The sequence below is a fragment of the Falco cherrug genome, chromosome 16, assembly GCF_023634085.1.
Source record: "Falco cherrug isolate bFalChe1 chromosome 16, bFalChe1.pri, whole genome shotgun sequence".
Classification (NCBI taxonomy): domain Eukaryota; kingdom Metazoa; phylum Chordata; class Aves; order Falconiformes; family Falconidae; genus Falco; species Falco cherrug.
The window spans coordinates 5,942,646-6,061,439 of record NC_073712.1 but is presented as its reverse complement, the minus strand read 5'-3'; the positions used below and the strand labels follow the sequence as shown (position 1 = coordinate 6,061,439).

General features: G+C 61.2%; 5 protein-coding genes across 28 annotated transcripts; 4 read left to right on the top strand and 1 right to left on the bottom strand.

The window, feature by feature from the left end:
- The first annotated feature begins 8,466 nt into the window (after positions 1-8,466).
- PLEKHA6 (pleckstrin homology domain containing A6) lies at positions 8,467-57,562 on the top strand. Of its 16 annotated transcripts, none has more exons than XM_055728209.1 (27): positions 26,621-26,755; positions 36,887-36,967; positions 37,136-37,250; positions 37,347-37,451; positions 37,581-37,653; positions 38,188-38,288; positions 40,689-40,804; positions 41,036-41,527; positions 42,029-42,539; positions 42,987-43,073; positions 43,878-43,931; positions 46,096-46,176; positions 47,722-47,790; positions 48,227-48,307; positions 48,543-48,692; positions 49,127-49,222; positions 49,637-49,748; positions 49,906-50,045; positions 50,769-50,918; positions 52,264-52,390; positions 52,518-52,627; positions 52,893-53,075; positions 53,228-53,392; positions 53,641-53,774; positions 53,915-54,057; positions 54,675-54,798; positions 55,349-57,562. In XM_055728209.1, exons 1-26 carry the CDS (start codon positions 26,634-26,636, stop codon positions 54,788-54,790), a joined length of 3,714 nt encoding a protein of 1,237 aa, XP_055584184.1. In that variant the 5' UTR covers positions 26,621-26,633; the 3' UTR covers positions 54,791-54,798; positions 55,349-57,562. The 16 variants fall into 16 exon arrangements, with proteins under 16 accessions (XP_055584187.1, XP_055584186.1, XP_055584185.1 ...); XM_055728206.1 differs by having other exon boundaries at positions 40,629-40,804; XM_055728212.1 differs by lacking the exon at positions 26,621-26,755 and adding an exon at positions 8,467-8,612 and having other exon boundaries at positions 37,136-37,451; positions 40,629-40,804.
- Positions 57,563-58,575: 1,013 nt separating this feature from the next.
- Positions 58,576-62,033, top strand: GOLT1A (golgi transport 1A). 3 transcript variants are annotated; one of them, XM_027816628.2, is made up of 5 exons: positions 58,576-58,685; positions 59,286-59,377; positions 59,552-59,668; positions 59,831-59,891; positions 60,077-62,033. In XM_027816628.2, the coding sequence occupies exons 1-5, from the start codon at positions 58,586-58,588 to the stop codon at positions 60,385-60,387; spliced, it is 681 nt and encodes a 226-aa protein (XP_027672429.1). In that variant the 5' UTR covers positions 58,576-58,585; the 3' UTR covers positions 60,388-62,033. The 3 variants fall into 3 exon arrangements, with proteins under 3 accessions (XP_027672429.1, XP_027672428.1, XP_005447123.2); XM_027816627.2 differs by having other exon boundaries at positions 59,486-59,668; XM_005447066.3 differs by having other exon boundaries at positions 59,486-59,664; positions 59,828-59,891; positions 60,077-60,210.
- REN (renin) lies at positions 61,821-71,480 on the top strand. Its single transcript, XM_055728312.1, is given in 13 exon segments — positions 61,821-61,956; positions 62,454-62,605; positions 62,608-62,695; positions 66,546-66,660; positions 66,915-67,071; positions 67,237-67,360; positions 67,653-67,771; positions 67,948-68,144; positions 68,941-68,949; positions 69,343-69,465; positions 70,020-70,164; positions 70,285-70,383; positions 70,809-71,480. Coding segments are annotated over 13 exon segments (1,626 nt in total). The 3' UTR covers positions 70,971-71,480.
- Positions 71,481-75,130: 3,650 nt separating this feature from the next.
- ETNK2 (ethanolamine kinase 2) lies at positions 75,131-84,489 on the top strand. 2 transcript variants are annotated; one of them, XM_055728091.1, is made up of 8 exons: positions 75,131-75,369; positions 79,264-79,523; positions 80,029-80,166; positions 81,358-81,500; positions 81,604-81,687; positions 82,111-82,280; positions 82,978-83,051; positions 83,222-84,489. In XM_055728091.1, exons 1-8 carry the CDS (start codon positions 75,160-75,162, stop codon positions 83,292-83,294), a joined length of 1,152 nt encoding a protein of 383 aa, XP_055584066.1. In that variant the 5' UTR covers positions 75,131-75,159; the 3' UTR covers positions 83,295-84,489. The 2 variants fall into 2 exon arrangements, with proteins under 2 accessions (XP_055584066.1, XP_055584067.1); XM_055728092.1 differs by lacking the exon at positions 75,131-75,369 and adding an exon at positions 76,679-78,811.
- A 662-nt stretch (positions 84,490-85,151) lies between these two features.
- SOX13 (SRY-box transcription factor 13) lies at positions 85,152-111,152 on the bottom strand. Of its 6 annotated transcripts, none has more exons than XR_008735373.1 (17): positions 110,999-111,141; positions 101,318-101,599; positions 98,162-98,239; positions 93,253-93,454; positions 92,550-92,655; positions 92,283-92,369; positions 91,358-91,530; positions 90,679-90,747; positions 90,392-90,506; positions 90,230-90,312; positions 89,988-90,147; positions 89,642-89,751; positions 89,416-89,512; positions 89,158-89,301; positions 87,386-87,602; positions 85,920-87,287; positions 85,152-85,859 (listed from the first exon to the last, which is right to left on the bottom strand). XR_008735373.1 is itself a non-coding variant. In XM_055728087.1 (16 exons), exons 3-16 carry the CDS (start codon positions 98,197-98,199, stop codon positions 87,014-87,016), a joined length of 1,875 nt encoding a protein of 624 aa, XP_055584062.1. In that variant the 5' UTR covers positions 98,200-98,239; positions 101,318-101,599; positions 110,999-111,141; the 3' UTR covers positions 85,152-87,013. The 6 variants fall into 6 exon arrangements, 4 of the variants coding, with proteins under 4 accessions (XP_055584062.1, XP_055584063.1, XP_055584065.1 ...); XR_008735374.1 differs by having other exon boundaries at positions 85,958-87,287; XM_055728087.1 differs by having other exon boundaries at positions 85,152-87,287.
- Between the last annotated feature and the right edge of the window lie 7,642 nt (positions 111,153-118,794).

The following is a 118,794-nucleotide window of genomic DNA, read 5'->3' as shown; positions in this document are numbered from 1 at the left end:
AGCAGCGGCTTTCCCTGGCACCATCTATCAAATTACAAGCAGTTTACAACCAGACATAAAGAATATGAAGCAATTAGCTTTTTTGCTTAGCAGCTCGCTTTCACCTGAGGTGATTACTGGTCTAAGCTGGGAAAGCCAAGAAGGAGCAGCGTGCTCCTGCCTGCCCCGGCGGTGGGATGGCCATGGTGTCCCCAGCCTGGCTCTGGTGAGGCTTTTGAGCGGTTGGATGGGCAGTGCGTGGAGTAGAGAGGGAGGAGATGACAGCTGGGAGTTACAGGAGGCAGATTGTTGTCTGTTGATAGTCAGGGACGGGGCAAAACTCGCATCTTGGGCTGCATCAGGTTGGGCTCAGTGGAAGCGCTTGGCTGACTCGCTCTGCAGCTGCGTTTCTCGTCTGGTTTCTGGGGAAGCGTTTGTCCAGGAGATGGTGCCAGAACCGTACGGCAGCGTGGGACTCGCAGCCAGCAGTGCTGCTGGGGCCACCACCCCCCCAGGGGACTTCTGTGTGGCCCCCTCCCACCTGTCACTCCACGGTGGCCCCCAGGTGCTCTGCCACCTTGCTCTGGTGGGAGCATCAGGGTGCGACAGGCACATGTGGACCGAGCGCGACAACCATCCTTTCCTGTGCAAAGCGCCCGGATTTGTGACATTCCTAACATCTGACCCACGAGGGCTCCGTGCAGGAAACATCCTCAGCCTTCGTTCGCTTTCCTGGTCAGGCCAGGTCACCTGCGATGGGCCGGGTGTCTTCTCTGACCACGACTGAGCTGCGGCGGTGCTTGTGTCACACCGTGGCTCACCCAGCGCGGCCCTTTTCCGCATGCTTCGCTCCCTTTGCCTTTTGTTCTCCGTGTGGTCCCACCGTGGCTTGAAGCGAAGGCTTGGTGCTGTGTGGATGGAGGGGGAGGTGGCTGCCAGTGGCTGCTCCGCAGGCTCCTGGCACGCTGGCAAGTGAAACCCTTCTGCCCAAATGAGCGTCTCGCACACAAGGGTGACCTGGTGCCCCTGGGCTTGCCGGTGTTTCCAGAAGCATCTCCAGAAGGTGGCTGGTGGGCTGGGGCTGTTTCTTGCTATAGCAAACACATCTGCTGGGCTTTCTTCTCCATCCGTGTGCCTGGTCCCCATGCAAATCCATTTCCCACCCGGTGGGCTTCTGCTCTCAGGATAGTCCCGTGGGAGACCGGTGGCTTCCCCATCCCTCCCTATCCCTGTGCACAGGGCAGGGGTGGTGCCTGGTGCTGTGGGACCCTCCCTGGGACCATCAGTAGAAGCATTGAGTAAGGGTGGGATTGAGAAGAAAACCTCGGTGTGTGCCTGCTCGCTGTCCCCTTCCTCCCTAAGCTGGATGGTTGTGAACAAGGAGCTTTTAAAAGGATTTTAAACCAAATGAAAACAAAAAGCCCCGCTGGTATTTCCCCTTTGAATTTCCATTGGATTAAGATAGAAAGAAATAGGGGGGGGAAATTCTCTTGTGGAAAGCAATAAAAGCTGATTTATTTACCTGGCGGGAGAGAGCCTGGAGCTGCTCAGAATTCTTGGCTGAAGGTCCTACAAACCCTCCAACAACCTCAGCGTTACTTACCCCTGGGGGCTGCACCAGCTCCTGCTCTTTGCTGATGTTCAGTCGAGTTGGCCCTCTGTAACTGCCATGGTCAAGCAAGGGAGACCTGGAGAATATTCGTGATCAGGGAAAAACATCCCTCCCTGGGGGTCACTAGAGAAGGAAGAAAATCTTTTAGGATCAGGTGAGCTTATCTGGCATGGACCCTGATCCCACACACCCTAAAGGTGCGTGTGTGAGTAACTGTGGGGTAATTGGAGAGGGTTTGAGCTCCTGACCCTGGGACCGCAGGCGGCTCCTTTGGTTCTGGTTCTTTTAAGGTTTCTGTTTCATCTCTATACAAACGAATTGGCACGGGGGTTGAAAGCTCGGTCCCGAAAGCTGTGTGATGGGGAGATCTCAGAGGAGTCTCGGGAGCCGTGCCTCCAGCTGCTCGCAGACCCCGGGTCCCCAAAATCTTTGCGCTGAGAACTAAAGCACATACAAGCCATGGCTCAGCTTAGAGGCTGCTCCCAGTAAAGAAAACCCCGCCTGGGAGCGGCTGCAGGGGTAGGGTGGCCAGGAGGACCCGTAGTTGTCCCCACAGTGCCTCCCCCAGCGCTGAAACAGGATTAGGGCAGTTTAGGAACAGACCTCTTGCTGTGTTTGACTTTATAAAACTATTGCTGCCTTGAGCCAGCACATGCCACGCAAGCCGTCCCTTGGCCAGGGCTGGCTTTGGGGGTTCCCCCAGGAAAAAAAAAAGGGATGGAAACAGTTTAACGTGGATGGAGCACCACCACGTCGGGCTGCTCGTGTGGTCCCAAGGTTTGGCCATGAGCATTAAGCTCTGGGATTTCTTGGCTGCAGTTTGGCTCCTGCGTACGGCCCCGGCATGGCTGCGGTGGCGGAGGCAGGGGTGGCAGAGCTGGCTCCCTTGGGGTCATGCCATGACCTCCCCAATCTCGGGGCGCATCGCAGCATCAAAGCCTCGGGAGTTCCCGTGGACGTTAATCGGCTGGTGATTGATGTTTTCGCTCTGCGGCCGGGTTCACAGATGGTAACGTGATAAGAGTGGCTGTAACCTAACTGGGGCCGGCAGGTTTGGCGTAACGCTATCCCCCGGCAGCCCAAAGCCAGGCAAAAAGCCCAATATTGCAAAAAGCCAAATGCATGTCATAATCCTGCATGTGCCTTCCCCCGCAGGGCTGCAAGCGTGGGGGTCTGAGCACATGCTCACCTGTGCGACCCTCAAGACCCATCCACGGCACGAGCTTGGCCCACAGTTTGCAGCCAAACATTTCTGCCACCAAATGGAGCTTCCCCAGGCGAGCCAATGCCCAGGACCGTGACATCGGTCCCTGCTACACCAGAGTCCCAGCAGACGCTCTCCCAACGGGCTCGCCGGGACTAACCAGACGTGTTTTTCTTACCCAGCCATCCAAAGAACTATAGGAAGAGCCTTCCCGAGGCTTCGGGTGAACTGGTTTCCCCAAATCCTGGCAGGGAACTGCTCTGATGTGGGTGCTGAGCTTGAGCTCAGCCAGGCAAGCCCCTTCCTCCCTGCTTTGGGGACCAGCTCCTTCCCTTCCACCTCTCCGGCCTCTCCTGAACCAGCATCTTTCTCCTTGTGCCAGGAGAAGCTTTGCAAAGGCGCCGCTGAGACAGGAGGGCAATTGCCTCCTTTACAGTCACCAGGTGCCTCCCAGACCCCACCTTTTGCCTTAAAAGACATTTAATTGATGGCTAAGAACAACCAGAGAGAAAATACCCATTGGGCAGCTCCAGGAGCAGTGCAGATAATCATCAGGGTGCCCTACATACTGCCTCGGCTTGGCTGCGAGATCAGACGGGGAGAAGAATTTGACATTGTTTGAAACGAACAGGAGAGGGAAGTAACAACTCCATAATTACTCACCCCGAGTTAATTGATGGTAATTACACTGAGTAGGCAGTGGAGGAAGCTGTGACGGGCTAGCCCCGAAGAGTCATTTGGAGAGCCGTGCTGCGGTGCTGGGAGGATGCCCTCTGAACCCCAGCTCGCGGGCAGGGTGGCAGCCCAGCTCCGAGGGGGTTAACTTGATGGGTTTGGTTGGGAATTTTTTTTTTTTTTTCTTCCCTCCCTCCCTCCTATTTGCAGCAGAGTCTGGGTGGAAGGTCTGAGCCCAGCAAGTGTTTGCTCCTGGGGGGGACCAGGAGTTATTTGGCAGTTCCTGAGCCAGGTGCCGTCCCTCCTCGAAGCGTGGGACTGCTCTGTGCCTGAGCCCCCCCTCCGCCGCCCCCATGGGGGATGACATCGACTGGCTGGACCTGCCGGGCAGGTGGACCTACGGCGTCTGCGGGGACGGGCGCGTCTTCTTCATCAAGTACGGTCCTGCCTGGCAGCTTGCGTGGAGTAGGGGCTGACACGGGGATGGGGTTTAAGCTGGGGTGCAGGGGGTGCGTGGCTAGGGGGGCTACGGGGGGAAGGGCTTAGTCTGGGATGGAAAAACCCCTGCTGCAAGTCTCTGCATCTGGCTGGTTTCCTGTGGCACATGGTCATCTCGCCTTTCCCCCCACTTCTCTCTTCTTGGGGCTCACCACTGTCCCAGCCTGACAGATGCTGTTCGCCTCTTTCCCAAAAATCCAATCCTTCCACGCCTTTGGCTGGAAAAGTCACCCATATTGCAAAGACCCCTCCCCAGTGATGGGAAGGGGCTCCCTGGGCCCCCATGGGTGCTGACAGCCCCACTCCCTGTCTTTTGCAGTGATGAGACCAAGTCCACAAGTTGGGTGCACCCTGGCACAGGCTACTCCATCCAGAGCGGGCACTTCTCCTGCGCCGGTAAGGACGGCTCCCGGGTCTCGGCGTTTGCTCTCTGCTTTCCTTGGGAAATGATCAGAATCTGGGGGTGTGGAGTGAAATCTTCCAGAAATGCAATGGAGACGCTAAAAACCTGAGCCAGCAGGAGCTGCCTTGCAGCTAGGGAGGGTCAGGGGGACTCCGAATCATGAGCAAGGTGATGCTGCATCTTGCGGGCATGGGGTTTCCAGCTGGAGAGATGCTCTTGGGGGACATTTAAGACTCCCCTTCCACAGAGAGACTCCCTGCAGTCTCTGAGACCTGTTGCTGATGGGGAGGGGGCCCAAACCACTTAAGTTTGAGCATTAGAGAGCCAACCACGGCGGGACACAGCACCCCACAAGTGTTATGATCATCCCGTGACTCCCTGCCCATGTGCTCCCACCCTTCTCTAGTGCTGCCTCCTGCGAGGGGGGCTCCTCCGTGGTTCCCTCCCTTAGTGCCTCACCAGGCACTGCTAACTGTCCAGCAGCAGATCCTTCGGGCAGGCGCTCTGCTCCGCTGCAGCACCCCAGCTGGCAGCAGGGTGCTGGCGGGGAGAGCAGGGGTTCTGTGAGGCCAGGGAGGGTGACCCCTGCTTCTGCCCTGTCCTTCCAGGGCTGCCCCGAGGCTGGGAGGTGGACACCACGCTGCATGGGGGCTTCTACTTCATCAAGTAAGTGGGAAGGGGGTGGGGGGAGAAGGTTTTGCCTCCCGCTCACAAGCACCACTGCAGCCTCGGAGGATGTTGCTCCCTGGGCTTGTCTCTGCCCAGAGGCAGCTGCTACCAAAATGCTTGCAAGTGCAGCACGGGCTGCTGTAATCCAGCCTCGTGAGGACCAGGGCAGTAAAACTGTGGTTTGGGAGGCTTTGGAGCACAGCAGTAGCTAGAGGATGGGGCCAGGGTCCGTGCTGCTAGCCCATGTTGGCTGCGGGTGGGTGGGTGCCCATGGCCCTGCTGTAGCTTGTCCCATGCTGCTGCGGATGTGGCTGTGAAGGTCCTGCGGTCCCAGCCGTGGGACAAACCCGGAGCTCTTGCTGGCAAGGGAGAAAGCAGCGTGTCGGGTTTGGTGGATGTATGCGAGGCCACATCCCGGGGGCTGCTGGGGTGCTGCGGTGAGCGAGCCCTGCGCACCTGAGCACCGTGAGCTTTCGCAGAGGGCTCCAGCTTGTGCCAGCACAGCACAGCAAGGCCAGGCTGGAGGTCCCTGTCCCTGTGTGCCTGTGGCAGCCCCTGGAGGTGTTTAGCAGGGACCAGACCCCGCTCTGGGCTATGTCCTGTGCCTGGATCCTGCAACCGGCGCTGCTGGGACAGGCAAATCTCACCCAGTCCCTGTGCGCAAGGGAGCTCCTGTGCCAAGTCACCGTTTCAGATGCAAATGTCTCTTCTGAGCGCTCTGGCAGCTCCAGGGCGGCGTGGGTGAGCCAGCCAGCCCCCCACCCTGCATCATCCCTCGGGCAAAGGTTCCCCGGGACCCAGTGGGGACTTTCTCCAGGGCCCTGCAGCACCCTGCCCTTGTGGGAGGGAGCTCAGTGGTGCAAAGGGTCCCCGAGGCACACGCTGCCCGGGGCGTGCGGCGCAGAGCTGGCTGTGCTTGCTAGGGTGAACGCAACAGGAGTGTAACTCGGGGAGGATCTGGCCCGAGGTGTTGCTCCAAGAGCCCTGGTTCATCCCAGTGGGCTGTTTCCCATTGCCTCCAGTCCAGGAACTGGGACCCTGGCAGGGCAGTGGTGGTGTCTAGACAGGCTGAGCTGCAGGCTGCCGCCGCCTCACCTTGCACAGGGCTCCAGGTCCTGCTGGGTGAGCGTGTTTCAGACGGGATCTTTGAGCCCGTCCCTATCTGGGGCCGTGCGGAGGTTTCCCTGTGCACTCAGAAGGCTGTAAACCCAGCGAGAGCAAAGATCCCAAGGTGGGCTGAGGGCCGGAGCAAAGCACTGGGATTATCTATTTGGTCTAATCTGTCAAGCAGAGCCAAGGTGTCCTTGAATCAGCCCTGTGTTTGAGTCGTGCAGCCTCAGACGTTGCTGCGACTGGGGCTTGCTGGGCGAGAGCTGTGGTGGCGAACCTCCCGGTCAGGTCTGAGCTGCGTGGCCGCAGCACGTCTGCGATGCTCTGCCACAGCAGGGACCATCCTCCCCTGCAGTTGTCCACCCCGTGTGCTCAGCGTCTTATCCGTGCCCGCAATTCCCTGTGCACCGTGGCAGCCGGGAATGCCGCCGCAAAGCGGTTCTGAGCTGGAGGTGGGGGGCTCCAACGGGGAGCAGAGGAGGGAACCGCTGGCTCCGTGAGATGCTGAGCACCCTCCCGCCTGTGCCAGCCCCCTGTGGGAAGGCAGCACCCAGCCCCCTGCCCCAGCTGGGTGCTCCCACAGGGAAGCGCTGCCAGTAAAAGGGATCTTTCCCACCCCAGTCCTGCCTCTGGCTCTCTGCCTGCAGAAGAAAGGGCCCGGCTGTGTCCGTGCCTCCGAGCTGGGAGCTGATGCAGCAGCACCGTGTACTTCTTGTCTGTGCAAGGGGGTACGGAACAACCGGCCCCCAGCCTGGCTGGGGCGCACATGCGGATGGTGCTTAGAGCTGCCTGGCTAGGCTGGGGGGGGCTCCCCTGAGAGCAGCGCAGCTCTCCAGTTGCTCATAGGCTTCCTGGGCTGTTTTTCAGGGAGTCTCCTGGGCAGCAGGAGGGCAGCGGGGGGATAGAGCAGCCCCAGCAGGTCCCTGCTGCCTGTGGAGCAGGGGAACGGCTGTGAGGACAGAGACCTTGGAGAGGGGGCGACTTGCAGGCACCACGTGTAATTTTGGGGATGCAGGGGTCCCTCTGCTGCGGACCGGCAGGGAGGGGGCATCTTGCCCATCGCTGTGGGGGAAGCAAGGGGAGATGCAGGAGGCAGAGCATCCAGTGAAAGCCAGCCTCCTCCCCAGCCCCTAATGCCGTGTGGCTAATGGGGGGATTATAGGATCAAGGGCAGCTGCTGGTTTTCCTTCCTGGAGAGCCCCTGTCTCTCCCCACCCCAGCTTGGCTGCGGAGGATGAAGGGTCCCTGCGTGCTGTGGGTCTGAGCCTCTGGCCGCGCGTGCTGGGTGCAGGCAGGGTTCCAGCCGCGGTGCCTGGCAGCTCTGACAGGCAGAAGTAGGGCAGTGCCGTAGATCAGGGCACAGTGCCATCGCTGTAGGGCTGGAGTTTGCAGCTCCCCAGCACCTCTGCAAGTGCCTCTGCAGCATGGGAGTCACCCTGCCACCAGGCCAGGGCTGAGGAAGCGTCCTGCCAGCCCTGCCTGAGCCATCGCTGGCCCTCGGCACAGCCCAGGGGACCGAGCGGTGGCCTTTGTGCTCCAGAGAACAAGCTGTGGTTGTTGAGCTGTTTTGCTGCCCGTCCTCCGGGTGCTGCATCTTTCCGCTGCAAGCAGCTCTCATTGGGGTCAGAGCCTGGGGGTGCTGCCTGACCCACCGCAGCGGGTCCCACGAGCCTGGCTGGGAATGGAGAGGTCCCCTGCTCCAGGAGATGCTGGGATGCAGGAGGGAGCATGGTCCTGGCTGTCCCCTCAGTACTGGGATGCAGGGGGCAGCATGGTCCCAGCTGTCCCCCCTGATGCTGGGATGCAGCGGGGAGTGCGGTCCCCCAATGCTGGGATGCAGGGGGGGAGTACAGACCCCCCAAAGCTGTGATGCAGGCCAGAAGCATGCCCCCAGCTGTCCCCACTGATGCTGGGGTGCAGGGGGGAGCATGGTCCCAGCTGTGCCCCCTGATGCTGGAATGCTGGGGGAAGTGTGGACCCCCCCAGTGCTGGGATGCAGGGGGGAGTGTGGACCCCTCGATGCTGGGATGCAGGGGGGAGTGTGGTCCCGGCTGTTCCCCCCCCCCGCCCCCGATGCTGGGATGCAGGCTGGCAGCATGGTCCCGCCTGTCCCTAAGGATGCAGGGGGGAGGCGTGCGGGGGTGGGGGGGGAAGTGTGGTCCAGCCCCCCCCTCCTCCCAGGTGCGGCGGTGTGGGGCGGCAGGGTGATGCTGGGGGGCCGGGGCGGTCTCCCCCGGGCCACGGCGGGGGGACAGCGCGGGGGGGCGGGGGGCGGCAGGCGCGGCCCCCCCGCCGTGCTCGGTGCCAGCCCGGCATCACGTGCCGCTCGGTGGCCCCCGAGCATGCCCAGCTCCGGCTCGGGCTGCGGCTCCGGCTCGGGCTCGGGCTGGGGCTCGGGCTGCCCGGCGGGATGCTGAACCCGTAGGCAGCGGGGGGGCCCCGGCCGCTGCCCGCCCCGCACGGTGAGTGCCCGCAGCGCGGCTGCCTTCCTCCCCCCTCCTCCTCCTCCCCCTCCTCCTCCTCCCCCTCCTCCTCCTCTTCCTCCTCCTCCTCCTCCTCCTCCTCCTCCTTCTCCCGAGCGTTGCCGGGGGGGGGGGCGGGGGGGCGGCAGAGCATCCCCCTGCTGGGGACGTGTGCCGTGGGGCAGGCGGGGGGGGAAGCGAGCTGTGGGGGAGTGCTTGCTTAGGGGAGGGTGGGGGGATCTGTGCTGCAGCCGGGGGGTGGTGGGGGGTGTCACAGCCCCTCCGGGGTGCCCCAGCGTGCCCCATGGCCAAGGCAGGGTGCGCGGTGGGGGTCAGCACCTCCTGGTTGCCCAAGGGGCTGGGGGCCAGGCTTCCCGTGCCCCCCCCCTCCTGCTGTGCTTTAGGTGAGAAGTGGGGACCCTCTAAGCTGTCCCCACGCGGTGTTTGTGCTGTGCGTTGCTTTCTGTCCCCGGACCCCCGCGGCTGCAGGCTGGGGTCGCCTGGGCTTGGACCCGACTCTGTGCACAGGCGGGCAGCGCTGAGGCTTTGGGAGAGACCTGGCATTTGGAGACCTGGCTCTGCACCCCCAAACCCCCATGATTGTGACCAGGGGGCTCAGATGGGCCAGAGCCCCCAACCCTATATGCTGGGGCTGGCCCCCGTGGCTGGGCGCTTTGCTGAGGTCGCAGCCAGGACAGGCTGTGATGGATGGAGCTCGAGATGTCGTCTGGCGCTTCCCAGGGATGCGAGCGCTTCCCTGGGCTTCGCAGCTCCCATCTCACCGCTTGCTTGTCAGCGGAGAGCCAGCCTCCTCCTCCTCCTCCTCATCAGAGAGCAAAGGCGAAGCGCCTCGGGGATGCGTGTCGCCTGCGAGATGCTGTGCTTGCTTGGCTCCCCTGCATCGAGGTGTCTGGCAGTGCCGGAGACGGCGCGCAAGCCACAGCCGCTACCCTGAGCAGTCAATTGCAGCTTTGTTGCGCCGCTGTTAGATCTGAGGGAACAGGGTCTGATTCATCACATGATGGGGCATGTTAAATACGCCACGAGTCTATTAAACCCAGCGGAAAGGGCTGGACTGGCCGCCCTGGGCCATCCTCCCCCAGGACTCGGTGGGGACCCCCGCTCTGGCTGCGGTACCCCTCTGCAGAGGGAGATGCAGCCCCTCCATCACCTCTTCGCAGGGTCTTTGCCACCCTCCGAGGGCTGTGCCGTGGGGCCGTGCTGTGGTGTGGGAGGGCAGAGTCCGGTGTGCATGGTTTGATCCCTACCGGCTGGCCTTGCCATCCCGCCCGTGACGTGTGCCACGGTCCCTTGGGTGCAGGGGCCCAGCTCCCTGCTCCAGATGGCTGCTGGAGCGGCTGTTTAATCCCTCTGTGTGGGAAGGCGAGAAGGAAGCTGCAGCGGGGAGGGGGTGCGTGGCCATCCTGGGGTGTGGAGGGGTGCAGGCAAGCTTGCCAGGGACCGGGCACGGAGGGAACTGGGGTGGCATTTACTGGGGGAAACATCCTTCCAGGCAGGTGAGGCTGTTTGCAGTGCTGCGTGCTGCTTTGCAGCCGGGAATTAGCAGCACCCGGTGGTTTCTCCCACTTCTCCACGTCAAGAGCATCTGCATCCCGTTGTGCATCCCCAGGGCTGAGCACAGGGCAGGAGCTGGGACGACTGCTTGCTGCACCGTTGCTCCCAGTATGGCTCATCCTGTGGTGCAGCCATGCACACGCGTGTGCACACACACCAGGCTCTGTTTGTGCGTGTGGCTGCTCCCGTCCCCTCCCCTGAACCCCACTGGCATTTCCTCATGGGGGAGAGCTGCTGTCCTGCTCTAATCTGCACCGGTCTCTCATCCCCTTCATTCCTCTGGGAGAGGATGAGGCTTCCCTGGGTGGCCCCAGGGGAGTCTCCTTCCCTCCTCCGACTGCCAGAGGCATGGCTGGGGGATGCCCAGCCCCATCGCCCACCCAAGCCAGCCCCTCGGGCAGCCAGAGCTAGGATTAGGACTCCTGGAGAGGGGGTGGCTGAGGCATTAAAATTCTTGAGCGTCTGCTAAAAATCACATGGCAAGCGCAAAGCCTGTCCTCTCTGGCCCGTCTGTGGCTGCTTTGGCCAGGATCTGCCTGGGGGGAGCAGCCCCAGCACCCCCAGCCCATGCCGAGGAGCCCAGCAGGCTGTGGCACCCATCCTGCTGCAGTGGGCCACCAGCACCGTCCTGGCTCAGAGCACCCCATCACGCTGCCCGTGTGTCAGGCTGTCCCCTTGGGGAGAGGGGCTGTGGCGAGGGGTCCCTGCCTCCCTGGGCAAGGCTGGACATGGGGGTCCCCCCAGGCAAACGCTGTGATGGGGCAGCTCGCCGCCTGGGTTTGGGCTGCTGGGCCAGCACTGGCTTCACTGGAAACCTCACTGGAAACCGTGTTTTCCTGCTGAGTTCCCATAGAAACCGGCGGGAGCAGCCGCCGGGCTGGCAGGGATGAGGGAGAGAAGGGACAGGCAGGAGGGTGAGCTCCATGCCTGGCACTGCCAGGATGAAGCGACTGTGCCCATGGTGGCCGTGCCCCCCGGCTGCTCGATGACATGGGGAAGATGCATCAGCATCCCCCTGCCTGCCGGCCGTGGCTCCCATGCCGTGGGGGGGGTGGGGGGGGGTGCACACCCGTGCGCACCATCGCTCTGCGGCCGGGGCCTGGCACGGAGCACGAACACCCACCCAGATGGGCAGCGTGGGGCTTAATCCCCCGCAGGCTGCCCTAGCCGCCTGAACCCCTAACAGCCGGGCAGGGCCTCGGGTTGTTTTCTGCTCCATCTGTGCCCCCAGGATTCAGCAGGGCTGGGGATTTCTCCTGCCTGTCTTTGCTTGCTGGAGGGGAAAGCGCGGCTCCTTAGCTGCTCCTCTCTCAGGCATTTGTAGTAGCATCCCCCCCTTCTGTTTTCCTTAGCTTGAAACATGATAATCCGCAGCAGGCAGAAATAGTACATTGAGGAATGTGCCATCTCCTCTTTAGCCTCGTTTCTCCCCAGGATCTGGCAGCTCCGCAGCCACCTGGGGAAGCCCCACTCTGTGGCGGCTGCGCAGCCCCTTCCCACTGCCCCACGGGCAGCACGGCGGCACGGGGAGGCGAATGCATTGTGCCCTGCCAGCCCTCTTCCCTGAAAACACCCCTCTTTCCATGGCACTGCTGGAGAGCATCCCTGGCGCGGGACGCTGGGCAGATGGGAAGGCAGAGAATGACCTGCAAGGAGAGGGAAAGCGGGTGCTCTGACCACCCCTCCCAAGCGTCGCCCATTCCTTCCAGCATCCCAAGCTGGAAAATACCCTGGGAATGGGTTGGTTTTGTGCAGGCAGGTTGGGGCCTTCCTGGTTTCCAGCGTGATTCTGGGTTTAGTTCAGTTTTCCCTCCGCAGCAGCAGCGCAATGCGCCGGGCTCCCCAGGGCTCCCCAGGGCTCCCCCGGGCGCAGCGGCTGCGGGGCGAGGTTGCTCTGGCCGAGGCATGTGGGGAATCAGGTTGGATGATGGCAGTGGCTGGTTGTGCCCTTAATCTGTGAATTCACCAAAGCTCTTTAATAAAGACTCAAAGTCACCAACTTCTCAATTAAGGGATGAGGAAGCTCTTGATCCATGTTTCTGGGTCAGCTGGAGAAAGGCCATTTCAGACCTGGGTGATTGCTTTCCTTTGATGTTTCCAAAGGAGACAATTTGGGAATAAACACCTCGCCAGCATGAGCTGTGCAGGAGGGCATGTGGCCCGGCCACCTCCGAGGCAGGGCCTGCAGCTTGGAGTTTGACCCTGGTTGCTTCTGAGTCACGGGCTGAGCTCAGGAGAAAGTCACCCCTGTCCCTGCAGAGCTGGGGTGCTCCCTGCCACGCGATGCTGGGCGCTGTCCCACTCTCCTGGGACGCTCCGGGCAGTGCCACCAGCCTTGCAAGGTTCTGCCACTGCCGTGCTGCTCCCCAAGGTGCAGGGCAGCCTTGCAGCGAGGGTGGGAGCGCCCTGCCCAGCCCTGCAGGCTCTCCCGGTGCAGCCGGGGGCTCGGGGACGTGGGTCAGACCCTCCTGGGCTCAGCACCAGGGCCACCTGCTCCTCAGCGCGTGCCCGTGGGTGGTCTGCACCCTGCCAGGGCCCCTAGCTCTCCAGGGTGCTTCTAACCCTCTGTTTACCTCAACAACAGCGCTCGCTTGGGTGTTAATTGCAGGAGCTGGCAAGACACTAATTAGGAGATAATGAGATGGCTTTTGTGTGTGCCTGGCATCCTGTCTACAAACGCCCTGCTCCAAACGCTCTGTGCGTGTTGGTGATCCTTGTGTGCCCTGTGTCCATGATCTCCCTGTGCCATCTTGGTGATCCCCCCGTGTCATATTGGTGATCCCCCTGTACCGTGTTGGTGATCCCCCTGCGCCATCTTGGTGATTCCCCCCGTGCCATGTTGGTGATCCCCGTGCCGTGTCAGTGATCCCCGTGCCATGTCAGTGATCCCCGTGCTATGTCAGTGATCCCCGTGCCATGTCGGTGATCCCTGTGCCATGCTGGTGATTCCCCCAGTGCCATGTCGGTGATCCCTGTGCCATGTTGGTGATTCCCCCCGTGCCGTGTCGGTGATCCCCGTGCCATGCTGGTGATTCCCCCCGTGCTGTGTTGGTGATCCCCGTGCCATGTTGGTGATCCCCATGCCGTGTTGGTGATCCCCATGTCGTGTTGGTGATTCCCCCCGTGCCATGCTGGTGCTCCCTGTGCCATGTTGGTGATCCCGGTGCTGTGTTTGTGATCCCTCCATGCCATGTTGGCGATCCCCTCCTGTCATACTGATGATCCCCATGCTGTGTTCGTGATCCCCATGCCATGTTGGTGATTCCCCCCATGCCATGTCAGTGATCCCCGTGTCGTGTCAGTGATCCCGGTGCGGTGTCGGTGATCCCTGTGCCATGTCAGTGATCCCCGTGTCATGTCAGTGATCCCTGTGCCATGTCGGTGATCCCCATGCTGTGTCGGTGATCCCCGTGCCATGTTGGTGATTCCCCCTGTGCCGTGTTGGTGATCCCTGTGCCATGTTGGTGATTCCCCCCATGCCGTGTCAGTGATCCCCATGCCAAGTTCGTGATTCCCCCCGTGCCGTGTTGGTGATCCCCGTGCCATGTCGGTGATCTCTGTGCCATGTCGGTGATCCCCGTGCCATGTTGGTGATTCCCCCCGTGCCGTGTTGGTGATCCCTGTGCCATGTTGGTGATCCCCGTGCCATGTTGGTGATCCCCGTGCCATGTCGGTGATCCCTGTGCCATGTTGGTGATTCCCCCCGTGCCGTGTTGGTGATCCCTGTGCCATGTTGGTGATCTCCGTGCCATGTTTGTGATTCACCCCGTGCCGTGTTGGTGATCCCCGTGCCATGTCGGTGATCTCTGTGCCATGTCGGTGATCCCTGTGCCATGTTGATGACCCCTGTGCCACATCCCGCTGGCCCATCTCCCCAGCTGTCCCACCGCCCGCTCCGCTGTGGCAGCCTGGCACAGCTCGGGGTTTCCTTCCCCCACCGGGGCTGAAACCAGCCCCCCGCCGTGCTCAGGCGCTGCGGTTATTACCAGGTGCCCCCTGATGAGCTGAAGCAGAGGAGTTCCCATCCCCGCTCTGCGGGACCCGGGGGGCAGCTCGGCTGCTCTGAGCCCCCCGAGTCCCACTGGTAATTAAGTGGCTGCGGGAGCCTTCACGGTGCAGCCCTTTGTTCTCGGAGCAGGGAGGCAGGATCTGGCCGACGCGGGGCTCCGGCTGCCCCCTCCACTGCCACCGTCTCTCCTCACCAGGTACCATCCCTCCCCATCCTCACAGTGTCCCCAGCCCCTGGGGGACCGGAGCTGGGGCTTGTCCTCGCGGTTGGCTCCGTGACCGAGCAGAGAGCATCCTCCTGCTGCTCCGACACCCGTCTTCCTCCCGCTGCCGCCAGCGGCAGGGCCACGTGTGGCTGCTGAGCAGCAAGAGGCTGTTGTTCCTCACCGCCTGCCTGCAGCCACCGGGGACGGGAGCCGGCGCTCCCCTCCGAGCCTTCCTTACGTAACCACCGGCAGCCGTGGCGTGGATGCTCTGCCAGCGCCGTGCCACCGAGGCGCCGTGCCACCGAGGTGCCGTGCCACCGAGGCCTCGCACTGGCAGCCAGGTAAGGGCCACACTGGCACCGCGCTGGAAACAGGCACGTGGCTGCCAATGGCCTCTGCCGTGCGGTGAAGGCGCTGGCACCGGCGTCGCCAGGCTGGGCTGAGCGGGAGATGCCTCTCTGGGTGCAGCCGGGGCAGGAGCACCCCTCCTGCCCCACAGCCCTAGGGGGTGATGTGCCGTGGGGCAGGCTCCTGTCCGTGGCTGGCGCCTGGCAGAACAGCCAGGACCAGTCTGGCAGTGCCGGCAGCACCGGCCACCTCCCAGCCCTGCTCGGCCGGTTCTGCCCAGCCCTGCGCTCACCACTTCCCAGGGCACCGGCCGGGCACCCCAGCAGCACAGCTGCTGCACATCTGGGTGATGCAGTGGGTGCTGGGCTCAGCACCCATCCTGGGGTGCTGAGCCCCTGGGGGCGCGGAGGATGAGGAGGGGGTGCCTGCGGCAGAGCCAGCGCTGGGCACGGATTCCCAGGCTTGGCAGAGGGGAACAGCTTAAAAACTCCATCCCACCGGCATGGCCGCCAGCCTGGCACCCCCTGCTCTGGGCTGGGCACCCACGAGGTTTGGAGGGATCCAGCCGGGGCAGGAGGTCCAGGCCTCTCGGCGGCAGGTGCTGAGCTGCAGCCGGCGGGTGAGTGGTGCGGTGCCTGTGATCCGGCAGGCAAAAGCTAATTACAGCCCAGACCGGCTGGGTTCAAAGGGCTCTGCCGGCGCAGGTGGGGCTGCTGAAGGCAAGCCTGGCTGTGGCTCAGCGTGGGCTCAGCACCATCGTTGGCCCATGCCGGCGGCTCAGCACGGGCTCCCCTCCTGCAGCGCAGTCTCTGCCCCTTTCTGCAGTTAGGGGTGCTGAATCCCCCCGGCTTTGTGGAAAATTCTCGGGTGATTTGGCAGCGGTGGGGTTGTGGCTTTCTATACTTCGTGGAGCCCGACGGATGGGTGCAGGATGAGGCCAGGGCGCGTGGGGCAGCAAGGCAGTGCTGCCTGTTTCCAGCCGTGCTGCAGAGAGCAGCTCCTGCAGCTTTAGCATCCCTGGCCCACCACAAGCACAGCCAGATGCAGCTCAGCTCCCGCTCCAGCCTCCTGCTCTCCCTTTTCATCGCCATCCTCGCAGTCCCTGGAGTCACCATCACTTGTCACTTGTCCCCGTGTCCCCCCGCGCAGCCGTCCTTGGGGCCAGGCTGGCTGCAGGGGTCCCATGGCCAGGACCTACCCCCCCAGGACCCTCCAGCCCTGGTGGGGGGGCTCAGCTCTGCCCTCCTTCCAGGGGGATGCTTGGGGGGCAGGAGGTCCCCCAAAACCCCAGCCCCTGGCCGTCTGCTTCATGCACGGAAACTAATTTTCTAGCCTTTATTCTTCCAGAGAATTTGAAAATGCAATTGCACCCTCAGGGCCCTGAAAGTGAAAGCAAATCAGGAGATATAAATCTGCTGGTTTCGCCTGTGTCGGATTATTTTAAAGCCAATTGCATGGTGCCAACCTGTCAAGTCCAGGGGGCTGGGGCTGGGGGGACCCCGAGCTGGGGCAGTGGGGGCTGGTGATCACCGGCTCCTCCACCCCACACCAATCTTCCTGCGGCGCGTTGTCTGGATCTGCTGTGCGAGCATGGGATTTTTTTAAATTTTTTTTTTTTTTTAAAGATGCATGTTTTGTGGATGTGCGGATGCGGTGACCTTTTGCGGGGGCCGCATGGAGCTCCGGCTCTGGCTGCCGGCTGCTCTCCCACTTGTCAGCGAGATGAGGGTTTTGAGAGCTCCGTGCAAACTCCAGGGCCTCTGGGCTCCAACGCTCAGTTGCAATCGTGGTGATGAGTTCCCGGAGGGGAGGAAAGAGCTCATTTCCCATCTCTCCCCGTGTGCCCGGAGATGCCAGGCCCTTCACCAGCCATCAGCGCTGCTGCTTTGCATCCCGGCCCCGTCCTCGTCCTCGCCGCGTCTCCTCCCTGCTAGCTGCAAGGTGTTATTGGCATGACCTTGTCCCCACTGCCATAGCAGGAGGCTCCAGTGGCAAAACGTCCCCCCCTGTCCCCAAGGGTCCCTGGCAGTGGGCAGCCCGGGATGGACATGCGATGGTGCGGGGTGACAGGGCAGAGCATCAGGTGCTGGTGGGGGGCATCTGGCTCCTGCCCATGACCACCGGCCCCGTGTGCTCCCAGCAAGCTGTCCCCTTCCCCAGTGTCCTTGGGCACAGCGATAGGGCTGGTGGCCTCTCCAGGCTGCGGACAGGCCTGTGCTAGCCCACCGCAGATAAGGGTTGTGCCGGCGGGGAGCCAACAGGAATGTTATTTATGTGGTTAAAGTTCACCTGCTGTTAGGAGCCACCCTCAGCATGTGCTGACGGGGGGTTTGGGGTGGCTGGGGGTGGGACAGCCCTGTCCCTGGGGTGGCAGGGTGGTCCCGGTCTAGGTGCCACCATAGCCCTGGTCCTGTTGGGAGCGGGCTCTGGGGGCTGTCCCAGCTCCCAGGAGGATGCTCGTGGGCAGTGGAGCTGCATGGACCACAACTCCCAGTCCTGTGGGACTGGGGATGGGCAGCAGCATCCCACAGCTGGCTTGAGGCCAGGGGAGGGTGGCTGGATGGGGATGGTGGGATGGGGATGCTCCTCGCCGAGGCAGAGCCACTGTCAGTGCTTTTGGGGTGCTGGGGGGGCTGTGGCAGCAGGCAGGGCTGGGGGGCAGCCCAGCATGAGGCTGTATCGAAGCCTCAGGGGAGAGGCAGGGCAGCAGCTGGGAGCGAGATGCCCAGCCACAAGTGGGGAAACTGAGGCACGGAGGCAGCACAGTGGGGATTTGAGCCGGTGACCTCTCTCGGGCCAGGTGCCTCCCTCTGACGTGTCCTGTCTCGGCTCCAGAGAGCTCCTGAGGTTTCGTGGGGGGGGGGGGGGGGGGGGGCGGTGTGCGTGTGTGTGCGCGCCTGTGCACGCGTGCATTATCTGGCACCCAGAGTCCCATTTCCTGATCGGAGTTTGGGTGTTACCATCGTATAATTAGTCTGTAATTGCTCTCTAATGAGGTAGCAATCCTGTGGCAGGGTTGCACTTAAAAGGGCTTCCTCTGCCCCGGGCTGCTCCCCACAGCCCCCCAGCATCGCACCCTGAGCCCCGTCCTCCTGGGGGTGGTGGGTGGGTGGGTGCCTGCCATGGGATCAGCGCGGGCTCCGCTCCTAGGAGTGGGATGGAGAGATCTGGGGCAGGATGTCCCAGTAGAGGGGTCTCCTCTGTGCTTGGACCCCTCCCACTGTGCTCGGCCCCCTCCCACTGTGCTCCTCCCAGCCAGTGGCACTGGGAGCACTGGGAGGCGGCGTGTCCCCACAGTGCCCGTGCCAGCCTGGCAGGCTGCCCCGGCTCCTATCAGTGCTGCCTTTCACTCCCTCCTGGCACCCACTCCGCTGCCTCCAGGGCCCTTTGGGGATTTCCTCTGCCTCGCCCCCGCTTGTCCCCGCTGGCACAGCCACCCCCCTGGCAGGGTCTGGGCTTGCCCGACCTGTGACCACCGTGCCTGGCTCCCACATTGCCCCAAGGCAAGAGCTACCCCATCCTGGCTCCGCATCCCCCCAGTGCCACCAGGTCGGTACCCCACTCCTCTCCCTTCCACCCTGCGGGGCCGTTTCCCCCGGTCCCATTTAAATCCCCCCTCCCCGCAGCCGGAACGGAGAGCGCTGGGTATTTATAGCCTGGCACGGATGCTGGGAGGCAAACATGCGTGGAGGGGGGGCTGTTTTCGTCTTTTTTTTCCCCCTATCCTCCTATTTGAAAGGCCAGGCTGGCTCCGCCGGAGGTGGGAGTGCCTACGCGCTGGCAGATCCCGTGTGTAGATCCTGGGAATGGGACCAAGCATGCCAATCCACCCCATCTCCTCCCCTCGCCGCGCCTGGGTGCTGCGTGGCGCTGAGTTCGGGCGGGAGGGAGAAGGGGCTGGGTACCGGGGGGCACCAGGGGAGAGCCCACCGTTTTAGGGTGGCCCCAAGAGCCACTGTCCCCTCCCTGGGGTGGCTTTGCATCCTCCTGCCCTGGGATGTGGCATCACCCCACGGGGAATGCTCAGCCCCGGGTTGCTGGCAGTGCGGATGGGGTGATACGGGGAGAGGCAGCGAGGAGGAGGAGGAGAAGTCATCCGAGGAAGGCTCAGGTGCGTATGCCAGCCCCGGGTGAAGTCCACATGCCCCATGCTCGCGTCCTGTGGGTTTGTTTTCCTCTGCAGCGTCTCTTCTTTCAGGTTGGCTGAGCAGCGATGATTAGCAATTCCAGTTTTTATGGCGAGCCTAATGCAATCGGGTTATCTGCGCGTCACCCCTCCCCATCACCCCCCCCCACCTTTGCTGCCAGGTTTCCCCAGACAAATTGTTTGCTCTGGGTTTTGGCTTTTTTTTTTTTTTTATTATTATTAGCATTGTTTTTCCCTTCTCCCCTGAATCAAGTGGATTGTCTGATTCGGAAACAACAAGCAACTGTTGGAGTGTGAGCGCAATGAATCTTTTAAAGCCCATCAAAGTGAGATGATGCCTGTGTGCTGGGGGGGAGATGCCTGGGGTGTGTTTGGGGGGTGCAGCACCCCTCAGCCTTGGGGCACAGCACTGGAGGGAGGGCTTGTGACAGCAGCAAGGCTGCACCGGGCCTTATCTTATCCCTGGGCTTATCGCCAGACATGCTTGTGCTGCAGATAAGCAGGACCTTGGGTTCAGGCGGGTTGAGGCGGGGGAATGATGCTCCGTGTCCTGGCGCTGGGGCATGGGTGCACTGTGGGGGTGCACTGTGGGGGCTGAGTCCTCCCCGCTCAGGGGTGGGGGCACCAGTGCAGGGTCCCTCCGTGGCTCAGCTCGTTCCCCAACGCCTGGGTGCGCAGGGGGGGGAGCACGAAGCAGCCCCCCCGCTGCTGCTGCCGTGCTTCCCTGCGGGGTGCAGAATGGAAGGTGCAGAATCTGGGGTTGGGAACAGTGTGTCAAGTTTGACCTCGTCCCTTCTAAGCAAAAGAAGGTGCAAACACCCCCATTTTTAAGCCAAGGAGAAGGCTGTGGGCTCATCCAGCTGCTTAAGTAGAAGTGATATATTCAAACACCCAAGGAGGAGCCTCCAGCTTCTCCCTTGAAGCCCTCGAAGCTGGCAGGAGCACTGGACCTTGCTGGTGGTCTCTGCTTCATTTCCAGAGGATTTATGGCTTGCTGGAAGGAGACAATGGTGGGTGCAGCCGGGCCACATGGTGGGTGCTGTCCCAGTGGGGCAGGAGGACCCACTGTGGGGCCGAAGTCCTTTGGGGTGGCCCTGGGGAGGAAATCCCCACCCGAGGCCATCTCATCCCCCTCACGCCCAGTCAATCCAGGCTCTCCGAAGGCAAATTTGCTTTTCCAAAGTACCTTTGCAAGATGCTGGGGGTCAGCATCTCGGACCCGCTGTGCTGGTGCTGCATTGGGAAGGATCCTCCTGCCCTGCACCACGGTGGTGTTTCAGTGGGGGCTCTGGGGGTGGCTAGTGGCCCTGCCTTGGGGGGAATGAATAGGCAGAGGGTGCCCAGGGAGCTGTGGGGAGCTGGGCTGGGGGTCAACGTGTCTCCCACTCTTCCTCCCCATGCTCAGGCTCGGGAGGCAGGTGGCTGGGGCGATGCCCTGCCTGCAGCCGGGGCCTCATGCTGCCTGTTCGTAAACAGGCTGTTATTGTTTGTGCGAGCCCGGCAGCACCCCAGGGCTGCTTGTGCAACCAGGGTGGGGAGCTGGCTCAGAGCACCGTGGGGCTCATCGCACCCCAGATGGAGACTCTTGGGCCAGATCCAGCCCCAGGAGCGCAGGGAACCCCGAGCTGCACTCATGCAGAGCCGGCAGCCCCCAGACATGAGCTGCCCCTTCCCAGCACCGAGCCCCCCCGCATGGAGATGCCATGTACAGCCGCATGATGGAGAGGTACCCGCAGATGTGCCCGCCAAGACCCTCTCTGTGCCATGGAGTGGCTTCACCCCCGACTGGCAAAGAGTTTTGGGATTCCCCTTTCCCCTGGGCGATGGCCAGGACCAGCCCTGCATCCTCGAGTGGGCACACCACACAGCCCCCTCGCCCTGCGGGCTGGAGCTGGGGTGAAGCAAGCAGCCATCTGCACAGCCCAGCCTCGCCGATGGTATGTGGTTGCCCCGGTTCTGGGCTGTAGGTGAGCCTGGAGAACTGGGAAAAACAGGGCAGGGTTTTGTCTTCTTGTGTGTCTCGTCCCACTGGAGGAAGCACGGCCACGGCGGTGCTGGCACAAGGAAGTCCCACAGTGGCACGGCACGGCTGCGCTCTGGCTATCGGCCACCGCGGCCTGGGGAGCAGAGGGGCTCAGCTGTGTGCGGTGCTCAGCAGGGATGGTGACGGGCACAAAACAACGATAATAAAAACGCACATGGCATTGCTGCCTATCACTGCTGGGTGAGGGGGAGTGACATTTCCTATGACCTCAGGCACCCCGTCAGCTCATCCAGCGTGGTGCTGAGTCCCTCCAACCTGTTTTATGAGGTTAAAACCCACACGATTTGCTTTTCTTGCATTGCTGTTTCTAGCACCCAGGCAGGTGGTGCCCATTTGGTGCCCACCGGTACGTCCCTGCCCCCTTCCCAAAGCACAGAGCCCACTCGCGCTGCCCGGAGGCAGACCTGGCCAGGGAATGAAAACAGATCTCAAAGCACGATATAAACCAGCGTCAGGCTTTGCTCTGAGCCGGTACCAGTGGGTGCCAGGGCTGGTGGCAGGGGGCTGGTGCAGTGGTGGCCACCGGCTGGGCGGCATGGCCATCCCGGCAGAGGGCTGGCGTGTGCCTGGCGTGGCCAGGAGCAGCGGGAGTGGCGTGAGAGCTGGCGTGCACGGGGGGTGTGTGTGTGTGTGTAGTTGTGTGCAAGCGCCTGTTTATATAGGAAGGAGCCAACCTACAGTTTCAGATTTCAGACCTCGCTTATCAGCCGAGCTGTCCCTGAGCTGTCCCTGCCAACGCTGGGACCTGGCTGCTCTTGGAGGTGACCAGCTCTTCGCCCCCTTCCCCGCCAGCTCCCCGCCTTGGCACCCAGCCCACCGCCCTCCCCACAGCCGGCGCCATGGCCCCGGCAGCGCCTGATGAGCAGGTAGGCTGAGCCAGCCGTGGGTGCTCTGTCCTCGCAGCCTGGCCCATGGTGGGGGTAAGGAGGGGACTGCAGGAATGAAGGAAGAGCCCCCAGGGCTGAAGCAAAAGCGATGGGCATGCTGGAGGGGTTGGCACGGCACTGGGGCAGCGGGGAGTTGGGCTTTGCTGGAGGGTGGCTGTGGAGCCGCTGGCGGGGCGAGGGCTCGTGGGGAGGGGGGCTTGTGAACGCAGCCCTGGCCACCAGCACGGTGGAGGCATCTGAACCGAGCCCACGGGTGGGCAGCGCATCCCACCGGGAGTGGGCATGGGCATGGGCACGGGCATGGGCACGGCACGCGCCCGGCTGCGCTCTCCCAGGGGTTAAACGTCTTGCAGGGAGCTAAATGGAAGGTGTGGCAGGGAGATAAAGGCTGGCAGAGCTGGGAGTGGAGCAGAGGCACCCAGTGCCTCCACACAGCTCAGCTGCCGGCTGGGATGCCGGCTGGGATGCCGGCTGGGATGCTGCCCACCCAGCGGTTCGTGGTTGGCAGGGGTGGTGCCTGTGCCCTGTGCCGTGGGCTGGCTCTGAAGCCAGGGGAGCTGCCATCCCTGCCCTTAGCTGAGCCGGCTGGGGGAGAACGCTGTGATCTCCTGGAAGCGCTGCTTAAAATCTCCTCTCCTCCTGGGTGGGAGGCTCATCTGCATCACCTGCTTTTTGCTGTTTAAAGGGATGTTTCAAGACGGGCTTTTTAAAAGTTACCCTCTGCTGTACCCTGCCATGCCTCCTTGTGCTTTCCTGGAGCCCGGTAAAGCCCCCTCCTCCCCAGACCCTCCAGCTGAGCCATCTCACAGAGCAGCCGGGAGGGATGTTGACACCAGCACCCTGCAGTCGCTGGAGGATGCTCCGGCACTGGGCAGTGGCGGGCACCACAGCCCCTGTTGTGCAGCTGTTGTGGGTCTTCCCTGGTCTGCAGCACGGGATGGCCGTGGTTTCCATCTCATTGCTGCCAGCCATCTGCAGGGATGCCTGGGAGATGGGAGTGATCTCCCCACTGCTCTCCAGCACTGGCGGGGCAGTGGGTTTGTAGCTGAGCCAGATCCTGGCACCCTCCAGCTCCTTCCTCCCCTATTGCTCCAGCGATGGTGGGTGAAGAGCCCAGCTCCAGTCTGGAGCAAATTGATCCCTCCCCTTGGCAGCATGTCCTTCACTCCATCCCAGTGCTGCAGGGCCACTGATTAATTTTGTGACAAGGAGGGACTTTTATGGAGGGACAGCTGGGATGTCACCTCTGCGGTCCCCACGCAGTGCCTGATCCATCCTGCTGGGGCAGGGACACGTAGGGAGGGAGGATGCATCAGGGCAAGTCAAGTGCATGGCTGGCTTTTGTCCACTTACTGGTGTCCTAAGGGGCTGAGGTGTCCCTTGTGTGTCCCCTTGATTCCTAGTGACTTCTAGGCCAGCCTGGGCTGTGGACACTGGTCTCCATGCATGTGGAGCATCCTCGCCTGACCCAAACCCACAGAAAAGCAGGAGCCACCATGCTGCAGGCACCTGGCGAAGGGATCTCCCACCTCTCCGGCGCCCGCCTGCTCTTCCCACACGTATCGGCCCATCTCTGCCCTCTGGAAACTCAGCACAACCCTCCGGCTTTTCCCAGTGCTGAGCAAACCAGTTCCTTGCGGAGGGCAGCCACCACGCTTGCTCCCCTCGACTAACCCTAATGCAGCTCCCCAGCCCCGGCTGCCTGCGAGCATCCTCGGGGGGATGCTGTGGGTAGCTGCGTCGCTGACGGGCTCATCTGGGCTGTGCCGCCACTGTCAAAGGCATTGCCAAGGGCCCTTGCTGGGCTGGGGCTGGGACTGGGACTGGCCTGGCTCCAGCCCCAGCCCGGCTCCGTGACTTGCATCCCACCAGCTTCCCTCCCCAGGCACGGCAGCAGGCGCTGCGGCCGGAGCCTGAGGGCTGCATCTCCCTGCTGGGGCGCAGGGAGGACAGGGACGACGTTTATTTACGTGATGCTGGGGGAGAAGGGGGAATTGGCAAGAAGCTCACTTGCAAATGGGATTTCTGGGAAGTGGAAGGAGGCTGGCATGCGTTCAGCCTGGAACTGTCCTGATTTCCAATTGGAAACATCCCACGGTGACTAAACTTCATTCAGGGGAAGATCTCGTTCTGCAGAGCCGACGCCGTGCTACTAAACTCACCCGCGGCGTTTGCACCATTGTGGAGGTGGCGGCGGGGAGAGGGACGAGGAACAAGACAAGGGCTGTTTGGTGACACAGAGGTGTGTCCTGGCCCCGTGCTGGCTTTGCACCACCCCGGGAAACTCTGAGGGTCCAGTCTGGTGGGTGCGGAGGGTTTGCAGCTCCCTCTGCTTTTCCCTCAGCAAATTCCTTGCTTTTCCCCCTGCAGCTGACCTCTGGGGCAGCTGTGGGCTTTGTGCGCTAATCAGGACGCAGTTGGGAAGCTGGAATCGACCAGTGATTCACTGGGAAGCTGCACCCGTCTGCCCCAGCCACAGCCCTGCCACCCCAGGGTGTGGTGGGCAGGTGACAGCAATAAAATTGGGGCTGTCCCATCCGCGGGCAGCGAGGGAATTGCGCTGGTGCATTTATTTAATGGCTGATGGAGGAGGAGGCTAATGGCTCGGTAGGGCGAGCACCTGCAGGTGGGTGTTAATAAGAACAGGACGGCGTCCAGCCTGCCCTGCCCGCCAGAGGCTGTGCCCCAGGATGGCTGCGTTGGGACAGGAGTGGGTAGGTGTCCCAGGGCCACCAGGAGCCCTTGGCTCCCCAGCGCCCACGTCCTGGTGCAGAGCTCGGCAGCAGGGCTCGGTCAGCTGCGGTTTATGGGACTGCTGGGATTTGGTGCAGAGAGCCCTGACATGTTGATTTATCGCTGCCTCTGTCCTCTGGCTGTGTCAGCGCAGCTCAGGGCTTGGGGGGGTCACTATGGTTCCCTCCCACCAGGGATGCCCCATCCTGGGATGGCATCGCTGCCAGAGGTGGGGGCAAGCTTGGCGAAGGCTGATCCTGAGCCTGTGCCTGGGGTCTGGGGGGGGGGGGTGGTGGTGTTTGATCTTGTGCGTGTGTGGGTTGCTCTGTTTGCTTAAGAACAAACCTGGTTTGGGGGACCTTTGGTCCTCACTCTGTGCACAGCGGCCAGCAGTATGGGCACGTGCCCAGGCAGCTTTGGGGCTGGGGTCTGTCGGGGCTGGGGCCAGGAGTAATCAGAGGCATCCTTGGGTACCAGGCTCGACTCCTGCCCGTGGTGGATCCCCATCGTGATGGCTCTTCCCTGGCACTTGGGAGCATTTTTGGCTGCTCCGCACATTGCACTCGTTGGCAGCCACACCGTGACAGTGGGCTGCTCTGCAGGGCTGTGGGATGTGCTGCCGATGGCTGCGAGGATGGAGAGGCTCGGCCAGTCTGGAGCTGCCCAGAGCTGGTGCTCGCCCCGTCCTTGGGAGCTATTTAGTGCAATGCACTTGCACAACCGAGACGTGTGCGTTGTTGCATCACAGCTCGGTTACAAGCTGTTCTGAGGCCTGTGAAGGTACAGGATCAGATCTAAAAATGGAGAGTTTCCCCATATACCGCCATCACACCCATGCCGACGTAAGGGATGTGTGGCATTGCACAAGGAAGGCAACTGGGACGGTGGTTGTGGAGAATGACAGGTTGCCCGCGATGACAACCTACCAGCTGGGCCAGCTTCGCTGCAGCACAGGAGGCAGAGCTGAGCTGCTCCTGCCCAGGGCTAAATCCCCGTGGGCACACGTGGCCACGCTGGGCCATGATGGCCATCAGACCATGACGATGCCCTAGGATGCACGTGCCTCTTTGCAGAGACTCGAGTGTGTTGGCCTCGCCACTCTGGCAGGTGTGGGGCTCTGTGCCGGCACGGCATGGCACGGCACAGCCAGCTATGCCAGGAATGTGCCGAATGCGTTGGGACTTGACTGCGGGAGGTCGAGGCGCAGAGCAGCCGATGAGTCACTTGGAGGGCTGGCAGCGGCATGGTGAAGCTTGTGAGCTGGGGCAGAGCCAGAGTTGCTGCAACCCCCTAACTCAGAGCCTCCTCAGACCCAACCCCCCATAGCAAGCATGCCAGCAGTGCTCTGCCAGGGTCCTGCGGTGGCAGCGGGGTGACACAGGCTGGCAATATTGGTGTTAGCAGAGCAGTGCGCCCTGTTGTGCCCCCCGCACCCTGGGATGCTGCACTTACGACTTTATTTTTCCTCCCTATGAGCGCACCCGTTTGCTAAAGTGCTTGAGTGAGAGCTACCCCACGGGAGATCCAAGTGCGGAAAATTGGTAATTTAGACAAAAACAATCAAGAACCTCTGCAGGGAGCAGCACAACCTGCTATGGCTGATCGAGCCCAGGCTGGGGCTCACCCCGCTCCCTGTCCTGGTGGGCTCGGAGGTGAGTGGGAATAGCAGTGCCCTAAGACTCACTGCCAGGAGCAGGGAGATGCTTAATTTTGGCACCCTGCACCAGAACATGGCTGCATCCTGCTCTGCACCCTCCAAGTGCTCCCAACTCAGAGTGTTTGCAAGGAGCTTGTGGTTTCGTGACCTGTGTGGGTGTGGAGAATGGGAAATTCAACAGCCGTGCCCATATGCAAAGGGGCTGCGCACATCATGGGCACGGGGAGCCGAGCTGAGCCCTGCTGCCGGTGGGTCTTATCAGCCACTGTGCCTGCACTTATTTACAGTTCCTTCCCATCTGTGGTTTTTTAGCTATTTGATGGTCTTCTATCATGATTAAAACCATCCCCACAGCAGCCCTCCGCTTTCCAGCCTGCACGGGGTGGTGCCGTGCAGATGTTTGTCCAAGGCTATTTATGAGCACTCGCAGCCTGGACGCCCCCGGGGCCGCGGCTGGGGCTGGAGAAGGCGAAATTTGCTGCGTGTCCGTGTCCGAAAGCCGGAGCTGGGCTGTGGTGCCAGTGGGACACCACGGGCTGTGAGTACCTCCAGACCTGTGGGAGCTGGGATGGGGACTGAGCTCCTTCTGTGCCCTCTGCCTGTGTAGGGAGACGCGGTGGCTGCCCTGGGCTGGCATGGGATGCTTCTGGGGCAGCGGGAACCGGTGATGCTGGATGGGCTTGGGGCTGGGGGGGATAGGGGTTGGCTCCCCAAGTGTCGTTGTGCCCTGGGGCTGTGCATGGGCAGAGCAGGGCTCTACCAGCTCCTGGCAACGGCGCGCCTGGAGGTTAATCATTCAACCCCTTTGCAGGTTGGGTAATGCAGCCGGTGGCAGGGGGGTGGTGGGGACATCTGTCCATCTGCCTCCCAGACCTCGGGCACAGGAACAGCCCCTGTGCTCCTCCTCCAGCTCCGGGTGCCTGTGGCTCCTCTCGGTGGGGATGCACATGGCAGTGATCCGGACAGTCCCATGGGTACTGCAGCGTGCAGGAGACCCTGGCATCGGGGTGCTGGCAACAGCGTGTGCCGGCTGAGCGGCAGCTGCAGGAGCTGAGCCGGCCCCCGGCACGGCCAAGGGAGCCAAGAGCCACGGATGGGTTGTAAACACGCTCGGATAAAGTTACAGCCATTGATGTTCCTTGGAAAAGCTGCATGAAGGGAGAGCTGTGGGACCCCTGAGCTGAGAGATCCTGTCCTGCCCTGGCTCCTACACTAAGGAGGGGATGGATGTGCCTCCTGCCTCCATGGGCAGCCAGGGAGAACAGCCCCCTGCCCTGCCACACTTCCCCACTCCTCGGGGGGCAGAGGGCTGTGGGGCTCAGCCCCCTGGGATGAACACTGCTGGCTGCCCCCGAGGGTGGGGGAGAGCAGAGTCTCCCTGCAGCTCCCACCGAGCTGGGCCGCTTGTGCCTCGGCTGGAAGCAGAGGCAGGATGCGGCCCTGGGGCTGCACGGGAACATGCAGGGCTGCTCCGGGGGCCATGCTGCCGGGGGAGCGGTTTGGGGTGCATAGGGATACGATGCTGTGGGGCCCCGGGGGACGCAGAGCCCCTTGGAAACCCCTTTGCATCCCTGAGCGGTTGGCCTGCGGTGGGCTGCCGTGCCGTGGTGCCGTTAAAGGGGCTTCCAGTGGGAGCAAAGGATGCCTCCCCACGCTCGTCCCGCAGCGGCGCGGTGCCGAGGGGGTTAAGGCTGCTGGCAGCTGCCGTGGCTGTTAATGATTGATACCACTGACGGTCTCCGTGGGCTTGGAAGGAAATCATCCACCCCAGCCGGCTGTGGGAGAGCCACCGGCTTGGCGAGCGGAGTGGACGGAGGGGACGCGCGGTGGCACCGGTGAGTGCGTGCGTGTGTGCATGCGTGCGGGGCACGGAGCCCAGCCGTGGCACACGTGGGCCATTGTCTGTGGCCAGTGCCCGGCCATCCCCAGAGCAGCTGGGGGACCCGAGGGCAGGCGGTGCGGTGATGGGCACAGCTGGCAGTGGCGGAGCGTGTGGCAGGGAAGGCACTGCAGCACCCATTGCTGTCAGGATGCTGGTGTGATGGTCGTGTGCAATGGGTTAAGCATAGTGCTGGGGATTTGTCCCAGCAGGATTTCCCCAGTAATCTGTGCTCCTGACCTGACCTGGCTGGGGAGGGCTTGGGGCCAGGTTTGTTTTGATGCCTTGTACCAGCGATTGCTTCAGACAGGTATTTCTGTCTGCTGGAATCGGTTTCTTAAAGAGCTTAGCAAGAGGTTTAAACCCTCTAGGTCTGGGTCCTGCTTGTGGCTTGGAGGCTGCATTAATAGATCACCTTTGGTGGAGGTGTCGCGGCTGGCCAGGCACCTCCGTCCCCCCTGGCTGGGTGTCCCAGCCCTGAGCCGTGGCCCTGCCGCCCCCTCCCCCTGCAGCCCCAGCCCCCAGCCAAGGGAGGGGGAAGGTCTGCAGCCCCACACCACTTCCAGATTTGTAGGAGGCTGTGGGGTGTGTGGGGAGAGGCTGAAGGATTGCGTCCTGATCCGATAAACACTCTTGATGTCTCGTCCACTCACCTGTGCTGGTGCCCTGTGCCTCTCGGTGTGTGCCGCGATCCAGCTCCGTGTGCCAGCAGCCTCCCCCCGCTTCTGAGCCCCGCAGTCTGTGTTTACATCTGGGGGATCCGTTCCCTGGCCACCTCACGGCTGGAGAAGGATGCTTGGCCAGCGATGCCACAGGAGAGCTGCCAGCTGCGCTGGGCTGCCCTGTCCTGCGTGGGCAGCGTGACGTGGGCAACGTGGTGACCCGCTGCACGTAGAGTTTGGGCTCTGTCCCCAAGAAGGGGTGATGGAGCGACATGGTTAAAGCAGGGCCATGGGCTTGGTGCTGCCAGGACACAGACTGTCACCTGCTCTGCCTTGGGTCCTGGGCTGCTCCATGGCATGGCTGTGACGCTCCCCAGATGTCACCCCAATGCATATGGGATGCCGCTGTGCCTGCCCCGAACTCTCCACCTCCTGCAGCAGCACATTTTGGCCCGGCTACCCCTGTGGGCGATGCCTGTGATGGAGCTGGGGTTGCCAGGGAGATAAAACACAAACTCCCGGTGCTTTTTGTGCTTTTCCCCGACCCCAGCTGGAGCGGGAGCGGGGGACTCGCCCTCCCCGCTGCCGGCAACGCTGGCTGCCAGCAGCCGCTTTGTTCTCTGGAAATCCCCTGGCTTCCCCCTGCTCCTGGCCATCCCGCAGTGCGAGGACAGCGAAGACTTCTCCCACTCTCCCTCCCCACAGACACCGGCCGGGATGTCCCTGCTTGGGGCCACTGCCACTCCTGCACCAGCCTGGCTGCCTGGCGGTGGTGACGTTGCGTGTGGCTTGTGGGTGCACGGGAGCCGCCATCTGCCCTTGCCGAGGACTTTGCCCTGGCTTGGCAAGCCCGGCACAGCAGCCCTGCTGCTTCCCGCCTGGATCCAGCTCAGGCTTTTCTGCCTTCCTTCCCAGCAGGGCTCCCACGGGGACCCCAGGACTCGCAGCAGTGTTGATGGCGAGCGTGTGCTTGGCAGGAGCAGGCGGTAAAGCCTGGCCTGGCCGTGGTGCTCACCGGCTGCAGCCTTATGCCAAAACCCTCCCGAGGTGCACGGGGCGAAGCCCTGTGGGCAGGGGCTGCTTGCCTCGGGGGGGCTCTCACCGGCATCGGTGGTGGGTGCTGAGCAGGGTGCTCCTTGCCTGGGTGCTGCGGTGGTGGCTGACGTGTGCAGTTTGTCACAGGGGTGAGGTGGCAGAGGGGACGGGCGCTGGAATTGGCACCCTCCCTCCTGGGGCTGCTTTGGCACCTTCCCTTTTGGGGCTGCTTCACGGCAGCACCCGGCACAGACGAGGGCAGGAGGCAACATTCACCTTTGCTTTTCCCTCCCTGGCGCCGTCCCAGGAGCAGCCGGACGGGAAGGAGGGAGCGTGGCAGGTGGGCACTGGGGTTGGCGGCACGGATGCTGCTGGGCTGTGCCCCGGTGCCGGAGGGGGCCGGAGCTGGGTTTGGTTAGCGTGGAGGGGCTGCGCTGCCGCCGGCCCCAGCCCTGATGGACGCCGTGCCGGAAACGCTGGCTCAGCTGGATGGCGGGGCCGGGATTAGGGCAGGGATGAGGTGATGGAAGAGAACCGGCTGCTGGCCCCTGCCATGCCGGGAGCAGCACCGCGGGGGTGGGCTGGAGGGAAGCCTCAGCCTGCGGCCCCACACCAAGGTCTGGTTTTTGAGTGCCCACAAGCTGCTTTCTTCCCAGAGGCTGATGGTGCTGCAAAAACGGTGGGCGCTGGGATTTCCAGAGCTGCTGCTCGGCTCTGATGAGCCCGTGGCGGTGCCTGGCCAGGCACAGGGGGTTTCTTGCAGCTCTCCATCCCACCTTTACCTTTGTCTCCTCTTCCCCTGCAACCTTTCCTCCTTCCGATGCCCTCTCTCAGGGCTGGCATGTCACTCTTACAAGTCCAGGGTGATTTGGAAATGGGGAGCAGCATTTCCCACCAGGTTGTGGCCTGGGCTTTTGGCCAGGCTGGGGCTGGCACAGGACACCGCTGTGGCCAGCTCAGCCCTGCTGAGGGCATGGGGATCGTGCAGGGCTGGTTTTTATTTTTTCCTGCTTGAGTCATCCAACGGGGATTGAAGTAGCTGCAGTGATGGAGCAGCTCAGGGCCTCACTCGTCTGAGAGCCGGAGCTAGGGACGGCCCTGCACAGAGACACCAGAGCAGCCGAGCTGCTGGCACTCATCCCCCGGCTGCAGTGACTCCGCCAGACCTGCTCACGCTGTGCCTGCAGAATTTAATTATTTTTTTTTCCCCTATTGCATCTCAAGCACATGCTGTGCCAGCCCTGTGGGGCAGAGCTGAGCCCCCTGCACCCCCTGCGCTGGGTGGGATGGCCTCAGCGGCGTGGAGGGTCTGGTTTATTAGTTAAGTATAAAGCATCTGCTCCTGCCCTGGGCTCCCCTTGCAAGATGCGGCTCGACAGTTTGCACTTGCTCCTCTGAGGGTGGATTTTCTCTGCCAGCCCTGTTGCAGGGGCTGTGGGTGATGGGGTGACCCCGTGTTCCTTCTCATGGGTGCGGAGCGCCGCAGTTAACTGAGAGAAAAGGGTTTTCAAGGGCTCCAGTCAGAGGAGAGGGATGTGGCTCAGGAGGAGAGGTGAAGAAAGGGCTAGAAAAACAGAGGAAGGAGGCCAACGCACAGGGCGTGTTTGGCCGGTGGCCACACAAGCCCCTTGCTTGGGAGCCGCCTGGATGCTCGCCCTGCGAACAGGGGTAAAACCTCCAGAGGAAGGGTTTTCATTATCGCTTCGGAGTGGGGTTGCAGGCAGCTTTGGCTGCCTGCCCCCTCCTGCTGCTGCTGCCTGCCGCGGTCCCGGGGCGGCAGAGCCCGGCAGCCGTGGTGGTAACCCCGCCGTCCCAGCTGAGCCCCCCCGGGGGCTGGGGCGATGGGGGCGGCCAGGCGCCTGCTGGAGCTGAAATTCGGGTTGGGGCGTGGGAGGACGAGGCAGTTGGATGCCTGGGGCACACAGCCAGCCTGCGAGCTGGAGGGGGGATGTTAGCTCACAGGGGAGCCCCGCGGCTCTGGCATTGTACCCCAGCTGGTGCAGCCCGAGCAGGGATGGGGTAGTCAGGCTCCCTGTAGCCCCCCTGCCCGACCACTTTGCTCTGGATTTAGGGCTTGGCAGGCTCCGGCACCTGGGCAGTGAGCCTGCGCCTCCCCCCCTCCTGCCTGCTCGCCTCCAGATAACAGCCAGGAGCCCTGACACCCCGGGGAGGGCCACGGCGCAGGAATGGTTCCCATTAGCTGACAGCTGCCGCACACCGGGGGAGGGGGGGAGGTTTGGGGGCTGCTTGGCTGCATCCAGTCAGCCGAGCTGGGCTTCCTATCCACTTTTGGAGACAACCACCCCTGCCCCCCATACCAGCCCTCAGCAGGCTTTTTCCAGCCCTTCTGGTGCATCCCACCTTTCCCACGAGGAGGGGTCCCAATACAGCCAGCAGGAGCATGGCTGCTGGCACCTGCCAATGCTTTGCCCCACGGCGAGGCATGCTGGGGGGCTCCCCGCACCCACTCCCCAGAGCAGGCTGCAGGCACCCCGCATGCACCAAGCCCCTGGTGTGGGCCGATGCTGGGAAATAGCTGCCTGCTGTCACCATTTCACCTGCTCCTTCCCAGCTGGGGCGGCGTTAACTCTCTCGCACCCTCAGCTGCAATTGAGAGCAGCTCTAAAGCAGCCCACCCTCCTGCCTTTCTCCGTTCTGGGTTGCACCCAGTGCTGCTCCTGCCTGTGCTGCAGGGTGATGGGGTTGGCACCCATGCAGTGTGCCAGGGAATGGGGGGGGGGCAGCTTGAGGATGTGCCCCAGCCATGGTTTGTGGTTTGAAAGAGCTGGGAAGCTGTGACCTTCATGGGCAGTGGAAGGAGAGCCAGGAGGGTTGTCATCCTGCTCTCAACAAACTGGAGCTGTGGGGAAGGGGAAGAAAAGCAGCACTGAGTGAGTTTTGTTCTTCAGCTACTGCATTTATTGCTGTCTCTTGCTCCTTACCTTTATAAAAAAGCCAGAGGAGGTTTAGAGAGCTTTTCTTTGATGTTTACCCCAAGGAAAAGCACTGACTCTTCTCCCCTGCAGCTCTCCTGGGAGGTCCAGGGGAGCCCCCTGCCCCTGAGCTGCTGTTTGCAGCCCTGAAGTGTGTCCACTTGATCAGCCCCAGAGGATGCCATGTCCCTGCCCACCCCCGGATACTAATGACTGTAAAATAGCCAGCTGGTGAAGGGAAATGGTGCCTGCTCTGGGCAGAGCCAGGGCTGAACCTGGTTTGAAGGCTCCCAGAGCAGCCCCTGATCCCAACACAGCTCCCCATGCCACTGAACTGGGGTGATGGGGGTGAAACCCCAGTGTTCTGGGGGGTCTGTGCCTCTGGTGCAGCTGTGGCTTCTACCTGCTCCTCCTTTCCTGCTCCTGCCATGCTGTCCCCAAAAGGGGCTCACAGCTTTGGTTGGTGGCTCCCCTTTCTCCACAGCGGCCACGCCACCAGGTGAGCATCGGCTTTGTGACAGGGTGGAGGGCTGGCACATGCCCCAGGGCCGTTGGGGGACCTTGACCCCTGGCTGCATCATTGCAGAGGGTGGCGGTGGTTGAGGAGCGGGTGAGCTGCTGCTGCGGGGATGCAGGGACAGGTGGCACTGGCGGGTTTGCCAGTGGCGTGGATGCTGGCACGAGGCTGGTGCTGCACACGGGTGTTGTGGTGAGCAGGTTTCTCTGTGTGTGCGTGTCTCGCCCCGTGGCTGGTGGCCGGCAGTGTGCCAGCAAGGAGAGCAGCGACGGCATCGCTCAGCTCCTCCATGCCCAGGGAGCAGCTCCAGCCCAGGGTGCCCTGAAGGGGTGGATTTATTTGGTTTGGGAGGGGTAATGCTGCTGCCTTGGCACATCCTCTGCCCGTGCTGGAGACATGGTTCCTGTCCCTGGTTGCTCCCCACCATCCTCCTGGCAGGGACCACTTATGCCAGCCAAGGAGAAGCGGGAGAGCATCCCTGAGCCAGGCACGGGTGCTCACCCAGTTTACCCCAGGCTGACCAACAGGACAGCCCCAACTTCAGGGCACTGGTTTTTGGTTTTCAGGAGGAGCAGGTGAATGGTGCAAGGGCTGGGGGAGGCTGGGCTGAGCGCTGTAGGCTGGCTGGCCAGGCAGGCTGTGTTCCGAGGTGGTCCCGGGGTGCTGGTGGAGTGGGGACGTGGCGTGATGGAGGCCAGCTGGCTTTCTGTGCTCCGCTTCCTTCTTTGGAGGTTTCTTTGAAATGTCAGCGCTGCCTTCCCTCCCTCCCAGCGCATTATCATAGCAGCCCTGATGGATTTGCATTCGCTTTCCCAAGTGCCGTGCCCAGGCGGAGGGTGGGTCACCCCGAATCCTGCTCCCAGGGCTCCCCGCTTGTAGCCTGCTGAGGTGTGAAGGGCTCCCCAGATTTTTTGGGTGCTGAAGCCCCGGTGCTGGGTGCCTTCCGGGATCCCGTCCCCCTCCCAGCTGCAGCTGCTGGGCTGTTCACTGGTCGATGCTCCCCGGGATTTTCTCTTGGTGTGACCTGGGGAAGGGAGAGTGGCGTGGGGAGGGGGGAACGGGGACGGTTTGGGGACAGAAGCAGGGGGAAGGGATGCAGCCAGTGAATCCAGGGCAGTGACAGAGCTCATCTCAACGCGGCTGCCTCCCGCACCATGACACCCCCCCCCCCCCCCTTCCCAAGCAGCAGCCCTTCACTCGCTGCTGCCCTGCTGGGCTGGGGGGGGCCTGCAGCCCCCCGTCCTGCCCCTGGTGTCCTTCGCCTGCCGCCAGCTGCTCCCCAGCTCTGCACCTGGGCTGGGGGAGGTGGCGTGTGCTGCGCTGCCCTTCGCCTCTCCTCTGCGCGGGGACGCGAGCGGGAGCCGTGTGTTCCCATCGCCCGGCTGCCGCACACCGGGGCTCCCCAACCCCGGCTGCACCGGAGCTGCCGGAGCCCACAGGAGCTCCGTCACCGCTGCCACCGGGCACGCCAATGCCATCGGAACAGGGCTGGGGGACTGGGATATCTGGGAGAGGACAGCGAGACCCTTCGGCTGCCACCAGCATCCCCCTGCCCACGCGGGGCTGCTGCCCCCATGGCATGTGCTGTCACCTTGTAGCGTGGTGGCACGGGGCTGGCTGTGCCCACCGCTGCCATGGTGGGAGCTGGCAGCCGGCGCTGAGCTGGGAGGGCCCCTGGCATCATGCTGAAGTTTCGGGCGGACCGACGGGTGAGGTAGGACCTTGGGGTGGGCTGGTGGGAGCCGAGGGGGGCCACGGGCTGGCGGTGGTGCGGGACCCTCAGTCTGGGCAGTGGCTGCTGCATTGCAGTGCTTGGGAGGCGATGTGAACTTGGGAGTTTCTGGAGCGGGGTCAGCCGAGGGAGCTGCTGCCGGAGGGGTGGTTTAAGGAGGTTCTCTGGCTGTTCCGGGGGTCTCGCCACATCTGGGGGTGGGGGGAGGCACTGGGGTGGGTGCCAGGGAGGAGCTGTGGGGGAGCTGCGGGGGCTGCAAAGCAGGGTGTGTGTCCTGAGCTTGGTGGCAGCGTGGGGGGAGAGTCCAGCCCACCGGAACAGAAACGTGCTCCGGCGGGAGGTCGTAGGCAGGATTGGGGGGACACCCCGGCTGGCGCTCAGCCACACTGGCAGGTCTCGGTAGCCCCCACTTTCCAGGGCTGGTGTGGTCGGGGTGCTGCTTTCTTGGCATTTGCACCCTCCCTGTGCGCCAGCATCACGGGGGGGCCTGAGACCTGCCCCGGTACCGCCGCTTACACCCCTCCAAAGTCACCTGCTAGGGGCAAATGGTCCGGGAGCAGCCCCAGCCCCACATGGCAGAAACCCCCTTTGCCGCTGTCGGAGCGTGGGCCAGGCAGGCTGTTTTCACGGATAACTCATGTCAGCCGCGGCACAGTAAAGCCCGGTGCCGGGGGGGGTTGGGGAGCAAGTGCTGCCCCTCGTTGCAGGGTGCATATACATTGCCCAGGTTTCTGAGGTGACCCCAAGTGAGGGGAGTGCTGGTGGAGGTGGGCAGATCCTTGGCAGGGTGCAGGGTGGGATGTGCGAGCGGGAGCAGCTCTCAGCAGGGCTTTTTTGGATAGAAAGTGGTTAATATCTCCAGAGCCTGGCTGGAGCCCAGGTTCGGGGTGAAGCGTGTGTGGATGGGATGGTCTTGGCAGCTGCGTTTTCTTGCTCAAACTTCCCCTGTTCTGCTGACACGCAGAAGTTCAGCAGCGCGCTGGGCTGTTGGCAGTGTTGGTTTTGCGGGTACCGGGGGCACCCGTGTCCTGGTGCCTGGCAGCTTTGGGAAGGATGGATGTCACAGGGATGGGGTCCGATACAAACGTCCCAGGATGGAGCCCTGAACCTGTGGGTGCACCTCATCCTTCCCTCCCGCCGCAGCTCCAGCAGCCAGGGCCCCGGGAAGCGGCGTGCGAGGGGGTTCCCGAGCCGGAGCAGCGAGGTGCCGGGATGCCCGGCAGTACCGGCTCTGCGGGATGGAGCAGGGATACTGCAAATGCTGCCAGCCAAGCCCGGCGGGAGCCCTGCCTCGCTTCTCCGGGGAGCCCCGCATGGCCGGCAGCAGCTGCTTTGGCTGCACCCCGGTATTGTCAAAGCAGCGCCCGGGGCTGATGCTGAGCTGGGTCTGATCAAGCTGCAGCAGCTCGCGCTGGTGGGTCCTGGGCTGATGTTTGGGGTCTTCGTGGCCAGGTGACTGCTCTTAGCCTGGCTCAAGGTGTTTTGACACATGGTTCTAAAAAAGCAGCAAGCCAAAGGCAGGGATGTGACGTTGGGGACGTTACTGCAGGCACAGCCCAGGACGGGCCATTGCTGCTGCTGCTGCAGCGACTTCTGAGTGGAGTTCATGGTAATGGAAGGGATGTGGCCAGCAGAAGGAACGAGGGCTGGGCCACCAGAGACCTCAGTTTGGCTCCCAGTGAGGCAAGTGCTTTCTGGGAAACGCCAGTGAAATATGCCGAGTGGATCTGAAGCGTGGGGTTAGTGGGGGCGCAGGGGAGGGCGATGCTGGGGGCAGGGTGCGGGGAGCCAGCCCCAGTGCCGGTGTGGGACAGCAAAGCGCTGCTGGTGGAGCAGCAAACGGGGTGCTAAAGGCAAAGGGGTTCTGGGGCCGGGGGACTCTAACCACCACCCCCCCCGCTGTCTCTCCAGCCACAATGAAAGGCGGAACACGTTCCTGCACCCAGTGACGGGACAAGTTCCTGAGGACACCTCAAGGCTTGACTTGCAAAAGTAGGTTGGCTCCCAGCTCCCCTGGTTTCAGGGTCTGCGGGCGGGTTGCGATGGGGGACTGAGGTGGGCTGGGGCGTGGGGGGCCAGTGCCTGGGGTGGGAGTGCTGGGGCCGGCTCCTGTGGGGTGGAGAAACGCAGATCTGCTGACTCAGCTGTCCTGTGCCACAGACCAACCTTGGACATGTCAAGCAAAGCGGGCAGCAAGCGAACAACGACCATCACCAGTGAGCCCACCAACCACACCATGGTGTCGGAGGGGCCCCTGGAGCGCCCCGGAGGCCGGGTGGGTGCCCGGAGCCGTGCGGCACGGCAGGCAGCAGTGGAGACGGGGTGTCGGGGATCCCCCCGGGGACTGAGCGGCTCCTCTCCCCCTCTGCAGGCTTCGCGCTCCTCCCGCAAGGGCATCGCCTTCGGGAAGCGCTCCAATTCCATGAAGAGGAACCCCAATGCCGCCGTGACCAAAAGCGGCTGGCTCTACAAGCAGGTACTCGAGGCTCTGCCGTGCAGGGTGACCCCTGGGATGATGCCATCCCCTTCCCAGCTGCCTGCACTGCAGACCCCTGGCATCACCCCCTCCTGGGTGGGTGCTGCTCTCACTGCCCCTCTCTCGCAGGCCAGCTCGGGGGTGAAGCAGTGGAACAAGCGCTGGTTTGTGCTGGTGGATCGCTGCCTCTTCTACTACAAAGGTACTGCAACGTGCACCCACCCTGGGTGCCCCCCACAAGTTGATGCCCCCCAGCAGGACCCGGTGGCCACCAGCCAGGTGCCTCCGTGCAAACCTGAGCTGTTGATGGGCTGGCAGCAGGTTTTGCCAGCGTGGATAGAGGGGTCCGGAGGTGACAGCCCACCGGGAGCGGTGGCCGTGCACAGAGAGCATCACTTTGTGCCTTTGCACTGGCGTTTGCTGCACCAGAGACCTGAGGGGTTAATGCCTTCCCAGGCTCCCTGGCAGCTCGCTGGGCTCAGCCCTGGCAGCGAAGCCGAGGGCGGGCATGAATAATTGAGCAGGCTGCTGTGCGAGCCCAGCCGAGCCACGCAGAGCTGCCTGCGAGCAACAGGCAGGCAGTGGTTTCCCACAGGTGGGCTGCCTGCCTGCCCCCCGCCCCCCCCCGGGCAGGAGCAATGGGACCGTGGCCCTGCAGCAGCTCGTGGGTCTCTGCTGAGGGGGAGCTGGGGCTCCCAGCCCCTCCCTGAGTGTAACCCCCGTGTTTGCCCACCAGATGAGAAGGAGGAGAGCATCCTGGGCAGCATCCCCCTCCTCAGCTTCCGCGTGGCAGCGGTGCAGCCCTCTGACAACATCAGCAGGAAGCACACGTTCAAGGTCAGTGCGTGGCTTGGAGGGGACAGAGCACTGGGACAGCACTGGGGTGGCGGTGATGCTCGCGGGGTCCCCGCTGCTCCCTTGTCTTGCTTTCCTGGTGATGGGGCGTGAAGCAAGCTGGGGAGAGGGGTGACTGCAGTAACCCCCTGGGGATACCCTGTGCTATGCAGATGTGCCTTCTGCTGGGGAAACTGAGGCACGTGTGGGGCAAAGCAGCATCTCCAAGGTCATCACCACCCCAGGCCTGAGCTGCTCCTGGGCTCAGCCCCTTGGGGTGCACTACTATCCCCCACCCTGGGGAGCTGCTGGCTGCAGCCCCCTCCCTGCCCTGCTTTCCCCTCCGCATTGCTGCTCCTGGCCAGCCTGGCCCTGCTGGCTGCTGCGGCGCTTGCCGGCAGCGCTCCTGGAGCCAGATGTAGAGAGATGTCCCCAGCTCCAATTTTTTTGTAGCCTGCTTTGACTGGTGTGCGAAGGCAAATGTAATTGCAAGGGCGTAGCCTGTAATGAGTCGCTGCTCATCAGCCTGCGCTGCCGTGGGTGATGGAGAGGAGCGAGAGGCGGCGGGTGGCTGCTGCAGCCAGGGCTCTCCTGCGCCTGTCCCTGGCAGCAGACCTTGGCTCTCCCTCGCTCAGAGCAGGGTCTGAGCTTCCCCGGCACCTCACAGCGCTTGTCAGCATCACCGTGCACCTCCACCGGCACAACCACTTGTGCTCCCCACGGTTGTGGATCGTTAGCGCTGGCTTGCTGGTGCACCCGTGCGCAGGCTGCCTGGCACTCGTGTACTTGTGCAAAAACCCAGCGTGCACCTTCCTGCCGGTGAGCATGGCAGGAGCTGGTGCCTGGGCTCCCCACAGGGTGCTGCGGAGGAGGTTTTCCAATCCAAGGGATGGATTTTTGCAGCTGGGGTCACCCTTAAAGCCGCATTTAAGCTGCAGCTGAGCATGGTTTAGGGCAGAGCATTGGCAAGCAGCAGTGGTGGCCAGGAGCCGTGCGTGGGCTCTCCCACGTGCCTGTGCTGACGCTGGCAGCCGGCGAGGTGTCTCTGCCTGCAGCTTCCACAGAGAAGTGTCCTGGAGTTGTCAAAAATCTCTCTCGGCTCATGACACTGGTGGGGAAAGAGCCTTGCAAAGCTGCTGCCCACGAACCGAGCTCTGCGGGCGCATGCCAGCCTTTCCATCTGCACGCAAGGGTTTGGGGGGACAGTTTTGTTCAGAGAAGGGTAGAGAGGGTATGGACAGCCAGGAGGGGTCTGTGCCACAGTGCCCATGCTCCTGCCACGCTACGGCTTGACCCTGTGTCTGTTTCCTCCTCCTCTCTCCGCGGGCGAGGATCCCCGGACAGGAGGTCTCTCTTCGTGCCCACCTACCACGCCAGAACCCAGCCACCACCTAGGTAGTACCTTCTTGTCTTTCGGATGCATGCAGAAGGGTGAGGGGCCCACAGGCTTGCCGGCATGCTCTGCTCACCCTGCTCGCGCTAAATCAGGGGACGAAGCGGTTTGCTTTGATCTTTTGCTCTGGCTGCAGAGCTTTTGGAGGCAGGAGTGCATGATGGGGGTCACAGGAGGTAACCCCGCAGCTGGGCACAGTGGCTGCATGCTCTGGGGAAGGAGAAGATGAAAACCCAAAGGAGTGTTTTAATCAGACCCCCAATTTTTTTTTTTGTTGTTTGGTTGGTTTTTTTAAGAGATTGAGCTGTGGAAATCTTTCAGGGGAAAACCCTCCTGCTTTCTCCCTTTTCTTCCTCCTCACTTCCTCCTGTCCCTTTCCACGGAGGGGGAAGGTGGAAGCTTCAAAAAAGCCCTAAACAGCCAGATCTGCCTTCCAGCACTTTTCAAGTGCAGAGTAGGCACTGACACCTTGGATCAAAATTTTCCCCAAAAAATGTTGTCTGGGCCAAGAAGCCACCTTCCCCCTAACCCTGCATGAATGTCGATGCTCCATCCAGCGCTGCCGCTCTCGCTGGGATGTGGACCCTTCGCCAGCCCCATGGGGACCCACTCGATGCTGGGGTGCAGCAGCCTCTGCACTGGGGTACCGCTCCTCAGGTGCATGGCCCTGGGGGCGGGGGGGCAGGTCCTGAGCATCGCTGGAGGCAACCATGGGGGACTCGGGGCCCCAGGGGGACCCCCCACAGGGGGATGAGGCTGGCGCTGGCTCTGCAGAGCCTTCCTCCTGCTCAGAGCTGCTGAGGAGGATGCACGTGGCTGCGAGGCTTGGGCAGGGAGGGAGGGAGGACCGCGTCTGGCTTCTCCTGCAGCAGCAGGACCTCGTGCCGGGGTGGAAATGGAGCTCTCACCCTCCTGTCTTTCTCTCTCCCCACTTCTCTGCCTCCCTGCAGGTGACGGTGTGCTGGGTGGAGGAGATGCCGGCCAGTAACCAGCAGTCCCTGTCTCCCCAGGCTGAGCACGCCGGCATCCGGACCTACTTCTTCAGCGCCGAGAACACGGAGGAGCAGGAGTCCTGGATCCAAGCCATGGGCGAAGCCGCCCGGGTGCAGATCCCCCCAACCCAGAGGTCAGCGCCCACCATCTCCCCGTGCCATCCCCTCTCCCCTGGTCTCTGGAGATGGGGCAGAGGGGCTGTGCGCCATGGCTGGGGACCTTCTGGGAGTGTGAGGGTCCCTCTGGAGAGCAGAGCTGGGGGAGCACTGGCCCCCCAAGGCTGAGGGAGGCACAGGACACTACTGACCCCCCCAGGGGCACTGCAAAGGGAAGGTAACGCTCTCTCCTGTCTTGGCACCCCCAGGCACGAGAAGCCAGACTCTGAAAACATTCCCCCCAGCAAACACCACCACCACCACCACTGCAACGCCGCCCACCGCGAGCACCCCAAAGCTGACCCTGATGCCAAGACCCGGGGGGAAGGCGATGGCCGTGGCTCTGAGAAGATTGAGAGGAAGCCAGAGAGGATGGAGAGCAAGAAGGAGCCCTTGGCCAAAGCCAACGGCATCACCGGGCAGGAGATGCCCTCGGAGCCCGGCAGTCCTTACCCTGAGGCACCGCGGGTACCGGCGAGCGTGGAGAGGCCACCCCAGCCCAACGGCTGGCCGTACTCATCGCCCAGCCGCCCCGGCAGCACCGCATACCCCGCACCCGATGGGGAGAGTGTGGCCCACCGCCGGGGCTTTACCCCCCGCACCAATCCCGAGAAGATCGCCCAGCGCAAGAGCTCGATGACGCAGCTGCAGCAGTGGGTGAACTCGCGCCGGGGGGCTGTGCCCCCCGAGGAGCTGCGGAGGTGAGGGCTGCAGCGGGCTGGCTGGGGACAGAAGGGGGTCCTGCCCCCAGGTGATGTTCTGGGAATGTTTTTCCCCTTCCCATCTGCTTTCTCACTTCCTGGGGTCAGAAAAAGTCCTTTCTGGGATGTCCCCATGTACCAGCTCTAAGCCACATGTGGGACACCCTGGAAAGCCCAACAGGGTGGGTTTTGGAGGGGAGACCACCACGGGGTGCCTGCGAGGAGGGATGCCGGGAGGGGAGACCACCACGGGGTGCCTGCGAGGAGGGATGCCGGGAGGGGAGACCACCACGGGGTGCCTGCGAGGAGGGATGCCGGGAGGGGAGACCACCACGGGGTGCCTGCGAGGAGGGATACCAGCCACCCAGCTTTCCCGATGCTGATGTTGGAGCTGGCTGCTCTAAGGTTGTCCTTGCCCACCAGGACCCCTGGCTGCAGGGCAAGGGGCTGGGCACCTCCTGGCCTCCAGCCTGGCTCTCACAGCTCTCTCCCCTCCTCCAGCCCTACCAGGTTTTACCCCGTGTCTCGCCGGGTGCCCGACTACTATTCCCCCTACTCGCCCCAGTACCCCGAGGACTACCAGTACTACCCTCCCGGGGTGCGCCCCGACAGCATCTGCTCCATGCCCGCCTACGAGCGGGTGAGCCCCCCCTGGGCGCTGGAGGACAAGCGGCACTCCTTCCGCAATGGGGGCACCTACCAGCTCCGCGAGTGGAAGGAACACCCTGGTTTTGGCCGGCAAGATGTTCCGCTCTGGCTAGCCACTCCTGGGAGGCAACCAGCCTACTTGGATGAGGTGGATGCAGCCTCGGGCTCTCTACGACGGATGTCACTGCAGCCCCGCTCCCGCTCCGTGCCCCGCTCACCCAGCCAGGGCTCCTACAGCCGGGCACGGGTGTACTCCCCCGTCCGCTCACCCAGCGCCCGCTTCGAGCGGCTGCCACCCCGGGGAGAGGAGATTTATGCTGACCCTGCCACCTTCATGATGAGGCGATCCATCAGTTCTCCAAAGGTAAATGCCTGTTGGCGCTCGGGGTGCACAGGATTGGAGGGCGACCCTTGCTGGAGATGTCGGGGATGCTGCAGCACAGCTTGTCACCTCTGTGTGCGCAGCCTGGCTTCAAAATGCCACCAAGTCCATGGCTTGCAGCATCTGATGGCTTTAGGTCCCCCCTTGCCATCCTGCAAAGCTGACCAGATTGTGGTGGTTCCCTCCTGGCTGCTCCTGTGTTGCTGTGGGGCAGGAGGGGATGGGATGGGATGCCCAGGGCCACCACCAGTGATGTGCTCCCAAGCAGGGAGCCCTGGTGTCCCTGTCTCGCTGCTGTGTGCCCCAAAGCCGGGCCTGACCCTGCTGCAGGAGTGGGTTCTGCCCCTGCCTGCGCTTTCTGGCCTGTCCCACACCTCTCACATGTCTCTGGTTTTGGGGGGTGGGGTGGGGTGTCTCCTTTCTTCTCAGTATGACTATCTGGGCGACAGACGACCCGTTCCTGCAGGAATGTATCCGTACCACTACCCGGCATCCCCCACCATCCATGACAAAATGGTACGTATGCTGCTGGTGTCGGGGGGAGCCCTGGCAAACCGGGGTGCACACAGCCCCCCGGGGAGGTGGGCAGCGCGGGGGCTCCTTGCTCAGGTGGCTGAGGAGGAACCACTCTGCTCCAGGGGCAGCTTTTTGTGGGTCAGAGCTGGGCTGCTCTGGGGCAGATCAAGACCACGGGTCCTTTTACCGGTGTTTCTGGTCCCCCCTGGCCATACCCTGTGGAGATCCTTGTGGAAAGGCCCCCAGTCCCTGTCCTGAAACCCCCAGGTCGTGGGGGTACCCTTGGACCCCCGTATGCCCTGCGATGCTGGGCTGGGCTTGTCACCTCCAGGGTGGTCCCTGGCTGAGGCTGGCGTGCACCCTGCACCTCTCCCCCTCTTGCTTCCTCACTTCTGGCTAGAGCTGCTGCTTTTTCCTGCGTTGTGTTTCCCCTCACAGCGCTGAGGGGTTGGAGCCGGCGGGGTGAGACCAGCAGGTCCCCCCAGCAGAGCACAATCCTGAAACCATGGGGCAGGACCGGCCGTTGGAGGAGGGAGAAGCACGAGTTACCATAAGCTACCCATGCTGCCATCCATCCTCACTAGCCGCAGACGCAGGGAGAGGGCCCTGCCTCTTCCGAGGCACCGGTAGCCAGGAGGGAGAGCCGGGAGGAGAGTGTGTCTCCCGGCTCCGTGCCACGGAGGTGCCTTGCTTCCCCGGCCGAGAGGTCTTTGCATTTCCGTAGCCTTCACCTAACTGCTTTGCTTCTTCTTTTATATGTTTTGTATGTTCGTTTCTTGCCGCATGCCTGCTGGCTCCTGGTAGGATGAACTTTTAGACCTTCAGTTGCAAAGAAACCTAGAGTATTTGGACCAGCAGGTAGGCAGAGCTGGCTGCAAGCCTCACGCTGCTTACATCCCCATGTGCCCTGTCCCCAGCGGCATCGCCTTCCCTCCCAGCGCAGCATCTCTTCCCCTAACATCCATCCTCACACTTCTTGGCATTAAAGCAGCACGAGTTGTCCTTGGTTTGCTTCTTCCATCCTCCCCGTCTGTAGGGTTGCTCATTGCTTGGCAGAAAATCCCCCTTGCAGTGCCTTTTGTGTGGTGTGCTGGAGCCGGTGGGGGTCACTGGGGCAGCCCCCCACATGCCCAGGGCTGCAGGGAGCTGCCCCCGGGGTGCAGGGGAGGCAGCCGGCTCTGAAGCCCTCCCCAGGTCGGTCTGCACCATGCTGGCCCGGGGCGGTGCAGGACACCGGTGCGTGGTGCCAGCGTGGCCGTGCTGGATGGTGTGTCAGCACACGCAGCAGTGCTCCAGCATCGGTGTGAGCTGGGCTGCTGCAGCTGTCCCAGGGCTGGTGCCCCCTATGCAGGGGGTGGCCGGGGGGGAGCTGGATGGGTGCGAGGTGTTTTTGGTGACGTGCTGGGCCCTGCTCTCCTCCTCAAAGGCGAGGGGCTTGATGCAGGGTGGGCGTGAGGCACCAGCCGGCACCGATACCAAAGCAGCAGCTCTCAGGTTTTTGCATGCCAGATGGTGTTTGGAGGAAAGCTGTGAAGTGACTTCATCCCAGGAGTGGGGTGGGGGCAATCCGGCTGGGAGAGACCCCCAGGACAGGGACCAGCAGGGACCAGCTGAAGTCAAAGCCAGGGACAGGAGCTGTCGGCTGGTGCTGCAGCCAGGCGCGTACCCGCAAAAGCCAGGCTTGCACTAAGGGAGCTTCTCCAGAGACAATCTCATTAGTCTGCAAATCTCCATCGGTGCAGTAATCGCCAAGATCTGTGTCTGCCTTGGAGCAGAGCCAAGGACAGGCAGGAGCACTCGCTGCAATAAAAGCTCTCTGGATTATTTCACAGCCATCGGCAGCAATGCAGGCTCTCCGAGGCTCTTTAAAACTCCCGAAAAAAAGCCTTTGCATCCCCTCCTCCGCTCCTGCTGACCTCTGGAGAAACTAATTCAAAGTGATGCTGTCAAGTCTCTCTTTTCAAACAGCTTGCTGCTTTATTTTCTCTCTCCTGGCTTGTCCGGTCATGGGGATGGCTCCGTCAGCTGCACATCACCTTGCTGACCTGCACCCAGTCAGGGTTTGGTCCCTGGTTTGTGCTTAAACTGCCATCACCCCTTGGACCTTGAAGGGTCCTGGGTGTGAGGGGCTTCCCTTGCATCATCTGCTGTGGGCTCCTGCAGTGTTCCTGCAGGCAGAGGCAGCGATGAAGCTCCAGTCCCACCGATGGGTCCCTGTGGCCACTGTTGGCTGCGCGGTGCCGCAGCAGCACACCAAGGGCAGCAGACCCCTCTGGGTGGTGGGGATGTGATCGGACACCAGGGTTGGGGTCTGTCCCGCTCCCCTGGTGGGCTGGGCACAGTTCAGGGCAGTGCTGCAGGCCAGCTGCAGCTCTGGGAGGTACAGGCATGCCCAATGCCATCACCTCCTTGCAGCACGGCCACAATATGCTGTCCCTGCAGGAGCACCCTGTTCCCACCCAGCTGCTCAAGGCTGGTCGACTGGAGAGGGGACGCTGCTGTCCCCGGTGCCAGGCTTCAGTCACCGTCCCCTGTGCCTGGAGCTCGTTTGTGCCTTGAGTGGGGCCGTGCCAGCCCCGGCTCTGTGCCAGGGCAGGACACAGAGCCATCTGTCAGTGAGGGGCAGGACCCGTCTGTCTGTCTGCTGGGACCACACTGTGCGCTGCAGCCATGGGCGTCTCTGTGCAAGCTTGTGTCTGTGTGTGCACTTTGCTGCCGCCCAGCTTGGAGCTGGCTCGGTTTTATCTGTGTTTTCCCCTCAACAAAGTTTTCAGGGCATGCAACCAGCCCAGGATACTCTTGAGTATGTAAAATGGAGCAGCAGCAGCCTGGGGCAGCCATCCCCACGTGGCTCAAGCCCCTGGGACATCTCTTGGAGGTGGCATCTTGCAGCCGGATGCCCTGAGGGCTCCTGGACTGAGCCGCCTCACCGTTCAGACAGCACCCCAGCACCCAGCACCACCGCAGCACCACGGAGCGCATCTCTGCTGACCTCTGAACTTTCCTTCCCTGTCTGCCACAGATGAGCGAGAGCGAAACCCTGATCAGTATGGTGAACAGGATGGTGGAGACCTCCTCCCCTAGGGCTCAGCTCTACATGCAAGTAAGCCTCCGGCCGCCGGGCCGTGCATGGCTCGTGCATGGCAGCCACGCCAGCCGCCCCCCACTCCATCCCTGAGGTCACCTCCTGTCATTTCCACTCATGCAGACTCCAACATCCATGCGGCTCCAGCACATCATGCTCTCGGGGACCTGCTAGTCCATCACAGGCTTTGCTAATCCATCAATGAGCCACTAAAACCCAGTAAATCCTTGTGCTGAGAGCACAAGGTGAGGATGCAGCAGTCCTGAACTCTCATGCTCGTTTGGGCTGGACTCGGGTGCTTTGCTCACCCTTCATTTGCCATCATGTTGGTGAGGGAAGGAGAAGGTGTGAGATGACACAGAGACAGGGAATCCAGCCCAAGGCTCGTAAACCAAAGCATTAACTCCTGACCAAGGAGAGGAAACAGCCTTTTCCCCCCTGAGGCTCTGGCCCATTTGTTTCCTCCACCAGAGAGGGCTGCAAAAGCATTGGGATGTCCCTCCTGATGTTCGATGTTTGGCTGCAGCTCAAAGCGCAGGCGGGTCCCGTCACCTGGGAACGTGTCCCTGGATTGCTGCAACCTGCAGCCCATCATGCTGCCAGCCCTGGGCAGAGGGGTCGTGGGGCCCCACCGTGCAGCCCAGGGCATCTCCTTGGCTGTGCGAGTGTGCAGCAGCCAGGCAGTCACTGGGGGTCTCCGATGAAGGGAAGGTGCCTGTTTCCATCTGCTGTGTGCAGGGAGCAGGGACATGCTGGAGGGTGAAGCTGGAGCTGCTGAGATGCTCTCGCTGGTGGAGCTCCCTGCCCAGCGGCAGCAGCATCCCCATCCGCCAGGCTCTGCCTCCAGCCGTGCTGGGCATTTCCCAGGTTCAGGTCTCTTTGCATTTTCCTATGGTTTTAAATGGCTCTGAAGTAACATCTTGCTTTCTAGTAATAATGATCCCCTTCTTCCTATCTTGTGCCTTTCATCTTGAGATCTTGGAGGCATTTAATTGTTGAGGTCCCATTAGTAATTTAGATTTCCAGGAAAGGAAAATGACTCACAGAGAAGCCGGATGGTAAACAGGCTCTTATGCAGCAGCTGATTTATAGGTGTTTCCACTCTGCTAAGTGGGATTACAGCGTAATCTTTCTGCCTTTGTTTCCCTGCCTGTGAAATGGTGGCAGTTACACACTAGGCAGTTAATGATTCACGAGGCATCTCTTTAACTCGGCTCTTGGCGTCCTGTGGTGAGGTTGTCTCCAGCTAATTCCCGTGGCTTGCCCACCCGATGGGCAGTGGGGCTGGGAACGGGGAGGGAGGTTGTGCCTTCATCCGAGCCACCGGGCAGAGCCAGGGCGAGAGCTCCAGCACCGACATCCCATGCTGCCTGCAGCGCTCACTGCCTCCCGACTGATGCCGGTGCCTGCCCGGCCGTGCCGGCTGTGGGGAGCACATGCCGCCCCCGGAGATGTGGCTCTCGCCTCTCTCCCCACTCACGGGGACGGGGGAGAGGGGCTGGGACCTGCCTCACCTTCCCCAGGGGCTCCCGGAGCTGGGCTCACCCCAGGCTCTGCTTGCAGGTGACACCCTTCCCGGAGGCCTACAGGGAGACACTGCATGCCTACAAGATAAGCGAGCAAGACACCGATGTAAGAGCAAATGTCCGTCCTGCGTGTCCCCTCTCTGCCCCGTGCTTTTGCCCCCGTCCCCTGCAAAAGATCTGCTCTCCCTATAGAGCTGTGCCAAGTGCTCCTGCACAGCCCGGGTGGGAGCTGGTGCTGTCCCAGGTGTGGTGTGTGCCGCCTGGGGACTAAATCCTCCGTGGAGCTTAGCTGCTTGGTCTTGTCCCGTGTCCAGATTTGACCCGTGTCACCCTGGCCAGGGCTCAAGTCCCTGCAATGAGAGCAGGAGGCTGGAAACCCTCCCCAGGACCAGGCATTGTCCCATCAATCCAGCCCTGTGGGCCACGTCCCGGCTGCATCCCGTCTCTCGTGGCTGAGCACGGAGCTGTTGGCACGGGTGCAGCCCACACACCGCCTTGCTGGGCTCTCATCCTCTCCCTTTCTCTTTCCCTCCCGGGCACAGAAGCTGCTGGGGAAGCTCTGTGAGCAGAACAAGGTGCTACGGGAGCAGGAGAGGCTGGTGCAGCAGCTCCGAGCAGAGAAGGTACGTGCTGGGCAGCTCAAGCGACAGTCCGGGGTGGGCCGTGCTGCACGGTCCCAGGCAGCAACTGCTTTGCAAGGAAGCAACGTGTCCTGCTCTCCTGGGGACAGCTCAGCGGGGCTGGGGGTGATGCCCTGGCCCTGCCACAGTCCCAGGACTCCCCACGTGTTAATGGCCCGTTAAGGAGAGGAACTGTAGCTCCTGCACCAGCCAGGCTCTCACGGCTGCATCCCCCTAGGAGAGCCTGGAGAGTGCCCTGATGGGGACGCACCAGGAGCTGGAGATGTTTGGGAGCCAGCCCGCCTACCCAGAGAAGCTGCTGCACAAGAAGGAATCGCTCCAGAACCAGCTCATCAATATCCGTGTGGAGCTGTCGCAGGCCAGCACGGTAACGGGCTCCCCGTCCGCTGCAGTCCCTGGCTGTGGGTCTCTCCCCTGCCTGGTCCCTTTTCTCCCTTCCTGTAAAAAAACAGGCAGGGAAATCCCCTTGGCTGGCTGGGGACCTAGACAAGCCGAAGTCCCTCAGTGGGGACAAAGCGAATTAACCCTTGTGGTGAGCTGGCACACATGCCCCGAGCCATCTCGGCTCCTGCTTCCATCCCTGCTGTGCCAGGGTGCTGTTGGCACCTGGCATTCCCATGGGCACAGCGGAGCTGGGACCCCCTTGCTGCCACCCCCTCCTCAGCTTGGGGACGTTGTGCTGGGTGCAGCATCCTCCTGCTTTCCTGGGTGCTCCCACACTGTCCTGGCCAGGGCTGCTGCTAGTTGGGGGAGAAACCTGCCAAAGACCCCCCCCTAACCCACCTACCTGTGCCCCCCAAGGCCTTGGCAAATAGCACTGCTGAGTACGAGAGCCTGGAAAGCGAGGTGTCCACCCTGCACGACGACCTCTGGGAGCAGCTGAACCTGGACATCCAGGTGAGCAGGACCCCACCGGCACCAGGGTCCCTCCACTGATGGTGGAAGCCCCCTGGTTCCTTCAACCCTCTGCTCCCCCTGAGGAGCCGGTTTGCAAGCGGCTGCTCCATGCTCAGCCCTTGGTGTCCTGCTTTGGTCATGGGCAAGGACAGAGGGGCTGAGGAACCTGGGCACCATCGAGGGGCTGCAGCCCAGCGCTCTCTGTGCTGCTGAGGCTCCGTCAGCTCCCCCCAGCCCATGGCGGGTACCCAGAGAGTGGAACCATGGTTCCTGGCAGGCTGCGAGTCATGGGCATGACAGCTGAGAGCCCCCCAGGCTGTGTCTGCCCCAGCTGAGCACCCCCGGATCCCTCGGCTCGGCGTGGGGCTGACAGCGGTGGGAGCTGCTCTGACCGCTGCCTCTTCTCCCCTCCAGAACGAAATGCTCAACCGGCAGATCCAGAAGGAGATCTGGCGGATCCAGGACGTGATGGAGGGGCTGAGGAAGAACAACCCATCCCGCGGCACGGACACTGCCAAGCACAGAGGTGAGTGGGGTCCGTCCCTGCCCTTGCACAGCACAAACCCCAACGTGCCGTGGCTTGGGACATCCCCGGTGCCTGTGCTGCCACCAGGCAGACGGCAGCGCCAGCTCGGGGAGGTGGAGGCGTTGATGCACGTGCTTATTTCTGCTTTTCTCCACAGTGGCCATTGGCCCCTCGGGGACGTACAGCTCCAACAGCCCTGCCAGCCCCCTGAGCTCAGCCAGCCTCACCAGCCCCCTCAGCCCCTTCTCCCTCGTCTCCGGCTCCCAGGGCTCACCCACCAAGCCAGGACCCAGCGAGGTGAGTGAGCCAGGGTGTCCCTAGGGAGCCTTTTGCCACCCGTGGATCCCCAGCCTGGCTCGCTAGCTGGCCCGAGCCCTTGCTCTTGGTGGATGGGTGGCCACCAGGCATGGAACGTGGCTGCGTTTCCTAGTGCTTTTGCCTGGGGACACAGTTTTGGCCACATCCATGGGCTACGTGTCCCTCAGTGACATCAGGGTCCACGGTCCTTGCAGGGGATGCGGCTGGGCTTTGCAGCCTTTGGGCTCCTGCATCAAGCAGCCCTGAAGGCTGAGAGCTGCTCAGCTCCAGCCTTTGGCTTCAGGACCGGCTCCTGCTGCCACCTCAGCCCCCTCTCGCTGCCCTTGCTGGTCTCACCTTCATCCACTTGGAGTTTAGGGTGGAATTTGGGGACTCCCCCACCCCACCTGGCTGCACAGAGGTGATGGCAATGTCTCCTGGGGGCTGCCAGCCCCAAGCTCGGGAGCCCCTGAGCCCTGCCTGGCCTTGCTGCCCTGGGGACGTGCAGCAGCAAGGGCAGCGCAGGAGGTGGGGAGCACTGTCCCCCTCTGCATGGGGACATGGAGACCACGGAGCCCTGGGGAGTGGCAACTGGCTGCTCTTCCTCCTCCCTTCCTTGGCTCGACGCTTCCACTGTGTGTGTCTCGATCTTTTTCTAACTCTCTCTTCCTTCCCGGCTCTCAGTGTCTCTGCTCTCACGCCTCACGCTCCTCTCCACCCCAGGAACCAGGCCCGCCTCGACCTCCCCTCCCCAAGTCCTACGTACCCCTGGAGTCTCCTCCGACTGTTCCTCCGCTCCCCAGCGAGAGCCGCCTCTGGCCGTACCCCACCTCCCCTTCCTGGCAGCAAGGCGGCGAGGTGAAGAGGGGACAGGTACCGAAACCTCTCTAGAGCAGCCCTGCAGCGGCCGCCCCGTCCTCTTCCTCCCCGAAACCTCAGCTGGCAGGGGCTGGGATGAGGCAGGCGATGGGGCTGCCCACCCTCTGCTCTGGCAGTGGGGACAGGGACAGCGTGGAGGTGGCACTTAGCTAGGGGACGGCAGCAGGTGGCTGTACCTGCCCTCTTCAAGGGGAGCAATAGGCAGTGTGCCCCCAGCAGCCTCATCATGGCCCTCCTGTCCCCACCAGGTCCCCTGCACCCACATGCAGCACCCGCTGCGCTGGCTCAGGACAGGGGCTGGCTCCTCCTGGGCAGCCCCTGAAGCTGCTGTGGTCCCCAGCATCGGCCCCTCTGCTTTCCTCTGCCCTCACCTCTCTCGCTGTCCTTCTGCAGCACCGCTCCCCACTGTGTACTACTGGCAAGCTCTGTCAGTGGGGGTGACCCCCCCGGCTCCTGCCCACCCCGGGCAAACCTGGATTTGGGAATTCTTGGTCATGCCTTGGCCATGGTCCCACCAGGGGAAGGGGCCAGGTTTGGACAGCAGGAGACACAAGTGTCCTTGCAGCCAGGGGGTCAGGATGTGTGCATGTGGGGGCTGGCACTGCAAAGCTGTGGCCGTGCTGAGCTGGGAAGGGCTACGGACCCCGCAAGTGGCACCTCCGGCAGCCGTGCAGCTGTGGGGTGGCACAGTCGTGGTTGCGTGCTGACCCACAGGGTGTAAAGGGGTGTCGGGATGCATCGTGTCCCTGCAGAGCAACAGGGTGGTTCAGGGGGGCACGCTGGGCTCCTCGGCCTGTTGCCATACCTCTCCATCACACCAGCACCGGTGCCCAGGCTCTGGGCAGGCAAGAGGGGAAGGACCCCAAAATGTCCCATTGGTCACTCTCTGCTGCTGCATGGGGACTGTCCCGGGTTCTGCCCCTGTGGGATCCTGTCCCCTCCCGTGGGCATGGGATGTTGCTGGAGCTCAGCACAGAGCCAGGGTGTCCCTGTCCTGGAGCTCTTGGGTGCCACCTCTGAGCCGTGGTGGGCTTGTCACCCCTGCAGGAAGCCTTTCCCATGCGGGAGCCCGTCCTAGGGGGACAGTGATCGCTGCCCAACCCTGACAGCCAGGGCGTAGCAGGAACGAGAGCTGCAGAGCCCTGTCAGCCCCTCTCCATGCACATTTGGGGTGCACTGGTACCATCTGGCTGGCGTCTGTGTGTCCGTCTGCTCCCCGGAGTGTGTCTGTGGGCTGTATGTCACCCTGTGGCTGTGGAGAGCTGCGGGTCTGTCCCCAGGCAGAGCACGGTCCCCAGGCAGGAGAGGGGCTCACGGGGGACCTGCTTCCCTCCTGCAGCCCAAGCCAAGCTTCGAGCAGAGCAAGAAAGAGGCGCAGCGAGCAGCCCCCAGCGGCCCCCCAGCTGAGGGGCTCCTGCAGAGCCGGCAGGAGCAGGAGGGGGAGAAGCAAGCGGCTCTCAACAAGGGTATGGCACTGGGTCAGTGGGTCCCGCTCAGCGAGCTCCCTGTGCCAGCTGGGTACCCAGAATCTTGCTGGGACCCTGCCCTTGGTCCCCGGGGGGGTTCAGCCTGACATTATGGTTTGCTCCACAGTAGGCATCGTCCCCCCCAGGACCAAGTCTCCGGCAGAGGAGGAGGTGGCGCGCACAGCCGGCGTGCCGAGGAGGAGCATCGGCGGCATGGCCAACGGGGTCAGCTCCCGGGTAGGGCTCGCCTTGAGGGGCTGGGGGCCGGGGTGGTGGGGCTGGGCTAGCAAAGCGGGGCTGTATTGCAGCCTGCGGTGAGGAGCCTGTGGCTACGTGGCTCCACATCTCACCATCCACCTCCTTGAGACCCTCTGGGCTATTTGGGCATCTCCCCCCCCATCCCGAGAGCAGGCTGAATGCAGCAGCCCCTTGCAGAGGGGCGGCTGGGGTCCGACCCTGCTGCAGGCAGGGGTGCGTGACCGTGGGGCTGGGGTCTCCCCAGGAGAGACCAAAGAGTGCCGTGTTTGCCAACGAAACGAAGGTGAAGATGAGCGTGGAGGAGCAGATCGACCGCATGAAGCGCCACCAGAGTGGCTCGATGAAGGAGAAGCGGCGCAGCCTGCAGCTCCCCAGCAGCCAGCAGCCTGACACCCCCGGCACGAAGGCACCCGCCTCCTACAAGGTGGTGAGTCCCTGCACCGGCCGTGGGACTGGGGCAAACTGGTCTTTGCTTTGCAGAGTGCTCGAGGTCCCTGACAGAGCAGAGGGGACACTGGGGGCTGGGGCGGGGGACTGTGCCATGCCAAGGGGTCTCAGGGGAGCTGGGGTCCCCCGCAGGTGCGCCGGCACCGTAGCATCCATGAGGTGGACATCTCCGACCTGGAGGCAGCACTACGCTCTGATGACCCCAGCAAGGTCTACGAGACACCCCAGGAGGAGATCGCCCGGCTGCGCAAGATGGAGCTGGAGCCGCAGCACTACGACGTGGACATTAACAAGGAGGTGAGGACAGGCTGTCCTGGAGCAGCTGGCAGCTCGGGGACGGGGCATCCCTCCCTCCACACCCTGCACTGGGGGGGGGGTCAATCCATCCTCCTGCATCGGTTAGGGTCCTGAAGCTGCTGGCCATGCCCGGCCAGGGGCTGCCCTTACCCAGGCAGGTGCTGGGAGTGAGTGGGACAAGTGGGTGCTGGGGTGGGGGTGGGTCCTCTGTGGCCAGCACACAGCTCAGCCCTCGCTGCTGCACCCAGCTCTCCACGCCGGACAAAGTCCTCATCCCTGAGCGGTACATTGAACTGGAGCCTGATACGCCACTCAGCCCCGAGGAGATGAAGGAGAAGCAGAAGAAGGTGGAAAGGATCAAGACCCTCATTGCCAAATCCAGGTGAGGCTGCTGTGCCCATGCCCAGACGGGCCATCCCGGGGTGCACCCCACCACCCACCTGCACCCCTTCCCCGGCCATCTCCGCGGGGTCTGGCCCGCTGCGGCTGGGCACAGGTAGTGATGTCGGGTGTTCTGCGCAGCCTGCAGAACGTCATCCCCCTGGGCGAGGGGGAGGTGGATGCCCCCCAGGACCCCGAGACCCAGCTGCAGGAGCAGGAGAAGAGGATAGAGATCTCATGTGCTCTGGCTGCCGAGGCCTCGCGCCGGGGCCGCATGCTCTCGGGTAAGGCACGGGGGGGCACAGAGGGTCGGAGCCTGCCAGCCCCGTGGAGAGCAGACCACAGGTAGCGTTACGTGCCAGGAGGGCAGGGCGGATCAGGCAGGTGGGATGCAAGACTGGTTTATGGATGGACAGGCAGCAAAAGCAGCAGGGGGCCAATATGGGCAGGAGATTGGGCTGCACTGGTCCTGGGGCAGGGCACTGGTCAGTGGGAGAGCCAGCCTGGTGATGCCGGCAGCTGCCAGGACCTTGCCTGCGGTGCCGGGGGCTGCCTTCCCGTGCATCGCCGCTTTGGCTGGGCACAGGTTTCAGCACCTTGTCAGCAGCCTTGGCAAGGCTGCAGGATGGGAGCGCCTGGCCGTGCAGCACGCGGTGGCACACCGTGCCAGAGCCAGCATGGTGGCACGCCATGCCTTGTCCATGAGGAGCCCTGCGGGGAGCTCACGTGTGCGCGCGCGGCCGGGTGCCGCTGTGGCTGTTTGTCCTGACCGCGCTTGCTTCCCCCCTTCCTTCCTCTCCGTTTCCTCCCCTCCGCTAACCTCTCGCTGGGTCACCTCCTTCCCCTCGCCGCTGCCGGCAGCTTGTGTTCTTCACGCCCTTCTCCCATTTCTTGTTTCCAGCTCAATGCGCTACCCCAAGCCCTCCCACCTCCCCAGCCTCCCCGACTCCACCGACCAACCCCCTCTCGTCTGAAACATCCCGGGTCGCCGACAACAGCCATTTTATGCGTGTCTGAGCCATGAAGTAAGCACCTCTTCTCTCTACTTCATCCCATCCTCCCTCCATCCTGGGGGGCCGGGCGGGGGGCGCCTCTTCTGCGCCCGGCATCCGTCCATCACTGCTTGCTCCAGCTAACGTTGCCCGAGCCACGTCAGCCCCGTCTCCTCCCATGGACCAAGTGCAAGTGTTCTCCAAGGCAAAGCCCCCCGGGCTGGGTCAGCCAGGGACCCCAGCGGGGGTGGGGGGAGCTCAGCAGGCTGCCGCAGGCTGGGGACCCCATGCAGGGAGCAAAAGTTGCGGGGGGGGGAGGGTCTTGAGGCCGGGCTATGGGGGTACACCTGCCCTGGTATGTCCATGTTGGTAGCTGCAAAGTGGGGGGACAGAGTGTCCCCTTGCTCGGTTGGAGGTTACCCGCAGGGAGCTGGGGGCATAGAGCCAAATATGTGCTAGTTTTTCCTCTGAGCAGGGCAGGAGAGGGGTCCGGAGGGGGGGGGGGGGGGGGGGGGGGGCACGGGGGCTGCCCCACCGCTGGGCAGCCCGTGCATAGCTCAGCCACGCTCTCCTCTCCCTCCAGCTCAAGCGCTGGCTGCTGCCGGCGCCATCAAGTTCCACGGGGCCACGTTTTAGCACCCCGACATGACACCGAACCTCTCGCCATCATTTTTGATTCTCCTGGACCCCCACCCCCTCCACTGATGGTGAGACCACCCGGCACTGCCGAGCGGGGAGATGCAGTACCAACAGCACCAGCTGCTCTACCCTGTCCTGGAGGAGATGTGTGAGCTCTGGGAGGCCGTTTGCTGGAGCGGGGCCCCCGAGGAGCCCCCAGGCTGCCAGCTGGCACAGGGACAGATCCACAGTGTCCTGGTGTCAGGCTTGCATGGACAGCCGGGCAGGGGCAGCTGCAGCAGTGGCCACTGGCACAGCAGCCATCTCCCTGCCAGGGCAGCCCTGGGGGAGCGTAGGACTCCCCGGGCTCCCCATGCTGATGCGTTGGTCTCCCAGAGGTCTGTGAAGGGGCTCTTCTGGATGGAGACCAGTCAGTGCCCACCACGGATGGTGCTTCCACCTTACACTGGACCTGGATGCTCCATCTCTGCTCCTCGGGCGCTTCTTCCCTTCCCTGTGCCCTGAATCTGCTTTTAGCATCCAGCTGGCTGGGGGTGGTTGCCGGCAGAGCCTGGCCTGTCCCATTGCTCCTCATGCTGGTGGCTCAGCAGGAGGAAGAAGGAGCTGTGTCGGGAAGAGGATGGATGGAGGTGGGACTGGAGGAGACATGGAGGTGCCGGGGGGGAGTGCTGCGCTTGGGGTCAGGGCGGTACAAGGGCTGCCTGGGGCACTGGTTTGCCACTGGTGCGGAGCAGGAGGTCAAGGCAGGGACTGGGATGTTGCACAGGAGCAGAGGAGCAGTGTGGGGAGCTGAGGTGCTGGGCAGGACGGCAAAGCCGCGGGCTCGGCAGGGATCCCTTTGCAGTGGATGGGGACAGTGATGACAAGGGGAAGGGGACTGTGGCCAGGCAGCAGCAGCAGGGCTCGTCCTCAGCGCGGGGAGCAGCATCCTGGCTGCCCCCATCCTGCCGTCATCACCTCTGCCTCAGCCCCCCTGAAAATCTGGCGCTGCGTCTCACCCCAAGACCTTGCCATTGCACTCCAGACCCTTCGGTTTGTTTGGTTTTCCTGTAGCACCTTGACCCTTTTCTTTAGCTTTCTGGAGGGAGGAAAAAAAAGCTGGTTCTTCCAGGAAAGGTGGAATCCCTCGCAAGGTTGCGCACTTGGCAGGGCTGCCCCGACAGGGCTGGGGCGAGCAAGGCAGATGGAGTGAGGAGCGAGGTACGTCCATCCTGCAGCGATTTCCCTACTAGCCTGATCCTGACACCCACCAGGACCCCTGCCCCGTGCTCCCCTCTCTGCATCCCCGTCACCCCCCACGCACCCCATCGTAGCAATACTGGTAGGAACCCAGGAGCCCCAAGTCCTGCTCCGCTCCCGAGCCTCCCGCAGCCCTCTTAGCTCATAAAGCTGGCCCTTTATTTTGCTATTACATGCCTTAATATATGTTTTATGGAAATTATACATTTATAATATATATCTATATTTGTTTTTCTCTTCTTTTCTGGGAGGTACTGTTTTGTGCTAAGCTCTCTCCGCAGGGTTGTTGGCACCAGCCCTGCCAATGAGTTACAAAAGCAGATTCTTTGCCAATTTATCAGAAGGAAAAAAAAAAAAAAAAAAAAAAAAAAAACCTATTTAAAAAATATATATTTTTTCTGCTTTTATTAAAAGCAAATTTATTTAAAATAAAATATAAAAGAGACTGTAAGTTTTAAGAGATGATGCGTTTATTTCCCTGTCCCTGAGCGCAGTGGTGTGGCGGCCGGGGCGGGCTCCCCAGCTCGTGTAACTGGGGCAGACCCCACTTACACCGGCTGTGGGGACACCGCCGGCAGCGTGCTGGGGACTGCCAACATGCTGGGGACCATGGTGCGTGGCTGTGGCCCACACAGAGGCTGTGCTGCCCAGCAAGGAGCCCAAGGGGCACGCAGACCCGTAGGCAGCGATTCCTCCCGTCTCTGGGGACTGGAGGGGATGAGGAGCATCCCAGTGCTCCTGCCCCTGGTGTGCCTGGAGCCACCAGAAGGCTCCATGCCGTGGTGGCCGGGTCTGATCCCCATGATGTGAGTGCAGCTCGGTGCACCGGGACCCCATGGCTGCCCTATTGTGGAACCCGGCGGTTGTTACTTTGTTTTTTGATTTTGTTTTTTTTTAAAAAAAAAAAAAACCAACAAACTTAATTCTTAATTTTATTTTGGTTATTATTTTTCATAACACTTCATATACCAGTGACTTGTAACCGAGAAAGGATTTGCATCGGGAGGAAATCTATTTATGCACTGGGGAGGGTGGGAGGGGAGGCATTTGTTTTCTGGGGTTTTTTGCTAGTGTTAGAGAAATAAAAGTATCTAAGAAACAACAAGGTGTCCGTGTCTTTCGTCTAGAGGTGACCTCGGATAACAATTTTAATATTAGGCCAAAGAGATGACAGATGAATGGCTATAGCATCTCCACAGGCAAGGAAGGGTCTCACCTCGCCCATAGCTCACTCCAGGGCTGGTGGCACCTTCTCCTCCCTCTCCCTGTTTTGGGGGGTTCGCTGTCCTGGTGGAGTTTATTTTACCTGTAGCTGCTCGGTAGCCAGCTCTCACGGAGGGATAAAACCCACATTTGTACCTGGCAAGTTTGTATAAAGCCAAGGAATAAAAGCAGATGGTTTGTAAGTAGCTGGTACGTGGAGCTGGTCCCTGCGGGCTTTCTCGAGGGATGTGGGTGCAGAGGTCCCAGGGGTGACATGTGCCACACAGGGACCCTGCGTTGCAGGTCTGGCTGAGCCATCAGCCCTGCACTGGGCAGCAAACTGGGGGGGCAGGGGCACAGCGGATGCCAGAGCTCCCCTCCAGCCTGGCTGCCAGCTGGGACCGACCCTCCTGCCCCGTGCGATGCTCGGTGAGGATGCTGCAGGGAGCTGTGCGTGCAGCACCCAGGCCTGTGCGGGGCTCCCTCCCAGCCGGGGGGTCACGGTGCCCCGGGTACCACTCAGACACCCCACGGGACACCACAGCTGTGTGCACCCCCCTTTTGGGATCCGCTCCAAGCACTGCCCATCCCTTCCCAGGGACAACTGCAGGGAGGGCAGGGACCAGTGGCCACCAGCCCTTATGTGTCACCCTGCAGCGATGCCCAGCCACTGTGTCCCCCCCAAAAGAGGTGCTGCCACTGCAGGGCAGGCACTGCCGGGATGTTAATGATTTGCACGATGACGTGGGGACTAAAGGCCTTTCCAAGGGTCACTGCCGGGAAGGCACCCTCGCCCAGCCCCGCTGCCAGCAACATGGTGTCTCTGACCGACTTCCAGCGTAAGTGGGTGGGCAGGGGGTGGCCGTGTCCCGGCAGCGATGCCCCTCCCTGTGGGACCAGGGCACACTGTGGGGGTGCTCCGCAGCACTGAGCCAGGAAGCTGCGGGCTGGGGGGGCTGGGGTGATGGCAAGCCCCATGCTGGGGCAGGGGGGGGACACGGTGGGAGCCCTGCCAGGACACGGGGGGCAGGCAGGGCTGGGTGTGGGGACCAGCACTGGGGTCCTGCAGAGCCCCCCATCTGCCCAGGTCTGCAGCAGGAACAGCAAGCAGGGGAGAACATCTCCAGCCTCACCCACCGGCTCCCTGCACCAACACCCTTCGTGCCACTATTCAGAAAAATGTTGGAAATGGTCTTCCCATTTATTTTTTTCTTTATGGTTTATCCCGTATCCAGAAGCCCAGATGGGTTTCTAGGGTACTGACAGACTCCCCAAGGCTTGGGCAGATTGAAAGGCTGTTTCTAAGCTTTGGAGAGAAATCCAAAGCACATTTCTGGGAGGGAATGAGCCAGAAAGTTGCTGAGGAGCACAACTGCAGCTCGAGGTGGGACATGAGCCATGTGCCCAAGCCTCCGTCTCAGCTCTCCCGTTCTCCACAGGGATCGGTGTGGGACTGGTTGGCTTCGGCCTCTTCTTTGTCCTTTTTGGGATGCTCTTGTACTTCGACTCAGTGCTCCTGGCCTTTGGGAACGTGAGTACAGTGGGGCTGTGACTCCCGCAGCAGGCACTGACGCCCAGGATGGAGCAAAGGGTCCACCTGGGCAGGGCTCCTCTGACCTGCTCCCCTGCATCCTCCCAGATCCTCTTCCTCTCTGGCTTGGTCTTCATCATCGGCTTCAGGAGGACCTTCACCTTCTTCTTCCAGCGGCCAAAGCTGAAGGGCACCAGCTTCTTCCTCGGGGGGGTCCTCATCGTCCTGCTGCGGTGGCCTCTCCTGGGCATGCTGCTGGAGGCTTATGGCTTCATCACCCTCTTCAGGTCCGTCCCACAGCACCCGGCCATCCCGGCACGGCATGGGTATCCCGGCCTGAGGAGCTGGGGCTGGGGATCTTTGTGTCCTGCAGCCCTGGGCAGAGCCCCCGTTGCTCCCAATAGCAAAATTCTGGCACGGATATTAACAGAAACTTTTGTTTTGACACAGGAGTTTTTTCCCAGTGGCTTTTGGGTTTTTGGGCTCGCTGGTAAACATCCCTGTGCTGAGCAAGGTAAGCAGGGTGCTGGGCACAGTTCGCAGGGGCTGGTGTGACCCTTAGGGTTTGCAATCCTTGGGTGATATCCATCCCAATTGCCATGGTTGGGACCAGACAGGGAAAGCCATCGCAGCCTCCCCGCACCCCCCAGGGATGCAGTGAAGGATTTTCATGCTGATCAGGATTTATCCCTCTTGCAGCTCCTGCAGAAGGTGGGAGACAGCGGCTCCGTGGTGTGACCTGTGAGATAGGCTGGATCGCTGGAGATGGGATGGCACAAGCGAGCACTGGGTCCAGCTCTCCCACGGTGGGCTGCTGCCTCTCAGCCCTGGGACCCTCAGTGCTGGTCGGAGCCACCCCTGCTCCGGGGACGGTGCCTCACCGCCCTGTGGGGCTCCCACAGGAGCTCCTGAGCAAGGCTCCGGGGACCAAGCACTGTGCCAGGCAGGCTTCTGGACGTATTAGCATTATTTTATTCTTTCTGTCTTCCCCTGTGGAAAGATTTAATTAAAATTGTGTCTGAGACTGAGCTCAGACTGTGCTCCTTTCCTGTGGCTCAAGGCTTGCTCCAGCTCTGGCATCTCCTAATGTCACCAAGAGCATCATGGCCACGGCTGGAGGCGGCCCAGGGACCTTCCCATGGCCATGACTGGAGGTGGCACAAGGACCTTCCCATCGCCACAGCTGGAGGTGGCACAAGGACCTTCCCATGGCCATGACTGGAGGTGGCACAAGGACCTTCCCATCGCCGCAGCTGGAGGTGGCACAAGGACCTTCCCATGGCCATGACTGGAGGTGGCACAAGGACCTTCCCATTGCCACGGCTGGAGGTGGCCCAGGGACCTTCCCATGGCCATGACTGGAGGTGGCCCAGGGACCTTCCCATGGCCATGACTGGAGGTGGCATGGGGACCTTCTGGTGGCCGTGGCTCCCGGCTGCCCTTGCCATGAGCTCCAGCTGGCTCGGTCAGCCCTGGCTTACAGGCAGGGGCAGTGGCATTGCCTTCCCATGCGTCCCGCAGGGATGTGGGCTGCAGAGGGCAGAGCCCAGGGAGCCACGGGAGAGGGCAGAGAAGGTTAGGAAAACACCCATTAGACCACATTAACATTTCATGACCTGATCAGAGGAGAGTAAATTATCCTGTTCAAATTCAGCGACCATGAAAAAGCAAATGACATCTGGGGTTATTAATTAATTGAGAGATGCTGGGGTGGGAGGGGGGACCTGGAGCAAATCCACGGAGTTACAGTGCTGACATCTCTGAGCACTATGGGCCAGGACTTGCATTTCCCATAGACCCGTTTCCTGTGGGATGAGGTCGGGACGGAGCAGAGCTGGACCCGATGGCTGCTGCCTGGCTGGCCGGAGCTGGTGGGAGCCACAGCAGCGGTGGTGGACACTGGGACAGCTCTGCCGGGGTTTGAGCCAGGGCAACATCTCCAGCACCTGATGCCCACCCCAATGCCAGCGTGGGTGCTGGGGGAGCTGGCTGCCACCCATCACCTGGATGTCTGCACCACTCTGGAGATCCCATGGCTTACGCCACAGGGGGGGTCCAGCCCTATCCACTGGCATTCAAAGCACCTTTTCATCTGCTGTGCATCCTCGCAGCCCCAGCACACCTCCTGGGAGGGCAATGGGAAGCTGCTGCTTTCCAGCCTGTTCCTGCAGGGACAGAAAGGGGCTGTTCTGGGTGGCTGCTGGGGTCCCATCACATGGCATCACCTACCATGTCCCCTCTGTGTCCTCTCTGCAGCTGATTTGACCTCAAGAACCGTTCAGGCCCAGGTACATCAGGTGCTTTTAAACACTGCTCGAGGCAGGACCTGTGCTGCTGGATGCTCTGGGGGACGAGCATCTCCCGGTGTGAGAGGCTGGCTGCTTGCAGGGAGACCTTCATGGCCGGCAGGAATCTGAGGACAGCACAAAGCTCTCCTAGCTTAATGTCAGATGATTCTAAAGAAGCTATTTTTTTCGGGCTGCAGAAACTCCTCTCCCTAGGAGCACAGCCGGCACTGCCAGAGAACTGGTTGGATAACTCAGCGGGTCTGTGCGATCAGAGACACGAGCTGAATGGATGTGAGCCAGGTTTCTATGAGCACTTGGGAAGCTGGGTGCAAGCAAAAGTTTAATTAAACCAAGGCAATCACATCAAAGCTGGTCCCTGTGCAGATACTCTTCTTAACTTGCAAGAATTAATTAATGAGTTTGAGTTAAACCTGTTCCCTCTTGATGGAAGCGCAGCCTGATTGAGCTGGTGGCTGTGCCTGTTGGCGCTTAGCAGGCACCGCACCGGTGCCCAGGTTTGCGGTGGGTTTGCACCAGGTGAAAGCAGAGCTGGGAACTGCTCTGGCTGCTCAGGTGATGTGCAGTAACTCATCTGAGCACCCAAACCCCAGCCCAGCAGCCAGGCTGAGCCCTGGGTTACAGACGATGAGCTCCCCAGCAGGGATAAATCAGGGCAGCCCCTTCCCCAAGTTGGGGATGGTTGCTTTTGGATCCCTGAGGGGGTCTGGCTCAGGGGAAGAGGCTCCCTTGCTGCTGGTTTTGAGGGGGTGCCTTTACTTTGGGTGCAGATTGCAGCAGAAGGCTCTGGGGAAGGGGTAAGAAGAGCCAGCAGCTTCCCGGCATCAGCTTGGCTGTGGGCAGGAGGAAGGTAGATGGGGGTCCAGCCCTGCTGGTATCAGGGCCAGCTTTGATGATAAAGCAGAGGGGTCTGGAGCAGAGCTGGGCAGCTACTTGTGGAGGAGGGATGGGAGAGGGAGGATGAGCTTGGACATCGTGGGAGTGAGGGCTGCAGCCTCTCTGATGCCTATCTGTGATTCCTGTCTTTGCTTTACCCTAGCTGAGCCTCATACCTGGGCTGCACAGCAACTTTTCCTGGCCATGTTTTGTCTTTGGGACTTCACCAGAAGAAAGAGGAATGGTACCAGAGATGTTCTGTGCAAGATAAGGTGATTCCCATGCTTTAACGCCCCATCTCTCTGGCAGCAAGCATGGGTGAGCAGGGTGTGCACTCTGGGTGCTGTAAGGTGCTGTCACTTCACCCTGCTGGGAAAATCAAGTCAGGATGGAGCACCATCCCTGGGTGGCTGTGAATGATGCTTCCCATCAGGCTCCAAAATGAGCTAGGGAAAGGCTGTGAGCTGCCTCTGGGATGGAGCAGGCAGCAGCAAGCCAGAGCTCCTCTCCCCAGCTTGCATTGCTGAAGCTTATTGCAGGGGAATATTTTCCCTTTTGTTCAGTAAATTGCTATTTCAATGTGCCCTGCCAGAGCAGTTTTGGTTTCAAGCAAACACTTTGGGTGAAGCCCTGGCTCTGCTGACGTCAATGGCTGAATTCCCCCAGTGCTGGTGCCATCCAGAGCCTCCTCCAAGTCCTTCCCAAAAGTTGCTTTTACGCTCGACCTCTTCAGTCATCCAAAACAAGGATCCTCACAAGCCTCATGTGTTTTTACTAGCAACAAAGTCAAGGATGAGAAAAGTGTGTAAAATGCGTGGGAAGGACAGAAATGTGCTTACCTTCTCGTACTGCTTTAAAAGATCCCTCAAGAAATAAGGCTCTTCAGTGAAACTGGCTAAGATTCCATTTAGAGAGGGAAGTACTTAATATTTCAAATTTTATTTTAAGAAACGCACTTGTTCAGCCTAACGCTAGAGGAATGCATTTATCTTTCAGGAAAGCATTTGTTTCTTTCTGGAAAGCATTTTCCTTGATTTTTCCCCTCTTAGCTTAATTGTTCAACTCCTTGAAAGCAGGCAGGGAAATAACTTAAGAGCGTTCCCCTGCTATTTCCAGATGAGCAGCTCTTTATGGGATGTGTAATTGTAGGAAACCCCAGCCCTCTGCAGCAAACTGCAGCAGGTTTCCCACAGCAGTGCAGGAACTGAGCGGGGAGATTGCACCCATGTTACCTTCAGTCATCGCAAATTCAGGTTAAGTGATGCTTTGGTTAGAGCTGCCTGATGCTTTGAGGCTGCGTGGGGAGCCTTGAGCATCTTCCCTGCAAGGCTGGGTCTCCTGGAGGGCTGGAGATGAAATCAGTGTGGTCCCAGGGCTGGCTGATGTCCCTGTGGCCATCCTTCCCGGAGCCTGGTCCTCGGTAGGGCTCCTTCCCCATCACCTGGTTCCTATGACCCTGTGCACAAAACCACCCCTTGCAGGTGATTTAAAGCCCTGTGTCAGGTCTTTACGTTGCTGCTCCTGTGCACCAGCTGCTCATCCCTGCTCGCTGCTGACGGAGGTAACTGGAAAATGCCTTGCAGGGATTTTCCTTGTATGGGGGAAGGTGCTGAGGGGCATCCTGGAGCCCTGGTGCTGCCAGCGAGCAGGTCAGCCTCAGGGCTAGCACTGGCCACTGCAAGGCAACAGCCCTCAGTTCTCTGAGGGGCTTGGGTAAGTTGGTTTTGTCTGTTTATGCCTTGGTTTCCCTTCCAAGGGGTTTGTGGTGCCATTCCCTTGGCATGGGGTTGTCATCCTCGAGGATGTGGGATGTGCTGTCATCCTCCAGGACCAGAACAGGCTGGTGCTGCCTTTCCCCTGGGACTCCCCATCCTCTGCCCTTCCCAGCTGCATCCCGCTCCAGCTGCCCCATGGGAGTGGGGTCCATCTGTCCCTCCTAGGCGAAAGCCATGCCCAGAGCATCTGATGCTCCTCAGAGCTCCTGCAGGTGTGCCTCCCCTTGGCCCTGGGTTGAAGGGCAGCTGGAAGCACTGGAGTCCCATGGTCCTGCATCCTGAGACCACTTTCCCCCTCTTTCTTTTGGACTCGCACTACAGCCCCGGGCTCTCCTTTGGGGAACAGTGCTTGGCAAAGCAGGCAGAGCCCATGCGATGCCCTGGGATGGGGATTTACGTCTGGTGGCTCCTCGCCAGGCTCTCTCTCGCATCACTGTGGCTCCTGACCTCTGCACCTCGCTGCAACCTGCGCCGGGGCACGAGGCTCCCCCGAGTGACGCAGCGCTGGAGCCCAGCGTGGGAAAAGACGTCAGGGCGCGGGGGAGCGGGGCTGCGACCTGTGGGGCACAGCCTGGGTGCCCGCAGAGGTCAGCCTTCCCCTGGCCCCAAGGACTGCGGCTAAATTCCCACAGGGGAAGGAGGCACTAAAGCCCTGGGTCTGGGGGCAAAGCTGTCTGCAGCCTGTGGGGTGTCCCCCTTCGTGGCCCCTGGGTAAGGGTGACAGCAGTGCCCTAAACAAATCCCGTCTGCAACGGGAGCATGCTGGCGTGATTACGTAGCTGGGGGTTTTGAGGCGGGGGCAAGTGTGTTGTCAGGTTTCTTCCAAGAACATTTTTATTGCTTTTGCAACCATTTCCCACCAAGGTTCCCTGAGGTCAGGCTCTGGGCTGGGAGCCACAGGGCCTGATCCAGCACCCACCACCCTGGGCTGGGCACTGCTTGAGGAAGCACAGCCGTGTGTGAGCTGGGGGCCAGCGATGCACCTTGTAGCAAGGAGTCCCCAAGCTGAGGGTTTTGAACAGCATCTCCCTTCCAAAACACAGGGCAGGGCTGGGCACAGCGGCTCGGGTACCCAGAGCCACGCTGAGCTCCTCTTGTCCTGTGCAAGGTAAGGAATGGAGTGTTCTTCCCTACCGTGGTGTGCTTGGCCAGGCTGGGGAAACTTGTACCTTGATCCAGTATAGTATGCAACAACTGCAATGAGTTTAGCTGTTCTCTGCTCCAGGCTCTGCGTTAAGGCTTTGTTCCCTCACTGCCTTAGCCGAGCTGGGGGGTTGTTTCCCCCTTGCTGTGCTCAGAGCAGCCCCCACAAGGGCAGTGGGGTCTGGTGGGTTTGCAGTTGGCGTCTGCGTGGCCGAGGGGGTTGTGGCTGAGCGCCCTTTGCTGTTCCCAATCCCAGGCCTTTGGGGAAGGGCAAATCTGGTTCCTCTGCAGCATGGAGCCTGGGGACATCTCCTTGGCCAGACTGCCATCTAGACCTGAGCCACCACCACCTGCATCAGCATCACCCACCAGCTCTCCTGATTGACACCACCAGGCATTTGGCCCGTGGCCTGCACACAGTTAGCGATAGCCAGGCGCTGACACGTAGCAATGCTATTAACCGCAAGGAGCGTGGGCTCACGGCTCCCAGCTATTCACAGCTCCCCTTGCCAGCCGTGCCTGTCAGCCATGCCCACCTGCTGCTGGGCACGGGGCTCTTTCAGCCATGCCACCCTCCGGCAGGGACTGTCACAGCCAGCATCCAGCCACCTGCCCTTGGTGCTGCCCATGGGATCCTCAGCCCTCCCCCGGCCAGCGGGGAGGAGAAACCCACAGGGATGCAGAAACACAGGCTATAAAAGCATCCTCCCCTTTGGGATGCAACTAAGCAGCTGGCAAAGGAGGCGGCTGCCCTGGGAGAACGCGATGCCGGCAGGACACAGCAGGAGGGTGCAGCAGTATCTGGTGGTCTTGACCATGACCTGGGGTGCCAGCTTCTTCCCCTCGCCAGCCCAGGCTTTGCAGAGGTAGCAGGCGTGCGTGTTGCGGGTGGCCCGTGGTGTGCTGGGTCTCACCGTCTCCCCTTGTTCCTGGGTGCTTGGGCTGGTGCTGAGGGCTGAAGGGCTCTCCTCCTGCTGCAGCCATGCTGGGAGATCCCTTTCCTCCTCCTTGTCTTCCCTGCACTAGCACACCTGCTCTTCCTTGCTCCTCTCCCTCTCTCCCCTTGAGCACCGCATGGCTCAGCAGCATCCTGGTCTCCAAATAACCAAGGAGGCCAAGATGAGCGTTTCATTTGTAAAGCAAACGAGCCAAGCGTGGGGCTGGGCTCAGCCCGGGGGTGGCTGCCCGCTGTGGGTAGATGCCTCCTGCAGCAGCCACCCCCCGTGGGGTCCCCGCCCTGAGTGGGCTGTGATGCATCCCCCCATCCCCGGGGCCGGTGTGGGGCTGGCAGCCCCACGGCGTGGGGAGCTGCTGCCATCTAGAGCCACCTGGCTGGATTTCCCAGGGCAGGAATGCTGGGCGGGGGATGGGGGAGGGGGGTGTGTGTCTTCTGCGGGTGCTCCCTGGCCCCCCAGCCCTGCCCTCGCCCCCCGGCAGGATCGCGCTGCGGGGGATGCCCTCCATCCGCCAGACGCTGCAGGAGATGGGCATGAAGGTGTCCGACGTCTTCCCCGAGCTGAGGCAGAGCAGGCGCAGCGGGGTGGTCGCCCCCCGAAACGGGACAGCCCCCACCCTCCTCACTAACTACCTGGATGTGAGTGTCTCCCTGCGTGGGGGGCTTGTCATCCCAACACAGCCCCGCACCCCCCGAGTCCCACCCGCTGCACCCCACGGTGCGTTCGCTGCCACGTCTGTGGGACCCCCCTGCCCTGCCTGAGCTGTGCCCCCCGGGATGCTCCCCATGCCGTCCTTCTTCCAGACCCAGTATTTCGGCGAGATCAGCATCGGTACCCCCGCGCAGACCTTCAAGGTGGTCTTTGACACGGGCTCGGCCAACCTGTGGGTGCCATCCTACAAGTGCTCCCCCCTTTACAGTGCCTGCGGTGAGTACGGGGGCATGGCCCGCCACGGGGTTGGGGCTGACGCCCCCCCAACCTCAGCTCCAGCTTCAGCTCAGTGACCGTAGACGAGTCCCTCCGTCTCAAGGGCTGCTCAGAGCGGGCTGGCATGGCTGTCTTTGCATGAGGGGGGGGTGGTCTGCCACTGTCAGGTCCCCTGGCACTGGGGCAAGGTGGGTTCATCACCCCACGGAGGCTGGGGGAGTAGAGACCCTCAGCCGGTCCTGCTCCTGCTGCCTCACTAGCGTTCTTTGATGCACCTTCTCCTTCTCCCCAGTTTCCCACAGCCGCTACGACTCCTCCAAGTCTCGGACGTACGTAGCCAACGGCACGGGCTTCGCCATCCGCTACGGGACGGGGAGCGTCAAAGGCTTCCTCAGCCAGGACATCGTCATGGTACGTGCGTGTCCTGAATTTGCAGACCTGGAGCTGCTGGCTCAGCAAGGAGATGTCCGCGTGTGGCTCTGCTCACCCATATGAGCACCCCTGGTTACCCCAAGAGTGGGGGGGGGGGGCTCTTTGGGGGATTTAGCCCCCCAGCTCCCTGCACAGATGCTTGTGCCCTTCCCCAGGTGTCAGACATCCCCATCATCCAGGTCTTTGCCGAGGCGACAGCGCTGCCTGCCTTCCCCTTCATCTTTGCCAGGTTTGATGGGGTGCTGGGGATGGGCTACCCCAGCCAGGCCATCGACGGCATCACCCCTGTCTTCGACCGGATCCTCTCCCAGCAGATCCTCAAGGAGGACGTCTTCTCTGTCTACTACAGCCGGTGGGTCTTATGGGGAGCAGGTGCCAGGGCTGGGGAGGTGTTTGCGGGGCAAGGCATGGGCATTGCAGCCACGGCAGTGCTGGGTTTGCACCTCGGGATTGGGAAAGAGCCATGGCTGAGGCTGCGGGACCTGGTGGGGGTGGGGGGCAGGAGCACGTTGAGGATGCCTGGAGGAGCTGGGGTGAAATGAGGCGGCACAAGAGGCAGAGCCAGGTGGATGCTTATCTGGAGCTGCTGGGCAGGGAGTGCCGAGGCCGGGAACGGCTGCTCCCTGCTCGTTTGTCACTGTCGGATTGCACAAAGTCACCAGCTCTGCTAGTGGGGCTGGAGCAATCGCAGCCGGGAGTGGATTTAGCGCTTCACCTACAGGCAAAATAATAATAAATCAAAAAATCACCAAAAATCTATTGAAAAACCTGCACAAACAGCCAAACTTTTCATTTCCTACCCCAAACTGTTGTGCCCCAGCATCTGTCCTCCCTGCAGCACCAATACCCGCAGGAGCAGTGGGTAGATGGGCCCCATCCTGGCAGAGCAGGAATGCTGCCCCCCAGCCCCAGCAGTCCCCAGTGGCCCCACTGGCAAGTGCAGTGACAAACAGACCCACAAACTCATGCTTCAAGCAGGCATGGTACCTCTTCACCTCAGCTGAGGGTGGATACATCAATAACGAACAAAACCTAACGACGCTGGCTGCAACTGCAGCCTCATCTGGGTGCCGCTTGGGTGCCCTTGGCACCCCAGGGATACAGCTGCTCTCGGCCCCCAGGCTTACGGAGCATCTCTTTCTTTGCAGAGCTTCGAAGTAAGAAGACACAAAGCACGAGCGCTCTCAGGACAGCACCCACTAACAGCCACCCGTGCACCCCAGGGCGGGTCAGCAGCCCCTGCTCCCACTGCCAGGCACTGGTCCATGGGAGCTCACGCGCCGCAGCAGCCCTGTGCCGGGCTCTGCCCACATGCCTGCCCCACACAGGAGCCAGCACCCACCTGCTCAGATGCCTCTGCATGTGGCACCCCCTCTCCTGCGGGCTCTTGCACCCCTCTGAACTAACTCGGGGTTTCTTCTGCTCCAACTCGCTCTCCTCCGCTGCTAACCGGGTCAGCAGAGCCTCACGGCTGGGGCTGGTCCCTTCTCACTGGTTTTTTCAGGGACAGGAGCCGAGGGGGAATCACTCCGCTGTGTTTTGCACCCTAGGAACATGCCTCTCAAACCTGGGGGGGAAATAATCTTCGGGGGCAGCGACCCAGCCTACTACACCGGGGACTTCCACTACCTGAACGTCAGCAAGAGCGGCTACTGGCAGATCAGCATGAAGGGGTGAGGGCAGGGAGCAGCACCGGGCCACATCCTGCAAAGACCCCTGGGTGGGCGAGGGTGGGCCTGGGAAAAGCTTGCCGGGTGGTGGGGAAGGTGGTCCATGGGGATTTCACTCGGTGTTGCTGGTGAATGCTTTCCCCTCTGGAGGGGAGCAGGTTCCTCCAGAATTGCATCTCCAGGCTCAGCCAGGAGGGAGCTGGGGAATGCGGAGGGGGTGGCACCTTGGGCTGATTCAGCTTGGAAGCTGCAGTGGAAGAGTTTAACCCCCTTTAGTCCTGCAGAAGGAGTGTGAGGCACTGAAACAATTCCGCTTTGTTTCATTTAAAAAAAAAACAAAACAAAACAAACCCACACATGACAAAGCTTAGCCTTCACATTTGAGAAGCTTGAAGGGAGGATTCCCGGTGCTCCTGGAGAGTCCGGAGGCACTGGGAGCAGCACATGCTCTGCCCAGCCAGTGATCCCTGCACAAAGATGTGGCACCCATGGCCCTGGGAGCCAAGCTGTGGTCACCATGGGACACTCAGGGTCACCCCCCTCCCCTCCGGCTCCAGGGTGTCCGTAGGGGCTGAAATCCTGTTCTGCAAGGAAGGCTGTTCAGTGGCCATCGACACAGGAGCATCCTACATCACCGGCCCAGCCGGCCCCATCTCCGTGCTGATGAAAGCCATCGGGGCAGCAGAAATGGCCGAAGGAGAGGTGAGTAAAGCCCCCCCTCTGCCCTGCTCCACGTGCCCACCACCTGCCGCCTCAGCTGTCTGTACCCCAGCCCACCCCCGTCCCAGCAAATGAACTCAGCGCTGTCTCCTCCTCCTGCAGTATGTGGTGGACTGTAACCAAGTCCCTCAGCTGCCCAACATCTCCTTCCACCTGGGCGGGAAGGCCTACATGCTCAGTGGCTCAGCCTACATCCTTCGGGTAAGCTGCATCCCTCCATGCGGGGCGGGAGGGCAGCTCCCCCCAGGCTGGGTGCATCTGATGGGGAGAGCAGTGCATCTCGGGGTGCAGGTCTCCTGCAGCACCCTGCGCCCTCCTGGCTCCCCTAAAGCAGCTGAGATGAGCCCCAGAATGATGCTTCTTGGTTTTCCCCACACCCTTCTGTTTGGCAGAGGTGTCTGGATGAGCCAGACCAAGCTGTCGCTGCTTCCTTGGGTGGTTTGGGGGAGATTTGGGGTGAGCAGCAAAGAGCAGAGAAAGGGAGGGATCCTCCTTCCCGGAGGAAGGAACGTCGAGGCCAAGCGGAGGGTGCTGAGCTGGGGATCCCAGCCCTTCCTCAGGCAGGCTGCAGTAGGGATCTGCCTCCTGGCATCTCCCTCACTGTGTGGCTCTCCTCCTCTTTGCAGCAATCCCAGTACGGGGAGGATATCTGCGTGGTGGCTTTCTCAGGGCTGGACATCCCACCCCCGGCTGGTCCCCTCTGGATCCTGGGCGCCAGCTTCATCGGGCACTATTACACCAAATTCGACCGGCGCAACAACCGCATCGGCTTTGCCACAGCCCGCTGATGGCTGAGGGGGGAGCTGGGGAGAGGGATGAGGGAGCCAGCCTGGAGGCAAAGATACCACCAAGAAGAAATGGTTTGAAGTGCAAACGAAAGCCGAATTTCCTTACAGCTCAGCCACCTCCTCTCTTTACCGAAGCAACTGCAAAACCTCACCTTCTCCCACTCCAAAACCCCCGCTCTGCTTCCCGAGAGTCTCTGCTGCTGGGGAGAACTGAGCCTTCAACGCGCCTTCTGGAAGAGCGTGTTCAGTTTGGAAATCAAAGCGGGATCCTATGTCCGGAGGGAGCTGCACCTCCAGCGACTTTCAGGGTGATGTGCAATAGTACAACTGGCATGCAGCGAGCTGCTGCTGGCGTGGAGGTGCTCGCAGGTTGCAGACAGACTGAGGAGGGATGATCTGTTACGCTTCGTGCTATTCTTTAAATGGGAGAAAAATAATCTGGCTGTGTTTGAAGATAGTTGTAGCTGGTGTTAACTCTACCCCTCTTCATGATTTTAATATTAAACAGTCTTAGAGCAACGGGACCCTGTCTAAATGCTTGTTCTTGCAGAGGGGAGAGATCAGACACTTTTATTAAGAGAACTGGATGACGAGTGTCCCTCTTCTAGGATCCACCACTGCATTTATACCCTTCCCTGTTTCATAAGAGCGAAACACCCTCCCAGCTAGTGCCACAGCATCTACATGCAGGCAAATCAGGGTCTTTTCAAACAGCAAACAAGCTCTTTCTGCAGGAGATGAGCTGCTGTGTGAGCTCCCCATGCCTCGACCTGCCTTCCCATGGGGGGGGTCAGGACCACTGGTGGCACCTGTGGGGACAGGGAGAGGGTGAATGTCTGCTCTGCTGCTCTTCGGGGAGGGGAAGGTGCCTGTGGGTCTGATTAAGGCTGGCTGACTTTGTCCCACCAGGAAGGCAGCTCTTGCTGCCCCAGTGCCTGGATCTGTTTTCATTGCCACGCTGGCTCCAGCTAACAACTAGAGGCTTGTCTCTGTCCTGGCCATGTGCAGAGATGCTCAGCAGGAGCATGCCGGAGCTGTGAGCCCCGTGCCAGCTGGCCCAGCAGGAGAGGCAGACCAGTGCTCCCAGCCGGAGGCTGACATTTCCAGTTCTGCAGGAGAGCTGTGGTACTTCAAGTTACAGCAGTAAATCCAGGCGCTCCGCGATGCCAAGCAGTTTGCCACGCACCCTCATCCCTAGCTCCACTAGCTCAGGTGCTGTGACTGCTTGTGGTCCACAGCCGAGCCCTGGGAAACGTGCCTGTAAAGCAGAGCACACTTGGGCTTCTGGAGCAGAGCCTGGAGCAAGCCACCATCTGAGCGTCATCGCTCGCAGAAGCTTCTCATCCTCATTTCTGCAACCAGTGATGACTTCGGATGAATTCCCAGTGCTGCCTGGAAGCGCAAGCTGACACGAGCTGCCTCTCAGGCTGCAGGGATGGTTGGGAGAGGGATGCTCCTGCCAGCACCGAAACAGTGGCTGCTGGGTGACCTTTCCAGCCAGGTAGGCAGCAGCCCCCACTCTGCTGGCCAGCCCTCCCCCTCCCAGCACGGCACCTTGTCCCTGCCCTGCCCCACGGAGTGGCAGCGTGGCCTTACAGCGCAGAGGATGTGGCTAAAGGGGTGTTTGTCCCTCCCAGGGGGGTCTCCGCAGCCACAAAAAAACTCAACGTTGGGGTGCACAACCCCGGGTCTCCTGGGACAGGAAATTCAAGGCACCCAACGAGGTTACTTGTTTCTTTCCATCGCCTCCTGATCCATCACCTCCAACACGGGGGCAAGGGGAGCAGCGGCAACGGCTCTGGGGGGCCCGGGGGGTGGCGGGAAGGGGCCCCAGCGGTCAGTGTATCTTGCTTTCATCCAGCGTTTCCTGAGCACACCCGGGCGCTCCAGGCAGCTGCTCATCAGCACAGGAAACCCGAGGGGCTGGGAAGCAGGGGCAGCGCGGGCAGGGAGGGCAGAGCTGCCCAGAGACCCCTTGGCGAGGGGGGATCTGCACAGCTCAGCACTGGAGCTACAGCCCAGCCTCTCCACGACCTTCTGGCCATACAGGGATGCTGGCAAGCTTCTCCCCTTCCTTCCCCCTGCAGGGAAACCCTCCGCTCAGAAATAACGAAGCCTCCTCTGTCCTATTCTACACCACCATTTGGTGTGGAGATAGAGCCCACACTTCTCTCTGGTCTGGAGAAGGCTCCATGTCAGCTTGCAAAAGCACCGGGTGACCTAAGCCCCCACGCTGGCTTCTGCCTACACGGTCAGGCTGGCCTAAAATAGGATGTTTTTCCAGTTCTGTTCCCCTTCAGCACATTGGGAGGGAAAAATGCCTGGGCTGCTTGCAGTGCTGCTCCTGGGCCCCTTAAGCCAGTTTATTAACACCTCTAATCGCCTGCGCCCCGGCAATTTCCTCGTGGCTGCTGCGCCGTCTGGCTGCGAGGCACGGCCAGCGTGCAACCACCCCGTATTAACACTTGTGATCGTTACGGGCAAGCAATTAGGCCACGCTCAGCCCAGCAAAGCGGCGGGAGTAATTATGACCATCCTATTAAAACTGACTATATTTAGAAACGCGGGGAACTGGCTGGATATTATTTAATAATTTTTTTTGTCCCCTTCCCTAAATGATTTTCCCCAAGTCTCCATGGTCCATTTAGCTGGTTTCGGCCGCAGCCGGCTGTAAACTTTGGAGGGGGCGTTCTCCGCTCCGAGTCATGTGCAGTTGTTATTTCCTTTGATAATTAAGCCAGGTCGGAGCGGTGTCAGCGGGCTGCGGGGGGCTGTGCCAACGGGCGAGTCGTGCTTTATCTTTAACATCCAAACCTCTCCCCAGCCCACCTATAAATCCCATATGGGGGTCAGCGCTGGGTGGGTGATGCGGTAATAGGGCTGGTGAGGCCAGAGGGGGGGAGCATCCCTCCTGGAGCCCAGGATGCTGCCAGCACATCCTGGGGTGCAGCTCATGTGTGGCATCCCCGTCCTTTTTAACCCAGATCCCAAAGGGATGGGGGGGGGGGCTGTGTGGAGCCCCCCTGGATGGCTGGGGGGCTCTGGGTGGCGGGTACTGGCAGCAGGTGCAGCAGGTTGGGGGATCCTGTGCAGGTCCCAGCGTGGGTCCTGGTGTGGGGCTGGTGTGGGTGCCAGTGCAGGTCCCAGTGCAGGGCTGGTGTCGGTGCCAGTGCAAGGCCAGTGTTAGTCCCAGTGTGGGGCTGGTGTGGGTGTCAGTGTGGGTCCCAGTGCAGGTGCCGGTGCTGGTACAGGGGCCGGTGCCAGGGTTGCCGTGGGTGCGGGTGCCGTTATGGGTCCCGGTGTGGAGCCAGTGTGGGTGCAGGTGCAGGTCCCAGTGTGAGGCTGGTGTCGGTGCCAGTGCAAGTCTGGTGTCAGTCCCAGTGTAGGGCTGGTGTGGGTGCCAGTGTGGGTCCCAGTGCAGGTGCCTGTGTGGGTGCTGGTGCAGAGATGGTGTAGGGGCTGGTGCAGGGCTGATGCAGGTCCCAGTGCAGGGTTGGTGTGGGTGTGGGTGCCGTTATGGGTCCCGGTGTGGAGCCAGTGTGGGTGCTGGTGCAGGTCCCAGTGTGGGGCTGGTTTCGGTCCTGGTGTGGGTCCCAGTGCAGGTGTGGGTCCTGGTCCCAGTATGGGTCCTGGTGCTGATGCGGATCCCGGTGTGGATGCGGTCCCGGTGCGGGTGCGGATCTCGGGTACGGATGCGGGTCCCGGTACGGATGCGGGTCCGGGTGCGGATGCGGGTCCCGGTATGGATGCGGATCGGGGTGTGGATGCGGATCCTGGTGCTGGTGCGGGTCCCGGTACGGATGCGGATCCGGGTGTGGATGCGGATCCTGGTGCTGGTGCTGGTGCGGGTCCCGGTACGGATGCGGATCCGGGTGTGGATCCCGGTGAGGGTGCGTGTCCCGGTGCGGATGCGGATCCCGGTGCCGGTGCAGGTGCGGATCCCGGTGCGCGTCCCGGTGCGGATGCCGATCCCGGTGCGGGTGCGAATCCTGGTGAGGGTGCGGGTCCCGGTGCCGGTGCGGGTCCGGGTGCGGATCCCGGTGCCGGTGCGGGTGCGGGTCCCGCTGACCTCACAATGCGGGCGGGCTGCCGGGGAGGCGGGCGGCGGGGGGCGGGCCGGTGACTCATGGCTTCCCAGCGGCGGGCGGCTCCTCCCCGCGGCCGCCGGCCCCGCGGCAGCCCCCGGCACATGGGCCGCGGCTCCGGCAGCGCGGAGCTGGGCATGGCCGCGCCGCCCGGCCGCTGCCCCGACTGCCCGGGGCCGGAGCGGGGCGGCGGGGGGGCCCCCGCCGTGCCCCACCTCGGCATTGCGGTGGACGAGGGCGACGTGCTGCCCGGGGCGCTGCGGCTCATGCGGGAGCTGAGACCCGGCTGGGAGCCGGCCAGGGTGAAGACCAAGGTACGCCCTGCCGGGATGGGGGGGAGCCTGCGGGGACCCCCCCTCCCCCCGCCGCAGCCCCGCGCATCCCCCGCAGGGATGGTCCGAGGGAGCTGCAGAGCCCGTTGGGGGGTCTAGGGTCCGCCCGCGCGGGGCTGTGGGGCTCCCCCCGGGGTGCTATAGGGCGCGCCCTGGGGCACCTATAGCGCTCGCTCTGGGGGGGGTGTAAGGTCCACGTGGGGGTGGTTGTACGACCCACCATGGGGGCTATAGGACCTGCCAAGGAGGGTGCAACGTCCTGTGTGTGTCCCCCCCCAGTTCTCCCCTCCACTCTCGGAGCGTAACCGGCACCGATGTGCAAAGGTGTGACACAGACACCACCCCCCACCACCCCCCCGCAGGCTTTGGGGACCCCTCGGGCAGCCACTGAGCGGTGGCTGCGAATGCAAGGGTGTCCCCAGGGTCCCTCGAGGCTGCCGAGGTGGGTGCAGGCTGGGGGGCTGCTGGGGTGGCAGCCTGCACTGCTGGGCCCCCCACACCAAGCCCCTCCTGCAGGTGCTGCACCCCTGCCTGCACCCGGTGCTGTCGGGCCCCTGCTTGCAGGAGTAGCTGCTCCTGGGAGCAGGTCTCGCTTGGGTTACTTGTTGGTTTGCACCTTTGCCAGGTCGCATGGGCTGCGTGCAGGTTCAGCCGGGAGCGGGGATTCAGCGCTGGGCTCCTTGCACGGGACAGGGCTTTGCCGTCCGGAGCTTGGCAGGGCTTTGCTGCAGCGGCTGGAAGAGCGGGGCTGGCAGCTGCCTGACGTGGGGGTCCCCTTTCCTCTCCTCACCTCCACCCAGGGGTGTCAGGTCTGCGGTGGAAACACAAGGCTGGTGGTACCTGTGCCCTCACCGGGCTCCGGGCACGGGAAGGTAGCGGAGCTGGATGCGCTTAAACATGTACACGTGTGTATGCATGTCCTCCGAAGGCACACGCTTCCAGTGTGCCTGGAGCGTCATTAAAAATGTATTAATAGCCAAGTGTAATTAAATACAAGAAGCTGCAGGAAAATACATATGAAAGGGCAGATGGCAATGGGCAGGAAGCTGGGAGCTGGAGTTCCTCAGAGCACATAGTTCAGGGGCAGGAAATCTCCCGGGCTCCGAGCAGCACCGAGCACAGACTCAGTGGCAATGGTTGTTTGAGAATGACCCCAGCTCTTTGGTATCCAGGCTTTCTCCAGGCACATCGGAGGGGGTCAGTGTTCAACAGCAGCTTGTGTGTGCGTGCGTGTGGTTTTAATTTAAAAAAAAAAAAAAAAAAAAAAAAGGCGAAAAAAACCCCCTTCAGCAGTTAGGGGGGGGATTGGAATCTCCAGTTGTATTTCCCTTCACTGCTATGGCAAGAGCTGTTCGGGAGGAGACTGGAGCGGTGCACTGGTGCTCAGCTGGTTCCTATTAGCGTTCCTGTTCACTTTCCTCCACGCACTGGAGCGGTGCCCGGCTCACACCACCTCGTTGCACGGTGTCAGTGCACAGCTGCTTGCAGGGGCTGTACCAGGCTGCGCTGGTGACACAGGAAAATCTCCTGGTGCTTGGGGCAGGGTGTGGAAGATGGGAAGAAGGCTCTGGGTGCTCGGCCTCCCCTGCCTGCCCTCTTCTTACTGGGGTCTTCAAGCCCCTGAGCTCTGGGTTGTGCCAGCTTTCACCGGGCTCCCACTCCTCATCCTTTAAGCTCTGTCCCTGGGTAGAAGCATCTCCGTACGGAGAAGGCACGGGCGGTATCGGTGAGTCAGCCAGCCACGCTGTCAGGGAAGCACTCACTCCTCCATCCCTCATCTGGCAATAAGAAGAGCAGCAGCAATATGGAGCCAAACCCCTGCTAGGACCCCGGTGGGGCTGGATTATTTTTTAGCCCCACTTTGGCAACAAGGTGCCCTGCTGCAGTCTGGCGAGGGGCTGTTGGCCACCTCTCGGGATGGGGAGCAGTGCTGGGGGTGCCTGTACACGGAGGCGGCCAATGTGCAGTGCTTTGGGAATGCCGAGGGGTCTTCCAGGGTGTCCGATGGAGCTGCTTTGCTTCGGCACCTTTGCACAGGGCTTGGGTCTCACATTTCATTGCTGCAGGGCTCCTGGTGTGGAGTCAACGCTCGCTTTTCCCCACTCCCTGCTGTCATACAGCTGCAGTAGGGAAGGATCTAGGCTGGTAGCAGCGCTACAGCCCTGCTGATAGCTGGCTGTGCTTTAGATCCACAAGGAATAGCACCGGGCATCTCCCAAGCAGCCATGCTCACTCCTCGGGAGCTGGAGGAGCTGCTGCCGCCTCCAAACCAGTGTGCATGTCTGCAGGTTGCTGACGAACCACGTGTGAGCCTCCAAAGTTAGCAGCCTGGAATTCAGGGGGGATAAGGCTCAGTAATCCCGTTAAACCCACTGAAAAGGGCTGATCGGGCTTGTTGGGCAGGAAAACAAAGCAGCGCAAGGACTTCGCAGGTGAGGCAGTGCTGAGCATCTCGATGTGGAGCTGGTCACCTGCGGCTGATGTGTGCATGGCTGATGGAGCGCACTGGCCCCAGGGTGCACTGTCTTCTACATGGATGGGCCACGTCACCTTCGGCTTGCTGAATTTCTGGCCTCTGGGGCCTGGCAGGACAAGGAGAGGAGAGAGCCAAACGTGGCACAGTGGTGGAAACACAGATTATCTGCCCTGGGAAAAGCAGCTCAGCTCCTTGAGAAGGTTCAGTCCGCCCCAGCTGCAGCTGAGGGGCAGCAGCCCACCAGCGACGTGATGGCTGGCTCGCCGCTTGCCGTGCTCACCCCAAATCCAACACCAGCCAGCTGTGTAACGAGGGCTGTTAGCACCGTCTAACTTTGGGTGTCTCATTCCAGTGCTTTGAGTTTCCCTCGGGAGGCTGCATGGGGAGCCCTATATATAGGCACCCTATATAGGAGTGTGAGTTGCTGAGTGGGATGTCTAAAATTATCTGTCCCACCCCCAAGCACCGCTGCTGCCATAGCACGTGCCCTCGCCTCCCTCCTGCTCCACCAGCATCACACTTGCTCCAGCTCCCTGAACCCAAAGGGGATGAAGAAAACACTTTCGGGGGAGCAGCGGCACCCCGGCATGCTCGGCCTCGGCGCCAGGCAGGTACCACATGGGGCTGAGCATCCTGCCGGTGCAGGGGGGGCGATGGGGCAGTGGTTTCCCCTGGGGCAATGGCTGGAGGCAACTGAAATTGCTGCGGGATGGGAAGAGGAGCCTGACGCAGGCGGCAGCGGTGGCAGCAGCCCCTGCATGTGCGTGGGCAGGCGGCCAAGCCGGGGTGACGGGAGAACAAAACTCTCTTTCCATCTGTGAGGAGCCGTCAGAGCAATGACATGAGACGTCCCCAGCAGAGACATCCCTGCCTATCAGCGACCCAGCCCTGTGGGGAGGGTCAGGAGGAGGAGATGGGGTGGTGGTGTTTGCTCCACGTTGTTTGCTGGTGGGTTTGGTGTTTTGGTTTGGTTTTTTTTTTTTTCATTTTGTGCCAAAAGATTTATGCTGATTACTTGGGAGTGATTCCCAGGGCCGCTCAGGTGCCAAACGTGCTGGCAGCACATCTGGCCTGAGCTATTCCTGAACTCCCAAGTGGGAAATGGCAGGATTTCCACCCAAACCACCAACCTGGTGCAGCTGAAGCCTCATGCCTGTGGCCCCATGCAGAGCCCCAGTTTGCACCTGAGCCTCAAGGCCTTGCAAACTCGTGTCACCTGCCAGGGGAGCTTTTCTGGCTGCTGTGGGCACTGCTGCTTTGTGCTTCCTTTTGCCCGTTGCCGCCTTTGCCACCTTGCTGTGTCCCGGGGGTCTGCTGTTGGGAAGGGGGTTTTCCCCCACTCCCGGCTGGCGTGGCAGGGATGTACAGGCATCGGCTCTGCTGCCCTTCTCCCCCTCCAGCTCTTCACCGATGGCATCACCAACAAGCTGGTGGCCTGCTACACGGACGAGGGCATGGCAGACGCGGTGCTGGTCCGTGTCTACGGCAGGAAGACGGAGCTGTTCGTGGACCGGGAGACAGAGCTGAGGAACTTCCAGGTGCTGCGTGCCCATGGCTGCGCCCCCGACCTCTACTGCGCCTTCCAGAATGGGCTCTGCTACCAGTTCCTGCCGGGCATCGCGCTGGGACCCGACCACGTGCGGGACCCTCACATCTTCAGGTGGGCAGGACTCCCACATCCTCGGGGGTGTGGGTCGTGGCGGGGGGGGGGGGCACGGTGCTTCTCCAGGCACGAGGGGGTTGCCCCATGTTCCTGGCTGTCCCCCTCATTGCCTGTGCTCCAGATGGGTGCTCGAGCATCGCTGATGTGCACAAATCTGGGTGGTGCTGGGTGATACATGGGCCAAACTGCAGCTGGGTTTATCACCGTGGGGTTTTTTAAAGCATCCCTTTTTGGTGGAGAGAGATTTCACGGGAACCACGGCTTTTATCTGAACTTGCCTGGAAAGGCAAATGCTGCTTTTGACGCAGACAGGGTCTTGAAGCGCTTCAGAGGCTTGCAGCTGAGGTGGAGGGGGGTTCAGCTGTGCTGACCCTGCGTTTTTTAAACATGACTTTTGGGGTCCCCCCAGTCAAGACGTCTCAAGGCTGGCTTTGAGGAGCGCTCCTCTCGGGAGCTCTGCTACACGGCCACCTCTCACCCCCATATCTGTGCTCCCTTCCAGGCTGGTGGCCCAGGAGATGGCCCGGGTACATGCCATCCACGCCAACGGGAGCCTCCCCAAGCCCATCCTCTGGCAGAAGCTGCACAAATACCTCACCCTCGTGAAGACGGATCTCAGCCCAAAGGTATCCAACCCCAGGTAAAGGCAGAGGGATCCCAAAGAGCCAGGCTCTGGCATGGGCATCCGCTGCCCACCCATCTCTAAGTCTTCCCCATACAGGACCGGGGGAAGAGCCCCGGTTCCCAGGTAAAGCCTCTGTGGGACTCTGGGATCGGTGAGCAGGGCTGGGGATGCTGTTGGGGCTGGATCTGGCCACGTAGCTGCTTCTGGATCACGATCCCTCTGTGAGCAAACTCGTGGCCAAGCCATCAAGAGCAGGTGGGATGGAGGCATCTCCGTGCACCTCCCGGTCCCCTTCCCCCTGCCAGTGTGGGGGTGACTTTTGCTGTGCTAGAGCAGAGACAGCTCTGGCTTGTGTCTGTACAGCACCCAGGCAGGATCCGGCCCGAGCCAGAGACTCCCACCTGCTGTAATAATTTGCCTCCTCCTCCCTGCAAACCTAGCCTGCATTTTAAACCCTTCCTAGAAGAAGCTGAAGCTCAAGACCTTCATACGGAGGGGATCTGAGCAGCAAGGTTGAGCTGACATTGGAGGGGATGCTAGAAACCCAGTATAGATTGAAACAGCCAGTTCCCACTTCAAACCAGTTCATCCCACCTCTGGGAGCCTGGGGTTTGTGCCAGGGTGTCTGGGAAGGATGCGGGCAGCCCCAAGAGGTGGTGGAGGTGAAAGAACCTGAAGGCAAGCAAATAATTAACCTGTTCCCTGAGCAGCAGTGGCGGGACACAGGGCTTTTCTCAGACTTTACCCAAGCCTGCACCTTTGGTGCAGCCCAGTAGGTAATGATTAACTGGCTCTCTTCTTGGAACTGAAACTTCTGAGGTTACTGAGAAGGGTGCATGCCCTGGCAGAGTCCAAAAAAATTCCCGTTGCCTGGGGTTTAGCTGGGCGCTTTGGGAGTGAGCACTGGGGGCTCGGTGGCTGGTTGGGTGATTTTAGGGGCTGGATGCGGGTGTTAGTGGGGAGAAGGGAAGGGCTGAGGCTGCACCATGGCATCGTCCAGGCTCCCTGGGTACCACGCAGCATGTCAGAGGATGTCTGAGCCAAACCTGGCCTCCCCACCAAAAACGGCCCCATTAGCCCTGCTTTGCATCACTGATGAGTTCATTTATAAAATGCACAGAGGGAAGCAGGGGGCAACGCCACCCCTCTGCCCCCGAGGGAGGTTCCCCATGAGCAGAAGTGATTCCACCCCATCCCCTTCCCCAGCCTCCAGCAGGACGTGCCCAGCCTGGAGATGCTTGAACATGAGCTGGCCTGGATGAAGGAAACTCTCTCCCAGCTGGGGTCCCCCGTCGTGCTTTGCCACAACGACCTGCTCTGCAAGAACATCATCTACGACGGGACACAAGGTGTGTGGCAGCAGCTTTGCACACCCAGTGGAGGGGTCTGTCCCTCGCCCACCTCCCCGGGGGCAGGCAGCTCCATCTCCAGCCCCTGCCGTTGCCTCCACAGAGCACGTTCGCTTCATAGACTACGAGTACACTGGCTACAACTACCAGGCTTTCGACATTGGAAACCACTTTAATGAGTTTGCAGGTGAGTCGGGCTCCTCTCCATGGCACTGAAGGTGGCCCCCCACAGCTGCAGCAGTTTCCCCAGGGTCTCCCCATCCCTGGGGATGAAGGAGGCAGTTGCATCCCCAGTCCTATAGTGAGAAATTGGGCAGCTTCTCCTTGGGCTGCCCGGGGTTAGAGTGATGTGCAAGGGAGGGTCTCTGCTGCTGCTGGGATGCTGCTGGGATGCTGCTGGGATGCAATGCCTGCATGAGCCCTGCTCTTACGCATGCAAGGACTGGATGGGTGCCTCAGACCAGCGGGTTGATCCCCAACTTGTGCAACCCTGGAGCTGCAGGGGTTTTTGCTCACCTGGTCGTGCATGAGAGCCCCCACAGTCACATTGCTTTGCCCTGGAGAAACCCTCTGGCCCCCTGGGCATGGCTGACCCCCGCTCCCCTCGCAGGCGTGAAGGAGGTGGATTACCGCCTCTACCCCAGCAAGGAGACCCAGCTGCAGTGGCTGCGCTCCTACCTGCAGGCCTACAAGCAGCTCACCCAGGGGGACCGAGGAGGCACGGGGGTGTCTGAGGAAGAGCTGGAGGCTCTCTACGTGCAAGTGAACAAGTTTTCTTTGGTGAGTGGTGGAGGTGGGCAGGAGCCAGCCCCTCTCGAGGGCTGCCTGTGGGATGGGGGTTTTCTTTGCTCTTGGGTGAGCTGGGGTTTCATGCTGCGGTTCAGCTGGTGAGGATGGGGGTGCAGGTGCCAGCCTGGGGGCACCTGGGGCACCTGGGGCAGGAGGCCACCCCAAAGAGCTCAGTTGCAGAGGCACTGAGCCCCTAGGCACAGTCAAAGATAGCGCTGGCTGCCTGCCATCCCACCGACACATGCCAAGGGACAGCGTGTCTCTGATCGCTGTGGCCTTGGGCTTCCCTTCAGAGAAGCCGGGCACAGCTGAGCATGAGGAAATCCTCTTTGGTAAATGCCATGGGCAGGTGGAGCCAATTTTCTGGAAACTTAAGGGCAAAATATCAGCTGGTTTCCTGGCTGGAGCTGCCAGGAGGGACATCTCGGCTGCGAATGCAGAGGCTGGTACCCTGAGCATGCTGTGTGGCTGTTCAGTATCCTTCCTGCTGGCATCCCTCACCCGGGCTGGGATCAGACTCCAGAGGGTATAAAAATACACATGTGGGCCAGCCCCAGCTGGCTGCCACTCCATGTCCTGTCGTCACAGCCGCGGGACTCCTGGGACCCGGCCAGGAGAGGCACAAGTGACTCGTCCTGCAGGCAGGGATGCTCCGGCCCGTTTCTGATCCTTGTTTTGTCTGTTGCAGGCATCCCATTTCCTCTGGGGATGCTGGGGCCTGATCCAGGATAAATACTCTACCATAGACTTTAACTTCTTAAGGTGAGTCTGCCGGGGCTGGGGACATTTGCTCCAGTAGCAGTTCAGTGTGAAATAGCTGGAGCAAGAGGATCCCAGTGGTCCCTCCATGCTGAAAGGATCCTCTGCAGCCAGGGGACACAGGACTGGGGGGACGAGCATCTTACGTCTGCCCCCCTCTCCTCTCTTGGCAGATATGCAAAGCTAAGGTTTAAAGAGTACTTCAAGATGAAGCCGGTGGTCACAGCCCTGCAGATCTCTAAATAGCATCTCCAGCCTGTGAGACCCTGAGCTATTTTGTCCTTGCTGCGTCCACAGCCCTCGCATCCCCCTTGCCCCTTCCCCACCCCAGCCGGGGGCGAGGGCAGGTCCTGATGGTGGGAAGGGGAAGGAGAGGAGCTCTGACCCAGCCACCGATTAAAGGAGACCCTGGACATACCTGAGACTGGACCATGAGATGCTAGAGAGGACCACGGCCTCGGAGAGGCCCCTACCTACGCAAGGAAGCCTTACCATCGCCTTAACACCGAGCCCCGGCTTGGCCCCAGTGCCCGGCGGGTCCGTGCTTTGCTGGCACTGCTGCTGCTTGGCTCGGCACCCAGTTTGCTCCCTCTGTGCTGTCCCCAGGGGTGGAAACGGGTTCCCCCCCCAATCTGCTCAGGAGCCCCCAGAGCTGCCCAGTTGTTTTTGCTGCCCCAATGCACACGCTGTGCCCATTGCTGCTCCTGCTGTCCCCTCTTGCCCTGCCTGCTCCATCCCACTTGGGCTGCCACCCCCAACCCAGCACCTTCCTTGGGTCAGTATTGATCCTGGGCTTGGGGCTGTCTCTGAGCTTGGGGCCCTTTTCCATGAGCAGTAGGTGTTGCGGCACTCCGGCTCGGATGGTGCAAAGCAGCACGGGGCAGCAACAGCCATGAGCCACGTGGGCTTGTGACCAGCAGGCGCTGGGTGCCTGTACCCCCTGCGATGGGTTCAGCCCACAGCTGACTCCGCTTTTACCCCCTGACCATGGTCTCCCAAACCTCACAGCATCCTGTGCTGCTCTGCCTTCCCCACCTCCGCCGGGGCCAGGGGGGGTCGGTCCTGCCCCTCATGGACACCATCCCTGTGCTCCTCTCTTTGCGGTGTCCCTCTGTGGGACGCCCCAGACGGAGGCTGAACTGAGCTGACCTGCTCCATGAGCAGCGTCATCCCCTGTCGGCACTCAGCTGCTCCCCCATCACAGGTCCCTGAGGGCAATCCTGGCCTGCTGAGCACTGCCCAGCTCGTGACAGTTGTTGTGCATCAGTCGAGGGGTGGAATCAGACCTCTCTGCCCCTGCCTGGGCTGCTGGGTGAGTGGTGCGGGGACAAGGTGGCCGTCCCCTCCATATGGGCACAGGAACCTTCCCCAGCAAGAACTGGAACTGTTGTTGCATCTGGTGTTTCTTTTGGTGCAAAATAAAAGCTGCTGCTAGCTGGAAGTGGGGGGTGGCAGATCTGTGGGGATGGGTGCAGGACCTGTGCCAGAGTGGGGTGACATCCCTGGGAGTGCACCCAGCCCTTCTGCTGCGGGTGGGGTGGGCTGATGATGTCCCCTCATGCTTCTGAGCTCCTTTCAGGTGCTGCAGGGGACCAACAGCCATGCAGCATGGGAGGGTGTTTGCATGCAGCGCTCGCTGGCTCTTCCCCACGCGCAGCAGCTGCTGGGGCTTCTTGTCCTGGAGCGATGCCCTGGGGTTTAAAATAGCCTTCTGCAGAACTGCTCCTGCATCTTCATCGTGGGTGCCCTGGCGGGCTCTGGCAAGAGCAAGCTGGACCACTTGGCTGCAGCAGGGCATTGGGTGGAGGCTGAACCCCCAACCTGCTGCCACATGGGGCAAGACCCTGAGAAACCGTAGGTGAGTGGTGGGAAAGAGGGGGGAGCAGCCTGGGACCCACCACGGACAGACAGGGCAGGAGAAAGAGAACAAGAGACAATACTGCAGGTAGCAAGAGCCTGAGGAGGGGGCTGTGCTGGAAGAGGGGCAGGGAAGGGGGGGAAACAAGCACCCCCCCATCTGTGCTCTGACTGCCTGGGGCGAGAGCTCCCCATCCAGCCCTCGGCTCTCCCTGACTCCAGGTGGGTAAAGTCCAGACCCAGATCTCTGCTCCAAAAAGTCATCTTTATTGTGCCAAGGGGTGGGGGGGCAATTGTAAACAAGTATGTGAAATATACAGGTTAAGTTACTCATCGTCTTATTAACAAAATAAAGCTCTATCTATATTTACAGTCTTAAAAAAAAAAAAAAAAAAAAAAAAGAGGAAGAGCTGCATCTTTGTCGGGCACATCTGCTTCCAGCCCCCTCTGCAGCACAGCTCATCCCACCCTAGGAGCCGGACCCCTTCCCCAGAGACCCCAGCCCCAGCAGCACAGGGAGGGGGAATAAATAAAGCACTGACAAAGGGCAAGAGAGGAGAGAGGTGTTTGCTGGGCGGGCGAGGAGGCAGGATGCTCCCTTGGATAAACAAGGTCCTGCCGGCAGCCCCGCAGGGTGCAGGGGAGCAGCACCGGGGCCCCGATGCTGCAGAGCCACCGCTCCAGCCCCCCACCCTGGGGCTGGGGCCATGGGTCCGCTGCAAAGCCCCCACTGCAGGGCTCGTCCCCTCGCTGCAGCCGGGAGCCTGGGCAGCTGCGGCTCCTCCTGCACCCCCAGCAAGGTCCCAGGGTGCCAGGCTGGAGGCCAGGGGTGGCTGTAGCCAGAGCTGCCGGGCCTGTTTCTGGCTACAGCCACAGGGCGGTGCACGGACACCGTGCATGCACAGCCGGACACCGTGCACGCACAGCCGGACACTGTGCGTGCACAGCCGGACACTGTGCACAGCCGGACACCGTGCACACACAGCCGGACACCGTGCACACACAGCCGGACACCGTGCACAGCCGGACACCGTGCACACACAGCCAGACACCGTGCACAGCCGGACACTGCACATGCACAACTGGACACCATGCACAGCTGGACACCATGCACAGCTGGACACCATGCACCGCTGGACACCGCGCATGCCAAGCCACGCTGTACCCCAAACACCCCCAGGCTGGGCTCTGACCGGAGCAAAGTATTTTTTTTTTTTTTTTAATTTTTTTTTTTTTAATGGCTGCTGTTTTTCTCTCCCTCTGTGTTTTTCACGAAGCAGATCACAGGTGGAGCCTGCGGCTTGCAGAGCCGGGGTGCAGGAGGGAGAGGTGCCCAGGGATGGATGGGGCACATCCTGGCAGGGGCCAGGGTAACGGTGCAGCTGGGGAGCAGCCACCCGCTTTATTTACAAAGTGGGCCAGAGCTGTCAGGAGCGTCATGAGCTCCACGGAGCCCTTGGCTGGTACTCGGGTCAGGCGAGAGCTAGAAATGGCTCCATGGGAATTTGCTGGCAGGGTCTAAAGACCAAGTGGGAAACACGGCAAGGAGGTCAGACTGGCCTGAGCGAGGGACAAGCGTGTCCCCATCCCCTGTCGCCAGCGGTGGGGGGATGGCAGCTGCTGCAGGTGAGGCTCTCTGCAAGAGCCCCACCAGTGCTGGAGGGCTGGGAGATGCTCTGGAGGTTTCCCCACACCCTGATCTCCTCAGGTCCCTCCCAGGGGGCCACGAGTGGGTGACAGCTCAGCAGCCGTGGCACCCACACCCCCAGACCGGGTGGCCTCAGCTCCCCACAGCTCTGCTGCCGGAGCAAGACCGAGCCAGCCCTCCGCAGCTTGCCCAGCGGGGTTGGCACCTCCCGGCCATCGCCCCATGCAGCACCCGTGGCCACTTGTCACCCCCCCTGGGGAGCACCCCACCGAAATGCCGGGTGCCTGCCTTCGTGGGACCCGTTGGCAGGCAGGCAGCGAGTCCCGCCTGCCAGGGTAGCAGCTCTCCTTCACTCCCAGCGCAGCCCTTTGGCCAAGTCCCATCCCATCAGGGGATGCTGTGACCTCCTTTTCGGTGGCAGCCAGCCCTGCTGCCCCCACCCACATGCCCCCAGCCGCCCTCAGTCCGTCAGCACCACCAGCTCGCCATCACTCTTGTCCTCACCCTCCGAGTCCTCCTCCTCGCTGTAGCGGTACATCTCACCGTCGGCCACCGAGTGCCCATCATCGCCGCCATCACCCTCCTTGAGGCTGCGCGTGTTGACGATGACGGGCATGCTGGGGTCCATGCTGCGGGGCAGGTAGTGCTCCATCAGGGGGGACGTCAGCTGCATGCCCACCGGCCGCTGGTACAGCACATCGGAGGAGGCGGGGGGCATCTGGCTGCCCTGGGGCCTGTGGGACAGGGGATGCAATTGTTGGGGTGTCAAGGTGCTCCTCGGGTGCACCTTGGGGTGTCAAGCCCCCCCGGATGGGAGGAAGGGGCGCGTTACCCTATCAAGTAGCCCTGCCTGGCGTCCTGCCGCCGGTTCCTCATCAGTGCCTTGTACTCGCCCACGCGCAGCCGCTTCCCCTCCACAATGCAGGTGCGTTTGGGTCGGGGCTTGTACTTATAGTCGGGGTATTTCTCCAGGTGCTGCCTGCTCAGCCGGGCTTGCTCCTCGTAGTAGGGCTGCTTCTCCTGGTTCGTCATGGACTTCCACCGGGAGCCTGCGCAGAGAGGAGCCACGGGGCACACTTACACCCTGCTTGCTGCGACGAAACCCACACCGGCTGCCATCTGCCATAGCCAGTGCAAGAGCTGATGAATGCTCATGCCACCCCCTGTGCAAACAGCACCTAAACTGGCACGCAGCTGGTGAGAGCGGCTGCACCAGTGGGAGCCCCGTGCCGCAGAGGGAAGCCAGCCCTCCCGGCACACCAGGAACAGGTCCCCAACCCTGACCTCCCCCAGCCACCTCTCAGGTCATGATTTTTGATCCTCTCCAAGGTATGGTGAGCAGGTGCTGCAGCTAAAACAGGCTGTGCTGGCATGTGACTCATATTCCCCCACCAGCTGACCTTTATTGTCACCGCTGCCAGCACCCTGGGCAGGAGGGCAAAGCAGGGCACAGCACAAAGGCTGCTGGGCTCAGAGAGGGGCTCACAACCAGGGTCAGCTCAGCACCTGGCAGGGCTACAGCTGAACCAGTGTCCAGTTTGGGAGAGAGAAGGACAAGCTGGAGATGCTTGGAGATCCTCAGCATCCTTGGAGATGCTCAACAGCCAACAGGATACAGCCCTGAGCATCCTGATGGGACTATGGAGTTAGCTGGGCTTTGAGCAGGGCTTTGGGCTGGGGACATCCAGAGACACCCCCCCCAGCACCTAAATCCTCCTCGAAGTCCCTGAGTGCCCCTTTCCTGGGTGTCCTTCACCAGCCAGCATGGCCTAGCTCCCCCAGAAAGCTCCATCTCCCACACCTGCTTCACGAGCCAGGTGGCCCAGGTAAACTGAGGCACAGAAGCATGCCCATGGTGCCAGATGTCCTCCACCGGCTCCTTCCCCACATGCTCAACCCCTTGCACCAGCTCAGACCCTCATTTCCAGGAGCAGGAGGGCACAGAGGAACCAACCCCCCTGCCTGGGTGCGTACCAGCTCTGGACTCATCCATCTGCAGGTATCCACCTGCTAAATTTGCACCCCCCTCAAGCAGCGAGCGGCTCCCTGGTCAGAACCACGTCTGCTATTTAAAGCCATGGACATCTACCGTGACCACATGCAGCTCACTGTAGAGCACCCGCTCCCAGCCCCCCGGTCACGAGAGGCAAGCAGAACATGCCCACGTGCTCCTTCAAAGGGAAAAGCTTGGCAGTTTTTTTGGGTTTTTTCTTTAATGAGCAGAGCTGCTAAAACAAGTCCGTGGCAAAGCGAGGTGCAGGTGGCAGAGGTAACCCACGGTGTGGCTACACAGGGCTCGCTGGTGACTGCACCGCTCACTTTTAATAGCCACGTGGCCATGGGGTAGGGCTGGTGTGACCGAGAGCTGCACCAGGGCTGCTGCCATCAGGGAGGGTATGGGATGTTGGCTGGACGCAGCACACACTGCTACGGGGACCTCCAGGAGTGATGCTGCAGCAGGGGTAGCATCATCCTGGCAGGCATCACCCATATGTGGGCGGCTGAGGGCAAGCGGAGCAAGCAGCTGGACGGAGTTTGTGTCCCCACACCAAGGATGCGGGGGGGGTCCTGCCCCAGCCCCCCGCCACCATCCCCATCACTCACCCAGGATCTTGCTGATGCTGGAGTTGTGCATGTCTGGGAAAGCCTGCAAAATCTTCCTCCTCTCGTCCTTCGCCCACACCATGAAGGCGTTCATGGGCCGCTTGATGTGGTTGTTGTTCCTGGACTCGGGGAAGTGCCGTGAGCCTGTGAGGGGAACCCCAGTGAGGTCAGGAGCCAGAGGAAGGAGCAAATGGGTGTGTGTGGGTGTGTGTGTGTGTGGGGGGGTGTCACACCGCGATGCTCTCGGCCCATCCTTACCGTCCATCTCACAGGTCAACAGAGCCTCATCCAGCCGGTGGGCAGGAGTCTCCTCCATCCTCTCCTTCACTGGGGAAGAATCAATCCCGGCATGGTCCTGTGGAAGAGCGGAGAGTCAGGACCCAGCTCCAAGCCATGGAGCCTGCTTGCAGACGGACACCAGCTCTGGCTGCCTACAGTGGGGTCAGCCAGGGGGACGGTGACCACCCAGGGGGGCATCCCTCACCTTGCGGTAGGGGTTGCTCAGCGATCCTTCCATGGCTCCGCTGTGGCCGTGCAGCAGCTGCCGCGCGTCCTGGATGGCTTTGGTGATGGCATCGCCTTCACCCAGGAACCCTGGCAGGACAGTGGCACGAACTCCCATCAGCACCATCTCCAGCACCCTGCAGCACCCCCATCCCACCCTAGCAATCACAACCGCATGCCCCAAGGGGGTGGCACAGAGTGGCAAGTGCCCACTCAGGCCACTCCTGGGAGGAGGGACCCCAGGGAGCAGGGATGTCCCCTGTCTCTGGGAGGTGGCCAGGGGAGGGCACGGGGCCATCCATCAGTGAAGGCACTTGGAAACTCACCCAGAGGCAGGTTGGATGGGCTGGTCTGCAGGTCCCTGGTAGCTCCGTGACTCGGCGTGAGGGACTGGCAGCTGCTCATCTTCAAACTGGGTGAGCTGGAGGCACTGGGGAGGTCGGAACCTTTGGGTTTGGCCGTCAGGTTCAGCGGCTGCGAGGTCTCCTGTGGTGGAGAGGAGCGGGGGATGAAGCGCAGCCCCCCCAGCACCCCAGCCTGGGGGGATGGAGGTGCTTTGGGGCTGTACCTGCATCTGGAGGTGGCCTGAGCCAGCGGGTCTCTTCAGCGTGGGAGGAGGGGGGCTGTGCAGCAGCTGCACCGGGTAATCCACTGCGGGGAGCAGAGGGAGAGGGGTTGGGGGACGAGGCCACCCCACAGGGCTGGGGCAGTCCCGGGGGACCCCGCTCACCTGGCTTGCAGGGGATGGGCTGGATAGGCAGAGCTAACTGGGAGTCGGGAGTGACAGGGAGAGGCTGGTGGCTGGGGGTGAAGGCAGGAATCATGACGTAGGGCATGTTGACCTGCTGGAGGGAAGATGGGGAAAGAAGCAGAGAGAGCAGATAACCGCTGTGGGACACTGCAGGCAGCTGCCATCCCCTCGCCTGGCCCGGGGAGGGGACACAAGCCCGGTACGTGACGAGGCTGCAATTATCCAGCACGGGAAGGGGGACATGAGGAGGTGTCCCCTGCCTTTACCTGGATCTGTTGCTGCAGCAGGTTGATTTTGTGCTGCTGCTGGATGAGCTGCTGCTGCTGCTTGGCGATCTGGCAGAGGGGAGGCAGCGGGGCTCAGCGGCATCCACAGCAGTGCCGAGCTGGCCCCGGTGGGGCTACAGCCCAGCACAAGTTGCCCAACATCAGCAAAAGGGAGGCAAGGGGTCTGCAGAGGGTCCCGAGGGCTGGGGCGGGGCGGGGGGGGGGCTGAGGTACCCCTGAGCCATCTCGAGGGGCACAGGGAGAGAAATGGGCTGGGAGGGATGGCGTCACTCCTACCCCAGGGTATGCCAGGGCGGGTCACCCCTGCCCTTAGCACCGCATGGGCCACCCGAGAGGAAAAATAGGTGTTTAAAGAGCAAAGAGAGCACAGTCAGGAAAGACCCAGTGTGATTTAATTACTCTGAGTGCAGTTCCGACCTCCTTTGGCCCTTGTCCTCCCAGCACCAAGGAGCGAGATGGGGGTCTTTGGGATGGGCACAGAAAACAGGAGGGTTTCTGGGCAGAGAAGTCCTACTGCCCCCAACACCAAAGCCACCCCACCACCACTCCCAGGGGAACCCTATCGTGGTCAGCAGATCCCAAAGGGAGCCCTGAAGGGATGGATGGTCCCTGGCAAATGTTTCCCCCAAGCAGGCTGCCCAAGGGGACCCGAGCCCACCTGCTCTTGCTGCTGCCGCGCCAGCTCCATCTGCTGCTGCTGCTTCTCAAAGAGCATCGTGGCCATGTTCTTCTGCTCCGAGTGGGCCGTCAGGAGCTGGTCCCGCAGCGTGGACAGCTGGTTGATCATGACAAGTAACTGGAGCTCCTTCTCTGCCAGGCTCTCCTGGGTTCCTGGAAGAAGCCAAGTGGCTGTGGGTCAGGGGCTTGGGCAGGGTGAACAGCACCACCACCACTGTTGGGTGCCGGTGGGCAATGTGTGGCCAGGGATGGCTAATGTGCGGGGGGCATAAAGACCCTCGTGTGCTGAACCATTCCCTGAACCAGCACCTGTTTCAGAACATGCTCAGGTGCTTCAAGAGGTTCATATGGTAGTTAGCTGACATGGAAGAGGTGCAAGGGGATGGACTGTGCAGGTAGACACCCTCATGTTAATCACACAGTGTGCAAAAACTGAGTCATGCAAAGGACTTAACCTACTTAGAATTGGTTACATGTTTTCATATAAAGAGGAAAAGGCATGTGCCAAGTGAAGCTCTTCCCCTTATTGCCAAGCATCATGTCCATGTTCAAGACTTGAGAAGAGACTTGAACCATCTAAAAAAATACTTGCAATTCATTCCTTTGCTTTAGATAAAACCAAACTTCTTTTTCCTTGACTTTCCTCTTAAAAATTATCAAACTGCAGTCAGAGGCAAGCTTTCATCAGGGATCTTCACACACACACACACACACACACACACCCCAAAAAAAAAAGCAAATGAATATTTTGGTTGAAAAAGGTACAAATCCCTATTAACTGCACGCACTCGCAGGCACATCTCCCTCCTGCGAAGGTGGGCAACGCCGTGTTCCCAGCCCAGGCTGCCCAGGCACAGGGTGTGGGAGGGAGGACGGTGGAGGGAGGTGGTGGTGGGAGACCTCACCCTTCACTTCCTTGGTCTCAGCAGCATTTTGGCCCAGCAGCCGCTCCTTCCAGTCGCTGGACAGTAACTTCTCGATGGTCGGCATCACTGTCCGCAACAGCAGGATCCAGGGTCGGCAGAGAGAGGAGAGCCAGGTGAGCACAGCCCAAGGCTCTGCACCATGGCACGGGGTGGCTCGTCCCATCCCGCAGCTTTGCAAAATTACTGAGGGGCTCAAAATGAGCTGGGGGGGGCAGTCCCAAGAGGCCACTTGGAAACATTTCTTACCCTCCTTCAAGTTCCTGTTGAAGTCCAGCTTCTCCTGGCCACTGACAGCCGGCTCGAAGGCAGAGCGCCTGGGCTCCAGCACATCGTTGGTGGGCGAGCGGGACTCCTGCGACAGACACAGCATTACTTGGTACTTCTCCCATGGATGGGGACATCCCCACATCTCCAGGTAGGAGATGCTGGGCCGGTGGGATGCTCAGAGCAGCGCTGCCCAGCTGCCTGCTGGACCACACTCTGGCAGGCACACCCCACCCAGCCCAGCTGGAGAGCATCTCTGCTCTTTGTGCCACAAACACTCATTTGCTGGAAGTTTACTTCCCTGAGCCCCGTCCCTCCTGGGAGGCAGCACAGGGAGCAGGAGGGCTAAGGCTGCTGGTCTGGGGGAAAGATAACCCAAGAGCAATTAAAAAGGGAGGCTGAAGGGATGGAGCACGTCTGGAGGTGGCCGCAGGGAGCTCCAAGCCGAAGGCGAAGCACTCAAATCCCAGGGCTGACCCGAGAGCATCACCGACAGCCAGAAAGCCTTGGGGGAGCCTCAAGTTTCAACTTTGTTTCCTCGGAATGAGGAATAGCCACCCGGGAAAACAACCACCCGCTCTGCCAAGGGATGGACCCCACGTCCAGAGTGGGGATGGCCGCAATGGTCTGCCAGCCCAGCAGGACCCCAGCCAGGAGCAGTGCTGGTCACAGCCATGGGACCCACCTGCGGCAGGGCCTGGGGGTCACTGCCCTCCCTCGGCGGTGGCCCCGGTGGGTCGTTGGGACGGGGCTCGGTGCTGGGAGCAGCCCCCGGCAAGGACTCGTAGCCACCCTCCTTCTTCTCCTCCGTCTTGATGGTGCAGTTCACCATGCTGCCCGCTCCATCGAGCTCCAGGTGGGGAGAAACGGGGCTCCTCATGGACATCCTACGGGACGGCAGGGCTGTCAGTAGAGCCATGGGGCACCCCCCCCGCCACGGGCACCCCTTTTCCCAGCCTGGCCCCACACTAGGGTGTCCTGTGCTGCTGTTTTTTCCGGGGAAATGGTCTTGCTTTTTGCCATGGCTTGGCAAAGCTGAGCTCTTGTTCCTGGTTTCCTGAGCTCAGGTTTTTGCAGATCTGGGGCTAAACAGGCAGAATACTCCAGGGGAACCAGCCCTTCACACGCTGGGCTGTGAAGGGAATGGAGCAACAAAGCAAAACCCTAAAGAAAGTGACCTAGAGGCATGGGATTTAGGGGCAACATGAGCATGTGCCTTCACGCTTCATCCAGCAGCCTGGCAGGGAGCAACCCAAAGTTCACCACCACAGAGCCCTGTGCCAGACCCAAGCCAGCCCCCCAGGGGTCCCCGGCTCTGGGCTCACGAGCTGCCCCCCCTGCACCACCCCAGGAGCCGTGCCTAGAAAGCTGGCAGGGCCAGCAGGCAGGTTTCCCACTCCAACGGGAAATGGAAATCCTGGCTCCACTGAACAATGGCTGGGACAGCTACCAGAATCGCTCCTCCGGGAGTCCCGGGCACGGCACGGACCTGGGACCGGTCGAGCCCCAGCCGGGGCAAGGGGCTGGTCCTGGGAAATGGCTCTTCCCAGCTTCACCAGCCTGGCCACGGGTGCTGGTCCAACACCCAGAGCTGCCAGCTGCTCGGCCAGGCGCTGCCGAAGTGACCGAGCTGTTAGGGGGGGACCAGCCGTATAACCCCAGGGCACCCCAAGCGTGGCCAGAGCTGGGATTTTCAGTGGGATCTGCCCCAACCCACGTGTCACATCCATGTCCCTTGCAAAGCCCCAGCTCCTGGCAGCCTTCTCGGGGCCACCAAGCCTCACGCTGCACAGCAAAAACAGGAACAAATATTACCCTCCCGAAACTCGCCTTTCAGGGAGGAATAATGGGAAAAGGAGGCCGTTAAGGAAGGGATTTACAGTGGTGGCTGCCAGGAGCTGGGAGGTGGGACCACAGGGGCTGCTGAGGTGGGAAGGGGTCGTGGTGGGATGGTGAGAGCATCCTGCCCAGGCTCTGGCATCGCACAACCAAGACCCCCATGCTCTGCTCCCTCTCGCCTCCCCACACCCCGATGGTTCATCCGGACCCCCCCAAATCAGGTTTGGGGGTGTGAGCTGGGGGGGGGGGGGGGGGGCAGCAATTACATAACAAACAAAGCCCAGTTCAAGCTGCGAATTAATCAAACGGCTGAAAATAAAACCTTCCTCTCAGGAACTTCAAACAAAAGAAACGAAAACAACAAGGCCGGCTGGGTAATGAAAAGCCAGGGCTGTGAATAGGGGACAAAAGGAAGTGGAACAATAGGGTGTTGGACAAAAGCAATAAAGTAAAGGGAAGTGTGACAGCTCCACAATAGGGCACTGTGCGCGCCAGCCTTTCTGATCTTAGCGGGGCTTTTTTTAATCTCAGTTCCCTTGCCCTCCACTGAACAAACCAGCACACTCGCCGGGCCGGCGTCGGCATCGCCCGGTATCTGCTGCATCCTGCGGCACCACCCGCGTCGCCCCTTCCTGCCCCCGGCTCACCTTGGGCAGCCCAGCGGCAGGGAGGGCAACCCGGGCACCCGAAAAACCCATCGCCTGCCTCCGGCGTGCCTCGGCCGGCGAGGCAGCGGACACGCTTGGCAGCCAGCGGGATGCCGTGCCCACGGCTCTGCCAGCTCCAGCGACCCGCCGAGGTGGGATCAGCCTGGCGAGGCTGCCCCACAGCCCCCTGTGCTACAGGTGGGGAAACTGAGGCACAAACGCACGGTGGCTGCAGCACCTGGGCGCTTTCCCAACTGGGGACCTGTGGGGGTGGGGGTGCAGCCGCTCCCTCCTTCCAGCCTTTTGGGGTTTTTAAAGGCATAAAGAAACCCCTGCTCAGTGCATCCCTGCCACAGGTCTGCCCTTCCTCCCTGGAAGGGAGCACCTTCCACCTGGGTGCCTAGGCAATGGGGCAGCAGCAGCAATGCTGCAGCACGGAGCGATGCCTTCGATGCCTTCGGTTTGAGACACGCACAGAAGCAACGTCCCACTCCTCCGGGCAGGTCACATTTCTATTGTATTTAACCTCCTGGTGCCACTGGAAGTTTACTCTTAAAATGGGGCCAGTACTTTAATAGGGGCCTGTTTGAAAGGAGCCTCATTGTGGATTTATTATACGGTCTGCCGAACAGAAAAAAAAAAATAAAAAGAGATAAGAAAAAGGAGAAAACGGCGCCGTTATCTTGTTACAGGGCTGGTTCCTGCGGCAGCCCTGTGCTGTGGGCTCAGGTGCTGGGCTCTGGGGCTGCCTGTGGCAAACAATAGGGATGGGAACAATTGCCTTGGCACGGGCAGTGTAACAGATCTTCCTCTCCTTTAATGTTCCCAATTTATCGAAGGGCGGAGAGGAAGGGAGAGAACAGCATTGGGATGCAAAGTACCAGACTGGAGGACCAAAATGGACCTGCCGAGGAGCAACGAGTCCTTGGCTGCTTGAGTCCTTGGCTGCTTCTTCCCGGCACAGCATTTTGGGGGGGGGGGGGGGGGGGGGGTGCTCATCCCACAAGCACCAAAGCCCTAAAGTGCCCGTATGGCGCAGCATCAGCGGGCTCACCTTGCCTCCAAATTCCAGCCCAGCCAGTTCCAAGGGCTGAGATTTTCGGGATGGTGACAGCTTTTCTTTCTCCATTCGTACCCCCAAACGGCACGTCCTGCAATTCTCCCTGTGCCTGTGCCACCCTTCCTGCCCGCCAGCCGATCCTATCTGCCCCGTTTGTGTTTCAGAACAGCTCAAAAGGCTGGGGGGGCCGAGGCGCCAGCGAGCCCCCACCCTGCCCGGCACTGCAGCAGCTCGGGGAGCACCAGCAAAATGCCAAGACCCCCCCCACCTTGGCATCCGGACCCTCTTCCCGGTTGTTCGTGCAGGCTTTGGCTTTGCAGGGGAGGGTGCTGCCGGCATCTCCCCACCAGCACGAAGCAGCAAGGGGAAGAAAAATGGAAAAGCTGCCTGGCAAAGGTGGGGTGCCAGCTGGACCAGGCTTTCTGCCCACAGCAGATCCCGCCTGCGGCCGTAAGGAAAGGGGTCCTGCTCGCAGGGCGGCTGGAGGGGGAGGCCGGCAGGCGAGACTTCCCGAGGGAAGGGGAGGTGTGTGCCCGCCGCTCGGGCAGGGCCAAAGCTGGCGCAGACGTTACATGAAACCCAAACTCTCTGCAAAAATACCGGAGGGGTGCAGAAAGCAACAAACACACAAATTCTCCCGCACTGCCAGGATGTGAGGAAGAGCCGCGGCGCTGCTCAGCTTGGGGCAGCGGCACAGCCACCTTCACCAGTCCTGGGAGAGGCTGCAAGTTGGGGGATGATCCCACATCCCTGCCCCATGCTGCAATACGCCTGCCTCGGGGCTAATCCTGCCCCTCGACTTGAGCAGATCCCACCCCAGGGGACAGCAAAGGGCTCCTGCAGAAGGGGGACCGGGGAGAGCAGCAAGCAGCTGGCTGGGGGGGCTGGGCTGCCCACATTTTCAGGCTGACCTTGCCCCCACCTGCCCATCAGGTTGACTGGGGCAGGAGGGGAGGCTCTAGGGTTTTTTCTTTTCCTCCCTCTCCCCAGTTACAGCAGAAAGCTATCCCTTCACAGGTTACGGCAGACTCTTCCCTTCAGGAGCCCAGCGTGGTACCCAGTCATCCCACACCAAATCCACCCATCCCGAGCACGACGCAACCATTTGCATCCTGCCACCACGGCCCAGGTAACCAACCCAGCCAGGAGACAAACACACAGGGCAAAAACCCGTGGGGGAAGCAGCATACGAGCAAACACAGCAACGCCGACGAGAGCCAGGGTGGCGCGACACCACCGCTGTGCACGCACCAGCCACGTGCAGCATTCGCAGCCTCCAGCGCTCCCGCGAGAGAGAGGGCAGAGGAAAAAATAAGACACACACGGACGTTTTCTTCTTACAAGCAGGGCCCAAGGAATCCCGGCCGGCCACCGGGATAGACAATAGCCCATCTCCTGCCAGATGAGCGGGCCGCTTTCCTGCCAGACTTGGAATGTCCTTTTGGGGCCATTTCCAACCGTTTCCGCCCGGCGTGCCTTCACACATAAAAGAATGGATGGCTTCCTCCGCCGTGCCCGGGCAGGGATGGTCAGGGATGGCCGAGGCAAATGGCCCCGGCTGGGGGAAGTTCACGGGGCTGCCAGCCCTCCCTGGGGATGCGGAGCATCCCGTGACGGTGGGTTATTCCCTGGGAAGGTGGCTGCGGGGGATGCGGGCTCTGCCAGCCCCAGCCGTGGATGGATGGGGACCGCCAGCACACCGGCTACACGCTGTAGGTGAAACGGGGCGGGAAGTGTAAGACCCCTGGGGTTTACTCCTCCTGAAAAAGCAGGTTTTAAACCCAAAAGGTGTCTAGATGCTGAATGCATCCAGCCCCAGAAATGCTGCCGCCATGCGAGAGCCACGGCTCGTGTCCCTGAGGGACAGCACTGCTCGGAGCGGCGGCATTCACGGGACACGTGTTCCCCCGCCAGGCTGTGTCACAGGCGTGCACCCACCCGTGCTGCCCCACAAACCAGGGTGCTGCAGCAACGGAAACGCTCTGCATTTGGGGGTGTGCAACCCAACGCTTTACGCGTCCTCAAATGCCACGTTTTCAACATCTTACCTGTCAGCGGTGCTCCCACGGAAAGCCACAACCTCCATCTGCCCAGAAGGCTGCCGACAGCTCAGGGTGCCGGAAAAGCTGCAAAATCAACGCCGAGAAGGGAGATCTTTGGCAGGCGGGGGGGGGATTTCGGGACGGTAACGCCCCAGGGGTCAGAGGGGCAGCACTAAGCGCCCAGCAAGCACAGAACTGGGCAGCAGGCTGGCACCTGCGTGCTAAGACCTGCCATGGGCAGGATGATGCCCACGTGAGCTCAGGCACGTCCTGCCCAGCAGTAGCCGATGGCTGCTTCACCATCCCAGAGCCCCCCCAAGACCCCAACTGCCCTTCTCCATCCTGGCAAGACCCAGGGTCCCATGGGAAAAGCTCTGGCGTCAGCAGGAGCTGGGATTTCCCACTGTCCACACAAAACAGACCGGTCTTTGTCCAACCTCCATCCACCAGCAGTACCCTGAAGGCAATTTCGCTCCCCTCGAAGGATAATGGACTCCGGAAACAACTCTACGGGGTCAGAGCAAGACTGATGCTCCGGTGAGAGCATCGGCATCACAGAACGTCCTGGGAATGGCCGGCGCAGCAAGAAGCAGAGGGTCACCCTTCTGCATGCCCCCAGGTGCCCTCTGTCCCCTCTGACGTCCCCCATGGGGGGCTATCTCCCCCTTGGAAGGGTTCCCGTTGCCTCAGCACAGCCACACCACAGCTCTTTGGAGGTGCGGGGTGGGGGGGAGCATCAACTCTCCATTTACTAAGATGAAAAGCAGCAACACAGGTCTCTTATTATGGCACGGCACTTGGAAGATTTAACCCTAAAGCAATTACAACCAGCTAGCATAGCATTTACTAATTCTATCCAAAAAAAAAAAGCCAACCTGCCTTCCTCAAAGGCCTCCGGGCCATATCCAGGACCGCTAATGAAATGCATATCTCTCTGATGCATGCTAGCAGAGAAGCCCTTCAGAGGTTCAGGGGGAAATCAAATCAATCCTGCTATTCAAAACTTGAGGCGAGAGAGAAAACAGCCCGTATTAATCACTAAACTCACTTAAGCGAACACTTGGGCGAGAGGGAGAAAAAGATGAATTCTCAGGCTGTGGCAGGGGGAAGAAGAGGAGCTGGGGTGTTTCACAGGAGGGGTGCATGTCCCCCAGCGCCTCCGTGCACCAGTAGATTCCAGCTCTGTCTCAGGGAATCGGCCGACGGCTCGTACGAGCACCAGGCTACAGCAGCTCGAGTCCTTAGGGAGCAGCTCTGCCCTCAGAGACTCAGCTTTATAAATCCCGTGGAATAATCCCCCTTGCCAAAATCCACCTCACCCCCACGGAGCTTGTGCCCTGCCCCTGCCCCCTCCCCGTGGGTCAGAGGGACTGGTTGGACCCGAGGAGGCAGTGATGGAGCCGGGTGGGATGCTCTGGCTGGGAACTGGGAAAACAAAGCCTCTCGTGATAATGGTGAGACAAGCACAACAGGTTCCCTGGGGGTACAGGGGTCCATTTGACACAGCCCAGCACATGTTTTAACTGGGCCACGGCCCAGCACCCTGATGCCTCCCCCCCCCTCTTACCAACAACTTCCAGCTCACCGCTAACTCTGGTTTCACAGTGCTGCTGAGGGGGGGTTTATCACCTTGCTCTGGTTTCTTATGAGATGGCAGAGGGACACACACTGCAAACACTTTCCTGTCGTGGTGTAAAGGATTACTCAACTGCTCCCCACCCGTCCCGGCCCCAGCACGAGGGCTTTGCTGGGGCCCCCCTCCCCTGCCTCTACAACCCAAAATCCAGGGATGCTGCCTCCCAGGAGCCTGGCTGCATTAGGATGCAGACAAAAACCACCCAGCAGTTTTATAACTACCCAAATAATGAAACCAAATACAAAGAGGCAGTCAGATCCTTCCCTGGATGTAAACTGGCACAGGTCCACCACCTTCACAGCCACGACCCAAACACATTTTTCCTTTACTGGGATGAGTGACAGGATGGTTTTAAGTAGGGGAAAAATTAAACTGAACCTCAGGTGGAACTTCCTGGCCGCGAGATTTATTAGACTGGGAATGATCTCATCAGGGAAGCAGAGGAAACTCCGTCGTGCTGGAATTATTTAAAACCGTGCAAAGCCCGGAGGAAGAAGGCGCGGGAACAATCCCAGCGACAGCCCACGTGATGGCCGGGGACCGCGCTGGTCATTCCCGTTTCCTGGCCTCAAGACTAGACAGTCTGCGGGACGATTTGGTTGTTTTCTTCCACTCAATAACACCTATCAATAAGGAAAAAACTCCTTGCACCATCTCTGGCTTCGCAGGCAGATGGATTTCTTCTCCAGGGAAGGTTACATGGTTGAAATCATCTTTAAGAAAAGGCCTGGCACCTGGGGAGGAGGGGGGTGGGGGGTGGCAGGCGGGGGCAGTGGGAGAAGGGGGTGCTGAGCAGAGGCGAGCACCTCGCTGGGGTCTGAGCGGCGGCAGGGGCAGCCGGGGAGAAGGGCTGAGAGAAGAAACTCCCCTTCCCTGCAGGTCTAAATGCTCCAGGGAAAAGCACAAACCCCAAAACCTTAATATTTTTAGAGATGCCCTTCTTACTGCACCCCTCTCCTCCGCCCTTCCTATCTCTCCCTGCATTACAAGCCAATGAGACGCAGAAATATCACTCTACATTAACAAGGGAAGGTGCAGGGGAAGCGCAAGGAGGGAGGCACTCTGAAGGATGGGTATTTACTCCTTTCTTTTTTTCTGCATCAGGAATAATTCCTAAAACAAGTTTCCCCCTTTGCGCAAAGCCTTGCCTGGATGCAAAAAACCAGCAGCAAAACCTGCCTGGCTCATGGGTGCTGAGCCTTTACACCCAGCACCTGGGGTGGCTGGATTGGGGCCATGGTCCCACTGATGACAGTCCCTGGGATGATGGGTGGCACAGGGAGCTGCCAGGTCCCTGGGACCCAGCAGAGGTCCTTGGGGCTGCTCCCAAACCCCCTCCCACCACCCCAGCACAGGCATCGCCTGGTCCCATCTCCTCACTCCCCCAGTTTTAATCAATTTGCATCAAACAATCAATTATGGGAACGAAATCTTAAAAATCAGCAAACCCAGAGTAAACCAGGAAAGATCCACCTCCGTAGTGGGAGGCCAGCAGATCCCGGAGGAGAAGGATGGGGACAACTCACCCAGCCCCAGCGGGATGGCGCGGCGATGTCGGCACGGCACGGCACGGCAAGGGAGCGCGGTTAGCACATCTCCCTCCTTTTCTTCACAGTTTCTGTCCTCCCCTCACCCAAAAGCAGCCCTCAGGCTTATCGGGGAGGCCAATCTCGGTGTCGTTTTTTGTGTAATTTCACTCGCTCAGCGTTTCCAGGCAAAGCGGAGGGCACGTTTGACTCGGCTGCTTCGTAAACAATACTTTCCTATCGCATGACGGAGGGGTGAAGACATCTGACCCTTTTCCTCTCCTGCTTAGAAAGAAAAAAAAGACACGGGGCTCACCCACCTCGACCATGATCCGCCCAGTGCCTCCCAGGCTGGGGCTGCAGGGAGGGCAGCACTTTCTGAACCCTTTTTCCACACACCATGCCACAGGGCACCCATGGGTGAGGTCTGTGGCACAAGGGGACCTGGTGCTATTTCAGCACGGCCCCACAGCCCATCCCACGGCATCCCACGGCATCAGCTGGTGTCTGTTACCCCTTACCCTCACTGAACTTCTCGTGGCATTTTACACTTTCCACTACTGTCATTATTTTTCCAACCACCCCCAGGCTTTGCGGGGGCTTCCACTTGTGCCAGGCAATCCCATCTTTGCACTCCTGTTTTCCTGGGTGAGCTGATTGCATATGCGAGCACCAAAAGGATGCTCTCACACACGGCAGCAGCCAAAAATCAGGGGGCCATGCTTCCATGCACAGCGCCCTGCGGCTGGCAGCACCCCAGAAACCTTCAGGGTCCCCTTGCTCAGGATCCTGAGGTGCAGCAAACACGTCCTTACGCCCGAGCTGTCGCAGGCTTGGACACGGAGGGACAAAGGCTCTGTGGAGCCACTTCACCCTCCCCAGCTGCTGCCCAAACTCCCCCAGCTGCTGGGGCCGCCTGACATTCCAGCAACAGATATATTCTCGCTGGTGTGACGGGAATCTGCCCCACAAGCCATCCGGGGCCATCATCAACCTCCCTCTGAAAGAAAAGGCAGCCTGAAGGATGAGGGCTCAGTGCCAGTAGCTGTCCATCACCTACCCCAAACCATCACACCTGTGTTAATGGCAACCCTGACTCCGCTCCTGCTGTGCTTCAGCTTGGCAAAGTCACGGCCGGCCGCGTCTGCATGAAGATCCCCAAGGAAAAAGCTTTTGGCCTGACTTCTCCCCCTTACTGGTGTCAACTGCAGTCACTTTGATGGTGTTACCCCTGATGTAAGGTGCAGATTCGGGCTCCTGTGTCCATGGCTTGGGAGGATGCTCATCGCCCCGTTGCTGTGTGCCCTGCAGGTCAGCCAGAGCATCCTGCAGCAGCAGCAGCACCGGGGCTCGCACCCGGCATCGCCTCGCGGGCCGGCAGTGACATTAACGGGGCAGCACTCACATTTGCGAGACAGAAACGGCAAGAGGGAGCAGGGGGTCTGGCTCACGCCGTTCTCATCGCTACCGTTATTTCAGCTCAGGGAGAGACCTTGGCCTCTGGGGGGTAGGGGTCGCCCCACCACCCGTCCCGCTGCAGGACCCAAGGATCCAGCAGCAGAGACCCTCCAAACCATGAGCAACCCGCAAGGCTGCGTTCACACCTCACCCCTCCTCTCCCCTCTTGCTTTGGAGAAACTAAAACCCATGAAATCCCGGTTGCGCGGCACCTCCTGGCTGGGCTTCTCTCCTCTGGGGGAGCAGAGAGATTTGGGAACAAGCTTTTACTGGCCCGCCGAGATAGTTTTCATTACACAACAAAACCACAGCACAGACGAGGCCCGAGGCACTGCAGCAAGGAGCTGTCAGCCCTCCCCCTCTGCACATGGGTATCCGACTGCCCCCAGGAGCCCGGGGCTCCCTGCATCCCACCCCACACACTAGCACATAAGGGGCTCTCTGTGCCCGCTGGCACCTGTGTGTGCATCCCCCCAGCTGCACCCCAATTTCCCCTGGGGTCCCTGAGCCTGCTGCCTGCAGCGAGGGGCTTTGGCAGCTCGTGCCTCCACGTGCCGCATCCTGTGCCGCTCACCACTTGTGTGCCGGGGGGGTGGCTCTGGGCAGCGTGGGGAGGACAAGAGGGACCAGAGGCGTTTCACGCCGCCCTGGCAAAGTCACACGTGGCTGCTGGGACCATGCAGCTGCCGGGCTGTCGGCGCTCAGAGCCCTGCGGGGACGGCTCAGCCCCACTTTGCCCCCCTAAATGAAGGAAGGAGGAGGGCTGCAAGGGACCGTGGGGCTGTGGTTTGCAGCCCAAGGTGCTCACAGGCAGAGCTGGCTTCAATTACTAGCAGGGCTCCTGCTGCCTGCTCCCCTGGGCTGTGCCACTTACACCAAAAGCCACAGCCAGAACCCAGCCACCTATACCAGCTTTACTTGAAAACACACACACGCACCAACACACACCCCCCTGCAAAAATGTGTTCCCCAGCCCAGTTCCCAGGATGGACCCACAGACCCCGGGCAAGGCAGCGGGAAGGATGGGGCACGGGAAGCCCAGAGGCCAGCGTTGCACCTGGAGACCCAGATGACAGCCTGAGAGCCTCAGAGAAATGTAAATACTGCCCTGCCTCTGCCCACACTGCAGCCTGGCCAGGTCTGGATGGGTTCCTCCAGCCTGCCCAGGCACCGACGGGTCCCTCCTGGCTGCTCGGGCACCGATGGGTCCCTCCTGGCTGCCCGGGCACCGATGGGTCCCTCCAGCCTGCCCAGGCATAGCCCTGGGGACCTCCCTCAAATCAACCCTCCAGCTCCTGCATCACAGCAAGAAAAATGAGCAGGAAAGATCCTGAGCAGCCACCTCTCCCGCTCGGGAATTCACCTGCAGAGCTGCCCATGGGCAGCAGCACCCACACAGGGCCACGCAGCACAGACTGGCGAGGATGACCCTGCCTGTCCCTGCCCATAAATCCCCTCCTGCAGACAGGCACACTCGTGTGCAAGCCTCTGCCCCAGGGGACTGGCTTTCCGGCTGGGCGTGCAAGGTAGAACAATAGGGCCAAGCCCTCTATTGTTCCAGACGAAAGATAAGCGGGGCTCTGGCATTCCCCTGCGCCCCGGTGGGCAGGCAGCAGGCAGGCAGCAGGCAGGGCTGCCACCCTGGGCCAGGGCACTGGGGCTTCTAAACCCATCCCCCAGCAGCTCACTTGTAGCAGGCGAACCAGAGGGGCTGCTGGCAGGGGTGACCCTCCTGCCCAGCTGGGAGCTTGCACTCCCGTGCACAGCTCATCCCCGCAGCCACACTCGCTCTGCCCCATCCCAGCTCCCTCTGCCCCATCCCAGCTCTGTATGGTCCCCAGTTTCTGCTGCAGTGGTCTCAGGCACCCACGTGTCCCCAGTGCCAGGACACTGGGGATGAGCAGTGCGCTCAGCCTCTTTACAGACCTGGGTCCTGTACTGTCCCCACTCCAAGCTGCTTCTCCTCTCTGCATCCCGCAGGGACACACTGGGACAAAGCACCCTGCAGCCATGTGGTGGTGGCAGGAGGGACGTGGGCTGCCCAGCACTGGGGACGGGGCTCCCCAGTGGCCTCGCCAGCCGGTGTGGGGAGCAGAGCGGGTGTGCGAGCGCAGGACAGTTGGGCTCTGCGCACCCCGGCACATCCGCTGCCATCCAACCCACACCACCCCCCAGCTCAGCTTTTTCAAACAAGTGGTTTTCCAGGCTCTGAACAAAGCTGCAAACCGGAGCCACGCTGTGCTACCAACACCCAGCCAGAACAAGGGAGGAAGACTATGGGGGATGAAGGCTGCTCACTGCAAACCCACACCCACCCAGGCACCCACGCAAGACAACACTGGAGGTGACCGCAATGGGCGCCGAATACAGCAGCATGAAGCCTCGTCTCTGCTGGGAGATGCCACCGCTCCCTCCCCGCAGCACTGCCAGATGGGGTCTGCTGGCATCCGCCGGCACTCCTGGCCCTGGCATCCCACCACCACGTCGCCTGGCCACGCTCGGCCCTGCCAGCCCTGCTGAATCGGACAGATTGACTTTTATGTCCAAAGAATTTTGATTTCTGGCTCTCGCCTGGCCACAGCGTGGGCCCCGGTGGCAGGGGAAGGCAGCAGCCCCAGCACCGTGGCGGCGGCAGAAGCTGCTGCGTGGTGCCGGCAATGCCACCGGGTATTTCTATCTACCTGCTTCTTACATCTCTTCCTCCTCCTGCTCGGCTCTGGCTCAGCCCAGCTTGCGATAACCCCATTTTCACGGGCAAAGAGGATCAAATACCCCCACTGGGCTTGCTGCTGCCCCACGTTCTTTTAATTCTCTTTGCTATATTTAATCTATAATCTTATCCTCTTTCCACCCAACAGACAGAACCGCCATGAGCTGCCTTCACCAGGCAGAGTCAAAAAATAATAACTCAGGCCAGCAGATTTTGGCCGGGGCTAGTGGGTGCTCACAGGGGTCTTCCAGGCGGTTTTAATGATGAGCCACATTATCTCGTTCCTCTCTGATAAGGCACCCGGGGGTACGTGGGGGGAGGCTGCCCGGCCTCTGCAGCCACCAGACTGCATCTTTTATAACGGTCACATGCCTCCAGCAGGCCTGGGTGGTAATGGAGCATTAAATTATGGAGAGGCAGAATTTCAAATATTTCAGATCCATCTCCCAATTTGCATTCTCCAGCTGAAGGGCTGCAAGCAGGAGCGGGACAAGGAGGCAGGGAAGGGAGCTTCTCTCCAGTACAATGTTCACAGAAGTAGCTTTCGCCTTGAAAAACAACACGTTTGAGCTAAAAGCAGCTGCAGAGACATTTGGGGTCCAAGGTGCTGGCAGCGTGCTTGGAGGCGAAGGGAACAAGGCTGCTTAAGTGCCCCTAATGCTATCCTTCCACTTCCACCATGTGCTCCAGCGCACTTGTATAAACGCTTTGTTGAGGCAGATTCAGCCGCTGCATCCCCTACTCATATTTTTTTACTGACCCATCCAAGCGGCTGGGGTGTTTCTGACACGAGCCAGGGTCCCCAGCCTTGCCCCCCCGCATCTCGCCAGCCAGCGCTGAGCTGGTGGGACTGGGCAGACCAAGGGCCCTTGTTCAGGGCTGGAGCGGTTCCAGCTTGGGACATGTGGTCCTGGAGCAGGTGGACACGGGGTGGGAGGGAGGGAGGGAGAGCTTCCAAGCAGCAGAAAATTTTCCAAAAGTTGATGCCTCGGACGCTGCCAACTTTCCTTGTGCTGGCAGCGGCAGCGCTGGAGGAGCCCACGCACTTCTCAGCCGTGCACAAGCAGCACCCAGCCATGAGGAGCTCCAGCAGCAGGGGAGCAGATTTCACTCCTGAAGTTACTTCCCAAAAGGCACAGGATGGGGTAACAGCACCGAGATATTTTCCAGCAGACCTGTCAGAAGCTGCACTAATTTATTTCCCTTTTGCCTGTTTTTTACCGGGTTAAAACAGGCTGGAAATTAGTGATGCGTCACGCAAAACTTTTGAGTGGCCCAAATCTTCCTCCCTGCAGCGCAACGAAACCAAAACCTCCACAAAGTTTGTGAAAAAGAAAGCAGCAGAGCCTAGGACAGCCCAGCCCTGGCTGGTCAGGGGTTGCCATGATGCTGTGAGGGACCCCCCAGCCAGGGAACACCCGACCCCGGAGCTGCCCATCTTTTTGGGCTCTCCTCCATCACCCCGCTGCCAGCCCAGGCTGCTGTCAGACGCACAAAACCAGGCAGCTTTGACCCACCAAGTATTTTTTAGCCGAGGGAAAATGAGGTGGTGCACTTGGCAGTGCTGGGTTAACAGCTGGCCTCAATGATCTTAAAGGTCTTTTCCAACCTAAACAATTCTATGATTTTAAAATCTTTCGTCACTGGTCCTCAGTTCGTAGCGATGCTATGTTCAGCAGCACGGCCGCAGGAGAGAACAAAAGAGGCGAGCCGGCTTTCCCCACAGCATCGCCGGCTGTAGGTAGCAACTGCCCTGCCTGCGAAAGGATTTTTTTTATTATTTTTTCCCCAATAAATGCATTTCTTTAGGAAAACACACAGCATGCATTTCATGAGCACAGCTGGGAACTTCTAGGGTGAAAAACCAGAGCACAGCTGTACTGGCAGCGCATCCCTACAATCGGTCGCAGCCGCCTGTTAAAGGTTGTTGCTTCTGCAATAAAAGCTTTTCTGACTTCTGCAATTACACGTGCACGCACAAAGCCGGCCCAACACAAAACCGTGGTAAGTGTTTACAATGGGATAAAGCTGGAGCAAGCAGGAACGTGGCTTCGCGGCGGACAGACAAAGCAGGGCTCACCGCGCTCCGTGCCGGCTCATGTGGGACACAAGCGGCCACGGGCCATGGGCTTACAGGCTGTCCTGCTGCTCTGCCAGCCCCAAGGGTCCCCCATCCACTGGGCCTGCAGTGAGGAACCCCCAAAATCAGAGCCACCAGCACCGCCGCGACGCCAGCCCGCCGGCACCACACCAAAATCCTTTAAAGTTTGTTTGGTTTTGTCTTACGCCAGGGAACGGGCAGGGTGCCTGAGCAGCCACGGCTGTGCCGAGCACACCGGAGGGCTGGGGACAGCGGAGGTGACCAGGCAGCGAGCCATGTGTCCCATCCCACCCCATCCCACAGGGATGCACTCCACCACCCCACCTGCCCACCAGCAAACTTCCAACACCTGAAGCACCAGCCCGCTGCACCCCGAGGATGCTCGGAGCAGGGGACACAGCCCGGCCCCGCGCCCCAACTCGCCTGCGGCACTCTGCGACCCCGGGAGCAGCCAACACGCAGCCCTCCACCCTGTACCCCCAAACCTGCCCTAAATGCTCACCTGGGGGGTGCAAAGCACGCTGCTCCCAGGTCCCACACCCTTTGCCACCGTCCCCCGAGCTGCTCGGCCCCAGCGAGTCTCGGGGCAGCACTCGGGCAAGCGCCCTGGGGAGCCCACCAGCAAGTAACAAATGTAAAAATAAACCCACTGAAAGATTAGATTTACTGTGCTTCTGTGTTCCCTGCACGGAGAGAAAAACCCTTCCTCTGCATCCCATCAATGAAATTAAAACCCCTCCAGCACATAACAAGTTTATGAGCTGCTTCATCTCCCCCAGGCCCCAGCGTGCCAGGGCACAGCTCCCCCCGCACCCCCATGGAAAATGGACATTTCGGCAGGGAGACAAAAAGTCCAGTTATTCCCCCCAGGGCATCTCGCACCCCAGCTGGAACAAACTTTGCTCAACAGAAGGACTTTCCGGGGGGGGGGGGGGGAGGGGGATGGTTTGGGTGCTTGGATTTGGCCGCGATTTAAAAAACAACACAAGCACAACGGAGGAGATGAGCTGCCCGATGGCACGAAGAGCTTCGCATCAGAGAGGGAAAAGGATTCTTAAAAATTTGGGATCTCTGCTTCTACCTATTACTGTGTTCCAAAGGGATTTCACCTCCTGCGTGAGATGCCAGACCAGATGCCAAGGGCAAGCCCCCAGCCCTGCAGGAGGGCAGCCCCCTCAGCCGCCCTGCCAGTCGTGAGCAAACCAAATAAGCAGCATGAAAGGGAGATACTGGTAAAAATGTGTCACTCGCAAATGATTTAGAAAACTGTCTTTAGCCTGCCCACGTTTGTCAAAGGACAGCAGCTATTTTTAACACAAAGCCTCTGAAATCGCAGGCTTTCAGAAAAAAAAAAAAAAAGAAAAAAGAAAAAAAAAGTACTGTATCAGTGTCAACAGAATGGATTCTCTACAAAATTAAATTGAACTAAAAGGAAATTGCATGAATTACAAACACGAGTTATTGGCTCAATAGGAGAGTAACTGAGTGATATTATCTGGTCTGTGCTATGGAGAAAATCACATTAGCTGAGCTAATGGTCCTTTTTCACTCCTAAAATCTATTACTCCAGATTTGCTTTGGAAGTCAAGTGTTTTCCATGCTGAAGGTACTTCACAAGATGTAACTGAGACTTGAACAATATGCAGCCACAGTCTGTAATTTTTCCTGGGCAGCATCCCTCACTGGCACCGAAACCCCTGGAAATCATTAGGCGGAGGTGGAAAGAAGCAAAGCTTTGTATTTATTTGCGCATTTGACATGAAAACCTCTGCTTTACAGCTCCCTGAGTGCTGCATCTCTTGGTTTCTCTCTTCCGCCACTAACTTTGCTGGTGTTTAACTGCAGAGGTCCCCTCGCCCAGCTCCGCGCAGGGCTGTGCTCCATCGCCAGCCTCGCTGCAGCAACCTGAGCTGAGGTTTACCAGCACCTGGGGGGTGAAATCCCCCCAAATCCCCCCATGCACCCACAGCCCTGCCCCGGCGCAGCGGCGTGGGGCTGCCAGGCGGGACCCCATGGCACAGACCCTGCTGCCAGGAGGGCTCCGCTGTGCAGCAGCATCAGCCCCCCGAGACCCAAATCTACCCAGGACGGGTCAGACACGCGACTCCGATACATGGGCAGGACCCGCTGGGAAGACGCGATCTCAGTGACAAGGTTCATCTGCTCTTAGATGCCAGCAAGTGGGAGAGTTTAGCGCTTAACCCGCTCCCAAACCTGCTCTCGGGTCATGTCTTACCGTGACGCTGTCGCTGTGGTTTGTTACAACAACCCCAGGCCCTCTCAGACAGACAAACATCCCTGCGTGGCACCGCTGGCAAGTTTTCCTACCCGGACCCTGCGCCTGCTTCCCGGTGGGGCCACAGCTCTGTGGGGCGGGAGCGATGCTGTCACCCCCAACAGACATCACCCCTCCACCCAGCGCCCCTCGAAAAGGTGCTGGGAGATGCACGGCAGGGCAGGAGCATCCCATCTGTCCCATGATGCGGTGAGGGACAAGGGATGGAGGGCGAGGGATGGGGGGCCCCAACCTCGCAGCCCTGAGCACGGCAGCATCATGAAGACCCCCAAACAGCCCCCAGCCCTGCAAACACACACATGTGCCAGGGGCGCCAGGCATGGCACCCAGGCCATGTGCCCATCTGTGCTGGCCCACGGTGTCTGTCTGGGCCCCCACAGCGTATCCGTTTGCCTGCGTACGGCGTCTGTGCTGGGACCCCCAGTGCGGAGGCTGGGGGGGCAGCCAGCCTGCACCCCGCTGCCCCCCTGTATCCCCGACCCAAAGCACCCAAGGGGTGCCTGGGACAGGGGGACAGGTCCCTCTGGTAGCCCCAGTGACCAGCAGGAAGGAGTGAGTGGCACCCACCACCGGGGGGCGGGGGGTGGCACGGGGGTCCCGGGGAGGGGGCTTCAGGGGGGCAGCCCTTGGCAGCGGGATTAAGGGTCGGGGGGGGGGGGGGGGCGATATCGTCTGTGGGTTTATCCCCTGCCTGCCGGCCCTGTGCCCCCGCAGGGGTGCCCGTGGCTTAACCCCTTACCTGCCGGGCTCTCCCTCGCCCCGGCATGGCTACCGGCCCGGGGGGGCTCTCGGCGGAGAGTTTGCAGCCCCTAACTTTGCAGCGGGGACGGGGCTGTGCGAGGAACGAGCCCCGCACGCCCCCCACCCCCCTTCCCCTTTTTCCTTCTGTTTGAGCAAAGAAGCTTGGGGGGTGGGGTGGGGGGGCGGCCAGGCGTCCCCCCCAGCCCCGCCGAGGTCGGGGACCGCGACCCGGGAAATGCTCGCCGCCCCGGCAGGGTGCTCGCCGGCCCGGGGCCACCCCGGGGCCCTTCACCCCCGGGCAATGCCCGTGCCCGCCCCCCCCCCCCCCCCGGGCCGTGTCCCCCCGCCCTGGGCCGTGCCCCCGGCCGCACTCACGGCTCCGCCGCGCTGCGCCCCGCTCCCGCCGCCGCCGGTGCGGGCTCCGCCGCCGCGCCCGGCTCAGGTCCGCTCCATGGCCCCGGCTCCGGTGGGAGCTGCCCCGGCGCCGGGCGGAGAGAGGGAGCGAGGAGGAGGAGGAGGAGGAGGAGGAGGAGGAGGAGGAGGAGGAGGAGGAGGCGGCGGCAGAGGGGAGGAGGAGGAGGAGGGACACCGGTCCAGCCATCCAGCAGTCGGCTCCGGGGCGGCCCCTCTGCCCCGTCCCCTCCCCTCGGGACCCCCTGCCCCGCCGGGGGACCCACATGTGACACCGCCGGCAGCCCCCGGGCTGCGCCACCCTCTGCCCTGCAGTCCTGTGGCGGGGCCCAGACACCCCCACAGACCGAGGCGCCACTCGGGGGGAGTCCTGGGAGACACCCTGGGACCCCCCCACACCCCCGGGACCCCCATCCGTGGGGAGCGCTCCCAGCCTGGCACAACGCCCGGCTTGCAGAGGGCACAGCCCGGGGGGAGTCCCAAACCCACGGCACGCCAAGTGGCAGACCCCAAAGCCCAGCTTCCAGCCTCTCCTCCCCAGATCACCCCCAATTTTTGCTCCTTTTCCCAGACCCCCGCAAGCAGCCCAGAGCCACCAGCCCACCGTGGGTCTGGGTGACAATGGTGGGACGCGGCAGGGAGGGCAGCGGGCAGCCAGCTGCCCCACGGATGGAGGGACGGACAGACGGACGGACGGACGGATGGATGGATGGATGGATGGATGGGTGGGTGGGTGGGTGGGTGGGTGGATGGACAGCATTCCCGCACGCAGGCTGGGGGGGACCACATGCTGTCAGAGCTGGGATACCCCAGCTGGGAGCTGGGGTGGATCAACAGGGAAAGGGGGGTCCTAGCAGGGCCTGTGCTGCCCTCAGCCACCGAGGGGCTCAGCCCGTGCCCCGCATCCCGAACCCACTACCCCGCATCCCACCAACTGCCGGGAATGCCAGCACCCGCCTTCCTGAAGGAAAAAAACAGAGCAAAACCGTGGTGCTCCAGCTGGAGAGCGAGGGGGCTGGGCTGGACAAACAAATGTTGACAAACAGTCTTTTTTGTATAATGAAATCTTTAAAATGTTATGTCAACATTGAAGGAGAACTGTTTATGTTTCACCAACAGGGAAAATTCCCATTGACTCGAAGCTGTTTCCTCCCCCACACCGTTCTTTTCTTCCACGGGAATTTCTTTTTTTCCAAACGCTGTTTTCACCCAGTCCCAGGAGCAGGAGACAAGAACTCAGCCTCCCAGGACTCCTGACTCCCCCAGCCTCCATGCACTAACTGGGAACACAGGGTTCCTGGGGGGGGGTTTGGGCACCCACGCCCCGCACCCACCCTGACACATCCCCTCGCCCCGTCCCCACCACACAGGAATACGCAGAGCTGGGCAGAGCCCAGCAATAAGTTATCTGGGAGTGTTTCCCATCTGGCATCTTTACCCAGAGGATTAAACATGAAGCGCAACAGCATTTGGAAATTAAAGGTGGCAAGGGGGCTGCACCCACAGCCCCCCGACGTCAAGGAGCTCAGCGGTACATGTGCTCATTTCACAGATGGAGAAACTGAGGCCCAGAGAGGACACAGCATCCTGGGGCCGTGCAGCGAGCACCACACACACAGCAGGGTGAGGACACAAAGGCAGACCCCCCCGTGCAGCAGCCAGGGCTCCCCCAGCCTCTCTGAAGCCCCCTCCCCAACTCGGAGGGCACTGGCTGCCCCCAGTGCCACCCCATGCGCAGGCAGTGCAAGCAGCACCATGTGCCCACCAAAGCCGCCAGCCCCCCTCTGGTCTCACCGCCCCCACCCCGCTCAGGAGAAGACCCCAAGAGGTCACGTTATTGGTGGCCAAGCAAGCGCCCAGGTGAGCCCACGGTGACCTCCGCTCTCCCAGGGCTACAGCCGCCCCGGTGAGGCCCCCCGAGCTGCTCCAGGGGCAGGGGGAGGTGGGAGGTGCATCCCCCAAACTGGACAAGGCAACAATTAACAAAGGGGCCGAGGACCCACAGAACTGAGCCAAAAAAGAGGGAGCAAGAGCTTTGTTCGGGTCGTCATAGCAACAGCCAGGCCGGAGCAGCAGCCACGGACTTTCACTTTCCTTTCCTTCCTCCCTGTCCCCAGTGGCCATGGTGGCCTTCCTTGCCCAGTGCCTGGCAAGTCCTCCCAGGTACCAGCCACACCGCGGTCCCCTGGGTCCGGCATCACCTCCCAGATGGGTGCCAGGAGATGGTGGCCCAACTGCCCACCCCCAGGTGTCACCACCCATGCATCCATGGCTCCTGTCCCCATCCTGGCTCTGCTCCTCCCCGTGTCCTCCACCTACAACTCCCCACTTCACTGCCAGGCATCCCCGGGACCCAGGGAGCATCCCTAGGGTGTGCAGGACCTGCTGGGCATCCCCAGGACCTGCTGGGCAACCCCAGGACCTGCGGGGCAACCCCAGGACCACGGGCATGAGGTGGTAGGATGGACCACGATGGTACAGAGACAGTCTCCATCCTTTCAGAGGGGCTGCATGGGGCCTGCTCACCTCCTGCTCCATCTCTCCCTTTCTGGCTGCACCCATGTGAGCACCCAGGGCTGCTCTCACCCTGCCATCCCTCCCACCCTGCCATCCCTCCCCTGGCTTTCTGCTTCCCTCAGCAGGAGGAAGCTGGGACAATGGGCGCAGGGACCAGGAAAGCTGGTGGGGGCAAAGATCCCGCTGTCGCCAGCGCAAGGGGCACGGAGGGGAAAGGCACGGCCAGCGCTCGCCTTCCTTTTCCCGAGCCCCCCACCCTGCCGCAGAGCCTGCGGTGCCACTGGCCTCAGGAGCCGGACCTCCTGCTTTGTGCTGGCTGCGAGTCCCGGCCTCCCGATCGCAGGATACTGGTGACTGAGTCATGGAAATGGTTCAGACAATGGCTTGGCCCCTTTATAACTGGCCGGAGGGGGCAAAGCAGGGAGAACAAATCCGACCTTGCTTCCTGCACGGAAGCGGGCCCATTGTTTGGAAATGGGCATGTGCTTTGCTCCTCACCAGCCTGGGAAAGCTGCAAAGCGATTGCTAACGGGGAGTAAGTTACGTGGGTGCTGCCAGCTGCCCCCACGGCTCCCCGTCTCACCTGCTGCCTGTGAAAACCTAGGGGAGATGTGGGTGAAAGCACTGCCGGTGCCCACCAGGTCGCTGCCACGCACCCCCCGGGGGCTGTTGGGGCAGTGAGCTGCTCAGCTGGCCCAGGCTGGTGTGGTGGCAATATCTGGGCTGGCATGGTGGCAGCACCCCAGTAAGCCACATGCCAGCTCAGCTCCTCACTGTATGGGAGGGATCGGGCTCATGGGACCCCTCCCCTCCCTGCTCCCTCAGGTCCCCCCTTCCCAGCTCACAGGGTACCGCGGGGCATCTCACAAACACCACCACCTCACAAAAAAAACCCCAACTGGTTTTTTTTTGTGCGTTATCCTTGCAGTGGCCCTGGGGACGGGGAGCCCCCAAAGAAGCAGCCCCAAGGCTTCAGGTGAGCAGCAGCACAAGTGGGGCCAGGAGAAGGAGGGCAGCCAGGGAGCAGCTCGGGAGCCTTGGCCAGCCATGGACTGGGGAGATGATGGGGGGCCAAATCTCCAGCTCCTGCCTCTTGCATCCTGTGACAACCCCATGCATACGGGATGAGGCAGTCCCCCCAGTGTCCCATCTGCCAGCCCTGTGAGGCTGCCGGGCAGCGGGCTGCTCTCCTCAGAAAGGAGGAGCTGTGCCGGCTGGCAGAGCGAGCAGAGGGACCCAAAAAGGATCCCTTGCAACCCAGCAGATCCAGCGACAAGCCCCTGGCCAGGAGGCTCCAAGGCTGGACGCATCCCAGCGAGGCCAGCACCGTGCCCCTGCTCGGTGAGAACTGGCTCACGGTGCCGCACCAGTCGCACACGCTGTGGCCTCGCAGGGGCAGACAGACAGACATCTGCAGCCCATTAAACCCAAGCTGATACGACAATGCTAACGAGAAGCTCAAACCCTCTGGAACCGCGGCAGCTCTGGGGCTGTCCTCAGTTCACCCCACTGTGTCCAACGCTCACAGTCCATAGGGCTGAGGGATTCCACCAGCCACCTGGCTCACCCAGCCCTCCGTATCCCCAGGTGATGGGCAGCTTGTCACAGTGGTCCTGTACCCGTTCTGTGCCTCCCAGGTGCTGCCTTTCCCTGCATCTGCATCCCCGCTGGAGCTGCCATGGTCCCCCCCTGCCCACCCCCCCTTGGTTTTGGGGCTCAGGGTGGGAACGTGGCTGGGCCACGCACGCTGGGGGACGATCACTGTGAAAGCATCACGTCCCAAAGCCCCCCCCAGGCTGACAGCTTCTCCCTCTGCTCCTTGCTCGGCGCCTGCCCTTGTGGGCTCCTAGCAGGACGGTGGGGTGAGCTCCAGGAATTAACCTACCAATTCTTTCCACCCAAAATCCACAATTTATCCTGGCTGGGATAAATTTCAGCGGCTGGGAGCTCTGTGCTGCCTTCCTCCCTGGCGCTGGCAGTGCCCAGCAACTGCAGGGAGCTGGGGCTGTGCAAGCAAGTCCGCCCACAGCCTAACAGGCTCTAATCTGGGCATAATAAAACCAAGATGTTCCAGGATTGCTCTATGGGGAGCGCACTCGGAGCAGCTCTGTCCTTAGCCAACGCTCAGAGAGCTCGCCTGAAAAGCAAAGTAAAATTGAGCAAATACTGATCCTGCAGGAAAGCAGAGCTGGGGTGGCATGGGCTGAAATCAAAGGTGAGCTCCAGCTGGTGCATGAGCAGAAACACCTGAGTAGAACATTTAGAAATGACCAAAGCGTGCTTTTCCAAAATGCTTACAAGGTGTTAGGTTAAAAGTGGGACTTACTGATCTTAAAGGTCTTTTCCAACCTAAATGATTCTATGAAAACGCTGCCTGTGTCAGGCACAGCACGCGATGCTGCGGCTGCAAGTATTGGGGCACCATGAGAAAATCCTGCATCCCACTGCCCTGGCCCCCTCCCCACCCAGCCGTCAGCATCTACCAAGGGCCACGTGCCAGCGGAGGAGGGTGGCTTTGGCCAGCACTGCCTGCAGGCAGGGCACGGAGGAGATGCCACCACCTGCCTCACAGAGAAGGTGTGCGTCCAGGGCAGGTGATGGAGAAGAGAGCCAGGACCAGGGCCACATTTTGGGTCTGGAAGGGGGATTTTCAGAAAGCCCCTGGCTCTCCAGCTGCCTGAGAGCCTGCCAGGTTGGCACCTCCGAAAGACACTGAAATCACCTGCTGCTTCCAAAACCATCACAGCTACAAGCAGCCAAAGCACCCCAGGCAGAGCGGAACGCCTGCTGCAGCTGCCAGCACCCCAGCTCCAGCCGGGCTCCCAGCCACTGTCACCATCTTCACCCCACACCGGCCACTGTCACCATCCTCACCCCACACCAGCTGGCCAGCCCTGGGGGGACCCACCGCATCCCCCCACAAGGCAGCACGCGTAACACAGCTGGACCCGTGTGTGCCAGCAACACTGCCAGGGACTTCCAGCTCGAAACAGGGATTCGACGGGGAGAGGAAACAAAGTGGCATCGCATCTCTGCAACTCCCTATTCCCAACCTGAATGCCGCTGTTGTTTTTAACCCAGGCGCTGCGAATCGTCCTCCCCGGAGCACATCCCTGGCCCAGGCCAGCCACACACGCGGCACCAGCCGAAGGCTCCTCTCCTAAGGGAAAGCCACAGGGTGGGGAGGATGCAGCCAGCCTGGCAGCGTCCCCAGAGCATCCCCAGCCGTCCCCACGCCGCAGGGCTGGGGCGGCAGACGGGGCAGGGGGCTGCGCCGGGGCGTCTGCAGCGGGGAGCGCAGGGAGGGGAGTGTGGAGGGGTGATGCTGAGCAGGCTGAGCCGGAGAGACGCGTGGGGAGGGAGGGATGGCCGGACCACACAGCAGGACTGGAGGGGGCCATGGCCGGAGCGCAGCGCGGGAGCAAAGCTGCATCCCCGGGCTGCTGCCGACCTCCACGCAGCGCCTGAGACGTCACGGCACTGGGGGGCCGAGCCCAGCGCCTCCAATTCAAAGACATAACTGGGCTCTCGGGGCCTCTGCTCCCAGGCTCCGGCGCCCTCCACCAGCCGGGCTCCAGCAGGGACCCGCAGCACCGCCCGTGCCACCCACCGCCCACCGGGCCGGGACCCTCCAGCTCAGCCCCGACAGAGGGGCTTTTCTTGTCCCCTGCCTTTGTTTTCTATTTAGTGCTTTTGTTCTCCCCTCTTTGGTCCTTTGTTCCAGCTTGTCCTTTGTTCCGACGCCTTTGGGTTCTCTTCCCTTTGATTCTTTGTCACTCCCTTCATCTTGGTGCTTTTCTTTCCCCGGGTTTTTAAGCTGGCGGTTGTTTTCTCTGGCCGCTCTGTGCTTGGCATTTTTATCCTTTCTCCTGCCTGGTCCACTCCTCGGGTCACATGGGCCCGCCCCGGATTGTCTTCAAATCCCCATTTGTCTTGTTTTGGTGCCTGGATTTCCCTGCCTTTATGTCCTTTCTTAAGAGACTCTTAGCAATTTCTTCTCTTCAGTGAAGAAAGTAGTGGGGGGGGAGGTCGGGGCTTAATTAATTAGTGAGTGTAATCTTTAGATGCGTGGCACTGCAAGACGTGTTGAGCATCATTATTATTGTCATTAGGATGTTAGGGTTAGCGAGGGTTTAAAGACCAGTTAATTGCAGCAAAGAGCTCCAGCTTCACAAAATTATATCAGAAAGAGCCAGGCTTGGTTTTGCCCACCAGGCTTGGGAGAAGAGGGAAAATCCTGACACAGGCAAGGCAGGCAGAGGATGAGCAGAGGCAACACGTCCCAGCCCCAGCCTGGAGGGCTGGGTGATGGTTGGGAAGGGCTGCCCGGAGCAAGGAGTGGGCAGCTGCGCTCGCCTCTCCCAAGAAGACCAAAGAGCATCATCCTGCCTCCTGGGATTTTCAATGCAGAGGCTGGTGACTCCCCAGCATGGCAGAGCCCCGGGGGAACCGGTGACCCAGCACCAGCGTGAGGGGTGCGGGTGCGAGGGCAGGGCTGCTGCCCTGGGGAGGACAGAGCTGGTTAAAGTCCCTGGGGTCGGCAATTTTGCCAGCGCTCAGCGCACAGCAAGGCCGATGCCCCCTTTGGAAATAGGGACTCACCAAGGGTTTGGCCTGGCTGAGCCCCTGCTCAGAGCCACAGAGCACACAAGGGCTTTAACGGGGGGAGAATGGCTGTTCCCGCGCTTGCGTTGCATCTTGAGACCCAGCTTAGAGCACGTGTGCAAATACAACCGCAAAATCAGATACCGGGCAGTCAGGATTAGGGAACCGTTTTCCTGAGAACAACTTCAATGTAAGACGCTGCCACTTCGCTTTGATTTATCACCCCAAATATTCCGCCCCCCACCCCAGCACTGTGTCCTTGGTTTCTGGTCACATTGTGACCCACTGGCCTGGCAGGAAAGGGCAGGACACAACCCTGCTCACTTGCAGCACCTCTGAGATGTCACATCGCTCTGGCTCACCACGGTCAAACGAAAACGTGGGGTCCATTTTTACACACCCCAAACCACCCCCACCCCACCTCCACCCGACGCACAGCATCCCCGCCGCGCAGCTTTAAAGCAGCTGTGGCTGCACAACAGCTGTTGAACGGAGGAAGCAGCCAAACTTAGCAACAGGATGTACCCTCAGAGAGCGTGATCAATATCAGAAAATGCAGCTTTTCAAGTGAGAGCTAAACCCATCTGCTAGAACCGGGTGCCTCAGGAGATTGGCACCGATACGGGGCGTCTTTGACT

Excerpts from the sequence above, each read along its gene's own strand:
- PLEKHA6 (XM_055728198.1), top strand. The coding sequence starts at position 26,634 with ATGAGCACTCGCAGCCTGGACGCCCCCGGGGCCGCGGCTGGGGCTGGA. Across the intron at positions 40,805-41,035 it reads CAGATCCCCCCAACCCAGAG|GCACGAGAAGCCAGACTCTG; the intron begins GTCAGCGCCCAC and ends TGGCACCCCCAG. Across the intron at positions 50,919-52,263 it reads GCGAGGTGAAGAGGGGACAG|CCCAAGCCAAGCTTCGAGCA; the intron begins GTACCGAAACCT and ends TCCCTCCTGCAG.
- SOX13 (XM_055728087.1), bottom strand. The coding sequence starts at position 98,199 with ATGGAGGTTGTGGCTTTCCGTGGGAGCACCGCTGACAG. Across the intron at positions 92,370-92,549 it reads CAACAGGAACTTGAAGGAGG|TGATGCCGACCATCGAGAAG; the intron begins GTAAGAAATGTT and ends TGTTGCGGACAG. Across the intron at positions 89,513-89,641 it reads TGAGCAACCCCTACCGCAAG|GACCATGCCGGGATTGATTC; the intron begins GTGAGGGATGCC and ends GCTCTTCCACAG.
- GOLT1A (XM_027816627.2), top strand. The coding sequence starts at position 58,586 with ATGACGTGGGGACTAAAGGCCTTTCCAAGGGTCACTGCCGGGAAGGCA. Across the intron at positions 58,686-59,285 it reads GTCTCTGACCGACTTCCAGC|GGATCGGTGTGGGACTGGTT; the intron begins GTAAGTGGGTGG and ends CGTTCTCCACAG. Across the intron at positions 59,892-60,076 it reads ACATCCCTGTGCTGAGCAAG|CTCCTGCAGAAGGTGGGAGA; the intron begins GTAAGCAGGGTG and ends TCCCTCTTGCAG.
- ETNK2 (XM_055728091.1), top strand. The coding sequence starts at position 75,160 with ATGGGCCGCGGCTCCGGCAGCGCGGAGCTGGGCATGGCCGCGCCGCCC. Across the intron at positions 79,524-80,028 it reads CGGGACCCTCACATCTTCAG|GCTGGTGGCCCAGGAGATGG; the intron begins GTGGGCAGGACT and ends GCTCCCTTCCAG. Across the intron at positions 81,688-82,110 it reads CCACTTTAATGAGTTTGCAG|GCGTGAAGGAGGTGGATTAC; the intron begins GTGAGTCGGGCT and ends CTCCCCTCGCAG.